The sequence below is a fragment of the Tasmannia lanceolata genome, unplaced genomic scaffold (assembly GCF_043159265.1).
Source record: "Tasmannia lanceolata isolate RefF3 unplaced genomic scaffold, GAP_Taslan_0.1 ptg000024l, whole genome shotgun sequence".
Classification (NCBI taxonomy): Eukaryota; Viridiplantae; Streptophyta; class Magnoliopsida; order Canellales; family Winteraceae; genus Tasmannia; species Tasmannia lanceolata.
In genome coordinates this window covers 7908074-8029969 of record NW_027518701.1, presented here as the reverse complement: position 1 = coordinate 8029969, position 121896 = coordinate 7908074, and the positions used below count along the sequence as shown (strand labels likewise).

The 121896-nt window shown below is 38.5% G+C and overlaps 5 protein-coding genes, 2 long non-coding RNA genes and 1 pseudogene across 8 annotated transcripts in view; 3 read left to right on the top strand and 5 right to left on the bottom strand.

Annotated features, from left to right (window-relative positions):
• The first annotated feature begins 4278 nt into the window (after positions 1 to 4278).
• On the top strand, positions 4279 to 5626 carry LOC143856894 (gibberellin 20-oxidase-like protein). Its single transcript, XM_077367151.1, has 2 exons — positions 4279 to 4634; positions 4989 to 5626. Exons 1-2 carry the CDS (start codon positions 4279 to 4281, stop codon positions 5605 to 5607), a joined length of 975 nt encoding a protein of 324 aa, XP_077223266.1. The 3' UTR covers positions 5608 to 5626.
• A 15306-nt stretch (positions 5627 to 20932) lies between these two features.
• Positions 20933 to 35543, bottom strand: LOC143856979 (transcription factor EGL1-like; annotated as a pseudogene). The gene is made up of 9 exons (XR_013238435.1): positions 34749 to 35543; positions 33518 to 33772; positions 26857 to 26953; positions 26688 to 26702; positions 26332 to 26388; positions 25380 to 26217; positions 21707 to 22144; positions 21562 to 21618; positions 20933 to 21145 (listed from the first exon to the last, which is right to left on the bottom strand). The product of XR_013238435.1 is annotated as a transcription factor EGL1-like (transcript).
• Positions 35544 to 42643: 7100 nt separating this feature from the next.
• LOC143856978 (protein FAR1-RELATED SEQUENCE 5-like) lies at positions 42644 to 44253 on the bottom strand. Its single transcript, XM_077367260.1, has 4 exons — positions 43719 to 44253; positions 43414 to 43628; positions 42838 to 42899; positions 42644 to 42704 (listed from the first exon to the last, which is right to left on the bottom strand). The coding sequence occupies exons 1-4, from the start codon at positions 44251 to 44253 to the stop codon at positions 42644 to 42646; spliced, it is 873 nt and encodes a 290-aa protein (XP_077223375.1).
• A 12-nt stretch (positions 44254 to 44265) lies between these two features.
• On the bottom strand, positions 44266 to 44907 carry LOC143856977 (protein FAR1-RELATED SEQUENCE 5-like). The gene has a single exon (XM_077367258.1). The coding sequence runs from the start codon at positions 44905 to 44907 to the stop codon at positions 44266 to 44268; it is 642 nt and encodes a 213-aa protein (XP_077223373.1).
• Positions 44908 to 58343: 13436 nt separating this feature from the next.
• Positions 58344 to 58799, bottom strand: LOC143856976 (uncharacterized). Its single transcript, XM_077367257.1, has one exon. The coding sequence runs from the start codon at positions 58797 to 58799 to the stop codon at positions 58344 to 58346; it is 456 nt and encodes a 151-aa protein (XP_077223372.1).
• A 3047-nt stretch (positions 58800 to 61846) lies between these two features.
• Positions 61847 to 80386, bottom strand: LOC143856975 (uncharacterized). Its single transcript, XM_077367256.1, has 2 exons — positions 79466 to 80386; positions 61847 to 62041 (listed from the first exon to the last, which is right to left on the bottom strand). The coding sequence occupies exons 1-2, from the start codon at positions 80384 to 80386 to the stop codon at positions 61847 to 61849; spliced, it is 1116 nt and encodes a 371-aa protein (XP_077223371.1).
• A 12100-nt stretch (positions 80387 to 92486) lies between these two features.
• LOC143857364 (uncharacterized) lies at positions 92487 to 99594 on the top strand. The gene is made up of 3 exons (XR_013238635.1): positions 92487 to 92885; positions 98643 to 98692; positions 99241 to 99594. It is a non-coding gene; the product is annotated as an uncharacterized LOC143857364 (long non-coding RNA).
• Positions 99595 to 118408: 18814 nt separating this feature from the next.
• Positions 118409 to 121896, top strand: part of LOC143857195 (uncharacterized) — a 9450-nt gene continuing 5962 nt past the window's right edge. The window contains exon 1 of the long non-coding RNA XR_013238503.1: positions 118409 to 119215. This is a non-coding gene — a long non-coding RNA (uncharacterized LOC143857195). The remainder of the gene's footprint in view (positions 119216 to 121896) is intronic.

Genomic DNA, 121896 nt, shown 5'->3' with positions numbered 1-121896 from the left:
AGGCAAATTATGACATAAATCCCTCTGCCTTTCTTTTACTTTATGCAATTTACTGTTTTCTGTACTTTCCTTTACAAAGTAAGGTACGAGGCGGTGACGTTATAAGATCCCTGGTATATATTGCCTACATCTTATAATATAAACCCCTCTACCTTTCTTTTACTTTATGTACAGTCTTTTTTGTTAGATTTGGCGCCCCTTTTTGGGAACAGTTGCGAAACCCTGTTTGGGTTTGTGACATATGATCTCGAGTAGGATAAAGCCACAACCGGTTATTTTTGATTTTTTTATAAATTCATTTCATTTACATTCGGGAACTAAGCATAACCAAAATAAAGGACAAAAAGATAAATTATCCTAATTCAAATCCTTTGAAAAATGCCAATTCAAGTTAAGAGACGAATTAATCTGGGCAAGAGGGGTGCCTAACACCTTCCCCGATTGTAACCACAACCCTTACCCAGATACCTGTAAGGACTACGCCTTAAAATAGAGCAAAATATAAGGTTCAAAAGCCCAGAGCAAAAGAACCCCATTGGTTACTGTTCTTCCAATGAAATTCAAGCCCCAATGCTCATTTATTTGGAAGAACAGACATGGGTCCTAGGCCCTAACCTAGGTGGCGACTCTTTATTCTATATCTCGCGAAGTTAGGACCCCGATCCTGAGTTCGTAAGATACGCAGATCAATGAACACCCCCTTGGATAACTCGATGTGGTGATCCCTTGCCATCCTACGCAACGAGGGAAAAAACCGGCTCCCACATAACCCAATTCATTTCAATCTATTATTGTCTATGAGACCTCGTACCTTATATTGTATTTGCACTATCTCAGAAATTAGCTTGGGTTTAGCATGCCTTTTTGTAAACCTTGGAATCCTACAACTTTGGTATTTGCCAATTTTCTATTTATCGCTCAGCTATTGCTTGGATTCTTTTATTTGTAATATGAGACTTTGAACCTTTGTCAAGAATCTTTTACAAGCTATGTTTTGGATCCTTTGACACTGTTAGTTATGGACTTTGGATTCATTATCTGAACACTTCTGTGGAGGCTTGGGTTATTTTTATACCCACCGTGGGGGTTGTACATTGCATTTCTGATACCCATCGTGGGGGTAGTACATTGGATTTTCGGCCCGTCAGTGGGATAAAATGCTGGCCCTATCGAAAGGTATCTATGCTTTGAGGAACTAGTTCCAACACCATGGACGGCCGGTGTAAGCAATAACACATCTTCTGAAATGAGCCGATGATTCCGAAGTGGATTTGTATTCTGGACACCCTTTAGCTTTGACTATTGTTTTGATACTATTTAGTTTCTATTGCACCCCTGTTCAATATTCTGTTTTGACATTCGCCTTTGATTATTGCTATACCCACTATTTTTGTTTGAGACTTCAGTATTCAGTCTTGATTATATTGTTGACCTCTATCGAGCCTTGGCATGCTTAGACCTACACTTAGAGTAGTTTGTTATTATGTACAGAGCTTTCAGCTGACTGCAATTTACAACATTTTAAGATTTTGAACCTCGTGAGGTGAATGAGGAAGTGGAGACTTAATTTCTAGATCGTAATTTTGACCTGATGAAAAATTGGTAAGGTCGGATTACTGTTTTAATGCCCCAAAGTGTTCAAAATCATGTTCGAAGGCCTCTCACATGATTTAGTACACTTAAGTCATCAAATGTCATTTTTTGTCATTTCTTAGGTAAAACTAGTGAATTTTCCACAGATAAGTCGTGGAATATGTTCGCTTAAGGCGTAGCAAAATGGGGGTGTCTACAGTATCTACTCCTCGGAATCTGGAAGACATAGTTGTGTAACGAAGTGAGCATATGCTCAGCAGTTACAAAACTACTATAATAGGCAGACCAAGCATGCATACAAAACATGGTATAAAGCATGATAATTTCATCACAAATATGTCCAAAATATTTATCAAGGAAAGAGGAACAACTTATTAATGGTAAATTTTAACCACGATGTATTTCACGGCAAAAACCATGCAATAATCAATTGTGTCCATTAGCCTACACCACGGTCAGTGCCACAACCCCAACTGACAGGTAAGAGCGATTGGTCTAATGTAGACACGATCAGTGCCAAAGCCCCAATGGCAGGTAACGATACCATAGGTACCATGGGTAATCCCAGAACTACATGTTTGATAGATCTACATGACCAAGTGCCAATTCCACAGCCGCAATGGCAGGTACGGTATCTTGTTTTCCAATGCCACAACTCCATCTGTAGATAGGAAAACCCAATATGTGGCTGGTCTAGTAGCACGCATGATCAAACCATGACCCAGAGGCCAAAGCAATTCCATGGAATCTTAAATGCGATAAATATCAATAAATCTTTCCACAACAAAAGACATACATGCTTGATACAGATTTTTCAAAAATATAACATGTTAGTAACGAAATCGAAAATGATTATCTTTCCAAAATATGATTGTTAAGAAACATGAATATAATAATGGAAGCATATATACTATTTTCAATTGGCATGGTTTCAAAAGCACTGGTATAGGGAAAAGAATTTACCACTGTCGATTAAAATATTCCTCATGGACAAATTCTCTAAGCCAAATCTCCAGGTAATATCCCCCTAAAATCAAGATGTAAGCCTAATGGTTTAACCCTTGGCAATCTTCTATCTTGTTTCGATGATTTCAAACCCAAGGGATTCATTATGTACTAATGATTTTTGTGTTTAAGCTGTGTGCATGTATTGAAGATGACATCATCAAAGCAAAGTCAAGGATCTTGGATCATGGCATTGAAGCATTTTGGAGATCATGGAGCCAAAGACAAGTGAAGTGATCCATGGAGATGAAGTGCTCAAGAGTTGAAACGTTGAAGAGAAGAAGAATGAAGCTCATTTGAAGATCAAGTTCAAATCAAGTCCTTTAGATTGTAAAAGTCCAATCCACTCTTACGATTTCATAAGAGACACTAAGGGGAATTGAATTAAGACCCTAATTAAGTTAAATCAACAAACTTCAATATTTAACAATTTTTTAAGAGGATAAAAGTGAGTTCTTCATTCTTCTTTGAGATTGTAACGATGGTCTACGATTTGGCCCGTCAAGAAAGGTGAATCCGGTTTTCGTGAGAAGGGGTCTACGATTCGGCCCTTAAGAAAAGGTGAATCCGGTTTGTAAAGAGGGTCTTATCCCTCATTGGTGGTGATTGTACCTCTCTCTCCGACCCGGGCTTTGTGTGGCGTTGGATTTAGTAGAAAAAATCCCAAGGAGAACCAATTTCCGGAGTGGAGTAGGCCTTCAAGGTGGAGGACCGAACCACAATAAATCTTTTGCGTCGTCTCTTTTTTGGTAATTGTCTTTCTCTCTTTCTCTCCATTATCTCCTTGTGTAATTGTATGCTTACGCTTTCATTGGCACTTAGATTTATCTTTCATATCTTATATTTTGTCAATTTAAATCCACCAATAATCAAGTTGTTGCATGTTACTTGTTCATTATTTTAAATCAACTTGATTAATCAAAACTTAAAACAAGGGTAATTCACCCCCCTCTTGGTTCCCTAACCGGTATTTCAGGTTTCTTCTTCAACTCTCTCTTTCTAGGGTTTCTTCTAGAGAAAAAGATATGGGTTAATACTAGTTAATCCTAATTCCAGCTACACCCATGAGGGTTAGCTGGGCAAAAACACCCCAAGGTTTATGGCGTTTCAACTTTGTTTTAGATGAAGGGCTGGTAACACATTGTATTAGTATAGCTCGATAATGTGATTGAATTATTTGGCTAATGAAAGAGAGGTCCATGCCATATTCTCTTCCAAGTTGAGTATTTCTAAGTGTTTATTATTGAGAACTTTTAGAGCTGCTCATCTGGAATAGTTTTTTTTTTCATAAGAATCTAAACTCAAAACTCTATGCATAACAGAATTTAAGAAAGTCAAGATGATGAGCCACTTGCTACTCTTTTACACACATATTAACAAAATTCAGACACACTCATTGACTTTGCTCACATAAACAGCCATAAACACCTCTCTCTCTCTCTCTCTCTCTCTCTCTCTCTCTCTCTCTCTCTCTCTCTCTCTCTCTCTCTCTCTCTCTCAAACACCCACCAACAAACACATCTGGGTTGTTTGTATTAAAAGAAGGAATTTTATAAGGAGAGAAAAGTTTCTTTTGGATCCATGAAAAAGGCATTAAATTCCTCTACCTATGAACTCTCTATAAATCACCCACAAAGCTAAACGAACTGTCCCATTTCCTTCCTCATTTTCTAACCAATAATGCCTGAATCCCAACCATCTTTGCAGTTACCAACCTTAGACCTCTCCCAACCCTTAGACCAGTCTTCTCTCTCCTCCCTCTCTCAGGCATGCCAAAAATGGGGTTTCTTCCACATCACTAATCATGGCATCTCAAAAGACCTCTACAACAAACTACATTCCCTCTCCAACCACCTCTTCGGACGCCCTCCTGATACCAAATTCAAACTTGGACCCTCATCACTTCTCAAAACCTACACTCCCCATTTCATAGCCTCTCCTTTCTTTGAAAGCCTCCGAGTCTCCGGCCCGGACTTCTTTGCCTCTGCTAAGAGCTCATCCGACGTCCTCTTCGACACACCTAATTCGGAATTTTGGTAAGAACATGAACTCCTCAGACTCCCAATACACTCTATTTTACTGTTATTTATTTGGTTTTGTTGAAGTGTAAATGATTAAATAACACCATCTCCAACAGATTAAGCTTTTAGAATAATTGTTTGTTTCACATGGTATCAGAGCTATTGTCTCAAGGCAGGTCTTGGGCTCAAATCCCAACAACTCCTTGATATTGAAAATCCACGTGTACGGCCAACCCAAAAGAGGGACCACACGTGAGGGGGTGTGTTGAAGTATAAATGGTTAAATAACACCATCCCTAACAGCTTAATATTTTTGGAATAATTGGTTGTTTCACAGTTTTTCCTTACATTCTGTTTCTTGTTTTGTAGTGACATATTGCAAGAATATGGAGGCAAGATGACAGAGTTATCAAAGAGCATAGTCACTATTCTCTTAATGAGTATGATTGATGGTTTTGAAAAGAAGTACTTTGAATCCGAATTTAGTAACTGTCATGGGTATTTGAGGATAATCAACTACACTCCCCCAAGTAGTGTTGAAGATGGAGACGTCGAAGGGCTTGGAATGCATACCGACATGAGTTGTATCACGATCGTCAATCAAGATCATATTGGTGGGCTTCAAGTAAAATCCAAGGAGGGTAATTGGATGGATATAAATCCACTAGAAGGGACTTTGGTTGTGAACATTGGAGATTTACTGCAGGCTTGGAGCAATGGGAGATTAAGGTCATCTGAACATCGGGTTGTTTTGAAACGACCATTGAACCGGCTTTCTCTCGCTTTCTTTTGGTGTTTTGAGGATGAGAAAGTAATCTGGGGACCTGAGGAAGTGGTGGGAGAAGGGAAAACAAGGTTCTACAGGCCATTTGTTTGCTTGGATTATATCAAGTTTCGGGAGAATTTTGTGCAAGGGAAGTTTGAGAGAGTTGGATTTACTGTTAATGATTTTGCCGCAGCTGAAACTTCGAATGAACTGCCCCCATGACTGAACTTGAGCAGACTGGATATGGGTTCCTATTCTTTTATTTGTAACATAATATAATGTTTATTTGTTCTTGCTAATGAACTATCTTTCATCGGCTTATAATGTAAGAGTTTTGTTATTCCGAGTGTTTGTGATTGAATAAAGACACAATAGGAATTTGGTGATTGAATTTTATATGAGGAAATTCAGGTTGAATAAAGACGCAAGTTGGGATGGTAAGATGGGGGTTGGGTTTATAATTCCTATTGTGTCTCATGTGTGTGTGTGGGTTGGGTTTATAACCTGTCAAACAATAGATCTTCTAGTCATTTGATCAATGATGCAGACAGTTCTAGTTGTTTTTGATAATTCAATTTTGGCTTCTCTGCATCTTGCAAATTTACTTTCTATTATTGTTTCTGGAATGTTTATACTATGCCCGATCGGGCATGCCCTTGGAAAAGGCACCACCCTTGATGTTTGATCCAACATCAGCCCCCTTTTTCATCTTTTTAAGGGCGGCTGTTGGATCAAATATCAAGGGCGGCCCTTTTTCACAAGGGCATGCCCAATCGGGCACCAAATAATTTCTCTTGTTTCTGGAGTCTGACTTATGTTTGTATACAGAATTCATATGCATGAAGTTCAAATTAAATGCATTAATTAAAGTTAAAGGCAAAGATTAGAACTAGTGACCAACCAATGATCATGCAGTATTGGTGCTTGCTTGACCCTTCCAATCTCGTTATCAGAGAACATGCCCTATCTAAAAGAAGAATGTCTTCAAATTAATTCTAAAATTCAAAAATTTCAACGAGGATCCTTATGAATTGTGGGATCATGATTGAATCTCGTTATAGAGATTGTTCTGTCAAATGGACATATTGTGAGAAATTAACCCTGAGCCATATTTTCTATGAAAAAATTATACTTAATCTCAATATTCTTGGAACCACAATTAATACTATATTCCCTTAAAGGTATTGAGAAATTAACATATTAATTGTCATAATCCTCTCTCTCTCTCTCTCTCTCTCTTCCATGATGAGATGTCATGCTACACTACCAACTGTTGGTGCAACTACATTGTTAATTTTTCGTGGAGGTTTGCAAACCCAGTCATCTTGGAGAACCAACTCATGTGCTGCCTTGACATGATCTTAAATGAATTGAAAGAATTGGCAACTTGCTTCTTTTGGACCAAAGAAAGAAAATAAATTACTGTAAATGGATAACCCACTTGCTTAGTGTGCATTGAATTGAGAAGCTCAAGCTTTGGTCACTTGCATTAATTAACCACTTTCTCAACAAATTCAAAGAAGACATCATAAAATAATGAATAGAATCTCATTCTGAGTGCCTCATGTTTCGTTAATTCCCACTACATATTTAATAATTGTGTAGTATCTTCACTCCAACTCTCATCTTTTTAATTAAGGGATGAATTCAAATAACCATTCTATAAAAGGAGATTTTATATGGTGCCCGAGCGTGAAGTCCAGTGCAGAACTTCACGCCCTTGATATTTGATCTAACAACAGCCCACTTTTTAAGAGGATGCTGTTGGATCAAATATCAATAGCTGTAAATTTGTGGTACCGCCCGCATTAGACTTCACACTCGGGCACCATAGAATTTCTCCTATAAAAGTATTTAAATTTGAGAAATGCTAAACTAAAGGGCGCCCATGCAAAAGACCAGCTACAAGGGCGCCTCCATTGGACCATCTAACTAAGGTCCATTTATTATTCCTTAAATTTATATTTTTCTAGCTGGTTTTTGCAAGGGAGACATTCAGTTTATCCTTTTTATTTTAATTTATCTTGCATTTTATGGTCATTCTGAGGGTTAATAACCACATTTTTGTTGGAATAATAATTCAAAAAAGTGAATTAATTGCAGCTAATGGGCCCCACCCAAGTCATGTTTACTTTTCACGTTGAAGAGTTAGAATAGGATACGTTTTCCGATTCGGTTCTCAGTAGTTATCTAGAGAAAGTTTAATAAATATTTTATTAAGGGTGAGTGTAGTAGTGTGAAGGTAGGATTTTATGAAAAGTAGAAATGTGTGAGTACTCTTTTAACCGTTGTTGGACGTGAGCAACAACTATATATACGTTTTCTCTTGTTATTTATTTTAGAAGAATTAAAAGTTAAAAAAAACAACTGTGAAAGTGTTGTAAAAATTTCTATAGAGATGGGGAGAAATATAGAAGAGAAGAGATTCTTCAAGGCGCGATGTCGCTTTCCTTAAGACAATATTCACCCCCACCAGTCAGTGTGCAAGGGGTACCATGAATATGCCTCACCAATATATCTGTTGACGCTTTGCACCAAGCGAAAACAGACCCAAGAATCACCTTAAGAATGGAACAAGTATTTGAGACTACTAGTTATTGTTTCTGCAGAAAACAGTATACTAGATTTTTGTTACTGTAAGAAAAATGTAAACAGTAACTTTGAAAGCTTTAGAAGAGAGTTTTTTTTTTTTTTTTTTGGGTTTTGAATTTGTCAAAAAAAATTTATAGAGCTACTGGTGTCTTTTCTGTTGAAAACACACCCTTACAGGGCACCTCTTTAGAGCGGGTTTGATTCTGGCCGTTAGATCACGCCCATCCGCGACTCTACGGTCTAAATCAATCCTGGAATGACTATTGAGTTGAGTAAAAACACATTCAACCTTTCAACCCTTAACCGCTAGATTTCTCATCCACGGTGCAGATCGCACCCTTTGGTTCTTGACCGTTGTGTAGAAGGGACACACCCCAACGGTCATTATCCACTAGCCATTGCACTACGATCCGACGGTTCGGATCGCACCCACTCATGCACTATCCGTTGGAGCCTCTAGACCCACTGGGCCAACCGTCGTGCCTGAACTGAGGTCCAACCCGGCCGAACCATTCGGTCCACCCGCTTGAACTATCCAAGACAGACGATCTTGATCCAACGGTCCAGATCAAATCAGGAAAATGAAAGGCTCCAATCGTTACGATGCGAAGTGCAAAGTGTGCCCTATAGCCCATTGCCCACGCCGCGCGCGTGTGTGCGTTGCACCGTCCCGCGGGTCCATTCAATGGCTAAAGCCCATTGAGTATTAAAACAATAGAGAAAAGAGGGAAAAGCTATTTAAGCTCTTCTCCAACTTTTTTCTAATCCGGTGTGGGACTATCTTTCACAAGCACCTTTTTCCCTCTTCTCATTTTTACCAAACAAAAGCACCATGTTTATAAAATACTTTTAAAACACCTTTGCTTTGAAAATTACACTAACAGAAAGAATACATACGTTCATTATTTTTTGCTCTTTTCTTTTTAAGAAAAGCCTCTTTTATCCTCTTTCTTGTTCTTTAATTTTAACAAAGTGGTATCAAACCAGAAGGTCTTGGGATTTTTCAATCAAGTAGAGAGCAGAATGGCCTGGGGCGAATTCAAGAAAACATCGGCAAGGGTTCGGTAAGTTCGCAACATGGCAGGTAATACCAATTCTTCAAATTTTCAGCAAAATGTTCATTTATTTAAAGGTGATAATTTTTATGTCATTTGAATTATCGGAATTGGTAGAGAATGGGTATGACAATTTTGCAGAACAGGAAAGATTGATTGCGGCACAAAAAACGAATTGAAGGAGAGCAAAAAGAAAGATGCAAGGGCTCTTTTCCTCATCCAACAAGCTATGACATCAAAGGAAGCATGGGATTTGCTTCAAGATGAATATCAAAAGGTACTTCGAAGGTAATCTCTGTTAAGTTAAAAACCCTCCGTCGTAATTTTGAGAATTTGATTATGAAAAATAATGAATCTATTCAAGTTTTTTTCTCAAGAGTTAGTTCTATTGTAAATCAAAAAAGAACTTATGGGAAAAATTAGATGATAAAAAAATTGTTGAAAAAGTGTTAAGGAGTCTTCCTCATAAATTTGATCATGTAGTTGCTGCCATAGAAGAGTCTAAGGATTTATCTACATATTCTATGAATGAATTAATGGGTTCTTTGCAAGCACATGGGTAAAATTGAATAGGACTGCAGAAAATCCACTAGAACAAGCGTTTCAATCAAAAATGAATTTGAAGAAAAGATCAGGAAGAGGCCATGAATTAGAGAAAGATGCCAATTCAGTGGTCATCAAAGAATTCAAACTGAAGGTAACCATGAATCTATTTCATTATTTTGTTCTTTTTCCAATAGATCAAACCATGTTGATAAGGATTGTTGGTATAAGGATAGTGGAAATCAAAATAAAAATTTACCACAATGTTTTTATTGCAAAAGATATGGTCATATTGAAAAAAAATTGTTATCAAAAGGCTAAGGAACAAGTGAATTTTCATGAAAAGTGATGAAAAAGAAGATAACTTATCTTAATCATGTCTTACTGCCAATATTGAATTGAATGATGAAATATGGTATTTAGATATTGGTTGTAGTAACCACATGACCGGGAACAAGGATTATTTTCTAGAAATAAATGAAACTGTCAAACCACGAGTAAGGATGAATGATAACAATCATGTTAATACCCATGGAATTGGTCTTATCGTAGTTTCTACAATGTTCCTGGGTTGGCTCAAAATTTGCTAAGTTTGGGCCAATTGATAAAAAATAGGTATCGTGCTATCTTTGATGAAGGAGAATATAAACTTTATGGTAAGAAAAGTATGAAACTAGTGTTGTCTACTAAGATGACAAAAAACAAAATGGTTCCACTTGTGTTTTCAAAACCAGTATTCAATGCTTTTAGTGCATGTGATGATGTCTCTATGTTATGGTATTGAAGATATGGACATTTGAATTTTGGTGGATTGTCTTTAATACATAAATAGGATGGAAAAGTGTTTGAAGATTGTGTTTTGGAAAAATATCACCGTGAGCAATTTCCAAGTGGCCTTATGCAAAACTTTATCCTTGAGCAAAAATAAATATTTCATTCTATTTGTTGATGATTACACAAGAATGACATCTATTTATTTTCTAAAACAAAAAGATGAGGCTTTCTCGATCTTCAAACAATTCAAGGTTCTAGTTGAAAACCAAAGTGGCCATTCTATTGTTACTCTTCATACTAACCGTTGTGGTGAATTTATTTCCAAAGAATTTCAAGATTTCTGAAAAGAAAGTGGAATCGAAAGACAATTGACAGCGAGCTATACCCCATAGCAGAATGGAGTCGCAAAGCGAAAAATAGAACATTTGTTGAGGCAGCAGGAGCATGCTAAAAGATAAGGGGTTACCTAATGATTATTGGGCGGGAGTAGTGGCTACGGCGGTATACCTATACAATTGCGCTCCTACAAAAGCAGTACAAGGAAAAACTCCATATGAGGCTTGGAGTGGAAGAAAACCCAATTTGAGTCATTTTAAAATTTTTGGTTTTATAGCCTACGCTTTTGTTCCATCTGAAAAAAGACAAAAGTTAGATGATAAAAGTAGAAGATGTATTTTGATTGTCTATAGTGTGGAGACAAAAGGGCATTGGCTTTATGGTTGTATTTCCAAAAAAGTTGATCATACGTCGTGATGTTATTTTTAACAAAAAAGATGCTTGGAATTGGAAAAATGTTGTGCAAGCCCCCTGAGATTTGTAACGAAAAATGTTCTAAATGAAAATACATCATGTGAAACACCTTTCCTTGACATTTGTTTACCAAATGCTAATGAGTCACCACCAAGTTCATCTGGTGATTCCACTCCCACGAGAATGCCGATATATATGATTCTTCTAATTTGCTTATTTTGCAATGGAGCCTTCTAGTTTTGTTGATGCAGTGAAAAAGAAAGAATGGCGTGAAGCAATGAAGGAAGAGATTTGATGCAATTACGAAAAATAACACTTGGACATTGGTGGATTTACCTCCAAATAAAGAAGAAATTGGACTTAAGTGGATCTACAAGTCCAAGTTCAATGTCAATTGTTCTCTCCTAAGGCACAAACCTCGATTAGTTGCAAAAGGTTATGCCCAAAAGCCAGGTATTGGTTTTTTTTTAAATATTTGCACCCGTAGCTAAAATGGATACTATTAGAATTATTTTGGCTTTAGCAGCTCAAAAGAATTGGCAATTTTTTCAACTTGATATGAAATCAGCCTTTCTAAATGAAGAACTTGAGGAAGAAGTGTATGTGGATGAACCTCAAGGCTTTAAGATCAAAGGCATGGAGCATAAAGTGTACAAATTAAAGAAGGCACTCTATGGGCTTAAATAAGCGCCAAGAGCATGGTATAGTAAAATTGACATGTATTTTCTTGAAAGCACATTTCAGAAGAGTGCTAGTGAACCAACTCTTTATGTTAAAATTTATGGTGATGATATTCTAGTTGTTTGCTCATATGTGGATGATATGATATACATTGGAGTTCTCTTGATATGATTAAGGAACTTAAATAGAGCATGTTGAAAATTTTTGAAATGTCAGATTTGGGTCTATTACATTATTTCCTTGGAATTGAAGTCATTCAAGGATCTAATGGGATTTTCATATGTCAAAAAAATTGTGCTTTGGATTTATTGAAAAAATTTGGAATGGCAAATTGTGCACCTTCCAAAACACCCATGAATACAAATGAGAAGTTTACTTTGCAAGATGGAGTTGAAAAAGCATATGAGAAGATTTTTAGAAGCATGGTTGGCGGTTTGATTTATTTAACTCATACAATGCCAGATATTATGTTTGCAGTTAGTATTATTTTTAGGTTTATGCACAGTCCAAGCAAGCATCATTTTAGGACAGCAAAGAGAATTATGAGATACATCCAAGGCACAATCAATTTTGGTATTTTGTACTCAAAAGTCACTAATTGTAAATTTATTTGTTTTACAGATAATGATTGGGCAGGTTTCATTGATGATTAGAAAAGCACAACGGGCTATTGTTTTAGCCTTGGATCAGATGCCATAGCATGGGCATCCAAGAAGCAACTTACTACAGTGCTCTCAAGCATGGATGCTGAGTATATTGCTGCCACAACTACAGCTTGTCAAGTAATTTGGCTACGAAGAATTTTGCGTGATTTGAAGGAGGAACAAAGTGGGCCTACGTGGATGTTTTGTTACAACAAATCCACAATTGCCCTGACAAAGAATCCGACTCATCAAGGGAAGATGAAGCAGTTTGAGATTGGTCACCATTTCATTAGAGAAGTCACAGCCAAAGAAGAAGTGGATCTAAAGCATTGTTACACAGAAGATCAAGTGGCGGATATTTTCACAAGAGCTTTGCCAGAAGACAAGTTCAAGAAATTTCGTCAAATGATGGGAGTACAGCCATTCACTTAGTTTGAATAAAGGGAGCGTGTTGGAATAATAATTCGAAAGTGAATTAATTGGCAGCTAGTGGGCCCCTCCAAAGTCATGTTTACTTTTCATGTTGAAGAGTTAGAATGGGATACGTTTTCCTATTCGGTTCTCAGTAGTTATCTAGATTAAGTTTAATAAATATTTTATTAAGGGTGAGCTTTATCTGATGTAGTAGTGTGAAGTTAGGATTTTAAGAAAAGTAGAAACATGTGAGTACTCTTTTTACAGTTGTTGGACGTGAGTAACAACTATATATACGTTCTCTTGTTATCTATTTTAGATGAATTAAAAGTTAAGAAAACGTTGTGAAAGAATTCATACGTTCATTATTCCTTGCTCTTTTCTTTTTAAGAAAAGCCTCTTTTATCCTCTTTCTTGTTCTTTAATTTTAACTACTTTTCCATATCCACTTGTGCTTAATCAATCAGCATGCTTGGGTTACAAGGCTTCATTTTCTTTTGTAAGCAAACCCAAGTTATTTTAAAGGCTCTAAAGAGAAGGTTCTTAAACCATTCTATTGCTTTTTATGCATTTTGAATCCAGCAAACAATGCTTAGTGAGAAAGAAATGAGAGTATGAGAAGAATTCCAAACCATTTCAAATCAAGAACTACTTAGTTAAGGGAAATTATATCCACTCACAGTCTCTATCTTAAAATTCATTGATTGGCTATTGGTACCTTTTAGGCACATAAATGTAATAGCCCACGAGAAAAACGTAAATTAAGAAAGGTTGTGTAATGTTCCTTTTTTAGAAACATTGATCAAGTGTTGTCGACTTGATTAAGGTGTAAGGATTGGGCCATGTGGGGCCCCTTTTTGTGTGTTTGGGCATCATCCATGGGGTCGGATTGTCTGGAGGAGACCCACTTGATTCCCATATCAACAAATACTTGCTCATCCACTCACCCACTGATGGGTGGAAATATCATTCGATCACCCTAGCAAAAATGAGCAAAAGAGAATTGCCTTTCCCATCAATAGACACACAAATACAAAGGGGTGCCTCTATCATTTTAACGCCAAGGTAGAAGCAATACCAAGAGAGTGGTCTTCCCCATTTCATGATCAATTGCATAAACCAAATGGGAGAGGGTGTTTATATCATTTCTGCCTCAAGGTATAGACAAGCACAATAGATGGCCATGTCATGGCCCTTTGGTCCGTTCCCTAAAGAGGGACTCCCACTCCATAGGCCGTGCAAGTTTGTGTCGTCCACACAAAACCCTTCCACTGAAACCAGCTCTCCTCTCAAATTATTCTGGTCTTTGCAGCCACTTCAATGTGAATAAAATTCCATTATTCAACTCAGGAGTGTTAAAATTTAGAATTAATTCCATTGAAAATTGCTCAATGCCAAGCATGGGACATTTTCAATCTTTTCAACTTCTCAACCATCGTGACAACTTGATTCACCATTGCTTTAATTTCGATAGGCCTTGACTATCACCTTTTATAAATTTCTAACCATGAAAGAGTGATTGAAGTATAAATTTATGAATCGAACTTCTTGTACCATTGACTTGGAGCCCACTTTAATCCGTACAAACTCTAATTCGATCTTCAAACCATGTGCTCTTTCCCTTGAACTGCAAATCCTTCTGGTTGTACCAAACATATCTCTCCTTATAAATCCCTATGAAGAAAGGCATTCTTTACAGCTAACCGATCAAGCTCAAGTGGTCTAAGCTAGTTGCCAAATCCAAAACCTCTCATGTGAATGTCATTTTCACAACTGGAGAGAAGATTTCATCAAAACCAATACATTTCTTCCACCCAAAGCCTTTCACCACCAAACGAGCTTTGTAGTTCACTCACTTTTTACTGCCATCCTTTTTCAGCGTGAATCAATATTTGTTTTTAATGGCCCTTTGGCCCTTCAAAATCTCAACTAACCCATACGTATCATTTTTCTACCGAGAATTCATCTCATCCTGCATAGCCTTCATCCAATTGCATTTGTCTTGATGAGATTGTATCTTCTAAAAGCATTCTTGCTCTGTACGAAATCTTTGAATAAGAGGTTCTAATACCTATGGTTGAGGGACTACTCCCCTTACTCATGATGCATCATATCATTGTGACCATCTACTTCTTGTTCATGATCATTATCATCTTCTTCTTGCACTTCTCCCAATATGTAAGATGTTGTGGATAACAAATAGATGAAAGATCAAGAATATCATCAACTGCACGTTTAGATTTTTCAACCCTATCAAAATTTGGAAAAGTTTGGTCTTCATAGAGCACAATTATCATCTTCACTATCTTCTACCTTTCAATACCTCATAGTCTGTAATGGAATTCTTCATTTCCATAGTCCACAAATATGCGTAGTGTAACTTTACCATTGAGCTTTACTCTTCGCTCTTTGGACATATGAGAAAGGGTGTTGCAGCCAAACAACTTAAGATAGTAGATTCTTATCAGAATTATCATGTTTCACCAAGTAACATCATAATTCAGCATCAAAGTCCTTTTTTTAATTAGAATTTACATTCATTCATAGAGATCTACTTGGTTTCCAATCAAACGACTAGAAATCTAATATTTTGATAGGATAACCTATCTAATATAGATCTTCCAGTAATTTGATCAACGATCTAGACCATTCTATTTGTTCTTAATAATTCAATTTTGGCTTGTTTGCATCTTGAATATTTACTTTCTATTTTATTTTATTTTTTGAAAAGTGACTTTTGTATTCATACTATGAAATAATAGGGGACCAGCAGTCCCGCCAGAATTACATAGTATGATGGTTGAGGAGCATACTTCACGACCCAAACAAAAACATAATAAAAAACATAGAAACTGTGTACAAACTTCTTACAACCCTAAATAAAACTCCACCTTCATCTAAATTCCTTCTATAGCAACCCTTCCTTCAATCATTCACTGCACCATCAAAAACCTCCATCCAAAAACGGAAACAACAACTTCATCCGTGAAGAGACCAAGGAGTAATTATGCCTTGAAATACATCAAGGACATAAAGCATTCTTACACCCACCTTGTTTAGAATCATCGCCATGGGTAGAAATGGTTATCCAGGGGAAAGGAAATTAATTCCCCATAGCAGCGAAAGACAAAGTCCCTCAAGGACACTTTGATTAACCTAGTACCCCATCCTTGACTTCTGAATAAAACTTTACACGGGTTTCCAGCCCCTCATAAAAAAACATCCACCCTTGCGGGAACCAGATACACCCATCCGAATATTTACTTTCTATAACAGTTTCTAATGTATGATCTTATATTTCTACATAGAATTCCTGCGTCAAGTTCAAATTAAATAAATTAATTATAATTAAGGCAATGATTAGAAGTAGAGACCTATCAATAATCAAGCAGGATTAGTGTCTGACCCTTCCAAATTTGTAATCAGCTGAGACATACCACAATCTCAAAGAAGTATATATGCCATTTTGTAAAAAGTTAATTTTGGGTCCTAGTCCTTTAACATATTTGGAAAATCAATTCATCAAATGAAGGGATGAATTTCTAATTAACTTGAACTTCAAAAATTTCAATGAGTATCCCTATAAATTATAGAATCATGATTGGATCTGGTTATAGGGATCTATCTTCTGCTATCTTATTCTTTATTACATATATGATCTCCTTTCTCATTCCGCTCTAGTTTAGAAATGAAGGAGCCTGAACACCCAACCTGAATCAAATACCTTGAAAAAAAATCTTGGAAAGAGATTTGGTGAAAATGATACCCAATTGTTTTGTCAACGGATAAAAAATCTTGGAAAGAGGTTTGGTGAAAATGACACCCAATTGTTTTGTCTACGGATCAAGAGGGATTCAAATAAATGAGAGTTCATTACCCCGTTTCTGCTATGAAATTTCAAAGGCCTTTCAAGAATAGACATATTGTGTGAGTAATTAACCTTCAACCCTATTTTCTTTGAAAAAATGATATCTAAATATTCTTTGTACCTTAATTAATACTACATTCCATTAAGTATGAAGAAAGTAACATATTAATTGTCACAATCATCACCATCTCTCTCTCTCTCTCTCTCTCTCTCTCTCTCTCTCTCTCTCTCATTGTGAACTCTCTTACCACATTGTCAACTTTTTTGTTCCTTGAATGTTTGCAAAACCAGTCATCTTGGAGACCCAACTCATGTGCTGCGTGGACATGGACTTAAATGAATTGAAAGTTGGCAACTTGCCTCTTTTGGACCATAGAAATACAATAAGTTACTGCAAATGCATCAACTACTTGCTTAATATGTTTTCAATTGAGAAACTAAGCTTTGGTCACTTGCATTAATTAATCACGTTCTCAACAAATTCAAAGAAGACATCATAAAAGAATGAAAAGATCCTTTAGAATGCCTCATGTTTCATTAATCCCCACTACCAGCTTATAGTTTGGTCTCAACAAACCAATTTGGTTCAGCCTTTATGGCTGACTTATAGTTCGGTTTTAACATGACAGGTTTTTGGTCCAATGGGACCGATTTGTAATTCAGTCTAGTGTGGCCGATTTATATTGAGGCCAATTTTTGGTCTCATGCAATTGATTTCTAATACGACAGAATTTTGGTCTAATATGATCGTTTTTAAGAAGTGCTCAAAGCTATTTGATCTCTGCCAGGATAATATGGGTGTTCGGTTTCTCCAGTATTCTCGCTGTTACATTCCAGCAATTGAATGAATGTGGGGGGTCAATGTATACACCAGTTTTGAAATTCTTCAATGGATGTTTGGCGGCGATTATTTTCTTACATGATGACCTTTTCAAAGGAAAAATTACAAGTAGTTATTTTTCAAAGTGAAAGCTACAAGTGGTGGTAGCGATACAAGCAGTGGTGTGAAGCTTACACGCGGTGGCAGTGTCCTTTGGAAGTTACAAGTAGTGGACAAGTGCTCTTCAAATTTCAAAAGGGAAGTTATTGGTGAGAATAACCGCCACTAGATAATTGTATAAGAAGAGAAGGTCGCATCAAGAGAAAGGATCTTACACAATATCAAAATTGTCTTAATTTACTTTGCTTTCCTGTTTTATTTTAGTTTGCAGTCATGTTAGTTTGTAGCCCTAATTACGCAGTACCGTAATTTGTAATCGTTCTCTGGAAGCACCAGAGTTCTTGTAATCGGTTTTTCGACAGTACCGGAAACTTGTTTCAGTAGTACTGAGACGTTGAAAGGGATCATCTTATAAGGTGAGTTGTTCTTCCATGCAGTAGTGATTATGTTTGGATTTTTCAGTTACTTTTAAGCGCATTTTAATAGTATATCAAAAGAGTCGGTAGAGCCTAAGGAATAAGTGCCGTTCCCCACTTCATCTCAATCGTTTGATAACCGATACCAGGGGACAAAAAGGCTCAATCATCCTCCTTCTGACCAAATTTTGGGGAACATTTTCCCCTGGCATGCCCTTACTGAAGCCCGTTGGTTAGTCCGAGGCCAAACAATAACACACTTTGCATCATCATAAAGACAATTAAGCACCATATATTTTTTTAAAAACTAATATAGGTCATTAATCAGGATTGAAATTAATAATAATCAGTTGGTTACATCGGATGACACTGATCATGAAATCCGATTTGAACTGCAAGATCACAACCAATGAGAACTAAAAGTCAATTGAAATCTATACTGTAGAATCATGACTAGGCATGATCTAACACCCATATAATCGCTTGGATTCAATCTAGGCCGCAGACTCGAAAACAGGCGCGATAGAATCAACTGACAACTCACATTAATCAGGTGCGACAAGTAGTGCCTATCCACTCAAACAATCACCAATTGGTCTATTTAAAGACCAGAAACCCAAAAAATGAGAGGCATTACAAATTACACATGTTTAAAAAGGATTTCTAAACATTTTTATCTGCACTCTAGGTTGTCTCTTCAGCATTCTGTTTTGCAAAAACAAAAACTAGTGTCTTGGCAAACTTGCAAAATTCTAAGGTATTCAAGCCTTTTGATTTGTAGATATAACACCAACAAACAACTAGTGAAATCTGAAGATATTAGAGCCTATTTTCCTTTTTTTTTAAAACCCAGATTAGATGACAGCCCTGGGGTACATATCAGAAAAAAATGTACAAGAGATGGGCGAGGAGCATGTTGAAGTATAAATGATCAAATAACACCAACAACCACAAGGTTCTTCTTTTAGCTCCTTACAGGATCTTTGGTTCCAATACCATATGAAACAACAGGTAATTGGTAGTTTGACAACAGGTAATTGGTAGTTTGACATAGTATATATTAGAGCTGGCACAAACCCAACAACTCCTTGATATTAAAAACCCACTTGTATAGCCAACCCAAAAGAGGGCCCACTTGTGACACGTGTAGCCCAACCCCAAAAAAAGAGTGGCCACACATGAGGGGGAGCATTGAAGTATAAATGATTAAAAAACACCAACTCTAACAGCTTAAGCTTTTTCAGTAATTGGTAGTTTTACAGAGCCTAGCCTAGGAGAAGGCCCAAAAAATAATTACAACAGATAAAAACACAAGAAGACTCAATCTAAAGTTTCACAGAGCTTTGGGAAGCCTAAAGTGTCGACACTAACGGTGCCTCTAGCATGAAGGGGCAAATCCCTCCAAGAGCGGTAGAATCGGTTAGCTTTGGATGCGAATTCAATGTTAGTGAGTGCATTGTGAACTAAATTACCCTCCCCGAATTGGTGAATACATGATGGAGAAATGAGAGCCAGCAAGGACTTTATTTCAACACATATATTTTATAGGGGAATTGCTAGCGTCCATTGCAGAAGGCATTTCACAAATGGGCTGTTGCATGTGAGAGCGACAACCATATAATAAAGACAAAATCTGTTGAAAAGTGAGCCTGCGTGGCTGCTCTCACATGCAACAGCCCATGCGCGAAATGACTTCTATGATGGACGCTAGCAAATCGCATTTTATAGACCTGGGGATGGTACTTTACCCACTAAAAGGTCAATGAATACCTTACTGTCTGACTCCACAATTACGTTCGACATGGATGGCGAATCAGGTACAACCACGAAGGCCACCAAGATGGCAACTGAGAAGTGCTCTTGGCTTCCGCAACCATGTTAGAACTTCTCGTGAAATAGTGCGAGAAAGCAAAGAGGATTTTGGCTGAATTGTCGCGAATGACTACGCCACTGCTGGATTCACCTGATTTCCCTTTGGCTGCTCCGTCGATGTTAAGCTTGACAACTTTGCATGGAGAACGCTTCCACCAGATCGAACAGTCCTTAACCAGTTTACAATCCCAAGGAGAAAATCCCTATTTGCACAAGAGAGCTTATCAAGCAAAGATGATTCAACTATAGGCAAGACAAAGGACATTGATCTGAGTCAGTCTTTTCATTCGTAGACAACACCAACAGACATTAGTTATCTTCACCAAGCTTTTATTGCATCCCATAGGTAAATTCTTTGTAACTTAGTGGACATCAATTCAGTTAACTGGTAAGGTAAATATTGTCATAGGGAAATAGGTAAAGTACCGCTTTGGGTGCGTTTGGATTGCCTGAATCAGGAATCGGTATTGACATCACATTCCATTCATTTTCAAATTTCCCCAGTAAACAGAATGGCAATTCGAGTTCTAGTGTTTGGGTAAGCATTGAAATTCAACTAGGGAATCAGTCATGATTTCGATTCTAACGTTTGGTGCCATCTAGACCAACTTCCGAATGGAATCAAAATTTCAAAAAAAAAAATTAAATACATGTTGATCTAGTCCGCAATCTGTTCATATGTGGCGATCATAGAGTTCCATGGCGCCAAATATTTTCTCCATGGTATCAAATATTTGTTTTGCATCTCCAACACAACCTACTTTTGCATACATCTTGACCAGAGCAGAGCATTGGACAATCTGTTCATATGTGGCGATCATAGAGTTCCATGGCACCAAATCTTTTCTCCATGGTATCAAATATTTGTTTTGCATCTCCAACACAACCTACTTTTGCATACATCTTGACCAGAGCAGAGCATTGGACTCAAAAACATCAAAATCTAACCCAAGCTTTACAAAGTGCAGATGGATCGATCTCCCCATCAAAAGAGTTCATCAAAGGCGCACAAATGGGAAAAAACTTGAGATAGTAAGCCAATCCATCCACACCCCCTCCAACATCATCTCCTCAAGCACACCCAATGCCTCACCGAGCTTGAAATTTTGGCAAAACCCAGAAATCATCGCATTCCAAAGCCCAGAAATTATACTTGAGATAGTAACAGACATTGCATCAAACACTTCTCTTTTCTTTTTCTGGTATTTAACCTTTTGTGGAATACAAGAAACAGCTCAACCAGCAAAATTACAAAACATTAAACTAGAAATGTGCCAATAATATACTAAAAATTCCCGCTACAATTGAGAAGCATGAAAATTTTTGGAGTCCTACTTGATACTAATCCTAAAATACACTCAGTGACCCAAAAGGCTCCTATTACTACGTTGGGTTTAATGATGGAGCAGTACATGAATGACTGAGGCAATTTCAGGCTCACTTATGGAGAGACCAAACACCCATAGAGAAGTGTCGAAGTAACATGCCTGTAACTCATCTTCCTATCATAAATTCACTTGAGGGGATTTCAAGGAGAGAACAAACACCCATTCTATGGAGCAACCATACATATATCAATGCATTAGTAAGAAATCCATTGACAAATCAAACCTCAGAACTTACCAACAACTCTCTGAAGAACTTGTTTGATCACCCCCGCCGATGCTACCGATGCTCCCCTAAACTGCAGGAAAATTGTTTAACAACTCAGCATTTGAATCAACATCAACAACCTGAAAAGACAGCAAAAATCATTTTTGAATCACCCAAACCTTAGATCTTAGCATTAGAGAAAGAATACCATCAACGGTGGATGATTGCACTGAGTAAACATATAAATGGAGATTGCTTATTGACTCCACTATTTCAAGCAATAACAATTCCCTCCACGGACAACGCATATCAATCTGAACTTCCTTCTCAACTATGGTGACTGTCAGATCTGCTAAACTATCCTTGGGTAAAACCCAGTTTAGTTCAGCATCTGCATCGTCTACATCAGATGCCTTCCTCTTGTTTATGGACGTTTTTCCATTAGAAATCTCATTGTTTCCATAATTATCAGATGTTCTCTCTACTATACCTGGATGTTTCCTTCTTTCTCTTGCATCGGATCCAGCTGAATCTTTGCAAGCTTCTAACTCTTCCACCCTTCTCTCAAGCTCTTTCAAGTACTATATTGTGTCTCCAAGGATAGATGCCTTATCAACCTGTGAAAACATGAATATTCATCAAGAAGTAGCATTGCAGAGGGATTTGCTTGGCATGGAAGAAACTCTTATGTCACATATACAGAACAAGGAAGCTAAATAAAGTATGAAAGTTCGAATCCACAAAAATTAATGATCCCATGGTTTAAAAGGTTACTGTATCACTCAAATTTACCATAAATGATACAGAAAACGGTAATCCACATATTAATATTTTTCTAAAAAAGACAGAATTCTTCTCAAATATTGATTCAATTTAACTCACCACCTTTATATTTTACCTTAGATTGCAGAGGGATTCACCCACAATAAAAATGACACTATAGTCACAAAAGTTTGAACAAGCAGTCTTATTGTCTATTTTAGCAACAAATTAGGAAATGTTTAGGAATATGCATCTATATATTTTCCTTCCACTTGAAAAATGCAAAATGTGAATATAAAATTAGAATAAAGGTCAAGTTAGGTTCGGGTTCGGGTTGAGTCTTTCCAACCCGGGTTGAGTTCGGGTCAGGTTCGGGTTGAGGGTTTGGGCAACCCAACCCGAGTGAAACCCGATATTTTTTTTAAGCTTAAAAACTCGGGTTGGGTTGGGTTGCACTCGGGTCGGGTCGGGTTCGGGTTGGAAAAAAGAGTTCCTTGGGTCGGATCGGGTTGAACCTTGTCGGGCTAGAAAACGGGTCGGATTCGGGATGCAAAAAAAGAGTTCCTCGGGCTGGACTCAACCCGACCCAACCCGACCCAAGTTGTACCCCTAGCAATAGGTCGTCCACGAGCTCTTCGTCCACAAGGCATTTTATAAGCTTGAAAAAAAATCAAGGAATCTCGGATTTGCAGTCCCCTCCGACGGCCTTTAGTAAAATGCTAATATCTCCTTGTAGAAAACTTTGATTTATAATCTGTTTGTTATGCCGGAAACTAGACTCGAAGATCTTTCAGTTGGTGTATTGCTTGCTCATATCGGATACCGATAACCCTTTCAAATATGCCACGAAACAGACCCAAACTTTTTGGACTGCAAAAATTATTGATTGTGCCGATTATGAAAGTGAGCCACAAAATCTTCCATACCAAATTTGGTGCAGGCCGCAACCAGCAAATGGAAACACAAAATGAAAATTGATCAAATAACAAGAATAATGACAAAGATACAACCGAGAATTGCTCAATCGGTTTGTAGCGGAATCACTCGATGCCAGGTAGAATGCTAGGAATCACTCGACCAGCAAGGCAAAATCGCTCAACACCGAAGGGGAATCACTCAACCCTTGGGAGGAATCACTCAACTCCAGATTTACAGTAATTTGCTACAAAGAATTTTAACCAAAGTACCATACTGCCATCCCTTCTTGGCTAATTCTCATTAATATATATGGTGATAAAAGTGTAGTAAATGAGATACATGGACAATGACTCACAAATAACTTCTAAGACAGCTTCCAAAACGCCGCAAGTTCATAGGTAGTCAAAATACAAAAATCAACAAGTCTTAACATAGTTCCCATAAAGCATTAAAGAAAGACTTAACTGATACATACTAAAAACTAGACATAGTAATTAGTTAGCTAAATTCCCATGCAACAACCCAAGACCAAGTCAAAACACATAGATGTGCCACATGGATGGCAAATGGCATCATCCTACGATGCCAATTGGCTATGACACTGCATCACTTTCTTTTCTTTTCCTTCACGCGAAAAACAGGTGTACGGACCCTTAAGGGAGACTATATGTAAAAAAAATTAATGTTGTAATTATGAAGAGAAAATATGAAGGTTTTTTCTCCACCATTGAAAAAAAACCCTTTTTAATTAAAGTATTTTTTTGTTGTGATTCGACTTTCAACCATGGAGAAATGAGATACTAATTTAATCCCCTGTGTTAGGTTATCTTTTTTCCTTTTCGTGAATATAGGAATGAACAAGACATACATAAAATTGTCATATCATTTAAATTTGGGATTTTTGCTGATTAGTCCCTACTTGGCAAAATAATTGCTTAATAGGCTCTAAGAAAAGAGTATTAATCTAACTTCAACAAGTTGTTAACATTTTAGCCCATTTTGACATTACACGTTAGTATTCTTAAAATTTCATCTAAATTTTAACCTGAATAATATCATTTAATTTGCAATGAAAAAGTTAACAACTTGTCCAATGATTTTTTGTTGAAGGATTTTTGACGAAAAATTAGGAAGAAATACTATTTTTGGCTGTTTCCTAATTTTTTTCTTAAATATTGGAAGGGAAATCGAAAATGGGCTAAAACGGATTAAAGATTGGGGGGTAAATTTGCCATTTTAAGATTTTTAGCTGAGCAAATTGACGTACGTCAATTTTAGTGACCTTTTAGCATTTTTTAAAAGTAGGACTGTTAGGATAATATCCTTTTCTTACAGACTATCAGGCAATTTTTTGCCAAGTAGGGACTAATCAGCAAAAATCTCTTTAAATTTTCAATGTTTTTCTTCTATTTTTCCTTTCTGAATCTATAAATAATCATAAGAGAAAATGACACCATTTTAACAATAAGCCATTTTTTATTCAATATTTCGATCATTGTCACAGCAATGTGCTTAATTTCTTTTGAGAAAAAGGAAAGAATCAGTTAAAGAGAACAAGAAAAATTCAATATTATTATTGCTTTTATAAAAAAACAACATTTCTAAAATCATATCTTTTATTGTTTGATCAGTTTTTTAAAATTTAATTGCTTCATAAGCTTGTTTTTCCTTAATTTTAGATATTTTGTAAATGCAACTCCCATATTTCTCTTATAATTTACATTTTTTATTTTACAAATTCAAAAGTGGGAACTAACGTAGTTCATTGTATCAACCCACTTGATTATCGGCAACCCATCTCAGTTCCCAAATTTTAAACCTTCCCTTTAGCAGCAATGATGCATAGATTTTTTTTAAATGCAGAGGCTCACGATTCAACAAATGTACTTCAAAAAATTCTGGAACCAAGTCACACAATGCTTAAATGCACTTACAAGAAAAATCAACCCTCCGAAAACCTAGGAGTCAACCCATGAAAATACAACCCTCTGAAAACCTAGGAGTCAACCCATGCATCCTTCCAAAAAAATTCTTTATGATGCCCTTTCAGATTTTCAACTGAAAATTTCCTCAGCGAAGAAATGATTGTGTATCATAGTAATGACAGCTTAAATAGAAACCCAATGATAGAAAATTAACTACTAGTAACAGTCTACGATGGGAGTCAAGTACCTTGTCGATCGAAGGAACCAGCGATCTAAGAATCATAAACTTCTCGTTAATTTTCTCTCTCCTCCTCCTTTCTGACAAAACATGGTTCACACTTCACACTAATATCATCCCCTTCCAGTTTCCAATCTCTCTCCTCACTTCCGATTTCTTCTTGGGACTTCAGTGAGCAACTGCCATGCATCCAAGCCCCATTAAACAAAATTTTCTTTAATAATTTTTGTGACATGCTAATATGTACCTTCTGAGTATCCACATCCTTCCACCAATTTGTAAAGCTTGACCCACAAGTACGATTATAAAAGTAGGGTTTCTTAATTACACAGTGGGAATTTCTAAAAATGGCAGAAAGGGTTTTCAAATAGTGCGAGTCATCAGCTTCGAGATCCAATGAGCTAAGTTTTGTGTGATTGCAGTCTTGAAGCTCTAAATTTTTAATCTTTCCGCCCTTTCGAGAAGATATGACCTTTTCAGGATTTGCAAAGGACTGAGATAATATACAGTCACTTGAATTTACAGAACCATGGATACAATTACTTAATTCGTCATCCATGCACTGCCAACTCTGAACTTGAGAAGTGCCATTAAGTCCCTCCAACATGAAAGAGTCATCAGCATTATGGTTGGGACAATAACCATTAGAACTGTTGTCAGAAGAGCCTGTTTTTAACTCCTCGCAGACACCAGCAAGCAATTCATCTATTCTTTCAGGGACCAATTCAATTTCTTCACCCTTGTCTGCTTTCCGAGGGCTTGATGTAGACTGCTCGGAGCATACAGGTTTTGGAAACTCCAAAAAGAAAGTTATAACGTGTTGAATGAGAGTAGCGTCCTCTGAGATCTTTAGATAATAAATACAGATGGAATCAGAATTACTTGTTTAATTAATGCAAGTGGCAACAGATGAGAGTTGATAACAATATTATTTAGCCGGAAATGTGACACAGAAAGTTACCAGTTGAATCACACCAAGCTCTAGCACACCACTCATAAGAGGAAAGCATACAACAGTCTGCAAATCAATTTGAAGAGAAACCTTATTTCAACCCCCGATAGAATTTGTGATAATTATTAGGGATTTGCTAGGGACCATCGCACAAGGCATTTCAGGCCGGGATGTTGCATGAGAGAGCAGCCACCTCAGATGAATCAAATGAATAAGATAAAATCTGTTGAAAAGTGAGCCTGTGTGGCAGTTGCCCCATGCAACAGCCTGCCCATGAAATACCTTCTGTGTTGGTCCCTAGCATATCCCTAATTATTAACATGGTTTCTCAAATATTATTGATAACTGTATAAAATAAATCATACCTGAAGAGACGCACTCTGAGGGTTATAATTGGTAGCAGTATAGTTGTTGAACAGAAATCAACACAAAAAAATCAGCTCATTCTGTTGTTTAAAAAAAAAAACACTGGTCTAATCTTCCAATCAAAGCTTGAATCAGAATAACATGAGAGTTTGGTCGAGGAACACTGACCTTTGCTAAAAGGGAGCAAGTGAAGACTTTGCTTTCCGCATAATGAGCATTGCATTGCCAGATATGGTGACCATTTGCTAATGCCCTTCCAGGCAATCTGGGGTCAAACATTTGGTAAATCAAATGAAGGCCAATATATCAGCATAAACGAAACTTACAGAGTGAAAAATTGAATACGCCATAAAACTTTAGCCCATGAAGGATGCATGAGATCTGAAGGCATTATGTTCATGGTAAACAAAATGCAAAGATGATGCTAATGAACCGAAGAAAAGATTATTTCTGAGTGGTCCTAAACAAGATATCAGGACAGTTGGTGATCATACACAGCACAAAAAAGAGAGGAAAGTTAGGGAAACAAGAGCCAAAGAAAATAACTATTGGATTTCTTTGACAGCACTAAATTAGAAGATACATACACAACACACAAAAATTGTTATTGTCACCATTGTTATCTTTGAGGCCACATAGATGAAGAGAAAACAATGCAGAAAACTGAAACACTTGGCCATGACAACCTATTCAACATAAATGACCATATAAGTAAGCATTATTTCACCTAGACAAGGACAAAACCACCTTTTCTTTCACCAACAGAACTACCACTCTTTCTAGAGTTTGCATTAGAACTGAATTGAAGTTTAGGATAAGCTCTCAAGCTCAAGGTACTTGACTTTTCTTCCTTAGTTTTGGGTAGTTTCTTTCATCTCAATGATTTACATGTACCTTCCTTTTTCCATTGGTAACATCATGCACTGGGTTAACCCTTCTCATTTGATAAATAGATTGTAATTTACATGTTAGTGTGTCACATGTAAACTGGAACATAAGCCAGTTCTGCTTTTGCGATCAAAGATGGAAGTGTGTTTTACTACTAGAGAAAACACCTCATTATAGTCCCCACCATCCTACAGCGCGTAGCCTTTTGGTACCCACTGTGCCTTAAACCTATCTCCATCAATCTAGGGGATCCTTTCTTATTTTTGTAACTTAACAAGTTCACAAGTTTGATTTCATTGAAGAGATTTCTTCCCTTCACCATGGTCATTGCCCACTAGCCATTGTATTTACTTTTGTTCTCTATCATCAATGCATAGGATACCATATCTTCATAGACGTATCTGGAAAGTAGCAACATTTCTCTCGGGTTTATTGTACATTTGTCGCCTGATATGAGGCATCTTCCAATATCCTGGGAAGAATTAGGTGCTCCTTCCTTCTTTCTCCCCAAGCCAAGAGTGTTAGGCTCCACCTCCATAGTAACATTTCCCTTTCCACCATTCTACTTGCTTAGATGAAGCATAGAAGACTCATAACAACTTACATCGTGACTTACATCATTTGTCCAAACTCCATTGCAATCCAGATTGGAGAGTATATAGCATGCCTTTTTCAAGGCGAATTCTATTCATTTATTATGTGACCATTCTGTTGTCTATTCATTTATTATGTGACCATTCTGTTGTGGAGTACTGGTATCGATGTAGTGACAAACAATGCCTTAATATTTTCAAAACTTCTCAAAATGCTTCTGCTGAAATTTAATACCATTGTTGGTCCTCGATTGCTACAACTTCTTTCCAATTTGGCTCTCGACCATAGATTCCCAATGTTTTAATGTGACTAAGACCTGATCCTTGGTCATCGGGGTATATATCCAGACCTTCCTCAAGTAGTTGTACACAACTCAATCAAAACTTGCTAAGGCAACTAATTCGCTGTCATGACCAGTAAAACAAATCACAGATTAAGAAAATACAAGCCACGGAAGTTCCGTATAAAGAAATCAATAGGCCTTAAGAATCACAAAATGTATGGAAAATTAATGGTAAAAAAACTGAGATGTTATTTAAAAAAGTGGCAATACACTGAAACGTGCTTCCTCCTCTAATATACTGGATTGATGACATTCTGAGTGGGCTCTTACTGTCACGATGTGGAGTTAGAGATTGCAATTGAAAACCATAGTCTATATAGAGGCAATATGGATCGGCCTTGGGCTTTGGTTGTCTTAAAAGGTGAATGGGCTGAGAAGAAAAGCGAAAGGGGCCAGTAATTAAGTAGTTTCTAGGGATGGAAACAATCTATGAGACAGGAAATTTTGGAATAAATTAGAAGATGGTAAAAAGACAGGGGGGGGGGGGGGGGGGGGGGGGGTGGGGGTGGGGGAGGCGGGCAAGGATACAAATTCGAAGGTAATGGAAGTGTTGTGATACTTCCTGCCTTTCTAAAGTTTATAGTTTCTTTTTAGGTACCAAGTATATAGAAATCATATTTTGGCATATTAGAGTTCGATCGATTTTGTTTTGATCGTTATTCTGCTTCAAAAAGAGTACAAGGAGTAGAAAGTGGTCTTAGAAATTACATCCATTTAAGGGGATTAGATATATGGGTTTGAATTGACAGTTATGAAAATATGAGTTCTATTATTGTGCTCTGGCAGCACGAATTTTGAATTCTTTTTCAGTAAAATGACAAAAACTTTCGGACTAAATAAGATCCTTGTTACAGTCTAGGGTTCAATCATGAAATAGAGATGAAGAGAGACGAGATATGGGAATTGTGAAAGAAGATATTGTTCGTGTTTGATACAATATGAACACCGACAACGGATCTTGGCGATTCAACATTGAGAAAATCACAGAACAATATGGAATGAATTGAAATGAGAAAAAGACAAACCGGAAGCCATGAATCTTGTTTTTCTTTCTCTCAGGGTTTCTCCTTGCTACACAATAGTCGGTGATGGGGACCGGTTTCCATTCTCTTCAAGCGTGGATTCTCAAATATGGGAAACAAATTCGTTGTGTGCAAACAGGACCCAAGAGTTCTTTTTATAAGCGTTTGTGGGAAGAGATGCGACTCCTCATCGCGCGGATCCCTCTCCCCAAACGTCTCTTTTAAACGTTTGTACCTTTTACATAAAGTCTTTTCATTTAATGACTTTTCACAAAAGTAATTAACTAACCAAATGGTCTCGACCATCGATCTTGCAAAAGCCACATCCACCGTTAGGATTATTTCCTAACAGATATTAATTATCTCAAATTCGACAATCTCTCGCTATTGTGTGTGCGGGCGGGCGCCACATAGCTTTACATCACTAAAATACCCTACACACTATAATGTATTCCAACATTCTCCCTCAAGCTGGAGCAATATGGAAAATATAAGTCAACAAGTTCCCAACTCAAAAACTTCATAAACAAATTAGAGAGTTGATCTTCAGACTTCACAAATGGAGTAAATTCATCTCCACTCATGACTTTATCTCGTATAAAATGGCAGTCAACCGCAATATGTTTGGTGCCTCAATGGAACACTGGATTGAAATCAATGGGCACATCAGCTAGATTATCACAAAAAAACTGCATAGGAAGCTCCACTAGAAATACTAGCTCCAATAGAAAATGCTTCAACCAAATCCACTCACATGAATTGTAAGACGTACCTTAATACTCGTCTTTCGCACTAGACCAGGTATACACTTTGCTCAATTACCACCTAGAAAATGAAATAGCCAGCAGTAAACCTTCGAACAGAAGGAGATCCAGCCCAATCGGCATTCGTAAACCTTGTAATATGGATGTTAAAGTATAAAAGATTAAATAACGCCTTCTCCAACAGTTTAACCTGGCTCTGATACCATTTTGACTTGCCAACTTCTCCAAAAGCTTAAGCTGTTGGAGAAAGGCGTTATTTATCTTTTATACTTTAACACTCCCCCGCACGTGTGGCCCACTTGGCAAACACATGGCACACATGTGGTCCAACTTTGGGCCAACCATCGCATGTGGATTTTTGCTATCTGGGAGGTTTGAACTCGAGACCTTTGGCTCTAATACCATGTTAACTTACCAACTTCTCCAATAGCTTAAGCGGTTGGAGAAGGTGTTATTTAATCTTTTTATACTTTAACAATGGAGGTGACCATTAGGCCTATACAACAGACCACTTCTAGGGATCCCATGAGATACAGTAAAACCCGTATTATGGCTTTCCATGGAGTAGATCCAAGAGTGCAAAAGGAAAATCTAGTCTGGTAACCCGTATTATGGCTTCCCGCCTTTCTAAAATTCAAATTTTACTTTTAGGTAATATGTAAACAAAACTCATATTTTAGCATATTAAATAGTTCTAGATAAATTACCTTGGGTTTATATTTTTGTTTCAAATAGTAAAGAGACTATAAAGTGGTCTTTGAAATTAGAACCGTTTAAAGGGATTAGATATATGGCTTTGATTTCGCAGTTATGAGAATCTGACTTTTGTTATTGTGCTGTAACAACGTTACTTTGGCTTTATATTTTTGTTTCGAATTGTAACCAACTTACAACCTACTACCTGCGCCCCTGGTGGAAGAGGGACCAATCGCCATGTATGATTTGACTCCATAGCACCCATCTCTGCATTCATTGTTGCTCGCCAACCTGGATGAGCCATAGCATCTACCACAGAACGTGGAATAGAAACAAAGGACATGGATGATAAAAAAGGAGCTATAAGAGGGTGACAAATGAGCATAAGAAACCACAACAGAAATGGGATGATGTGTAGAACAAGAGCGTGTACGAGATGACATAGGGGCCTCATCAAGAGAAACAGTTAACTCTGGAGAAGTAGGGAGTCCTGCGAGCTGTGACGGAGCTGGTGGGCATGAGGTGTCGGCTGGACATGAAGGTAGTGAAGATTGCTGGCCTCGACGAGAATAAACCTACAATGGCTTGGATTGTTCCACAGGTTTAAATTCGAGACTGGAACGAGTAATGGTAGTGGAACCTAAGAAGGAGGAACTGAAATAGAAACAGAATTAGTAAAATAAAGGGTATCCTCAAAAAATGTGAAATCCCAAGGGTGATGGCAACCCGAGAGGGGGGTGAATTAGACTTCAAAAACTTTGCCAAATATAAGTGCAGAATTCAAAAACTAAATGGCAAGTTAAACCACGAACAACAAAGAAGTAAAAATCAAATGCACAAACCAAAAGAGATAGAGAGAGATAAAAAGTGTGAATCGAGATTTTTAAGTGGTTCGGTCCAAGCCTAGGACCTACTCCAATCCACGAAGACTCTTGATGGCTTCACTAAAAACGGATTCCCTTAACCGAGGAGAATCAACCCAATTACAACTTCCGGAGAAAGCTCCGCGACTCCCACACTCGCTCTACGGAGATGGCTCTGTGTCTCCACCAACACTCGCCAAATACACTTTTTGAATGTAGAAAGAAGGAAAAATAAAATCCCTTTCAAAGGGTTACAATGTTGAAGAAGATATACAATTTGAAGCATATGATCCAAATTCTTAATCTAAGATTAGAGAGGCATAAACAAGATGAATCACACAGCTAAAAAGGATTCTGGAATGCCATGTTGAATTTTTCTGAATCTGCTCAGGTATCAGGAAAGTTGCTTCAAAAACTAATGAGTCAGAGAAGCATCGAGACTCCTAAAATAACAGAAATGGCAATAGAAATTGTTCCAAGCAGCCAGTAAAGGAAGTGGCAATAGAAATTGGTCCTTGCTAATCAGCAAAGCGAGTGGCTTGACTTTTATGAGGAGCAGAAGATGAACCGAACACACATAAGAAGCTTTGGTGTGATGTTACGTCAAGAAAATGCAAAATGAATAAGTGTTGAAGCCTTTCAAAATTGCATAGACAGAAACTAGCCTGGAAACATTGAAAACCTATAATTCACAATAGAATACAAACAAGAATACTAAACCTTTATGAATAAATGAATGAGTGGTGTTTCTTGGGCGAAAAATTTCCCTCCTTTTAGATTCATCTCCGATTATGACTTATGGCATGGGTGGAAGGAGGTTTGTTGTAGTAACGAGCGGAAACCTAAAGTCATGCTGGTGTGGGAGCCTCCGCCGGGAGGTCACTATAAATTCAATTTTGATGGTTCTAGCATCGGTAACCCCGGTCCATCGGGTATTGGAGTGCTACGGGATGAGAGGCGAGAGGTCAATTGGGCTTTTGCGGGACCTGTTGGAGTCTCTGATGCATCGGAGGCGAAGGCTCAGGCGATTCACCAAGGTTTTAAACTCTTGGTCCCGGAGTTGCTTGATAAGTAGTGGTGGAAGGAGACTCCTTCGATGGTTTAAGGGGCCGAGAAAGCATCATTGGAGGTTTGATAAATTCTTTGACAAGATCAAGGACCGAACTAGATCATCGGCGGTTGTTTTTCGTAACGTTCGTAGATCGGCAAACGATGTGGCAGATCATCTTGCGAGAGTAAGGGTTTCCAAGGAGTCTCGCCCTTTTTGACGCTCTCCCTCCTTGAGGCGCGTTTGTGTATCTATATTTCCTTTGTCTTTTTTCGGTTGTTCTCTTCCTGTCTCTTTTCTTTTTTCTGTTTTGCCTTTATCTCTCATGTAAGCAACAATCTCGGTCTGGTTTTTTTAATAAATGAATAAGGAAAAAGGAAAAGAATGATGCATAATATCTGAATAGGCATAATAGGAGACTAATTCAATCAAACAACAATAACCTCAATCTACATTTACTATTAAGCAGCTCTCTTAAATATAACCCGAAAAAACCAAACAACAGAAATTTTTTAATTAGCACATCCACTAATATAATTTCTTTCATTTGGACCAATAATGATCAAGGACAAGTAAATAACTCATTTCATCACTATGGAAGAAAGAATTACCCTTGGCCAGGATTGAAAGTGAAGGACATGCAAACCAAGTAGTACCATTCTGAGTCTGAAAGATCTTCAGGCGATAATGCCACAGAAGGTCTCTTAGCCTGTTGGTTGTTTTCACCCACTGACAGAGATTCATACAAATCTCTTAATTGCTCACTCCTCTGCAAACCCAATTGGTCAGCATTAAGCTCCATGGGCTGCACTGACTTCCTCGTCTTTATATCACCATTGTAGTACCCAGCAGCCCATTCTTACATCCTAGAAAACAAATTTTCCACCATAAAGAAATAAAAGAAAGATTACAAACATAACGATGTAAAAGAATCTAAAACCATTAAAAAAAACATTTTCAATAAATTAACTATAAGCATTCTTAAATGGTGACGCATCATAGGATAACTCATATTGCAGAGTAGTTTCTATGTGAAGTTTGCATCTTTTCAGAACAGGGACCATATAGAATAACATAAACAAACTAAATATATAAAATAAGAAACAAGGATGGAATTTGAATTCTTGGAAACACATTTGATATTATAAACTGATTGTGTATACAAGCCGTGTTTCAAAATGCAGATGCAGGTAAAAACGCGCTCGAAGAAAATCCTAGTCAACTTAGCACGACGCGGTCGAGTACTCGGTTGATGCAGTCATAACTCAGGAGAATCAAAGGAGTTTTTATTGACTCTGTAGGGAAAAACACAGAAGACAGTGGCAAACGGCGGAAAGCAGCCAAGGGAAAAGGGAATCGACTCAGAGGACGAGGGGGGTTTTTTTAATTGTGGAAACAAGAAATTGCAAATTTAAAGCAGTGGAAATAGAAAGGTGATAAGAAAAATGCAAGAACATACAGTAATTGAGTAGAACAAAAATACATGAAAAGAAAGCAAGATATATTTCAAAGGTCACCAACTAAATTTTCATTTCTTAAAAGACCAGGTAAAGCATTATTAGCAATGTCCAATGACATTGACCTTGATTTTGACCTACTAATAAACAGTTAATGTTTTCAACAATTTCCACCACACAGCTTACACAATACAAATTATACTGGAGAAAACTGCCATTTACTTTAAAAAATCTGAACATGATCTATATACAGAAAGAAAAGACATAATCTTCATTCACCAAACTGAACACTACCCATGTTTTATATCAGTCCTCTGAAAATTAAACAGAGCAACATGCAAAAATGAAGAAAGAAAAAAAGGGTTGGACTTCAAAGATTATATACCCTTGTTGTCTAATTGAGGTGGACCAGGAGACACCATAGCACCACTGAATGCTCCAAACAATAGCAGAAATCTCTCTCCTTAAGTGATTTTCTGGCACTCCTTCCGGGTTTTGGAGTCTAGTATCCATAGCACAATACATAACCTAGGCCTTCACAGTAGATTCTCTCTGCTTTTGAACCCTTGTTTTTCAGCCCAACAACCAAAGGAAGTTGAAACTTGGAACTCCTCAAAGTTTTCTTAGGTGCTGTAAGTTAGTTTTTACAGAAAGAAAGGCAGAAAGGGACAGAGAAAACTGAATCATAGAGAAATAGAAACATCTTTTTCTACTTTTTTCTTCATCTCAAGGTGGATTTCTGTTTTTCATCCACAAAAACCAGAACCCAGCTCAAATAATGATTTTAAAGCCAAGAAATTATAAAAAAAAAAAAAAAAAAAACATAATGGAACAAACCTTGACAACACTAGCATTAGAAGTTTTTTAACTATTTTTCCAGGTTTGGGACCTCATAAGACAAAACCCAAGACTTAAAAATCAGATTTTATGCTTGGAAAACTAAAATAAAAAAATCTCTGATTTTTTTTTCCTGGGGTGGGTTGCTGTTATTACCCTACAAAAAAAAAGAAAAAAAGAACACCCAGTTCAAATCATGAGTGAGCACAGAAAGTATTCATGGCAAAAACAAAAACCCAAAAAAGGCATGACAAATGTGCTCTTTGTGGTGTTTCTGGCGATTTTTCCAAGGCTTCTGAACCAGACATCGAAATCCATCTACAAAACCTTCCCTTTTTTCTCTTCTTTGGGTTGAATGGAGCTAGGCAATGAATGACATGAGAACAACAGAGTTATTTGTAAGAATCTTTGAAAGGGCAAGAAAACTGGACCATCTTCTCAGGTTGGCTCACGTGAGAGAGTAGCCATAGTAATTTCATATCATTGAAGTATTTGGTGCAAAAAAATAAATAAATAAAATTCCACCTGAGAAGAAAAATTTTCATCTTGAATCTAAATTTGTACTACTTTCCTCTTTTGCATGTGAATATGTGATTCAAATATCATTCAATGCAAGAGGGTGTGGGCTCGAATCTCCATCTCCTCGATTGCCTCGATAATTTAAGGGCGCTGACAAATTCACCCTCTTATATTAACATATTCACCACCTATTTTTAAAAATGAACTGTAAAGCCTACACCACAGGATGATCCAAACCGTTCATGTGATGAGCCACAATGTAAATAGTTTGTGTGCCAAAAATCATTTCCATAGGATGATCCTAGGCCTACGATCTAGAGAGAAACTCCATATAATCAAACCTCTATAGATTGGTTGGTTAGAATCATCCTGTGGAAATGATTTTTGGGGCACAACCTATTTACATTGTGGTCCATCAAATGGACGGTTTGGATCATCCTATGGTGTGGGCTTGTACAATTCATTTTGAAAAATAAGGTGTGAATATTGTAAAAGAAGGGGGTGAATTTATCACTGCCCTAATTTAGAGGACAGGTGCAAACAAACAGAGAGCTTATTAGCTCAGCTTAGGCGTGGCTTGGCTTGGCTTGGCTTGAACAACAGCTCTGCTACTTTGCATCTGTATTTTTCTATATAATGGCTAGGGGTGTAAACCGATCGAATTTGGAGCGGATATGGCTATATATCCGAATTCGATTACAGTATACACTATTCGAATTCGGATTCGGATTCGGATTCAACGGATATTTAATATCTATTACCGAATTCATATCCGTCGGATATTGTTCGAATTCGGATATTATCCGTATCCGTTTATCTGGTAAATTCGAATATTTTATTGCAGCACTTTATCTTTTTTCTCCTACTTACTCGAATGAATTTTCCAAACCCTAAAACTAGAACTCTACATTCTCTTCACAAAATTAACTCTCAAACCCTAAAATATATGAGATCCCCTTCTTCCTTTTAAAACAAAGGCAGAGAGAGAGAGGGAGGCGATGGGGATGGGGATGGATGATATTGTTGGTAGTGGTCTTTAGGTTTTTCCTTTTTTTTTGTATATGATGGAATGGGTTTGGGCTATTTTTATTTTTATTTTTATTTTTCTAAAAAGAATATTCACTTTTTTTATAGAAACAAAAGATAGTGTGTCATTACTAAAAATAAATATTAATGATATTATTAATAATAAATAAAAAAGATTTACTTCTCGGATTCGGATGTTAAACGGATCGGATATACCATTTACCAAATTCGCATCCGCTAAGAGCCGGATATCTCATAAACGGATTCGGATAATATCCGCTTTAAACGGATTCGGATAATATTCGCTTTAAACGGATTCGGATGCGGACGGTAATCGAATTTCCGAATATCTAAACATGTCCGGATAGATAATTTGTCATTTGTCACTTAAAAGGCATTTATAACATGGGGGAAATTACGAAAACCTACCTATTTCTTGGAGTTACTTTCAGGCAGGTACAAAATGAAAAGTTATTCTCCATTCTACTTGAATTTTTATATAACTTTTTTATGGGATTTGCTAGGGACTTTCGTAAAAGGCATTTCGCGGAGCTGTTGCGTGAGAGAGCATACACATAGGCTCAGATTTTGTCTTATTGATTTTATTATTCATCCGGGGCTGCTCTCTTGCAGCAGCCAGTCCGCGAAATGCCTTCAGCGATGTTCCCTAGCAGATCCCTACTTTTATGTAAGCTTTCGTATCTCTTCCCCGCAAACGAGGAAAATGATATGGAGACCGAGAAACCCACCGAGCAAGGGACCTACAAGGCTACAATAGAAATGTGCCCTGTGTCCAAATTTTTTTTACTTTTAGTTGTTTTCTTAAACTTTAGGGTTGGGTTACGTGATTTGTGAGGTTGTGGGTAGAATCCATTTGTTAGGTTCGCTGCTCGGTGGTACTCTCGGTTTCCACAATAGTTCGAGGCTGCTGATATTGGCACCACCATGTTTTGATAATTGCATTAACACATCTTGTCTTTTCTTTTTTTTAAATGGCTCTTAGAGTTTTATAGGGAATTGTGATAACCTTTAACAGCTGGTTAAATAGCAAAAGACAAGGTGAGTTGGTGCAATTATCAAACCATGGCTGTCCGCGTATAAGTAGAGGTATTATTTTTCAAATGTAATTTTTTACCTAATTCTTTTTGGCTACTGAGATTCGTGTTAGCACGTTTTGATCCTTCTACTAAACTCACCTTGCCTTTTTATTATTTAACCTGCCATCAAAGGTTATTGCAAGTCCCAAAAAAGCTCTAAGAAGCAAATTGAAAAAGAAAAGATTGTTGATGAAAAATCTTGGTTGGGGATGATGGACCTTCGGTGGAGATGGTTGACTTGTGCAAAACCCGGTCCGCTCCGCTCCGTAAACGCTATTTGACCATTAGATCATGACCGATTCCCAACCCTTTGGTCTGGAACGCACCCGATCGAGATTTGATCGTTGGTTCGAGATTCGACAATCCATATCGCACTTGATCAGGCACCGATAGTTACCATGCGATCCTAGGCTCCAGATTACACCTGATCAAATACTAGCTATTGAACCACAGTTGAGTGCAGTCCTGTGGTCCAGATCATACCAGTTCGGTATAGATCACCATCCGATAACACGGATCAATCAAGATCATGATCAACGGCTCAGATCTAATCTAGAAATATTTAAGCACTCCGGTGTCTCCTAATGACAATGCGTACATGGGAATGCAAAGTGCTCTAAATGGCCCTACTAGTGCCCTGTAGCCCACTGCCCACACCACACACGCATGCGAACGGTCGTATCATTTGCAAAATGAATTTGAATTTAAAACGAGCGGGAACAGTGAGGAGATATTGATTAACCCAACTCCACTATTCTCACTTTCAAACACGAGACTAAAGTTCTGACCTTCTCACAAGTCTTTTTCTTCTTAGTTTCAAAGCACCCATTTTCCCAAAACAAAACCTTTTATTTTCAAAAATATCTTTTATTTTGAAAATATCAAAATAAGATAAGGTGAGTTAGTGCAATTATCAAACATGGTAGTGCCAATATTAGTAGCCTTCTTTTTTCTCATGTTTGATTCTTAACCCTAATATAAAAAAATGATACATTTTGAGTATGCGTGATTTCGGTGTCGCTCTCCACCTTCGGATTTTGGTCGAAATTTAAAACCATCCCTCACATAGATAGGGTGTGCCCAAAAATCAGCTCCATAGAATCATCCTATCCCTTCGACCTATGGAGGCAAAAAATGGACAGATTTGTGAAGGTTTATACACGCCCATTTTTTACCTCCACAAATCGTAGGGTTAGGATGATCCTATGGAGCTGATTCCTTGGGGCACACCCTATCTATGTGAGGGCCAATCAAATGAATGCTTTGGATCACCTACTTCCTAGAGTAGATAACTTATCTACGCCCTACGCTTAAAATAAGTGGTGGTCGCATTGTTTGGGTGATCCATAGCATTCATTTGATGGGCCCTCACATAGGTAGGGTGTGCCCAATAAAATCAGCTCCATAGGGATCATCCCAATCCTTCGAACTGTGGAGGCAAAAAATGGACATATTTGTGAAGGTGTATATCCGTCCATTTTTACCTCCACCAATCGAAGGGTTGGGATGATCATATGGAGCTGATTTTTTTGGCACACCCTATCTACATGAGGGCCCTACTGTATTTTAAGCCTAGGGAGTTGATAAGTTATCTACTCTAGGGAGGAACAACTCCTCTCTCTCTCTCTCTCTCTCTCTCTCTCTCTCTCTCTCTCTCTCTCTCTATATATATATATATATATATATATATATATATATATATATATATATATATATATATAAAATGATTTCAGCGCCCAAGTGTTTTGATAAACATGCGCTCCACTTGTTTTTCGTGTAGTATTTAAAGGGCTTTAAGAGCTTTTTGAGAATCGTAATATCCTCTGACATCCCTTTAAATGCTACACGACAGACAAGTGGAGCACATGTTTATCAAAACACTTGGGCGCATATATCATTTCCCTATATATATATATATATGAGCAAAAAGATTAGACGCTTGAGCGCTACTTGCTTTGGTACGCTAGAGTAGATATGTGCGTTTCTATTGGACGCTGGAATGGGCCCCACAAAAGTCTCGCGACAGTGAAAAAAGAAAACCCAAAAGATTAGAACCGCCTTTTCTTCTCTCGTTTCTCCAGCGAGAAAACGACCTTCTCTCTCTCTCTCTCTCTCTCTCTCTCTCTCGTTGCTCTTCCTTCTCCGGGTGCCACCTCCTTGCTCTTCCTTCTCCGGGTGCCACCTCCTTCCTGACAGGCGCCACCTCCTTCTCCGACACACAGGTATGTGTTTTCAATTTTTTTTTCGTATAATGCTATTCTAGGGTTTTTTTTCGTTTTTTTTTTTTTTTTTTGCCTTAAAGGGGTTTTGATTCAAGGGGTTTTTTTTCGTTTTTTTATGGCTTCAAGGGGTTTCGATTCATGGAAACCCCTAGATTTTAAGAAAATGAAACCCCTTGAATCAAAACCCCTAGGGTTTTTTTATGGCTTCAAGGGGTTTCGATTCAAGGAAACCCTAGATTTTGCAGATTTTAAGAAAATGAAATCCTAGATTATTTATGGCTTCAAGGGGTTTCCTTGAATCGGAACCCCTAAGCCCTAAAAAAATGAAAAAAAACCCCAAGAATCAAAACCCCTAGGTATTTTTATGGCTTCAAGGAGTTTCGATTCAAGGAAACCCTAGATTTTTGCAGATTTTAAGAAAATGAAATCCTAGATTTTTTATAACTTCAAGGGGTTTTGGTTCAAGGGGTTTCCTTGAATCGGAACCCCTAAGCCCTAAAAAAATGAAAAAAACCCCTTGAATCAAAACCCCTCGAATTAAAACCCCTAGGTTTTTTTAATGGCTTCAAGGAGTTTCGATTCAAGGAAACCCTAGATATTGCAGATTTTAAGAAAATGAACCCTTGAAAATGAAATCCCTTGAATCAAAATCGAAACCCTAAACAATCAGTTAGGGTTTGTATTTCTCTTAAAATCTAGGGTAAGAAAAATCTTGGCAACTGATTTATTTGTTCAGGTTGGTTTTTTATTATGAAATTCTTTAGAAATCAAAAGAAATCTGGCTCAAATATGTGGTTCTTTAGGCTGAGTGCAAGCAGAGAAGAACTGGTTTTTTTCTTTTTGTTGGCTGACATTCTCTTATTTTTTATGTAAGAGAAACTATCTCCATGGCTTCCTCAAGCAGCAACAATGGTAATTCATCTGGTGTACAAGCAACGTCCAAGAACTGTACATGTGAGCAGCCAGCAGTGTTGAAAATTACCAAAAGTAACGTAAAAGGAAATAGAGGCCGCCCATACTACAGTTGCAATATGAACTTGGTGAGTAACCATTCAAATTTTATAATGTAGAATTCTTTTATGCAACTTGTGGAAATTCTAATGTGTAGCCAATGTTCAGGGCCAAGACTATGGATATTTCCGTTGGGCTGATGTTGATTCATGCCGGACAGCGTTGGCAGGGTATCAAGGCCTTACAATGAAAGAGAAGGAAATGCCGAGAATAGGACGATCGTAGACCGCGTGACCGCATTGGAGAATGAAAATGCCATGTTGAAGAAAGAACTTTGGATGCATAAAGTATTAGAAATTATAGGTTTTTTTTTCTTACTTTTCTGGAAATCAAACTCTTAAATTGGGTTGTATTGGCAATGTACCTATTTTGATGCTTTGAATGTGAATTACTCATCTTTTTGCCAACTTGTCTCATTTAATTGCTCTTGCTAACTTAGAGAGGTCATGGATCACCATCCATGGGAAGAACAAACAGTTATATTACAAGAAACTGTTCAATTGGCAAGATATTGATCCTAACTTGCACATATCACCACGTGAGACCCAATCTTGATAGTTATCATCCACATAGGCACTCTTTACTATTTTATTATTGTGATTTATGCTAAATCACACACATCAAATTATACATGCAGACCTATAGGCTATGGATCTAAAGGGTCCACATAGAAAATTCCATAGTGAAAGGGTCATGGAAAAATTGTTGTGCTACTTGGATGATCCTAACTTTGGCATCATTGGAACATTTACTTAAAAATAAGGAAAAGAAAAATTCTACTCAAAATACAGTTTTCTCGTTTTCTTTTCCTTGTTTTTCAGCCGTCTCTTATGCTCTCATCACTTATCCCCAACCCTCCCCAGCCATCTCTCCCCACATGATAACATGGGAAAATTTTGCATGGTTGCCAAATGCCAAACAAGGCCTAAATGTAATTTTGAGTGCAAGAATCAGTTGTGTTGTCAACATAGATTCTCAAAATCCAAACGAGCAGGGCCTTACTGTACCTCAACATGTAGGATGGTGGCATATAGCAAACCCCTGTAGATTCTTTGCCTCAACATCTCAAGCCCAGCCAACTTGAGCAAGAGACTATAGCCAACCGTATACTTGGCATTTTTCTTTATAAAAAACCCAGTCAAAGCATGTCCAAATGTAATATAAAATATTGAAAACCAGCCAACAGGAAGAGAGAACACAAGGAATTGCAAAGCTGTCATGGTTGACTAATGAAAGCATTTTCTCAATATTGTTGGAATGTTGAAAAGAGAAGACAAAGTAAGTGGAGACTGTCCCAATGACAGTGAACCTGTTTCAATACAAAGTTATGATCTAAAAAAAAGTTATGACCTATTTGGAGTAGAGATGAAAGTAATTTCTTACAAAAATCAATTACAACTATAAAAGTCAATTACACATACATAGTGAACCTGTTTCAAGACATTTGCACCCCTTTTCTAGAATAAATTAGAAACACATACATAGTGAACCTGTATCAATACACTTGTTTGGAGTACAAATGAAAGTATTTTCTCACAAAAATCAATTACAACTATAAAGCCCCAACATCAGAACACTTCTACCAACCCAACATCACTGAAAAGACCTGAATATTTCTTTACTCCAGCCCTGAAAAGAAATCAAGAATAATGTCATCAAATAGTATTCTAGCTTTTACACAAAGTTATCAAGAATAATGTGAGGGGAAAACACATAAGAACTTCAAATAAAAGAAACACAAAGTAACCTGCTCGGCATCTACTTCTCCACCTGCTCATCTTCCTCCTCTCCCTCTTCTTTCCCTGACCGCTTTCTTTTATGTTTCTATTACCAAACAAAAGAACAAATTATTATTAAGGACTAGTTTAAGAAACTTATAACTTAAAAAAGAACCATGTCCAAACGTTGGAGTTCTTTTTACAAGTCATAGCATAATGTCCTTCTTCTCCACCGGATTTGCACGTCCTCTTCTTTGGTTGTGTTGTAGAGGTCTCTATGTTAGATTTCAAACGTGTAGCATTCTTCGGTCGGCCCTTCGTTTTCGCAACTGGGGGGTCTCGAATAGTAATTTCAGGCATTTGACTGACACAAATGTTAGACTCGACTTGGCTACCAATGACTGGTAACTCACTTTGCACCAACTCATCTTTCTTCCTTTCTTCTTCTTCAACCTAAAGTGCACTGCAAAAATCTTCCATCCTTTTCACTATATCCTCCCTCTTACCTGGTCCATCTAAAAGTCATTGCCATGTTGAGATTAGGCACCACATCTTAAAGGGATTCATGCCATTACTCTCTCGTGCGCTTGTAGGTAATATACCTCCCCTCAATATCTTGCCTCAATAGACCACCTCCTTAACATGTAACGCTCAGGGACCTTTCTCAATTGCTTAAGGTCAAAAATACGAAGGATATGTTGACATAATATCCCTTCCATCTCAAACATAGTGCACTCACATGTCGCGGTCACTCCGTCAGAATCGTCAAACTGTACCCTGCACCATCTACTCTTTTCATCATTTCTAAGACCTACAGAATACTCTTCCACTGTCCCTTCATTGCTCAACAAGTCATACCAACAGTTGGTACCCCCCTTCAACCCATCCTAAAATTTGTTAAACATAATACTCGTATAGAATTTACCTGCCTCTTCTTCCAATGGGCTATTCGTTTGCATCTTAGGAATCGAATATTTTGACTTGGAATCTTCTTCGGCTTCGGTTTTACGGCGTTGAAACAGTGCCCTTTCATAGGCATTCAAGAACTCGCGTAAGCTAGTATTGCTGTTCACATATCCATCGAAGAAGGAATTCATACTTTCGCTGCGCTGACTTGATTTCATGCCTGCAGTGAAAGTGGTTCTCCAATATGCCCGCATCCAATGTTCTCGCTGCTCCCACATCCTACACAGCCATTCGATCCCACCAATTTCATATTTGCCCACCAGAACTTGCAATTTGTTCTCACACTCCTCTATTGTTTTCGAATGAAAGCATCCATTATAATCATGGTAAAACTCTTCCTCGGTTTCCCGCATTTCTACAACTTTCTCAAGTAGATGCTTCCATATGTGACAGTCACAAAACCTATGTCGTGTATCTGGAAAAACTCTTTTAATAGCATTTTTCATAGCCAAGTCTATTTCGGTTATTATTGCACCCGGAGCTTTACCATGCATGCACGTCAACCACTACTCAAATAGCCAACTAAATGTCACCTCCTTTTCGTCGGCTAGCTGTGCAGATCCGAAAAGGATCAACTGTCTGTGGTGGTTTACTCCCGTAAACGGTGCAAATGTCAGAGAGAGCCTATCTGTTTTGTACGTAACATAAAAAACAATGACATCGTTGAATGTCATGTACGCATCCCTCGCCCTAGAGTCAGCCCAGAACATGGATCGAAAGGTCCCATCTGTGTCTAACTCCATCGAGAAAAAGAAGTTTGGGTCTTCAGATCGTTTCTTCTGTAAATGGTCGGCCACTAAGACAACTTCTTGCCCTAAATTATTATTCCTTTTATCTCTCAAATGGGCAATAGCTTGATTTGTCGATAGCCCACCTGTTACTCCATCGTGGGTCGAATTAATGGCCTTTGCGATCCTAGATTTAGGCATTTGTGTGTCATCGAAACAATCAATCAAAACCTTAACACCTTCACTCTTATGAAATCGATTATGGGAACGAAGCATTTTGGTTTTCAGTGGGGAGGTCAACTCGTGAGAATGGATGTCTTCAAAAGTCTTCACTATGCACTTCTCAGCTCTAAGTTTGATGACCATCTTAGCTCTACAATCTAGTCTCACAGCACGACGCTCGCTCATTTTTCTTGACATTATCTACCTTGCCCGTATCCCTTTTCACCCCCTCTCTGTCACATACAAACTTCCTCGATATGACCACCTTTGTCTTTGACTTCATTGAAGTCATTAATTGTACTAGATTTCCGTACCCCAAAGCCCGTGGCCAGCCGATCATCAAAATATCAAAGGCCACCGATTCAAGGATGAAATGATGTCCAAAAACCAGTATGCACTCTCAAAGTCAAATTACTTATCAATATCCAGAAGGAAGAAGAATCATTATCTTTTACCGGGAAATGCCGTCAAACTCCGTGAAAAAAAATGAAAAAAAAAATAGTACCAGAGGGACTCTAGTAACCTAGATCGATTCCCAATCTGAACATCGGAAGGCCTCATTTGGCCGAATAAATCCCAAAATCATAACCCAGCGTCAAAAGAATACCGGTTTGCAAACCCTTCGAGCCTGAATGAAATTCTCTTGAAAACCCATCAAACTAGGGGCATTCGCCCCAAACTTCGCGAGACATGATCTCTACACTGGGGTACGTAGGTAGCTCGGTTAAACCGAGTTCGGTCGATTCAAAAAAAGAAAAGAAATTCAATCGTTCCAGAAAAAAAAAAAAGAACAAGTTCTAAAAGAAGAGAACTCAATCATTTCAGAAAGAAAAAAAAAGGAAAAATCAATTAACCTTCAAACAATTTATCTTCAAACTAGGGGCATTAACCCTGAACTACGTAAGACCTGATTCCTACCCTGGGATATGTAGGCAACCTGTTCACAGGTTCGGTCAAAATCTTTGTTGAACCTTAAGCCATTCTTTGAAAAGCCTTATCTTACCTATAAAGTCCTACCGGTGTTTAGAATTAATTATCTAGGTCCCGAAACAAAAAAAGTGAAAAAGAAAAAAAAAACGGAGTTTGAAGATCTGCTAGACTGAAAACCTGAAAGGGCGGTCTAGGCAAAATTTAAGATCATTCCCCTGCTAAGTTGAAAACCCGAAAGGGCGGCTTAGGCAAAAGCTAAGGGGATAGCCTGCTGGATCGAAAACCTAGAAAGGTGGTTCGACAAAAGTTAAGGCTAACATGGTCCGCTAAGTTAAAAACCCCGAAGAGGTGACTTGGTCACGGTAAGAGAATCATTATAAGAAGGCTACAGCCGGTATCAAGACTGAAGATCAACAGAAGTTCAGGTAAATTCAAGTGCCATCCTCAAAACTGGAGACATTGAAGCTAATCAATCTTAGGAGTCGTAATTAAATCCTTGAGGCATTACTGTTTTAAGGAAGATGTCCAGTGTTTACCAATTGAGAAACTATTCCTCAAAAGGATAGACTTACCAAATAAAATATTAACTAGGTCAAAAGCATCACTCTATTTGTCAGTATAGTCAGTCAATCTTTGTGATTCTAAGTTCATTCCTTTAGAGCTCCTCTATCCTTTGAGTAGTCCCTTCTATCTAAGTTTTCTCTTTAGAAAGAGTCGATCGTCGTCCTTGTGTCCAAATGATGCAACTGTCTATGTGAAGGAGGCCCAGCCTCGTCAGCTCCCTCGATTGTACCTAAAAGAGCTCGAGAATCTAGTCAAATAGCTACATTTCAAAGAAGATCAACTCAAAAGAATTCAGAAGTAGAAACATCAGAAAGCCCAGTTTTCGTAAGAAGATCATACCCCAGGAAGGCACCTTAAGCTTGGAAGAGCCTCAGATGCAATGGTGGTTGAGCCAATTTCTCAGAAAGATGAACCATTAAAATCCAGAATTTCCTTCCAGTTAGTTAAATACTATTCTGGTCAAGAAATGTTTATCTAAACACCTGTCAAGAGGCAAATCCCACTTTTCCAAGTTAGTATCCAAGAGAGCCGTTGTTCTAGATTACCAATTTCAAGTATTTAGATCAAGGTTTCAGTTATCAAAATCCCCAGAAGACAAGACCAACAGTCTCTTTGCGAAAAATCTTGTTGAAGTTTCAAGAAAGTGTTCCTAATCCATTCTCGTTAGTAATGGTTCTTCGTTCCTAAGGTTTGTCATCTCATCATTCGTCAAAGTCTTAGTTTCCAATATCTTTATCGGGCACGATCTATAATATCCCCGATTTCATTGAGTTCAAAAAATCTAAAATTCATCAAATCCAATCTTACGTCAAATTCAAATTCATGAAAAATCGCTAAATTCTTCGTTGTTGAATTCATCAATCGAAGCTATCTCGTTTCTTTGAGCCCGTTTGGGAACGGTGTCTCATTTTTCGAGTCCGTTTGGGAATGGTCTCTTATCTTCTTCGAACCCGTTTGGGAACGGTGCCTCATTTTTCGAGTCCATTTATGAATGGCCTCATATCCTCTTTTGCAATACATTGTTTAATTTTTTATGTACATTACAACAAACAGGGGGGGGACTAAATTTTTTGTATATTTAAAACCCATGTTTGTAAGTCAAAGTACAGGTAGTAACGAGCAGTAGTTGGTCACTGAGTTATGTATATGGAACAGATAACACAATCTTTTGCAAGATATTGTTTAAATTTTTCTATAATAGATACTAAACATGTTTCTTTCCTTTATCATTCATTTTCTTTCCATGATAAAATTTTAGTGGAATTTTGTTTATCTGGATTTTTTATGCCCCACACATAGCAAATGTGGGGCGCATAATTTTGCAACACATGTTCTGTTTTTCTTTTCCACAGTTCTATCCTTGGTGTTGATCAATCTCACTTATCGCCCATCATGTATACTGCCTTGCTCATTATGGAAGACTTCCCACTGAATTTATTGGCAGAAAGCTTGACATAGTGCAATTTTGTGGTAGTTTTTGAATTCACTTACAGTTGGCACCTGCATTAGGAATTCAAGAAGTCTGGCACGAAATATTGGTTGATGCCCTGAACACTAATTAATAGCTGTAATATTACAGTTAGGGATCAGCAAATGGAACTCAAAAACAGAATAAAACATAGGGCTGCAACTTTGGTCAATTTTTAGGAATTTGGATTTAGCTTTTACCTTAAAATCGGGTCGGGTTTGGGTTTGTTCCCAATTCATTTTTTTACCAAAAGCTCAACCCAACCCGACCCAAGTTGCACCCCTAATAAAACAACTGATAGATGATAGGAACAGGTAAACAAATATTCGAACTTCACACTAAGTTTTTCAATATGCAAACTATGCTCAAATTAAGCCCAAGCTGCCATTAGTATTTCAGAACTTAAAATTGCGAAACCATAAGAAGGCAAATCAAAATGCAGCTCCACGCTTGCAATTTGCCTGTGTGCAGCCTCAAGATCAACAACTATATTGAGTCTTCTGTGTCACGTATGGTCTGACAACGGAATCGTTAGATACTGAAGTGAAGTATTCAATTAAATTTTTTGTTGATAACTGCTTGTCAATAAGGCATAGTGAAATGGCTTGGATGAGGCATTCAGTAAGTCCCACACGACTTTAATGAGCATTAGCGCCATGTAATATTGGGTTTATCAGATTGTAAACTGTTGGGCAACAACTTGTCACCCTCACTAGTTTTGTTATCTGTGGTCTTAATCTAATAAAGTTACCATTCACTAAAAAATGTCCCACACGACTTTATCAATCCAATACAAAGCTGATCATTAACAAAACAAGAATTACGAAGAAAGGAAAAGTTTGGCCACTTGAGCTAACAGATCAGTGGTGTGAATAGGAAAAATTTCCTTCTAAATTGACCCTGGTCATGCATGAGGTGTCTCCGGAATCTATGAGGAAATGGTTTATCACATCCTTCTGTACTGGCCAGAAATATCATTCGTTCAACCAGATCTATAGAGCCTTTTAGCAATTAATTGTACAACAATAATTTCGTACAAAGATGACGATGTTAGGAGATGCAAGATTCCATTATTCAATTAGCGAAAGGAAAATGCAATGGTAAAGAATACAATGGAATTCACTGAATTTCGAATTTTCTGAAGGAAGTTTCTTGGAATGTAACAAAAACATACAGAGATAGATGAAAATTTCAATATTATAGATCCAATGGTGGTGACAACGTTATACTTACTAAATTTCCAGATTTCAATCCCTTGCTTGCAATGGGGTGCTACAGACAATGTCATGTAAAAGGTGAATCTCCTTCACCCCTGCTGGTCGATGGAGCTTCCCAAAACTCTCAGATCTGATCTCTATCTCGTTTTCAGCCAAAAGCCCCCCAAATTTCAAATTCGGGGCTTTTATATTGATGGTTATTTGAGAAATTACCAAAATGTCCTCTTTTAATGCTCCATGACAAAAAGGTTGTCTACTTCTTCAAATTACCTTCGTGGGCATAGACTAACAGTCCGAAGACTGAGTTAGTTGTCTAAATGCTCGGCCCATGTCACACCCCTACCCCACTGGGTAAACATTGTCTGGTTGTTGGTCTCAACCCGCTCCAGTTTTTGTTTCGCAGCAGCACTAACCGTGCTCGACCCTGCTCGACCCACCCCGTACAATGCTGAAAATGCGTCTACACAGGGAGAAGGAGGGTCTACATATATAGCCCAGGAACTTTTTCTCGCTTTTCTGATGTGGGATCTTACAATCCACCCCCCCTTAGGGGCCAGCATCCTTGCTGGCACAACGTACTATGGGAGGTACGGATCTGATACCAATTTGGCACGCCCCATCCCCACTGTAAATATTGTCCGGTTCTGGGTCTCAACCTGCCCAGGTTTTGTTTTCCAACGGCACTAACCATGCCCAACCCACCTCGTAGAGATGCTGAAAACACATCTACATAGGGAGGAGGGTCTACATATATAGCCCTAGTAATATATCTCTCTTTTCGATATGGGATCTTACAGCCCAGCACCATCGCTGTCTAGATCTGTGTCGTAGCCTGATAAATTTTTTCTAATCAAAGAATCTTTGCTGCATTTTGTTGTTACATTGAGAATACTAGTAAGATACTACAATGGACAGTTCCTAAATATTTCGCAGTTTTGTCGGATTTCGTGTGCATGCCTTGTCATTCTTGTTACTCAGAAGTAGTTGATTCCATTATTAATAGAATGCTTGTAGGTCAATTCTAATATAGGAGTTGAGTCTTCTTGGATAAACTTGGTACGATAACATGTCTTTTTTGTTAGAGATCATCTTGAACATGAAGCAACTATCACAAAATTGGGGTGCAAAACAGCCCTCTGTGGTGACCCGTAAACAATCCAAACCCAAAAGTGTGTTTCCGGTTTTATGTTTTAATAATACACAAAGTTTACAAAGTAGATTTGCAAGAACAAATAAAATAAATAGAGTGCAAGCCAAACCACAAGAAAAGCACAGAAGATTTACGCGTGTGTGTGGCTACATCCACAGGAGAAGACTTCAAAAGATTTCACTATGTGGTAAATACAGGGATTACAAGAAACACTCACCGGATTACAAGAAACATCCACGGGAGAAGGCATTCTAATACTGTCACATGTTAGAGAAGGCTGACTGTACAACCCTCTGGTTGCTTGCTATAATCTAGTGCACTCGGTTTTGGTGAGACTCAAAACTGTTTTTTAAGATAAATTCCTTTCTTGAAAACATAGAAGTAGTTCAATTCTCTCATGACAATTGTCTTTTTACAAAGGAGGTCCAAAGTAAACAGAGCCTAAAGTTAAATTAAAATAATCTCCGCTTACAAATAATCTTGCTCATGGAAGGGTTCCCACTGAATTCATTGTCTGATATCCTGAGAAATTTTTCTAATCAAAGAATCTTTTCTTCATTTTGTGGTTTCATTGAGAATATTGGTAAAATACTTGGGTCGGTAGTTCATAAAGATCTTGCAGTTCTGCCGGACTTCCTGTGAATGCCTTATCATTCTTGCTAATAAGAAGTAGTTGATTCCATTATGAACAGAATGTTGGCAGGTCAATGCTGGGGAAATTGGGTGTAGCGGCTACCATGACCCTTTACTTCTCACAGGAGTTGGGTTTTTCTCACTGGTTCTATTCAGTGATACACTGTCTCCAATGCTGGGGAGAACTGGCTCAACTCCACTTTTTGCAGTCATTTATGTTGGAGCCATTCAGAACATTTTCTGTAAGAGTTCAAAAGACAACTTATTTGATCCCTGCAAAAAGATTACCTACATCCCGTGGCATGAAGACACAAAGGTGAAAGGCAAAGCACTAGTTGATGTTGTTTGCTTTCTTTTGGCGAAATCTGGGGCTGCCTTGATTCAACAATTTCTCATCCTAACCTTTGCCTCTCTTGCAAATTCAACACCATATCTTGGAGGCATATTGTTGGTTATTGTTCTAGCATGGGTGGCTGCGGCAAGATCAGTGGATTGCCAGTTCACTCCATTAGTCAAAAAGGACCTTAAAGATAACCTCGTCTAGGGTAAGATTTTTTACTACAGAACAAATTTTGCTGGTAAGCTGCCACCAAAGCAGGAGTCACATACCTCTTCATGAGTACTTTGAAGTCAGTGGGATTTATTGAGGGAAAATAATGAACCATTGGTGGAGGATGTTTCCTCTAGTGGAAGTGAGGAGCTTCTCACTGTTAAAAAGTTCGATATAAAGAATGAAGTTGAAGAAGTGGTGGTTATTGTTGCACAGGAAGCATCTATTGATACTGTTGAGAATGAAGGAAATGGTCATGTATCAGCAGATGGAAATGGAATGCTCAATAAACCCTTACAAGCAATGATTGCAAGGCTGAAATGGCCCTCCCCATTCAACGATCATCAAACTTGTAAACTCGAGACCCTGTTTTCATGGATTAAATGAATGCCGGGTGATAGAGGATTAGGCTGTAATCTATAATGAGGATGAGAGATGATTTTAACATGACTAGAACATGATGCTGCTGCTGATGTAGCAGTTGAATCCTGAATGAAAAATGAAGCCACAAGGAAGATTTTTCTCTCAAAGCCAAGGTATTAGAGAAACTCTGATGAAGTTAATAATTTTTCTTCTTTTGAGTTCATGTGTGAGTTGAAATGTGAGCTTATTTGTTATGTTAGTATTTGTACTTTGTTGTTAGTTTTTAAGAAAATGTCCTTATGTACTTCATGTCTTAATGTAAGAAAAAAAAATGAAAGAAAATGAATGCTGGCAGGTCAATTCTTATATAGGAGTTGAGTCTTCTTGGATAAGTTTAGCATCATAACTTGTTTTTCTTGCAGCCAGATCAACAACTTCAATATTGTCAAAGAGCATGCCAAGCATCCTGAAATTCAGGGTTGTTGTTGTTGTTATTGTTCATGACTACAAAGTTGTTTCAAACAGTGCGTACAAGTACCAATGTAGTAAATTAGTCAAGTGTATCATCTTAAACATTAAGCATCTAGATGCCATTGATATGGAAGAGGTCATCTTGGAGTTGCATGCCCTGTTTGTGGCCGGTCTCGTCTCTTTAGATATTTGGTTCTGTCAGTGTAAACTGGCTCTCATTTTTCTATGGAAGGGCTTACTCACATGTAGAAGCTCAACAGTATGGGATTTGTATCGTATGTTATTGTAAGCGCGACTGGGCATTTGTTCATTTAGCGCTTATTTGCTGCTCATACTTCTTGGAACCAACTGTGGAGATTTGTACCACCTGATGCAGCTTTTTTGGTCTTCGTAGTAAGGACTGACACTAAAGAGAACACTTAGCAACGACTTAATATCGACTCAAAGGTTCCCGTACATGAAATCATGGACTTCTATGATGAGAACCAATGATATAGAAAGGAAACTTCCAAATAAAATGGGTAAAGAAGAGTTTTTCAAGTGCATGTGTGTGCAAGGAAGTGGTTGGTTGGGCTTATAACTGCCCAAAACAGTTGGTAGTTTCCAAGTGAAGTTGGTAGCACCCAACTTGTTCCCCAACCGCTATTCCAGCTGTCAAAGAGCTGGCTTCGAACTCGCTTCTTCTAGAGTCTCCACCGTTCTCTATAAATAGAGAAGAGGAAACAACACTTTGGGGGGTTTTTGAGATGAAATTGTTGGAAATGTCTGCTGTTGAGATGGGGAAAATAGAGAATAAAAGAGATGCTTCAAGGTGCGATGTCACTTTCCTTAAGGAAATATTCATCCCCACCGGTAAGTGTGCAAGGGGTATCACGAATTTGCCTCCAAGATACAATGAAGCCTAGTGTAATCTACATCAAAATGGTTGTTGACGCTTTGCACTAAGCAGAAACAAACCAAAAATTCACCTTCAGACGGAACAAGTATTTGAGATTCTAGATACGGTTTCTGCAGAAAACAGTAAACTAGAAATGTTTCTGTAAAACAGTAGTTTAGAAAGGTTTTTCAAGAGACTAATTGCTTTGGAAATTATCAATATAGAAGTCCCACAAGTGTATTTCCGAATTCTATATGCAATTGATCGTTTCTGCTATTTTTATACCCTTTATGTTTGATTTGCACCCTTACAGAGCACATGTTCAGAGCGGGTTCGATTCTGGCCGTTAGATCACACCCATCTGAGACTCTACGGTCCAGATCGCACTGGGCCAACCGTTTGGTCATCCCACAGGTCAGAACCCTCAGGCCGTTCCGACCGTGCTTCTTGACCGACCCAATCTGACCGACCCCGATCCGACTGAACTACCGAGGCTGATCCAATGAACGGTCCAGATCCAATTTAGAAAAATTTAAGAGCTCCAATTGCTCCTTGTGACGATGCGGTCATACGAAGTGCAAAGTGTGCCACTAGCGCCTTATAACCCATTGCCCACGCCGCACGTGTGCGAGCACGTGCCTGAACGGTGCGTTGCACCGTCCCGTGGGTCCACTCAATGGCGAAAACCCATTGTGCATTAAAGTAATTGAGAGAAGTGGGAAAAGCTATATAAACCTCTCTCTTACTTTTTCCCTCACCGATGTTGGACTATCTAATCAAAGCTACTTTATTCTCTTTCTTAAAAAGCAACCACTTTTACCAAACATAGGTACTTTTCTTTGAAAATACTTTTCAAAAGCTGTTTTATTTTGAAAATACACTAATAGAAATAAAATTCTAGGTGTGCAGTTCTAGTGTGAGCATTTTTTTTCTTAAAGAATCCTCTTTTTCTCTATGACGAATTCCTCGATCTACATTTCTTATTTTGAATGAACTGTATTCAGTCGCGTATTCGACTAAGTTTCCTTGCTTTGTTTCTTCCTCTCTATGATTCTAATGCTGTTTTCTTCTATGATCCAGTATCAAACCACCCTGAAATGATTGACCTTAATTCAGATCTGCCCATTGAGATCAGTTAATCTTTTAGCAGGAGATGGAATTCGTATGACAGCCTACGTGTGTGACCTCCTCAGTAAGCTTCATTTCTTGATCAAATTCCCTCCGATCTGATACCTAAACGTCTCCTGAATATTCACCTAACTTAGATCAGTCAGAAGAGAAAAGAACCTACAGAGATTTACTCTTAATTCTAGATCTAAGACATCAATTTCAGCCCATTCCGTGGGAATCAAAGAGGAAGGTACATCTCATAGGGGATCAAGAAAAGGCAGTTCAAGATCAAAGTTAGTGGAAATGGAGTGCAATGTTACCGTTGCAAGGAATATGGGCACATCAAGTAGGATTGTCCGAAGCATACATGATGATTAGAAGGACAGTGGTGCTACGAATACTCTAGTGGCGGTAATCAGAGCGAAGAGGTTAGAGATGTTCTCACAGTTTTGATAAGTAATCACATTTCTAATGATTAGTGGATTTTAGATTCAGAGTGCTTTGTTCATATATGCTTTAGGAGGGAATATTTTGAAACGTTCCAGGAGACAAGGGTAGTTGTTATGTCCTTGGTGACGGGTTTACTTGTGACGTCACGGGAGTTGGAAAGGTTACGATCAAGATGTTAGATGAAGTGATTCGTACTTTGGGTGGTGTGGCGTATATCCCAAAGATGCGAAAGAATCTAGCGTCACTTGGTCAGTTGGACCCCGGGGGTTGCAGGGTTTCAGCTGCAAGTGGAGCCACAAAAATCAGATGAGATTGAATGTTTCTGACGAAAGGAAAGTGTTGGGAAAGTTGCCTTATTTCTTACCACTGTGAGAAGGCAAGAGGCAAATATGAAATTTTTGTCTTTATATATATTTTTTAGAATACCTAGTTATAAAAGGACATTCGGTTCTCTCCTGTGTGTGGCTGCACAAGAGGCTTGGGGTCTGTTGGCTACTCCAAGGAGTGCGAAAAAGAGTGGGAGAGAGAGAGAGAGAGAGAGAGAGAGAGAGAGAGAGAGAGAGAGAGAGAGAGGATTTCTTCTTCGGATTTTCTTCTCGGTTCCTCTTCGGGTACCTTCCTGGGTTTTTTCTTGGGGTTCTTTCTTGGGTTTTTCTCTTATATTTTCTCTTGGGTTTTTTCTTCGGTTACTTTCTCTGTGTACGGTGTTGGGTGAGAGAAGCAAGGAAAGGGTTGCGGGTTTTGGGTTTTTTTGGGATTAATCCATTGTAATCCTTGCATATTGTTTTCTCAAAGTGGAAGATCGTGTTTCTCACCCGTGGATGTAGGCTTGGCCGAACCACGTAAATATCGGTGTTCATCCTAGGGCTTGTGTTTATTTTTTCTTTTCCGTTTATCTGTGCACGATCAGATCAGATTTGTCCGGCGGATGTTCTCAACAAAGAAGATATTATATAGAGCAGAAGAAGATTATTCCCAATTATTTTGTACTCATTTTTGGCAAATAGTCTCTGTGAATCATGGTTTTTCAAAAAAGTTAACTTTTAGACAATTTTTCTAGTAAGCCCTTAAATACTACTTATATTGAGTTGCTAACATGCATTAGATACTAATTTTTCTCACAAAAATGCCCATTAAGTAACCCTATAGGCACAATTTCCTTGCCCTAAAATTATTGAGACGTATCCTTATGAATAATGCAATTTTTTTAGGGGAATTGTATCAGCACAACCATGTTTTATTTATTGAATAAACCTGCTTGTGTTTTCATTTTTAATTGGCTTGAGAGAATTTTTAAAGAACTATAATAATGATTTGACAGCTCTTTAAACACTAAAAGACAAGATTAATTAGTGAAAATATCAAAACATGGTTGTGTTGACTGCTGATATCATTTCCCTTTTTTTAATATGAAAATTAATAAAGATAAAAAAATAGGGATATGATTTCAGCACAATCAATTTTTGATACATGTGCTCATTTGCCTGTCTTTTAGCATTTAAAAAGCTGTAAAAGGTTATTATGATTCCCATAAAGCACTTAAAAGCCAATTAAATACTAAAAGACAAGTAAGTGACCGCATGTATCAAAAATTGGTTGTGCTGAAATCATTTCCCTTAAAAAATAATGATTTTAAAAGTCATCGGAGGATATTTTAATCAACAAAGGTTTGCTGTATTAGTTGGGAACTTCTAGAAATATTTTTCAAAAAGTTAATCTTTTTGGTCATTTCATAATTTTCATTTACTAATTGGGAAATAATTTGAAAATTATAGGGACTTGCTAACTAGAGGTTACCAACCTCTCTAAGGATGGATGCTTACCGACCGCTCCGATCTATAGAGGATGTGCCGAACAACTCTGCATTTGGTTTGCCGCTATCAATATGTAATAGGAATCATTAGTATAGTATACCAATTCCTATTTTGATTCCCTGGAATCGGAATGGGAAAAATTAAAATAAAATTTTAATTAAAAAAATAGTTAAAATTTCATTCCAATCGGGGAGGAATCAGAATACCACCTCTTGGGGAGGGAAAGATTCAGTCTATTTCCTCCTTCAATTCCACCCGGCTGTCATTTCTAGCCCCCTAATTTGTTAATTTTTTAATCAAACACAAGAATCAGGTGGAATCAGAATAAGATATCGATTCCTCCTCATGATTCTAGGCAATCCGAATGTACCCGGAGCGATATGATAATCACATTGATCAAACAAATTCTTAATGGGGTTGTTCTCTAAAGGGATAGAAATCCTTGGATAAGCTGTTACAGGGATTGGCTATCCTGCTTTAAATTTTTTATCTTGAACAAGCCCTAGGATTGGCTTTTCTACTGCCCTGTTTGGATTTCAGGATTTTGCTAGAAAAGTTTAGAAAGAAAATATTTCTAAAATTTCATTCATTTCTTACACATCAAAAAGATAACTTGAACCAACCTTATTCAATTTTTACTTAGAGGGAACTTCAGTTTGTGATAATACCCCTCTAAATTAAATGAGATTTTATATGGTGTAAGTCCTTATAGTCCCATATTTTTCAAAAAGTACTATATGGACCCCACTATTAGGATGATCCAAACTGTCCATGTGATGGGCCAATCCATAAATAGGTTGTGCCCAAAAATCATTTCTGTAGGATGATCCCTACCGTCCGATTTACAAGGAACTGCATATTATGGAAACCTATAGATTGGAGGGCTAGGATCATCCTATGGGAATGATGGGCCAATCTGTAAATAGGTTGTGCCCAAAAAATCATTTCTATAGGATGATCCTAACTGTCTGATCTACGACGAACTGCATATTATGGAAACCTCTATAGATCGAAGGGCTAGGATCATCCTATGGAAATGATTTTTGGGAACAACCTATTTATGTTGTGGTTTGGAACATCCTATGATGTGGTCCGTACAATACTTTTTGAAAAATAAGGGACTATAAGGGTTTACACCATATAAAAACTCAAATTAAACATAATCATATTATGTCCCTCTAAATTGTGGGAAGAAAAAAATTTCCCAAGAAAAAAATTCTATTAGAAATGTATTTTAGGGGAACAAACGATAACAATTCTAGCTAAGGATAATATAAAGCCCTACTTGTTATCCCAATTAAGAACAACCACCATCGATAGACGTATGCCCATTTGAAGGCCATTATGGACGGTTTAGATTGTAAAAATGAAGCTTTTTATTTTATTTTATTAACCATCACGGTAGGGCCCACTACAAATGAACGACCAATATTCTTTTAAAGATAGCTCCAAAGCTCATGCTTCGTTTGACAGTATATAACGGCTATTTCTCTCAGAAGATCTTTATTTAAAACAGAATTTAGAAAGTAGAGGGAAACTGCACCTCTCTCTCTCTCAAACTACATTGAAACTAAGGTATAGATTCTTTTCCTTTTGTCTTTTCCTAATGTGCATTTCATCCGAGAAAGCTATATTTCTTGTTTCCCTGTTTTTTATTGTTCCTTTTCTCTAATATATAGTTTGGTTTTATCGTATGTTGGGTTTCTTCTCAGATCTTATGTTTTGATTTTATCATTGAGAGTGAATTTTTGTTAGAATTATATGTTTGGTTTTATCTTATGTTGGTTTTTTTACCCAATTAGGGTTTCTTCTCTGATATTATGTTTGTTTCTATCATTCTTTTGCTCTTTCTTTTTAATCTGATTTTTTTTAGGAAAATACATCCGGTTTCATCTTATGTTGTTTTTTTTACTGAATTAGGGTTTCTTTCTGATCTTTTTTTTTTTTTTTTGAAATGGTAATTTATATATTGAAGGAAGAGAAACCGAGATGGTTCTCAATGATTACATTAAAAGATAAACAACAAAATAAAATGACTCAAGGTGGAAGATAGTCGAACCATTCCAGACTCAACCTATGCACACCCGATCTAGCTAGAGCATCTGCTTCACCATTAGCAGATCTCCTTACATGATTAAAAGCTATAGAAGATCCGAAGGTTAAGTCTGAGATCTCATCAAAGAAGGAGAGAAACCTCCAAGGAGGGGCAACCTTTCCCGAGAGCCAACTGATCACATTTAAGGAATCACCTTCTACAACCACCTTATTATAGGAATCTTTATTCAGATGCTTGATGCCATGGAAAGCCGCCCTAACCTCCGCTTCACTAGAATCACATATGCCAATAGGACCAAAATAGGCCCACATGACCAAACAAGAAGAATCTCTGCATAGACCCCCAACACCTGAAGGACCCGGATTGCCTAAACAAGAACCATCAAAATTTAGTTTAATAAAATCATTAGGAGGGGCTTCCCACTTTTGTACAATCATGGATCTTCTCTCCCTATCATTGCACACTATCCGCCAACCCTCCCAGAGATCAAAAGCCGATACAAATCTAAACAAAGGGGATCATGGATCTTCTTTCTGATCTTATGTTGCTTTCTATCATAGAATGCTATTTTTTATTTCTCTGTTTTTTTTTTCCTTTGCTCCCTTTGTCTTAAGAAAATAGGTTTGGGTTCATCTTATATTGTTTTTTTTGTACTGAATTACGGTTTTTACTCTGAACTTATGTTACTTTATCATCATTTTTTTTTTGCAAGGCCCCAAAAAGGAAAATAAGAGTGAGTACTTCTGTGGGAAATAATCAATGGTTTTTTTAGTTCTTTTGTAAGAACAACCCGATTGAGATTGGGTTTTTTTTTTAAAGGCCCCAATTAATATCATAGTTATTATGTTCTGATCATGTTTATCTTATATGATCTTAGCAAGTTCTTTAAAACACAATTTGAAGCTTATTGAACCCCTACCCCTATAGACATGAGTCGTTCTGAGATGAAATCAATCGAGTACAAAAGACGTCAAAAGAGTGTATTTTCGAATAGAGTTAAAGGGATGAAGAAGAAGATCTTTGAGTTGGCGAATCTCTGTGGTATAGATGCAGTCATGGTGTCTGTTAGTTCAGATGGAGATCAGATTGAAACTTGGCTCGCCAACCGATCAGAGATCGACTGCATATATAAAATATACATGGAAAAGGAAGAAAGTGCGAAGAATAGTGAAGATATTGCGAGCTTGTGCAAGATAAAGATCAAGAATCTACACCAAAAGCTTGATCAGATGTGAATTGAGCTCTATCCTTCATGGGATGACCGTTTAAACAACTTTTTCACAAGACTCTCTCAAAGAACTTGTGGATATATTGGCTAAGAAGATTGAGATGGTGAAAAATAGATCTAAGATGCTTGAAACTAATAAAGAGAGCTTGTTGACCACTAAGGAAAAGGAAGATGAGCTTGTCGTTGAAGAAGATTGCAATGCATCTCCCATTCTCATCCCTCTATCTGATCATATAGCGTTGGATGACTGCATTTACAATCCACATCCTTCTTATTTTGAGATGGGTATTCCTAAAGAGGTGACATCTGACTTTTGGCTGAATAATGGAAACTCCTTATCATATTGCCCAAACACATATTTATGGGCTGGGATCCCGGAGGGCTTGGTTTCAACAGGTGACTGTTTCTTTGGTTTTACACCTTTAGATGATAACACCAATTTTGAGGAGTATTGGCCGAATAGTGGGAACTCTTCGTCAAGTTGCTCAAGCACATTTTTAGGGACTGAGACTCCAGAGTGCATGGTGTCAATGGATGATTGGTTCTTTTGTTTTACACCTTCAGGTGATAGCACTGATTTTGAGGACTATTAGCCGAATAGTGGGAACTCTTCATCAAGTTGCTCAAGACATTTTCAGGGACTGAGACTCCAGAGGGCGTGGTGTCAAATGATGATTGGTTCTTTGGTTTTACACCTTCAGGTGATAGCACTGGTTTTGAGGACCTCAGTTCTTTTGTCATTGACTTTGACATGTCTACTCATATTGGCATGGATCCTAAAACCAGTGTAAAGCCAGACTGTTGCCTGAGTAATGGAAACTTGTCCAGTTACTCGAATTCAGGGAGCGAGACACTGGAGTGTGTGGTTTCTCAGTGGGCGAATGTTTCTCATGAAATGAGATGTTTGAAATCGGTGACAGGAGATAATAGATTCTAAAGTCAGCTAGCTGGAGAAATATGGAAATAAGGAAACGAATGGAGTTGCAACAATTTTTCCAGATACAATTTAAATTTGTATAGAGATTTGATAACCAATCAATTGGACAGGATGTGAGGAAAAGTACTGTGTTTCGATAGTGTAGACTATTATGTAATATATGTTTTCTTAATTACAATTTTGCAAGATGCAATTTAAATTTATACGGAGATGGGATAGTCAATCAATTGGACATCATTTGAGGAAAAGTATGGAGTTTATAAAGTCAGCTCGTCAGAGAAATATCAAAATAAGGAAACGAAAAGAGTTCCAACAATTTGGAAGTTAAAGTATAAATTTTGGGGAGTGATAAATCGACTCCCCATGTGTCTTTCTCTCTCCTCTAAGTTAGAGAGAGAAAGAGGAGAGAGATAGACACACGGGGAGTCAATTTAGACGAGAACTTCAGTTTAACTTGTTCTTGTGCTAGACTTTTGATGGCCTTTGTTGAACTACGAAATTTATAGGGTGCATCTTGTGTTGTGATTGAGTGATGGGGCTAGGCTTTGTTTAGAAGTGTGTATAATGAACTATTTGCAGGTGTTCCAACTTTGCCTACAGTAACTATTTAGAAGTGTGTATAATGCAACTATTTGCAGGAGTTAAAATTGTGTATAATTTAACTCTCGGAAGGTGCTCTAACTTTTCCTACAGTAATTTAATGTCTGTTGGATTTAATTTTTTTTTGCTTATAATCTTATATGCAAAGGATTTTGAAGTTAAAATAAAATTATTTGTAAATATTGGATGAAGTGGGTCTATGGAATGGTATGTTGAAGCATTCAAACAATAATATCAGAAGTTAGGCAAGTTATCATCTTGATTAAAGCGTCAATGAGCCAGGTTCAGGCCGGACTCAGGTGAGTCTTGAGTCATGATCGCTTTAGGGCACACCAAGTCCGGATTCAGAACTGAGCTGGGTCCAAATACTACTGATTGGATCATACTCAATTCAAACTTTGATCCAACACAAATGAAAGAGAAGATTGAATCTATAAAAACAAGGAGCTATAACTATACTTTCCTTTTACAAGAATATGAAAGAAGAAATACCATAAGCTTAGATAAATCAAAGGAGATTAATTGCCCTGCCATTAGGTACGCAAAAACTAAAGAGAAAGATCTTGAACCACTCCAATCGCACTTATGATTATCACTGCAATAAAAATATGGAATGAATACACCTACAAGAGCACTAATAAATCCCATAACTCACATTTAGTTGGAGAGTACGAATGATCAATCTTGCAACCATATATGGCACAGCCAAATCAATGGGCTCAATCTGTAATGTAAACTGATCCCTCTGTGAGATGTATCCATTTGCATAACTTAAAATCCCCAATATTGAAAACTATATCAATATTCTTCAAGTCCCGAATAAGCTGTTCTGTAGTATTAAGGCAGCCCGGTTGATAATTGTTATATTCATTGGAACCATCACTTTCAGTCTCAAAGGTAAAATGCTTCAGATACTGCACTTATTCCATTGGTGCTTGAGATCAGTCTCTACAATTTGTAGAAATAAAAATAGACAAAGGTTTCTAAGGGGCTGTTTGGTTGCCCCATGCTGGCATCCATTAATCTCTTTCACCCCTGTTGGAAACTTTTTTAATGTCCTTCTCAAGTAATATTCCCTTCCTTTGCCTTCAAAACAAGATTCTTTTAACTCAAGTGAAACACCTCTCTTTCTTTGGACGTGTTTTGGGGTGCAACTCCGGTGTCCATGTTTCTGCCCATGTTTTGGGGTGCAACTCCGGTGTCCATGTTTTGGGGTGCAACTCCGGTGTCATAAATTAGGGGTGCAACTCCGGTCGGGTTGGGTCGGACACTGTGTGTCCATGTTTCTGCCCATATTTTTCCTCCACAAATAGCAGGGTTAGGATGATCCTATAGGGCTGAATTTTGGTACACACCCTATCCACGGAAGGGCCTTCCAAATAAATGCTTTGGATCTTCCAAATGAATTTTTGGCCCCCATCCTCGACCAAAAAAACTGGAGCATCCCTGTGGATAGCTCGCAGTCAGCACCCAAAGCTCCCATAGGACACGCCCAAGAGTTGTAGTATGATTTCCTACTGTATGCTTCCATGCACAAGTAAGTCCTCTTGTAACCCATAAGCAAACCGCCAAGGTTCCGGCCTACACCTGCTAGGCCTATCGGGGGAGAAGTCAGCATGTCACGGGGCCAACTCTCCCTATAGAGTTTGGCCAACCAGCCCCCTCAACCAAGAGTGCCCACCAAAGGTGCCATAAATGACGACTTTTGAAGATACAACGAGACGAGGTAAGTTTGGATTTTAATACCGGTTGTATCCTCGAATTGTTTTCCCGTGACAAAGGTTTCTCAAGAAAGTATGCTACTAGTATTTATTGCAGCTGCTTTAACTCACATGGAGAGAGAGAGAGAGAGAGTTAAAAATGATTTAATGACTAAAAATGAAGAAACTTGCAGGGTCCCAGAGTTGCATCACCTCCCAACATAACATGATTATTGCTATGGAAAGGTTAAATGTATAGAAGATATGGTGCAAGCAAACTTAGGTTGCAACACCTACTGCCAAACCATCCATGCCTTTAATTTGGAGCCAATGCTTAGTCGGTCCCAAAATATGCTAGTTGGTCACAAAATGAGTTAGTTGCGGTCCCAAAATATGCTAGTTGGTCTCAAAATGAGTTAGTTGTTTGTTTAGTCGGCCCCAAAATGAGTTAGTCGGACCAAAAAATGCTTAGTCAGTCCTAAAGTATATTAGTAGGTCCCAAAATTTACTTAGTCGGTCCAAAAATTTGCTTAGTTGACCCCAAAATGAGTTAGTTGGACCCAAAAAATGCTTTGTCAGTACCAAAATATGTTAGCCGGCTCCAAATTGAGTTAGTTTGGTCCCAAATTTTCATTAGTCGGCCCCAAAATGAGTGGCATTGTTGTCCTTAAAATTCTTTTTTTATAAAATAGCATTTATTAGAGTTTTTTTAAAGAAGTGCCATTTTTAGGTAATTTTTGCAAGTCTTCTCCTTGTAACAGTAAATAGACCCACCTATGATCCATTTAGATCGTTTTAATGCAAGCCTATAATGTTGTCAACGGATCCACTTTGGGTCGGATCCACCTATGTGATAGTCACGATCCATTCAAATTCCTTATCAGTCGGGTCAGAGTCAAATTGTTCTTCGGATCCTACTTTCCACGTCATGATCACGATCCATTTTAATTCGGACCGTCCATCGGAGTGTCCTATTATGTCCCACTAAGCTAAGTAAACAATTAATTTCTTTAAAAAGAGATAGAATGGGAGTCCACTATTAGTGTGTCTCTATGCATTTTCTTCTACTAAATTAAAATTTTATCTATGTTTAATCTATGTGTATAATAATGCTTGTAAACAATAAAACTAATCAAAATTACATACACAAATATAATGTATAACTATTATCAAAGAATATGATGCATAAAGAACAAAACCCCTCTCTCTTTTCTTTTGTTAAAGTATGAAATGAAACAACTGAAATGAGTGAAATCACATTCCCATCCGATTCATTAAATGATAAGAGAGGTTTTGACCAAAATACCCTTCATAGAACGGTTAGCATTAACAAAAGTTGGGGGAATTTTGTAAACCATTTCAGATCGTGACTATCCAATGGGCATCTGTGGCATGCCCATACACAATCTAAAAATTTTCGGATCCCAGATTTGATGATCCGAAATATGCCTGTGGATCCTATTCATATGTCTAGATCCCGTTCATTAACGTTTGGATTTGGACGATCCATCGGACCATCTGGATCCATTGACACCCCTACAAGCCTATGATTTTGATTGCCCATGGCCTAAAATTGCTTCAGTAGATCGAAGGTGAACCCTAACTTTAAACTATGTAGACCATCGATGAAGTGGGCTACACCTTGGATTACCCATGACCCACAATCTGACCAACAATCCATCCCTAACCATCTTACTCATATTATTCCTTATATTTGTTGTTTTAGTTTTCATTTATAGGCTATTGATCAAACACTTATGATTGCCCAATCAGCCAACCCAATATCTTAAGCCATTTGAATAACAAAGGGGGACCCACCAGATGCACGGACCAAACTCAACGGATCATTAATGGGTCCTAAGGTCCTACTTAGGTAATTCTGGCAAGGCCCACATTGGGATTGGGATTGGATCACTCTCTTCAAGAAACGGAATTGTTAAAAGTAATTTTGGCAAGAATTAGGGACTTTATTGCAATTTAAGATAGATGGTTGATATAGAAAAGGGAAAACTACTAAAAATCCCCTAAATAAAAACCTATACTAGAAACCCCCAAAATTTTCTTAGTTACCAATAACATCATCTTTTGAAATAATTAGCTTTTAAGTTTTTTCTTTACCTATTTTACCCTTAACATATTACGCTTGGTACAAATTCCTATAATCTCTCACCTCTCAGTATAAAAACTCAGCCATTTCCCACGCTTGGTACAAATCCCTCCTCAAACGGTTCTCTTCGTTTTTGGTAACTCCTCATAACCGAATACATCATGGTAGCATTCTTTGCCAATGCCAAAAATATGTGGGTGTAGAACAATGGGCCCTATATGAAGATGAGGTGTAAAATATTGGGCCCACCCCAATGCATGGTCTTGGTTCTTTGGTTTTTCACCTTCAGGTGATAGCTCTGATTTTGAGGACCTCAGCTCTTTTGGCATTGACTTTGACATGTCTAGTTATATTGGCCAGACCATTGCCTGAATAACGGAAACTTGTCAAGTTACTCAAATTTATATTCAGGAGCAAGACACTTGAGGGCGTGGTTTCTCTGTGGGGGAATAGTTCTCAGGAAATTGGATGTTTGAATTCGGTGACAGGGCATACTTGATTATAAAGTCAGCTAATTGGAGAAATATCAAAAGAAGGAAACAAGTGAAGTTCCAACAATTTTGCAAGATACTGTGTAATTTTATACCTTTTTACAGGATACAGTTTTTTATATAGTGATGGGATAGTTATTCAATTGGACATGATGTGTGGAAATGTACAGAAAAGTACGATGTTTATAAAGTCAGTTCATTGTAGAAATGTCAAATAAGGAAACAAATGGAGTTCCAACAATTTTGAAAGTTACAGTTTAAATTTTTTATGTAATATTATGTTTATCTTGTAATTTGTGAATGAAAAATTGTCTCATTACAATACTCTATTATGAAATTAGACAAAAACTTTAGTTTAACTTGTTCTTGTGCTCTCTCATGATATTAGAGGAAAACCCAGCTTGTCTTTCCTTTTTTTTTATTGGCTTGTGAGACCTCTTTGGGAACTATAATTACCTTTGACAGATCGTTAAATACTAAAGGACAAGATGCATTAGTGAACAAAACTTGGTTGTGCTGATATCATTTCCCCAGCTTTAGAAATGATATAGTTAATGGCTCCCAATGAGGCCTTAATGTCTCATTTGCAAGTAATGTCTCTGCTGTAGTTCAAATTGAGTTTTTTACATCATCCGTTTCACATAAGAACTCAGTGATATCTCTAATTTCATTACTTTATTGTGATTTCTTTAGAAAAAACAAAAACAGTTATGCCAATATCCACGCCAACAAAGCCAATTTATGTATAGTTGCTTATCTTCTACATGTTTTGATAGGGTGGGTCCAACCTTTTCCACCCAAACTCATGCATGCATAGGATGGGCCCACCATTTTACACCATTCATAGCATGGGCCAGGAATGCTAGTTTGTTGTCATGAAAATACGTGGCTGTTATGCTGAATTCAAATTGAACTAATTAAATTATTTATGGATGAATCCCCTTAACTGCAAGTACAATAAACATGAGTGACTAAATTTTTGGTCTGGATTTAAAAGCCAAGTTTGTCAGTCAAAGTACAGGTGGTAAGGAACAGTGGTTGCTCACTACGTTTTCTCCTTTTCTGACCATTTATAACTTTTGTAACTTTTTCTATAATTTGTATACCATTTAGATTGCTATAATGGGCGTGCAATCAGTTTTGTTGGGACTCAAAATGAACCAGCCAGCTGAAATCGTATTTTCAAGTCAAATTCCTTTCTTGAAAACATAGAACTAATTCAAATCTCTCATGACAATTCTCTCTTCTGATATTAGACAAAAACTTCATTTTAGTGTGACAGATCCACAAATAAAGATCCCTTGAGATGTGTCGACTTTTCATTGTAATTTTGATTTTTGTGTTTGAAAGTATAACTTGAACCAATCCTATTATGATGATACTGTATCTCTGAGTGCATCATTTGTTGCAATGGGTTTAATTTAGGACCTTTCTAGATTGCACTAATTTTCAAGAAAATTTTGGGATGGGAAATTTTTTTTTTTTTTTTAACAACGAAAAATGATACTGGAAACTACCTTATTCAATTTTTACTTCGGCGAACTTCAATTTATGATAATATCCCTCTAAATTAACCATAATCATACCAATTCCTTGTAATAGTTGAAAGAAAAAATTTCCCCTTAGAACCATTTTCCATCAGAAATATTTTTCTTGCAATCCAAACCTAGCCTATGTCGTAGGGCTAGATCACTTATTTAGTAGTGTGTATAATGCAATTCTTTGGAGATGTTCCATCTTTGCCTACAGTAATTAAGTAACACTTTGAATAGGGGGAAAAAAATATAATATTATATGTAAATGATTTAGAAGTTAAATACGATTATTTGTAAATAATGAATATAGTAGTTTTTGAAATGAATAGTGCTCTTAAAGAGTAGGGGTGCAACTCAGGTCGGGTTGGATCGGGTTGACACTTTTTCCCTTTTCGACGATACAGAAGCGAAACAATCAACCTATTGATATTGGAAGACAACAACCCTAGCCCAAAATTCAGGTTGAATCGGGTTGACAACAACCCTAGCCCAACCCGAGCAAGCATTCCCTAAACCCTAACCCAACTCAACCCAAGCCTCGGGTCAATGATGGCCAACCCTAACCAAACCCGCGTCTAAATTTCTCAACCCTAACCCAACCCATCTAACCAAATCGGGTCGGGTTGGGTTCGGATTCAACTAGGGCCAACCAAAAAATACAAGAAAAAAACATAACCCTAAGAAAATCACGATAAAATTAGAGGTTGGAAGTCTAGTTCGGGTCAGGTTTAGGATGCCAAGGCCTCAATCCTAACCCAACTCGAATTTAAATCGTTTTGGCTTTTTAAAACCCCAACCCAACCCAACCAGATGAAATGCCAACCCAACCCAACCCGACGAAATGCCAACCCAACCCGAGCCAAAATCTGGTTGAACCCAACCCAAGTTGCACCCCTACCAAAGAGGCCTTAATGTTTAATTTGCAAGTGAAGCCCTGTTTGTTTGGGATTTCGAGAACCGATTGGGAGTGCAAAACTGATAAACATAAATTACAGCTTAATAATCAGTTTCGGACTTGCAATCGATTCTCAAAGTAAAAAACAAACAGGCCTAATTTTTGGGGGCAAAGTCAGGCCCTTTGCTAGCCTGATCCGGGCCCACTCGTGACGCAAATAGTTAGAAAAATCACGTAGATCGAATGATCCCAGCCATCCAATTACTAGCTATTTCATTAATAGATGTTAACCATTGATGCAACAGGGCCCACCAGATGGATGCTTATGATCCTTGGATTAAGATCTCCGATAAGACATTCCCAAACAGCGGATTTCTAGCTATTCTAGTAATTGTAATTGATCCTTTTCCTTGGATCTCATGTCACCACAAGGATGCAATCCGGTCCGTTGATCTCGGTTTTTATGAACACACCGGTTGCCACTGGCCCCACCTCTTGATCGGATGATCATATATAAGGCTCTCTTTTTTCTAATACTGTCAAGAAAGCAAATGATTGTTTTTTTCTAGTAGTAAGATTTACGGATGAGATGTTTCCCAGAATTGGGACCAGGACAACTAGGGTCGTCGATATGGCTGGCCAACCTCAGATTGCCCACGGACCAGAAATCACACCAATTTCTCTGTGGGGCCCATCTCCAATGGGCCAGAGCAAAACCAATTTATCTGATGGCCCAGATTGTCCAAAAATTTACTTGTATAGCCAATAAAAAAAGGGAAATGATATCATCACAACTATGTTTTGATATTTGGACTGAAGCTATCACAAGCCAATTAAAAAAGAAAAGACAAGCTGAGTCTGTGCAATTATTAAACATGGTTGTGCTGATATCATTGCCCTAAAAATGCCAAAATGTCTATTATTGGCCCCTGCTAATGGCTATATCTCTTGGAAGATATGGGAAATGATACATTCTCCATTCTTGTTTTACTTAGGACTGCTCCATCTAGTGTAAAAATGGAGTCGTAAATTAGGGGTGCAACTCCGATCGGGTTGGGTCGGACACTGTTTGTCCATGTTTCTGCCCATATTTTCCCTCCACAAATGGCAGGATTAGGATGATCCTATAGCGCTGAATTTTGGTACACACCCTATCCATGGAAGGGTATTCCAAATGAATGCTTTGGATCCTCCCCAAAATGTAGGGCCACATGTGGTTTTGAGCTCGAGCTCAGATAAGCTTATATGAGGTCGAGCTCAGGAACACTTTCTGCTTTTATCATAGTAATTACTTTTGTTGTTTACCTGTTTTTTCTTTTGCTCATTTTCTCTAATGTGAAGTTTTGTTATGAAAATAGGTAAGGTTTCGTCTTATGTTGGTTTTTTTTTTTTTTTTACTCAATCAGGGTTTCTTCTCTCATCCAATGTTGTATATTATCATTGAAATTTATTTTTGTTGTTTATCTATTTTTCTTTTGCTCCCTTTCTCATGGATCTGTTTCTTTCGATGTAAAATGGGCGTAAAGCAAATTTTATGGCCATTTTCCCACTTAATAATGGGAGTAAGATTTGTTTTGCACCCATGTTACGTTCAAAGAAACGGAGCCTTTGTGAAATTTTGTTAGGAAATTAGGTTTGGTATCATCTGATATTGGATTTTTTTTACTGAACTAGGGTTTATTTTCTGATCTTATGTTCCTATTTTATATCTTAGAAAGTTACATTTTCTTTTGTTTTCCTGTTTTTCCTTTCAATTTCTGTTAGGAAAATAGGTTTGGTTTCATCTGATATTGGTTTTGTTTTTACTGAATTAGGGTTTCTTTTCTAATCTTATGTTAGTTTTTACAATATAACATATCAGCTCATGAAATTCCCAACCATCGTTATTTTTTGTCACGCCCATTGAAGGAAAAAAAAAATGAGTTTTCCTGTGGGAAATAATTAATGGTTCTACTTGTTCTTTTGTTACACGAACCCAACTAAGATTGTGGTTATCATGTTCTAATCATCTTTTTATCTTATATGATCTTAGCAGGTTCTTTAAAATCCAATTTGAAGCTTATTGAACCCGTATAAACGTGAGTCGTTCTGAGATGAAACCAATCGAGTGCCAAAGACGTCCAAAGAGCGTATATTCGAATAGAGTTACATGAGAACATTGGAACTCTTGAAGAAGCTCTTGCACAATTTACAGCTAATGATACCTTGGATAGCATGCAGTCCAGAACAGTTCGGCACTCCCTACAGGTAGATGTGGACAAACCATCTGATGATTGTAATTTGGCAATTCTTGATCCAGAAAGGAAATCTGATTCTGTCAAGGGTGAAAGAAGGCTGGCTATACAGCCCTCTGGTTCAATCAGTTTTGGTGGGACTCAAAATGAACCAGCCCGCTAAATAGTATTTGTAACAGGCCATGGGTAGGACTGTGTAATGGGCTGGGATGGCCCTGTATTGGGATTGGCGTAGTTCATTACAATTCTCTGTTCTGATAGTGATATTAGACAAATTTTACAAGTGGTACTACTATCCATTATGATCGATGATATTGTATATGGGTGCATCATGTGATGTGATGAATGTAATCTAGGCCCTGTTTTGGAATTCAGTAATTTTCAAGAAAAGTTTGGGAAGGGAAATATTTTTCTAAAATTTCTTATCCTTTTTGACACACAAAAAAATATATAACTTGAACCAGCCCTATTTAATTTGTACTTGGAATGATATTCAATCTATGATAATATCCCTCTAAATTAACCATAATCATACCATTTTCCTCTAAATTGTTGGAAGAAATATTTTTCCCAAGAAGGATTTTTCTGTCAGTAATAATATTTTCTTCTTGCAATCCAAATGGGGCCTTTGTTATAGGGCTAGCTCAGGCATTTAGAAGTGTGTATAATGCAAGACTCTTTTGGAGGGTTTCCAACATTTCCCACTATAGTAGTTTTAGAAATGATATACTATTAAAATAATCTCACTTGCAAATGAGGACCAATTGTAGTGGACATCCGAAGAGGCCCTTAGCTAATGTACATATTGTAACTGGTTAACGGGTCTTTTTTCCAAAGCATATGTTTAGCCTTTAGGTCCGAAATTTCGGATTTCGGCCTAAATTTAAAACCATGTTAGTAGGTCGGATCATATTATGATGTAACTCTATCTTTGCGGTACACATGGAAAATCTAGTCTATTTACCTAATGGGCCTCTGATTTTTATGACCCAAAGATCCTTTTCCATGGACCTCATGTGCACCACGTGGATGTGATCTAGTTCGTTGATATTATTTTTGATGACATTGCCATTGGGCATTGGCCCCACCTTGATAGAATGATCAAATGAAAGGATTTTTTTTCCTAATTCAGCTAAGAAAGTAAATGATTGTTTTTCCTACGCCTTAGATCTAGGTATGAGATTTGCTAGGAGTTGGACCAAACCAATGAGGGCCATCGATATTACCGATCAGATATATGGTCCTGGTTGTGCGTGTCCCACCTTGGATTCCCCACGGACCAAAAATCATTCAAATTCTCCGGTCAATGGGTCAAAGAGAAACCTATTTATTTGATGGCCCAGATCGTCCAAAAATTGCTTGCATGGCCAGTAAAAAAAGAGCAATGATAGAATGAAGGGCCCCATTGAAGCTCATTTTTCCAACGGCGCCCTTCATTCTATCATTCCTCAAAAAAAACAAAAAAAGTGAAAAATGCCAAATTGTCTATTTTTATTGGACCCCACTAATGGCTAAATCTCTTGGAAGATATTGGAATCATACATTCTCCCCCCTTTTTTACCTAGGACAGCCCCAACTACTGCAAAATGTCATAAAACACAAATACACTAGGGGACTGTCCCAAGTAATAAAAGGGACAAATTTTAAGAAGCGTTTTCCATTTTTAGAAAGTTAAAAAGGAGTGAAAGTGGAGGGAAACTGCGTTTTCAGCTCTTGCATTCAATCTCAGGTATGGATTCTTTTCCTTTTTCCTATTTTTTTTCCATTTTTGTCGCTTTTTTTTTCTTTCAGAGATTGAAAAGTTTTTCGTTGCCTGACTTTGCTCTAATTTCTTATTTCCTTTTTCTTAATGTGTATTTTATGAGAGAAATTTCTTTTGTTGTTTCTTTGTATTTCTTCTATTCCTTTTCTCTACTTTGGGGTGTCAATGGATCCAGACGGTCCGATGGACCATCCGAATCCGAACTTTAATGAACGGGATATAAGCATACCAAGAGGGTCCATGGGCATATTTCGGATTCCCAATCATATGATCCGAAAATTTTTGGATCGGATCCAGGCATGCTGCGAAAGTCCTTAGGGACAGTCACGATCCGAAATCATCTTACAGAAATATCCTCAAAATCATTACAACATCAATGTTAAGGGGGGTATTCTCGTCAAAATAGTCATATTCTTTTAGTAGTTACCGGTTTCCATCTTTATTGAACGAAATCTCCTTTTCGAAATAAATCTCATCTTCCTTCCCGTGTAAGTATCCCCTCCCCATTTGTGGAATGAACATCTCATCTTCCTATCGTCCGAAATCATCTTACAGAAATACCCTCAAAATCATTACAACATCAATGTTAAGTGGGGGTAATCTCGTCAAAATAGTCATATTCTTTTAGTAGTTACCGGTTTCCATCTTTATTGAACGAAATCTCCTTTTCGAAATAAATCTCCTCTTCCTTCCCGTGTAAGTATCTCTTCCCTATTTGTGGAAAGAACATCTCATCTTCCTATCGGTAGCCATAACCCATCTACCCCATTGACATTAATTAATGTTCTGTCCGTAGTCATTGCTCTCACCCTCGCTATCGCTAGTCATTGTTCTCACCCTCGCCATCGCAGCACCCTTGCTTTCCCAGCATCCGAGCAGTATGTACGGAAAACTCCTGCTAAGTTTTTGGTTTCTATTATCTCCTTAGAATACTGGATAGTGGATACATATTTCTCCCTGTTTTTAGTCACTTCTTTGTAGTCGATCACTGCTTTTCATTATGGTGGACTGACATTCTAATTCTTTTTAAACAAAAATTAATTGTGTACTAAGCTTAGTAGGGCATAATAGGACACTCCGATGGACGGTCCGATTTAAAATGGATCGTGATCGTGACGTGGAAAGTAGGATCTGAAGAACAATCCGAATCCGACCCGACCGATAAGGAATTTGAATGGATCGTGACCGTGACATAGGTGAATCCGATCCGAAGTGGATCCGTTGACACCCCTATCTCTACTGTGAATTTTCGCTCGGAAAATAGGTTGAATTTCATCTTTTGTGGTTCCTTTTTTTCTGAATTTGGGTTTCTTCTGAATTCGGGCTTCTCATCTGATCTTATGTTGTTTTTTTATCATAAAAGTTATTTTTGTTGTTTCCATTTGTTCTTTACAAATTTTCTATAATGTGAATTGTTGTTAGAAAAATAATTTTTGTTTAATCTTATATTAGATTTTTTACTTAATTAGGTTTCTTCCCTTATCGCATGTTAATTTTTTTTCACACCGTGCTAGGGTTTCTTCTCTGATCTTATATCAAATTTTTTCTACTGAATTAGGGTTTCCTTGTGTTCCTTTTGTTGTGAATTTTCTTTAGAAAATAGTTTCAATTTCATCTTTTGTTGTTCTTTTTTAATGAATTAGGGTTTCTTCTCTGATCTTTTTTAATGCCAATTTTTATTTATCATAGAAAGTTACTTTTTTAAAATGCAAATTTTTGTTCAAAAATAGTTTTGTTTAATCTTAAATTAGTTTTTTTTTTCTGAATTAGGGTTTCTTCTCTCAAACTGCATTCTCTTGCGCTCGCATTGTCTCTTGCACTCGTGCTCTCTCTCTCTCTCTTGCATTCAAACTAAGGTATAAGTTCTTTTCCTTTTTTTGTTACTTTTTTTTTCTACGCAGAGATTGTGAAATGTTTTTTTTTGTCTGACTGCTTCCTTTGTTTTCCCTTTTACTCTAATTTTAATTTGTAATAGAGAAATTGGTTTGGTTGCTTCTCTGTTTTTTTCTTTCCTATTTCCTAATGTGGTTTTTATCATAGAAATTTGCATTTTTTTTGTTTCCCTATTTTTATTTTGTTCCTTTTCTCTAATGCGAAGTTTTGTTACAAAAACAGGGAAGGTTTCATCTTATGTTGGTTTTTGTACTCAATTAGTGTTTATTCTTTGACGCCGTTTCGCATTCGTCTCGAAGACGCAATTAGCCCTTTGTCGCTTATCCAGGAACCGTTAGATTTTATCTACGGTTTAGATTAAATGTGATGGAAACCTACTCGGGGAGTAAACCAATAACTCATGATGCCTCTTTCCCGAAAATCACGAAATGTAGATCCCCAATCCTAGGAAGACATGGCGAATATTTCCATTTTCACGAGCCCTTCTCTCCTTTCCTTTTTGCATGAGTTTCGCCGGATAACACATGTGAAGAAAACCTCACCGAATAACACAGGTGAAGAAAACCTCGACATAAAAATTTCATAATCTCTCAATTCTTTCTGTTCTTCAAAGAAATTCAGCCTGTTGAACCTCTAAGAACTTAGGAAAATTATCAATCCAAAATCCAAGACCGCCTGTGTAATATTCATTGCATTAACCTTTGCTGCTATTCTATTCATGGTTTGGCATAAGAACCAACTGACTCTTAAATGTTTCACACTAGTGTTAAGAGAATATATAGCTTGCACCTAGGAAAAGAAAACATTAAAGATTAATCATTTAGGAATTTCAATAATGAACTGAATTATAGAATTTTCAACAGTAAACTGAAATTAATTTGATAGATCCAGCATTCATGATATTTCTGTGATACATAGTTTCATTCCTCACTGTGACTAAGGTTCTTACTGTAAATTTAATTTTTTTTCCTGTACTCCATTACAGAAACCATTCATTTCTTGCCCATGAAAGCTACAATCTAGTTCAATTTTCAAGATTAGAATTTCCTCATTAGGTCATACTTCAAATCTTTGTTGAAGCAATTTAAACTCTTTCGATTGAATCTGTTTCTATCAATTTTAGTGTATATTATTAAGAGTATTTGCCTTAGCTATGTTAAATCATATGTCCGCTTTTTATGAACAGTCCTCTTTCATAGAACAGAAATCTTTCATAAAACAGAAAATGCAGAGGAATTTGTGAATTTGCCAAAACTCCGTTATGGTACTATGAAGAATCCAGATTGTCTATCATGCCCAGGTTTTCCTCAGAGAAATCCTGAGAAGAACTAATTCAAAAGTGGAATCCATGTTTTGAAAATTCACAGAAGATACCTAAACGAGGACAAGAAAAACCCAACTAGTGTAATGCAGAAGCTTTCGATCGAAACAAGAGTATTGCTGTTCTTGAGAAGGGTGATCCTCGAATCTGGCGAAATTCTTCAGGAGAGAGAGAGAGAGAGAGAGAGAGAGAGAGAGAGAGAGAGAGAGAGAGATTCGCAAACATGGAAAAATTCGGCCTATTTTCACAAGATATCATAAAGGAATTCTAATTCTGTCACAGGCGAAAGAAGGTTGGCTACACAATCCTCTGGTTCAATCAGTTTTTGTTAGGGGTGCAGCTTGGGTCGGGTTGAGGCCAACCCAACCCAACACGAGATAGCATTCCCTCAATGCTAACCCAATCCAACCCGAGCCTCGGGTTGAGGATGGTCAACCCTAACCCACCCCCCCTAAATCTCTCAACTCTAAGCTAACCCATCTACTGAAATAGGGTCGGGTTGAGTCGGGTTGGTTCGGGCTCACCTTGGGCTAAACAGAAAAATACAACAACCCAAAGAAAACTAAGATAAAAGTAGAGGATGGAGGTCTGGTTCGGGTCGGGTTGCCAAGGCCTCAACCCTAACCCAACCCGAAATTAAATCGGGTTGGGTTTTTCCAACCCTAACCCAGCCCAACCCGACCCAAAATGTGGTTGAACCTGTTGGGTTCGGGTTGAGCCCGACCCAAGTTGCAACCCTAGTTTTGGTGGGACTCAAGATGAACCAGCCCGCTAAATAGTATTTCTAATGGGCCGTGGGTAGGACTGTAACTGGCTAGAATGGGCCTGTATTGGGATTGGCGTAGCTCATTACAATTTTCTGTTCTGATATTAGACGAAAACTTCAGAGTAGTATGGCATTTTGAACAAAACTACAAATTTTACAAGTGGTAGTATCCATTTTGATGATATTGTATATGGTTGCATCGTGTGTTGTGATGGATGTAATTTAGGCCCTGTTTGGAAATCAGTAATTTTCAGGAAAAGCTTGGGAAGGGAAATATTTTTCTAAAATTTCTTACCCTTTTTGACACACGAAAAAAAATATTACTTGAACCAGCCCTATTCAATTTTTACTTGGAAGGACATTCAATTTATGATAATATCCCTCTAAATTAAACATAATCATACCATTTTCCTCTAAATTGTTTAAAGAAATATTTTCCCAAGACGGATTTTTTGTCAGAAATATTATGATTTTCTTGCAATCCAAACGGGGCTATGTTATAGGGCTAGCTCAGGCATTTAGAAGTGTGTATAATGCAAGACTCTTTGTAGGGTTTCCAACATTTCTCACATTAATTGTTTTAGAAATGATACAGGCCCTGTTCGTTTAAGATTATGACAACTGATTGTGAGTACTAAACCGATTATTGGACTCAAATTTAAAAGTAATTTTGAGTCCATTAATCAGATTGAAACTTGCAATCGGTTTTCATAATCTTAAATGAAGAGAGCAATAATATTAAAATAGTCTCACTTGCAAATGAGGACTAATGAAGATATTTTTTTTGAAAAGGGCAACAGATTATATATATATATATATATATATATATATATATATATATATATATATATATATATATATATATATGTAAAAACAGAACCGAGGTGGTCCTGAAGGAACAAAGATAATACAAAGATAACAGTACAATAATTCAAGGAGGTAGATAGTCAAAGCACTCAAACGCGGCCCGAAAGACTCCTTTCTTGGCAAGGGAGTCTGCTTCCGCATTGGCTGATCTCCTGACATGGCGAAAAACTATTGAGGAGCCCTTAGCCCTGTCCTCTATTTCCTCTAAGAGAGGCAAAAATCGCCAAGGGGGAGAAGCGTTACCCGAAAGCCAGCGAATAACATTTAAGGAATCCCCTTCGACGATAATTTTGTCGCACTCTAGACGAGGCATCGAGAGAAGCCCGCTATGAACGGCTCGGACCTCTGTCTCGTTTGAGTCTGCCACTCCGATAGGCCCCGAGTAGGCCCAGAGGACTTCCCCTTTGTGGTTTCTACATAACCCCCCTACTCCTGCCATTCCTGGATTGCCGATAGACGATCCGTCAAAGTTAAGTTTCAGGGACCCCGGAGGAGGAGGAATCCAGGAGGGGAGGATTTTCACTTTGGTAGCCGATTCCAAGCATATGATTGACCATCCTTCCCAGAGGTCGAAAGCTGAAACAAAACGAAACAGAGGAAGGCTTCGAGCCCAGGATATGACCGCAGCTATCAACTGAATATAAATCCAATAGGGAGATCTAGCCTTCCCTTCAAAGATACGAGCATTCCTCTCTTTCCACAAGAACCACCATGAGGCCAGGAGACACATCTTCCACAGCGTTCTGCCTTTCCTTTTCCAAGGAGTCCAGGCCCAACTCTGAATGAATTCAGCCATAGAGTTGGAGGGGACCCAACTGATTCCAAAACGAGAAAAAATAAGACCCCAAATATGGCGAGCAACCTTACAGTGTATGAAAAGGTGGTCAATGGATTCCCCAGCGGATAAACATAGAGGACAGTGATCTACCAACCACATTCCTCGTTTCCTCAAAAAATCCATAGTTTGAATGCGGCCCCAGCTAACCGACCACCCAAAGAAAGCAACTCTCGGAGGGCAAGATTGTCTCCAAAACGAGGAGGACACATGCTCCACTGAAGAAGGGATCAGATGGTTATAAAAAGATTTGACTGAAAATATCCCCGAAGGATTCCAAATCCAAATCCTACGATCTACGCCCGAAGACTTGATGAAGCAAGAATCCAATAAGGAGAGGAGGGCGTTGTAAGAGTTTAACTCCCTAACAAAGAAGTCTCTGCGAAACTTAGGAGACCAAGCCACCTTCCCATGTTCCCTTACAAAACATTCCGACACCCAGGCCTCTTTCTGAGATGAAACGATGAATAAGTCAGGAAACATCACTTGAAGAGGATCGTCCGAACACCAAGGATCCTGCCAGAAACGAATCCGATCCCCCCTATATACTCTGAATCGGACGCCAGGAGCAAATAACGACTTCAACTTCAAGATGTCCCTCCAAGCCGTGAGACCTTTGAGTTTAAAATTATCAACAGAGTCCCAATGCCCATGATCTGAACCATACTTACTTCCAATGACCCGGACCCACAAAGAGGATTGTTCTTCGCCAAATCTCCACAGCCACTTGCCCATAAGGGCCTGGTTAAAACTCTGAACCCTCCTGATACCCAAACCTCCATTTTTAGTAGGCAAGCAGACCATACTCCATTTAATCAGGGAGACCCCCTTGGAAGACCCTGATCCGCCCCACAGGAAGCGTCTCTGAATTTGTTCGATGCGTTTAGCAACCGAGGCGGGACATTGAAAAAGAGATAGAAAATATATCGGCATATTGGATAGGACGGCCTTTATAAGCACCAATCTACCTCCTTTGGAAACCAACCGGCGCTTCCAGGTGGCCAAACGTCGCTCAATCCTTTGAATAATAGGAGCCCATAGGTTGTGTTTCGGTCGACCCACACCAAGAGGAAGACCCAGATAGGTTGCTGGAAAGACATCTAAATCACACCCCATAATTCCGGCGAAAAAGGATGCATCGCTCTCAGAAACGTTGATCGCGAACAACCGAGATTTTGCGAAATTAGATCTTTGACCCGAAACCATCTCATAATAACGAAGCATAGCTTTAAGGTTAAGAATCTGGGATATGACCGGAGAACATAACAGAAGAGTGTCATCCGCAAACTGAAGAAGCGATACTTCCACCTTGCTCTCGCCAATAAGGAACCCTTGATATAGCCCCAACTCACTTCCTTTTTTCAGCAGTCTGCACAGTGATTCGGCCACAATCAGGAAAAGAAAAGGAGAGAGAGGATCGCCCTGCCGCAATCCTCTAAAAGATTTGAAGAATCCTTTTGCTGATCCGTTGATGAGGACAGAAAACCAGGCGGACGATAAGCAGTTCCGGATCCACCCTCTCCACCTTCCCCCAAAGCCCATACGACCCATGAGAAAATCTAATGCTGCCCAATCCACTCGGTCATATGCCTTCTCCATGTCAAGCTTGCATAGAATGCCGCCTTCCCCCTTCCTCCGATAATAGTCAATGGCTTCATTGGCTGTTAAAGAACAATCAAGAATTTGCCGGTTGCTTATAAAGGCACTTTGACAGACCGATATAATTGAAGGAAGAACCACTTTGATACGATCCGCCAGAACCTTTGCGAGGACTTTGTAAAGGCTGTCCACCAAGCTAATCGGGCGAAAATCCGAGCTTTTTGTTGCTCCTTCAATTTTTGGAATGAGGACGAGAAAAGTTGCACCTGTCCCTTTGTCAAGGATGGCTCCCTCAAAAAATTCTATGAAGAATCGAAGAATATCCGATTTTACTGTTTCCCAGCAAGTTTGAAAGAAAGCCAAACAAAAACCATCGGGTCCAGGGGCTTTATCTTTTGCCAGAGAAAATAGTGCTGATCGGATTTCCACCTCAGAGAAAGGGATTTCCAATCCGGCTGAGGCTTCCAGGCTTAAGCTAGCAAAACAAATGTCTTGAGGAATTGGGCGTAACATCCCATCAGCTGAGTATAAAGATCTGTAGAATTCAATAATTTCTTCAATAATTCGCTCCTTGTCAGATACAATCTCCCCCTCCACTTCTAAGGATTCAATTCTGTTCCTTCTTCTGCGAGCACTAGCCATGGCATGGAAGAAGGCTGTGTTTTTATCTCCCTCCAACAACCACTTGACTCGAGATCTTTGGCGCCAAGAGATTTCTTTAAGCATCAACAACTCTTTATGCTCTTGAATTAATCTTCCTTGTTGCTCATAATCCTCCGCCGAGGCCAAACCACTCTCTGCCAATGTATTTATCTCCATCAATCTGTCCTCAAGAATCCTCTTCCTGCCTTGGTCCACTTCTTTCTGCTCCTTATCCCACTCTTTTAATTTCCCCTTAATGAAGCGTAATTTTTTGCCTATAACTACGTCCCCTGGACCTTCAAAGACGCTTTCAGACCACCATCGGACTAAGAGAGCCTCCATTTGGGGATTTTCCAGCCAAGCTAATTCAAATCTGAAGGGGGGCGGGCCCCAGAACTCCATTTTAGGAGACAAAAGGAGAGGGCAATGGTCGGAAACTGAATGGGGTAAAGCCTGCTGATAGACTTCAGAAAGAATTGCCAACCAGTCACCCGAGAGAAGAAATCGGTCAAGCCGACTCCGGTTCGAACCTCTGGCCCAGGTGAAAGAGGAGCCACCCAAAGGTAAATCTGCGAGCTCGTTGATTGCGATGAAATCAGCGAAAGATCTCATGCCCGCAGTGACTCGCTGACCCCCAAGTCGATCTCTTGATCCTAGAACTTCATTAAAATCCCCCCCGATACACCAAGGAGCGGAACATAGGCGACGCGTCTGATTTAATTCTTCCCAAAAAAGACACTTCTCAGAGGATGACAAAGGACCATAGACACCTGAGAAGAACCAGACTGAATTATCATTGCATTTACGGAAAGCTACGGAGAGAGAGAAAACTCCACGCCAAACATCCGTGCTGGCCCACAAGACTGAATCCCAAGCCACCAAGATGCCCCCTGAAGCTCATTTGGATGCTAAGAAAGCAAAATTCCAGTCAGTATTGAACCCCATGCTTCTCATATCTATGTTACGGATTTGCTCCATCTTTGTTTCCTGAAGACAAACAACCTCAGGGCGCCGATGTTTAACTAATGCTTTGATTTGAATTCTTTTCTCCAGAGAGCCCAAGCCGTTTATATTCCAGGATAAAATCTTCATTAACAACTATATTCCGATGAATTCCTCCCCGCCCTGATACCAGACTTTCTTCCTTTTTTCTGGGATGTGAGACCTTTGCTATTCGATCCAGAATCATAATTGATATCCGATTGAAGTCTCACCAATTCGCGCTCCGTGCGTTTCAGGTTTACTTCGGATATGGAGACTGGAGATGACACTCCAGCGACCTCTCGTAGTTCTGCCTCCTTTATGCTAGACCTATATTCCTCAACGGGACCCGGAAATATTAGACCCAGATGAGAACTAATGTGCATGGTATGATCCACCATCAATTCAAGCACCTGTTGGGAAGAAACCAAGCCCGAGTCATTCCGTGGAGGGACATAAGAGAGTTCTGAGTCACAAGGCAGGAGCTGAAAATCCGCCTTGCTACACCATCTCAGTGGACAAAGATGGGAGAAACTTCCAAGCGATACCCTGACGAGCGAGCGAAAAGACCACTCCCTAACTTCACCAGAGAAAAAATGCTTCATACCTCCCAAACCACTATAATCAATGATCACCTTCCTTTGCCCCACCCGGCACTGAATGAAGAAACGGTCATCACGAGAGATAAGGATACACCTACTCTTGTGACGTTGCAGACTATGCCCCCACACCCGGTTGTCACCGAGCTCCTCCTCAGACTCAGAATACGTGCGAGTAGCGCCCATTGTGCTTGAGTCGTGGATGAGGCTCTCCTCCTGGTTCCCAGGACTCACCAGTGGAGAAGCCCAAAGGTCCTCTGAAGCAACTTCTCTTTCAGAAAATTCCATTGGACCCGAATCGGGCACGTAGATTACATCTACTCGAGGAGAGTCGCTGTGGTGCGGAGGGGATAAGGCTGAGATAATATCTTCAAAGCTGTTGACCTTAGAGTAAGGAGTAGCTGTTGCTGATGAGTCTTGAATAGGACCAGCTACACTGGACCACCTGTATGCATGTGAGGGACCCCCTTTTTGAAATTCAACATTTTTGCCAGGTGAGATGCTGCTAACCGGTGCTGCTTTCTGCGCACAATAGGCTGAATGTGAAGGAATCTCCGACTCCACCAACCCGACGACCCCAGCATTTATCTCCGGCACCGACAACAATGATGAGGTTTCATTGATGGCATTGAAGACATCATGGATTGCAGTTATGGGATGGTGAACTACTTCAGCTTCACTTACCCCTTCAGTAGGAGTATTTAAAGGAAGACCCAACTCTTCTTCGGAAACCATCTGCCCAGCCGGAGAAGGAGAGGAGATTTTTGCAGAGTCGTCGTCAACTCTTTCCCGTGAGGCTAGAATCCAACGAATTGTGCCATCGATAGAGCTTTGGAGAGATAGTTCACTTCCGGGGCGTCCTTCAGACATGATCAGCATCCTACCCACTTCATATCCGAAACCCGCATAACACGACAAATCTACCTCCACCACCTGGCCTATTTTCCTCCCTATACGCTGAAAATTATCGGCGCACCATGCTTCAGGCGGAACTCCTTCTATTTTCCACCAGGAAGGCTTCCCCGCCTTAGGAAATTTTGTATCCCACTTCTGTAGATCTTCCAGAGGAGAATGGGATGGAGAGCACCAATCTCTGATTAAGTGAGATCGATTAGCGCCCGCTGGGATGGAAATTTGGATTTCTAAAGGAGCAATTTTATACACCACAGCTTTAGTCCTGCTATTGCGAGAGAGCCAGTCTTCCAGCGCATCCAGATCACCATCCCACCCTTCCTTCATCTTCCCCCATAAGCCTAAGTCTGCATTACTAATAGACTTAAGGGGGACTACTTCAAGGTTGAAAGCTACACCTTCCGAAGTTGCAGGAAGCAACGGCTCCATTCTAACATTCTCTGCTTGAGGCGCTGTTGGTTTAGGAACAAGCCTCCTCCTCACCATCGGATCCGCTGACTGTTCTTGGTGCCCTGGAAAATTGAAGTCCGAACTGGACCAGACTTTATGACACTTCCAACATCTAACCCTCCTTCAAAAATTCCTGAAAGCACATCTGCAACATCTCCAATCTCCCAGTTCTCTATTCTTTCTTTTGTGGAAGGCACTCTCCATTCGTCTTCCCTTCTTGCTTCGGACGGGTAGCCACTCCTCCTCTTCATATCGGTGAGGCCAATTTCTCTGCCCAACTGCCGGCTCAGAGCCAAACTTCTTCCAACCTCCTACAGAATCGCCCAAAAGGCCTGCTTCGGGGTTGATCCGCCGGACCCCAAGAGGGATCAAATTCGCCCCACTGGCCCATCTAGGGCGATCTCCCCCAACACCTCTCACCCCGACGGAGGTCATAATTGTCACGGAATCCTCCTCCACTCTGCAAAATGTGCCGACCACCGAGCCGTGAGAATCCACCGGATTCTGGATCGGAAACCCACGCGGAGACCGAGATGGAGGAAGACACCGAATCTGAAGGAGCTGAAGAAGAAGAGGTAGAGGATACAGATGAGAAGAAGATCCCTCTCCCTGCAAAATTATCCTTGTACGAGAATCTTTCTGTAGATGGCGACCAGATTTAATGTCGTGAGGTCCACCTGGCCGGGTGCATAGTTACTTGTATGCTGTGACTATCGTCCAGCATACGAACTATGTCCGTTTTACACACAAAGTGTCCAGGTGTTGAGATACTAACGGTGCGGTGGCACTAGAAGGCGGGTATAGCCCTCACGGCTCCTACTTATAGTATCTCTCCGAGAGTAACTTGTATTGAGTGATTCCTGAATGACCGTCGACAATCCGTGGTGCAATCGGCTGAGATTGGTGATGATGAATGTGCTATATAAAGACCGAAAATGGAAGAGATTATATGGGTTTACGCTATGCCCCTTCGCAATATGGTTCGCATAGACGTTTCTTCAAACACCTGGTGGGCATCACTGCTGGAATGTCCCTGCAAACAATAGTTGGCAAGTCTCTTTGAGGCATTTCATCAAACATCAAGGAGGCGTAATTGCAAGAGCATTTCTGCAACTTTAAACTGCCTAGAACCGTGCCCTTCACGAATGGTCTCTGCAAAGAGACCTATACCACAGAACCACAAAATTGAATCCCAACAAAGACCCAAAACCTCAAAGTTTTCACATACCCCAACTCAAACCCATCAAAGATTACGAAAACCCACCACAAATATCAGATATTCAAACACAGAAAGGTCCAAAATACCCAAATCCAATATCGTCAGAGACACCCAGAATGCAAATTTTCAAAACCCAAATTTGAAGCAACCACAAATTAGAACCTTCACAGGCAAAATCCAAATCTAGAACGCCCAAGATCCATGAATACCATCCAAACCCATCTGGCCAGTTGTTTGTGTTGGGTATATCATATAACCCATGTATGTTCTAATATAAGCCCAATAGGTAATGGACCAGGTGTAGTGGGCCCATTTGGGCTGGAGCCCATTAACCTCTTCTAACCCTAGTGTATCTCTATATATAGGGGCTGGAGGCAACAAACTTGGTATTCCAAACTAGATACCTTGGGTGTAATGCTTTAAGCATCCTGCTTAAACCCTAATAACCCTAACAATCTTAAAGCATTACATAAAAAAACCCTAGCCGTCTCTCACGGAGTTGGTTCCTCTCTGCTCGTGTTGGATACATCGAGGAACCCTCTCTTTCCTCCCTCTGTTATCCTCAACAGAATTCGTTTTTTTTTTTTGTTGTGGGTTTAATCATCCACAGAAACAGATTTGCATCGTGGGTTTTACACACAACAAAAATCAAACGGTGGGTGTATTTGGGAGTTGGGTGCTGTTGGGTAACGTTCCTGCTTGGGAATTCTTTGACGTGGGTTTATACCCTCCTTCAAAATTTCTATTTGGACGTGGGACAATACCTTTCGTTGGAATCAAGAAGAGAATGGAAGTCTCGCCGACCATCTTCTTCTTCCTCAACCGAATTCGGGGCTGAAGTTCTGCAGAGAAGGCTACTCTTGGAACCGATATTGTTTGGGCGTGATTACAAGCAGCCCTCTTCCTCATCCGATTTTGAAGTGGGTTTATTCTCCCACATAATCGTTGTTTCTTAAAAGTGGGTTTTAATTGGGTTTCTCATAGAATCGTTCGTTGAGGTGGGTTTCTTGGATTGAACCCCTGTGGAACATAAGCCCTCTCCTTTTTTCCTCTTGGATATACAGCAGCCCTCTCCCAATATCAATATTCGATTGGAGTTTTTTGTGATCGTTTTGCCCTCTTCTCCAAATACGAGATCGAAGTTGCTGTTTTTGGGTTGGGTGGTTCTCACAGCAGGGTGTTATCCTCTCTCTCCCTCCTTATAAAGTTTGCCGAGACTTCTTTTGGGAAGAAACTTCTGTTTGGGCAAAACCCCCCTTTGTTCCTATTTTCTGATAGTGACAGAGTATTGGTCGGTGCAATTTTTGGGCGTGATTGCCGATTCCAATTTTTTGAAAACGTCCGTTGCCGAATCAAATTTTGTGGCTAAATCCCATCGAAGAAACCCACTTGGAGAAAAGCCCTTTGATAGATTACTTTGGTGGTAGTTTGGAGCGTAACCCTCATTTGGGGCTGATTACTTTGGTAATCGTTTCGGGTCCATTGGCTAATCTTGCCGTCGGTTTGAATCGGCTCTTGGACTCGGCTTTGATTTGGTTCTTGGAGCTCAACTTGGATTTAGTTCTCTGCTTTCTTGGATTTGGTTCTGCATCTCCCATCCAGGTGCACTCTTTCCAATTTTTATTTCCTCTAAAATATACGATGGAAAAGATCTCTATGCCTTTTGAGATGGTCAAACTTCACTCCTTTGGTGGATCTGAGTTTACCTCATGGAAGCGAAAGACTCAATTCAGTCTAAAATACATGAACTGTTTTTACACTGTTTTGAGTACCTTTGCTGAGACGGATGAAGATGTTGATGAATCTCAATGGCTTAGGGATGAGGATTTCTGCAAAGACTACCTATTGAATTGTCTTTCAGATCGTCTTGCAGAAACCTATAGTAAATTTAACACTGCTAAAGCAATATGGGACAACTTAGATGCTCAATTCAAGAAGGAGGAGGAATTGTCCAAGACCCATCTGGTGGACAAATTTATGGATTTCAAGTTTCAAGAAGACAAGGAAATCACTCCTCAAGTTACTGATCTAGAGAATTTGAGATCTAAGTTGAATAATGAAAAAATAGCTGTCTGTGATTCGTTTCTTGTGGGTGCAATTATATATAAATTACCATCTGCATGGCATTCTTTCAAAACCGAGATGTATCGGAAAAAGGTGCAAGTAGGACTGGATGATCTCAAACGATTCATTCGAATCGAAGATGAGAATCGAGCTAGGAATAACTTGGAGATGGTTAGACAGCAACAGTCTGCTGCTAACGCGGTAACATATCCCAAGAAATTTCCTCGGAAATCCAAGTCACCTAAAAGTGAACATCCCAAGTTGGAGGCCAAAAAGACTATCTTTCAGAAAAAGAAGGGCAAGTGCCACAACTGTGGGAAATGGGGTCATTTTGCTGCAGAATGTAAACAACCTAAGAAGGCTAAATCTGACACACCACAAAAGGAAGCCCATATGATGGTGGGCAGTGCTGCGCCTAAGAGTTTTATTGCCATGTTAGGCAATGGTAAGGCCAGTACTTCTTCAGACTGGTGGTTAGATACAGGAGCCACCTGCCATGTTTGCAACTCAAAGAAACTTCTTACGGATGCTGTTGGCGTGAAAGAGACCGTTACAGTGGCTAGTGGAGCTGAGGCACAGGTGACTCACACTGGAACTGCGAACCTGGTCCTTTCTTCAGGTAAAATACTCACTTTAAAAAATGTTAAAGTAGTTCCTGCTATTCAAAAGAATTTAATTTCTATTAGTCTTTTAGACAATGCTGGCATGTGTTCATCTTTTTTGGGTGGTAGAGTAACTTTAACTGTTAACTCTTATTATTTTGGCTGTGCTTTCTTAATCGATGGTATGTATAGACTGAGTTTAGCAAATGAAACCGTTAGTCAGGTTAGTTCCACATTGATTGATCCTAAGTTGTTACACACTAGATTGGGACATGTGAACTATAGGAAAATGGTCACACTTGCTAAAACTTATAATATACCTTTAGATACATCGATTAGATTTGACAGGTGTGAAGTGTGTGCACAAACCAAGATCACTAGAAAACCTTTTCGTTCGGTTTCTAGGAGCACACAACTTCTTGAGTTAATACATTCTGACCTCTGTGACTTTAAAAGTTTCACTACTCGAGGTGGTCGGAAGTATTTAATCACATTTATAGACGATTTTTCTAGATATTGTCATATTTATCTCCTAAAATCGAAAGATGAAGCTTTTGATAAATTTAAAATTTTCAAAAATCGTGTTGAAAATCAATTGAACTTGAAAATTAAGCGATTTAGGAGTGATAGAGGAGGAGAATACACTTTGACAGAGTTCAAGGAATTCTGCGCCTCTCAGGGCATAATACTTGAAACTACTGCTCCTTACTCACCTCAATCTAATGGCATAGCTGAACGTAAGAACCGGACGTTAACTGAAATGTTAAACTCTATGTTATTGACAGCTGGCATGCCTACTAGCTATTGGGGAGAAGCAGCTTTAACTGCAAATCACATCCTGAATAGAGTACCACACTCTAAGTTGCCCTCTACTCCTTATGAGTTATGGCATAAACATCCTTGTAGATATGACACTCTTAAGACTTGGGGCTGTATTGCTTATGTGAGGATACAAGACCCTCGGAGACCTAAGGTAGGACCTAGAACCAACACTTGTGTTTATCTAGGTGGTGCAGAAGATAGTGCTGCTGATCGGTTTTTGGATCTATCTACCAATTTGGTTATAGAATCTAGAGATGCAGTATTCTTTGAGAATAAATTTCTCAGAGATCATGGTTTGAACCTACCTGGCGATACTGAAATGGTTACAGAATCGCATGTAGAGTTTGAACAGAATACTTCTGACACCTGTCCTACACTGATTTCTACATCAGAACCTTTAAGAGTTTCTACAAGAGATAGAGTACCCAAGAACTTTGGTGAAGACTTTGTGACCTACCATGTAGAGAATGATCCATCAACCTATAAGGAAGCGATGAGATCTAGGGACTCTTTGTTGTGGGCAGAAGCCATTGATGATGAAATGAGCTCTCTGCTACAAAATCAAACTTGGCAGCTAGTCGATTTGCCAAAAGGGGCTAAGACTGTAGGCTGTAAGTGGATTTTGAAGAAGAAACTTAATCCTGACGGATCCATAGCTCGGTATAAAGCACGTTTAGTAGCTAAGGGCTATACTCAAGTCAGTGGGATAGACTACTTTGATGTTTACTCACCGGTCTGTCATTTGGCAACGATAAGAATTCTTCTTGCTTTGGCTTCTATTGAGAAGTACGTTGTGCATCAAATGGATGTAAAAACGGCCTTCCTTAATGGAGACCTCACAGAGGAAATCTACATGAACCAACCTGAAGGGTTTGTCATGGAAGGTTTCGAGAACAAAGTTTGTAAGTTACACAAATCTTTGTACGGTCTTAAACAAGCACCTAAATTGTGGCATCAAAAATTTGACAAGGTAGTAAAGAGCTTTGGTTTTCAGACCAGTTACTCAGATAAATGCCTTTACTATCGTTCTGTGTCGAATAAGGTTGCGATTATTTGTTTGTATGTAGACGATATGTTGATTCTTGGTTCCGATCTCTCTGTAGTGAGTGACGTGAAAACCACTTTGGCCCAAGAATTCGACATGAAAGATCTTGGTGTGGTTGACACCATTCTTGGTATGAAAGTAAGTTTTGAAAGGCAAGGGATTACTCTTAGCCAAGCCCATTATATTGAAAAACTACTTTCTACATGGGGATACAGTGAGTGCAAACCGATTGAGACACCATTTGATTATACCAAGAAGCTGATCTCTAATGGAGGAGACAGTGTGAATCAGTTAGATTATTCTAAACAGATTGGTAGTCTCATGTATGCTATGAGTTGCACTAGACCAGACATAGCCTTTACAGTTGGCATGCTGAGTCGTTTCACTAGTAATCCTGGCCATGAGCACTGGGATGCCCTTATGAGGCTGATGAGATACCTTAAAGGTACTCAAGGATATGCTCTATGTTATACTGGCCATCCTCCTATCCTGGAAGGGTATTCTGATGCATCATGGGGATCAGAATTAGGAGACAGTAAATCTACCAGTGGTTATGTTTTTACACTGGGTGGAGCCGCTGTTGCATGGAAGTCAAAGAGACAGACTTGTATTGCTCTGTCATCTATGGAATCGGAACTTTATGCTTTAGCTTCTACAGGAGATGAAGCAGAGTGGATAAGAGATCTGATCCTGGACATTCCATTGACCCATTTAAAGATTAACTCTTTAAGTTTGTTCTGTGATAATCAAGCTACAATTACGATTGTGAAAAACTCACTCTTTAATGGTAAGAGGAGACATGTCAGGCTGAAACATGCCACGCTGAATTATCTTCTAGAACAAGGTATTATCACTTTGGTTGATGTGAGATCGAAGGATAATTTGGCCGATGCTCTTACGAAGGGACTGAACAAAGATCGAATATTCAAAACTGTGGGGGAGATGGGGTTAAAGACAGTGTAGACGTGTCTTAACCTACATTCATATTATTTTGAATTTTTCGAATCTCCCTATCTTGGCCAAGATAAGCACTTGATATGTTTCAATGATGTTTACAGTTATCTTTATGTCATTCCACATTTGATGACATGTCCTTCTTGGGAAAGGTTGTTTCATTCCAAAATTGATGATACAGCTTAACTCAATTTGGATATGATGCCTGTAACATTCCAAATGGAAACATGGAATGGTTCTTTGTAAAGAAACTGTTTAGGTCTGGTTCTTGATTGAAACTTGACATTGATGCTTATTGATATTGACATTTATTTTTCAGCCATTATGAAATTGTACTAAGTTCTTCTGGTAGAACTAGATACTTTTAGTAAAATACACAAATGATTGAATTCATTTTTTAATGAAATTCATATTTGATAATTTACAGGAATTGGCGAAAATGGAGGAGATTGCCTCAATTTGGATCTTGATGAGGATGACTTACTTGATGAGTGAATCCTTATAGCACAGTGGAACTATTATTTTCTTTTCCGTTGATTAAATAGTTCACCTACATATAAAACTGCTTATGTTTGAGTTTAGATTATTTCTAAAACTCTTGGTTATTCTTTAAAGTATTTTTGTTTTCAGTTGGATTACAAATCTTTATTGATATGGTGATATGGATGATTCAATAATTTGTTTGGACATCACATTATCTATCTATTGGATTGTGCTATATGTAGAACATAGGAGGAGATTGTTGGGTATATCATATAACCCATGTATGTTCTAATATAAGCCCAATAGGTAATGGACCAGGTGTAGTGGGCCCATTTGGGCTGGAGCCCATTAACCTCTTCTAACCCTAGTGTATCTCTATATATAGGGGCTGGAGGCAACAAACTTGGTATTCCAAACTAGATACCTTGGGTGTAATGCTTTAAGCATCCTGCTTAAACCCTAATAACCCTAACAGTTTGTGCCTCCCAACTTGCCTTCAGGTTGCTGATGAGCTCTTTCCCTCGAGCCTTCAGGTTGCTGATGAGCTCTTCCTCTCAATTTTCATACCCAAATCCAAATCCAATTTTCAATTTTCATACCCAAATCCAATATTCTAGTTAAACTGATGGAAATATTTATTCCTATTCCAATCTTCTTATCCCACACACATACTCTTTAAATGTCTTCCTTTCTACTAGATCATATTGAGCAATTGAGTGTGTTTGTGACTCTCCCGATCATTAGTCCAAGAAGCCTAGTAGAGGTTTGCATAAAAAAGTCTCGAGGAAAGGGAAGATCAAAAGAGACGAGATTGTTCGTGGATATTACAGCGAAAAGGAATTTGAAAGGAGTAAGTCACAAAAACATCGTACCTGGTAGAAGTGTAAACTCTCTTGCTCTTGACATGGCTTTGTTGATCCAAGTAATGAATCTATTTGATATCATAGGATGGTATTCAATGATTACTATCCAAGAAAATGTTTATCCAAATCTTGTAGCACTTTTTTATGCCAATCTCAAAGTCGATTGTCTCTTCTAATCGATTGTTTCTCTTTAAAAGGAACAAGCAACAAAAATATATTGTTTTAGGACTAATGAAGATATTGTAACTGGTTAACGGGTCCTTTTTCCAAAGCATATGCTTACCCTCCTCTGGGGTCCAAAGTTCCAGAAGGAAAAATGTTCAAAGTTCCAAAATTCAAGTATGTGCTTGATCAGCTTTAAGACACCAATGGGAAAAGATGATGTCGATTATCACTGGTTTGTAAACATCACCAAAGTTGCAATATCTTTCCAAATAAAGCCGTTTGGATTGCAGGAATTTTTTTGAAATGTTTGGAAAGGAAAAATATTTCTAATATTTCTTTCTTTTTTACGTATGAAAAAAGATAAATTGAACAACCCGACCTTCAATTTATGATAATAACTCTCTAAATAAACTATAATTGCTGCAAAAAATTTCCGTCGTAGAAATTTTTCTTCCAATCCAAAGATGACATAAAGGGAAAGTGGAGCGAAGTCAAAGGATTTTAATCAAGAACAGGAAGTCAGGTGTAAAAAGTGGTTGGACATCTATTAGAAAATTCCTTGTTCAACATAGAGAAGCCATGGTTGGAAGTAGTTCGGACATCTTATTTATGGGACCTGGTTAATCATGGCTTTCATTCAATTTTAGCCATTGGATGCTGAGATTATGCTGCCTAAAATATAAATTAATAATTGCTGGAAAAAGTTTCATTAGAACAATGAGGAATGATAGAATGAAAGGCGGCCCTCACAAAAATCATCTTCAAGGGCACAGTTTTAGAGGCCATCCACTTTTTTCGACGCCACATGCAGAAATCAACCAATAAGGGCACCCTTGAAGCTGATTTTTGCAAGGGCGCTCTTCATTCTATCATTTCTCTAGAACATTTTATAACTAAAGAAGATGGTGCTATGAGAAGAAGTATATGCATGAGGAGCCTTAACGGGGCCCATGTATGTACTAATAGTTAAAAAATCATGTAGATCGAATGATCCCAGCCATCCAATTACGAGATATTACCTTAATAGATGCTAACCGTTGATCATTTTTGTGTCAGTTTGTTTAAAGGTCATCATCTATCTTGTGGTGATGTCATCCCTTGATGCAACTGGGCCCACAGACCAATCAACCACGAATATAACTCTATCTTTGCCGTACACATGGAAAATCTAATCATCGATCTAGTCTATTTACCGGATGGCCCTACCTCTGATTCCTATGACCCAAAAATCCTTTTCCATGGACCTCATGTGCACAAAGTATTTCACATTGCCATTGGTCCCACCTTGACCGAATGATCAATTGAAAGAATTTTTTGTTTCTAATTAAGCTAAGAAAACAAATGATGGTTTTTTCTAGGCCTTAGATTTAGGTATGAAATTTGCTCGGAGAACTTAAAATTAGGCGTCACACCCAAGTAAGAAAATGACTCCCTAGAGAAAAGACGGGATTGTTACATCAGTAGGAAAATATTAATCCCATGCTCTTGCCTATAATATTCCATGGAAATTGGAAAAAAAATCCTTGTTGCTAAACATGGGTGTGATGCTTTGGATCATTCCTTTTATAGCAAATTCATCTTTATTTTATTTATATTCTCTAAGGTCGCTGAATTGACACCTGTCGTTTGTCACGATTCATGTGAATAAATAGCCATCTCATTCTTGACAAGTGAACTTCTCATGAGTGCAAAGCAGTATCTCTCCATTATGTGCAAATTACAGAGGTTGAGTTGATGTTCTTTCGTACACAAAGATTTGTTTCTCAAGTTTTAATTCTAGGCTCTTGATGTGCTTTATTTTTTTCATGAAGTGTCATGCATTTCAGATTAATTTTTAATACACACTACTCATATTTCTTATTTTAACATTCATGTAGGGCAGTACTCTTGACATCAGAAGTACCTAGCTAATCAAAATCTGAGGTCCTTTTTATTTCTGGACTTCTTAAACGGTGCGTGAAATCGATGTGCTTAATTTATATTTTTCATGAAGTGCCATGCATTTCAGATTAAGGTTTAGTACAGACTATGCATATTTCTTATTAAGGTTTTTTTCATGAAGTGCCATGTAATTTTTGACAGATAAAATAAACAAAATCGGGCCAGATTTACTATGGTTTCAATTGAGCCATGAGCCTTGAGCCTTGAGCCTTGTAGTACTGTTAGCATTGAGTGTGATTAGTAATACAATTTGAGTCACTTTGAATATTGAGCATGTTATGTACTTATGATAATGTCAGCGTTTGACAAATTCGGGGATCTCTGGTATTCGTAAGCTTGCATTGTATAGAATTTATTTTGTGGTTGTTCTTACTGATAGAAATTGACTACACGTGCATTGCATGTGCATTCTTACTAGTAAAAACAAAAGTTCAAAATGGGAAACCCAAAGGCGTCATTGAGGGCGGTTTACACAATAGTGTGGGCGGAGAGCAAAGCAAAAGGACCATGGAGTCTTCAGAACTATATTGCGGGAATCAAAGATATTAGAACTATATTGCGGAAAATCAAAGATATTGTTCGTTCGATTGGCCCTACGACTGAACACCGTAGGCGATTGGCTCATGAAATGGGGGACAATCTTGCCAAGGCCGGTGTTCTCTTGGAGTCAATGTCAGTCACTTGTTCGACTGAAGGCGAAGGGTTTGGTATTGCCCTTGGTTAGACCAATTTTCTTATTCTAATGTAGCCTTTGGGCTGGGTGTTACACAACCTGGGGACATCTTGTCCCCTGTTTTTGTAACTCTTCTTTTTGGGTAATAAATGTCATCTTTCCAAAAAAAATAAGGCGATCGACCAAGTTGGGTAAGAATTAAACTATAGTTCAGTGTGTGCTGAAGTTTATGGGCTAAATGGGATTGCTTTCTTTGGTTTGTAATCATTGTGAACTCATTCTATACATCCAATCGAGCAGGGACTATTGTTTTGTATAACCTAGATATCCATTCCTTTTCTATGGTTTCCACTTGTATGAATTAATTTTTTTTACCACACTTTCCTAGTTTATAAGCATCTTAGTTTGAGTGAGGCCCTGTTCATGCATAACAAATGATCATGTTTTCTTCTTTTACATGTTGTAATTTTCATATAAACTTATTTCATTCGAGTCCTCTGTTGTAGCGATAGCGCCTGTGATCAGTTCTAATGTTCCGATATGGTACCTACTATGTTTGGAGACAAACTATTGATGCTTATAGTTTTTTCTAGAGTCACTGACATGAATTAATAATTGTATGCTCTGTTTATTAGTGTTATTTAATATGAATAATGGCTTTTCAGGGTGACAAAGATTGCTTGATGGCGTATGGAATAAAAGTTATTGTTGAAGATGTGAAAACATTTGGAGCAGATGCTGCAATCATTCCTACCCTCCTTGGAGTTCTGAAAGCTAAGCCCATAAAGTTTGAGCCCAGACTTCCTAAATGGAAAGAAGCAGCAGTCATGGACCTTGCAATTGGAACTGAGGACAAGATTGCGTTGAGTTGTGGGGTAGTTGCAGCCACATCTTATGCATGTAGTTTTCTCCTTTAATGTTTATATGCCTACTAGCGGGAGAAGATTAAAGCTTTACGTTGTAAAATAAAAATGTTTTAGCTTGTTTACACAGGTCAATATATTGTCATTGCTTGTAACTTTAGTTTGTTATATAACAACAATTTCTAAAGATGGTTTATTTGAATGCGATTGTAGTGTGAGGTTGTATAATAAGATTGTATCCCATATTACTTCTCAGTTTGAATGCCTGTAGCTAAAGATTGTATCCAATATTACAGGTATTACAGGTTGTTTGTATAATAAGATTGTATCCTATTGTAGTGTGAGATTGAATGCCATTGTAGTGTGAGGTTATTTGAATGCCATATTACAGGTTAAATCCCAATATGATGGACTCATTCAGAATAAATGGATTTCTTTTTCTTTTATTTTTTAAATATATCTATATTTACTGACGGTCAGGATTGTCGGTGATTCTAACATCAACTATGGCGACACATTTTCAGCGACGGTACAAAATGTCGGTGTATTCACCGACGCTCACAAAACATCGGTAAATTAGCTATTCACCGATGGTCCTTAGCGTCGGTGTAGTCACCGACGCTCACAAAACGTCAGTAAATACCCCTATCAAAGGCCATATGGATCTTTTAATGACGGTCATGACCGTCGGTGTGATATTACATACACCGACGCTTTACTTAAAACGTCGGTGATAAGCTTAACACCAACATTTGTTTTTTGATTTTTAACGACGTTCATAAACACCGGTATAAATGGTAGCACCGATGCTTTACAATAAACGTCGGTAAATACCTTAGGCACGGTAGTATCAGTGACGTTCACTAAAAGTGTCGGTGTAAGTTACACCGATATTCATAGGCATATACACTGACGGTCATTACCGGTGTAAGTTACACCGACATTCATCGGCATATACACCAACGGTCGACCGTCGGTGAACGTAGTCACTTTTCTTGTAGTGCTTCTTACTAGTAGCAATAAAAACGAGAGATAAAGTCATCAACTACGGTCCCTTACTTTTCTATGTTGGCTACGTGTGTAAGTGTAATTTATCAGTGCTTTAAATGTGTTTAAAAATAGAGTCATCAAAAGAGAAGAAACGACAAATGAACTAAAGCAAAGGACGATTCCCTTTGCTTTACAGCCTAGCAAATGGAAAACATATTATCTCCTTACTATTTGGATGGCTGGGATGACTCGTAATTTTTCTAACTATTAATATCATGAGTGGGCCCGAATCAAGCTTCTATAATATATAGGGGTGTAAATGGATATTCGGAAATTCGATTACCGTCTGCATCCGAATCTGTTTAAAACGAATATTATCCGAATCCGTTTCAAGCGGATATTATCCGAATCCGTTTATGAGATATCCGGCTCTTAGTGGATGCGAATCTGGTAAATGGTATATCCGATCCGTTTAACATCCGAATTCGAGAAGTAAATCCTTTTTATTTATTATTAATAATATCATTAATATTTATTTTTAGTAATGACACACTATCTTTTGTTTCTATAAGAAAAGTGAATATTCTTTTTAGAAAAAATAAAATAAAAATAAAAATAGCCCAAACCCATTCCATCAAAATAACCCAAACCCATTCCATCATATACAAAAAAAAAGGAAAAACCCAAAGACACTACCAACACTATCATCCATCCCCATCGCCTCCCCCTCTCTCTCTCTCTCTCTGCCTTTGTTTTAAAAGGAAGAAAAGGATCTCATATATTTTAGAGTTTGAGAGTTAATTTTGTGAAGAGAATGTAGAGGTCTAGTTTTAGGGTTTGGAAAACTCATTCGAGTAAGTAGGAGAAAAAAGATAAAGTGCTGCAATAAAATGTTCGAATTTACCGGATAAACGGATACGGATAATATCCGAATTCGAACAATATCCGACGGATACGAATTCGGTAATAGATATTAAATATCCGTCGAATCCGAATTCGGATAGTGTATACTGTAATCGAATTCGGATATAGCCATATCCGCTCCGAATTCGATCCGTTTACACCCCTAATAATATATAATAGTGCTCTCATAGCTTCATCTTGTTCCCTATTAAAATGAACAGGAGAAAATACTTTCGTTAGCTAGCCTATCTTTGCGTGTCCACAAAAATTGGGCCTCCTTTGCTAACGAAATTATCTTAATTTCACCTTAGGCCCTGTTTGTTTTGAATTTTGAGAAACGATTGTCACTAAAAAACTGACTATAGGGCTGCAATGGGAGATGATTTTTTCATCCCCGCTCTAGGATGATGCGCACCCTGTTATCGTGAATTCACGTTAAGAGGGGGGCGCATCATCCTAAGCGGGGTTTAAAAAATCATAGCCCGGCTGCAATTAATGTTTATCAGTTTTGGATTCATAATCGGTTCTCTAAATCCCGAACAAACAGGGACTGACTTGTAAATTAGACATTAAAGTCTCTTTGGGGGCACGTACTGTTCATTTCTAAACTATTATATTTATTACTTACAAATAATCATATTCTAACTTGAAAATCGTTTACATATAATATTATATTTTTGTAGACCTATCCAAAGAGTTTCTAAATTACAGTAGGTGAAAATGGAACACATACAAAGAGTTGTATTATACATGCTCCTAAATGACGGAGCAAGCTCTATAACAAACGGCCCGTTTGGATTGCAAGAAAAATATTTCTGACGGAAGTTCATTCTTGGGAAAGCTTTTCTTTGAACGATAAAGAAAAATATTAAGGTTTAGTACAGACTACGCATATTTCTTATTTTAACATTCTTGTAGGCCATTACTCTTGACATCAGAAGTAACTAGCTAATCAAAATCTTGAGGTCTTTTTATTCTTGGACTTCTTAAACGATGCGTGAAATCGGTCTCTCATATCTTCATACATGTTAATGACTTCATTTCCTGTCTGATAATGTAATTTTAGTTAGTTTTGTGGACATGCAAAGCTAAATTCGTAGAATTTCTCACACAATAATCCATAATCACAGCCCCAGAATGTAATTTTTGACAGATAAAATAAACAAAATCGGGCCAGATTTACTATGATTTCAATTGAGCCTTGAGCCTTGTAGTACTGTTAGCATTGAGTGTGATTAGTAATAAAATTTGAGTCACTTTGAATATTGAGCATTTTATGTACTTGTGATAATGTCAGCGTTTGACAAATTTGGGGATCTCTGGTATTCGTAAGCTTGCATTGTATAGAACTTATTTTGTGGTTGTTCTTACTGATAGAAATTGACTACATGTGCATTGCACGTGCATTCTTACTAGTAAAACCAAAAGTTCAAAATGGGAAACTCAAAGGCGTCATTGAGGGCGATATACACAATTGCGTGGGTGGAGAGCAAAGCAAAAGGACCATGGAGTCTTCAGAACTATATTGCGGGAATCAAAGATATTGGAACTATATTGCGGAAAATCAAAGATATTGTTCGTTCGATTGGCCCTACGATTGAACACCGTAGGCGATTGGCTTATGAAATGGCGGACAATCTTGCCAGGGCCGGTGTTCTCTTGGAGTCAATGTCAGTCACTTGTTCGACTGAAGGCGAAGGGTTTGGTATTGCCCTTGGTTAGACCAATTTTCTTATTCTAATGTAGCCTTTGAGCTGGGTGTTACACAACCTGGGGACATCTTGTCCCCTGTCTTTGTAACTCTTCTTTTTGGGTAATAAATGTCATCTTTCTAAAAAAAAAAAAGCAACCAAGTTGGGTAAGAATTACAGTGATAAACTATAGTTCAGTGTGTGCTGAAGTTTATGGGCTAAATGGGATTCATTTCTTTGGTTTGTAATCATTGTGAACTCATTCTATACATCCAATCGAGCAGGTACTATTGTTTTGTATAAGCTAGATATCCATTCCTTTTCTATGGTTTCCACTTGTTTGAATTAATTTTTTACCACACTTTTCTACTTTATAAGCATCTTAGATTGAGTGAGGCCATGTTCATGCATAACAAATGATCATGTTTTCTTCTTTTACATGTTGTAATTTTCATATAAACTTATTTCATTCCAGTCCTCTGTTGTAGCGATAGCGCCTGTGATCAGTTCTAATGTTCCGATATGGTACCTACTATGTTTGGAGACAAACTATTGATGCTTAAAGTTTTTTCTTGGAATCACTGACATGAATTAATAATTGTATGCTCTGTTTATTAGTGTTATTTAATATGAGTAATGGCTTTTCAGGGTGACAAAGATTGCTGGATGACGCTATGCAGGGCTGCAACTCGGGTCGGGTGGGTCGGGTTTTTTTTTCATTGACGCATTTTTTTAGGGAAAACTCTTGTTGGGCAAGGCAACTCAACTCATAGAAGTAGAAAAACTAAAGCATGACAAACTCTTTAGTGCATTAACTAATAACTAGTCCAATGAGAATAAATTGATGCATTACCAAATGAAAATGATTATACTCATATGAGATAAACAACAAACTATTTAGTGCATTAACTATTTAGTTGAAAGTTGAAACCCTAGAGCTAAGGGGGGAAACGAACAAAAGATGGAAAGAGTCACCGTGATTGCGTGTGTGCGTGAGTTTTACTTTTAAGTTTTCACTTTTAAATAACAAAGTTTTAGAAGAAAAAAAATACATACTATAACTTAAGTAACTCGGGTCGGGTCGGGTTGGGCCGGGCTCTTCAAACCCGGCTCGACCCGAGATTCATGCGGGCTTTTGGATGTAGACCCGGCTCGACCCGAAACCCGAGAAACATGAACCCAACCCAAGCTAGCAGCCGCTATGGAATAAAAGTTATTGTTGAAGATGTGAAAACATTTGGAGCAGATGCTGCAATCATTCCTACCCTCCTTGGAGTTCTGAAAGCTAAGCCCATAAAGTTTGAGCCCCAGACTTCCTAAATGGAAAGAAGCAGTAGTCATGGACCTTGCAATTGGAACTGAGAACAAGATTGCGTTGAGTTGTGGGGTAGTTGCAGCCACATCTTATGCATGTAGTTTTATCCTTTAATGTTTACATGCTTATTAGCGGGAGAAGATTAAAGCTTTACGTTGTAAAATAAAAATGTTTTAGCTTGTTTACACAGGTCAATATATTGTCAGTGCTTGTAACTTTAGTTTGTTATATAACAACAATTTCTAAAGATGGTTTGTTTGAATGCCTGTAGCTAAAGATTGTATCTTATCCCATTGTAGTGTGAGATTGAATGCCATTGGAGTGTGAGGTTGTTTGAATGCCATATTACAGGTTAAATCCCATTATGATGGACTCATTCAGAATCAATGGATTTTTTTTTTTTTAAATATATCTATATTTACTTACGGTCAGGACTGTCGGTGATTCTAACATCAAACTATGGCCACACATTTTCAGCAACGGTACAAAACGTCGCTGAATGATGCTATTCACTAATGGTCATTAACCGTCGGTGTATTCACCGACGCTCACAAAACATCGGTAAATTAGCTATACACGATGGTCCTTAGCGTCGGTGTAGTTACCGATGCTCACAAAATGTCGCTGAATGATATATTCACCGATGGTATGGTCACAAAACGTCAGTAAATACACGTATCAAAGGCCCATGTGGATCTTTAAATGACGGTGATGACTGTCGGTGTAATATTACATACACCGACGGTTTATTTAATACGTCGGTGATAAGCTTAACACCAACATTTGTTTTTTTATTTTTAATGGCGTTCATAAACGCCGGTATAAATGGTAGCACTGACGCTTTGCAATAAACGTCGGTAAATACCTTTAGGCACGGTAGTATCAGTGACGTTCACTGAAAGTGTCGGTGTAAGTTACACAGACATTCATTGGCATATGCACTGACGGTCATGACCGTCAGTAAATGCCACTTTTCATGTAGTGCCTCTAAATCTCTCAACTCTAAGCTAACCCATCTACTGAAATCGGGTCGGATTGAGTCGGGTTGGTTCGGGCTCACCTTGGGCTAAACAGAAAAATACAACAACCCAAAGAAAACTAAGATAAAAGTAGAGGATGGAGGTCTGGTTCGGGTCGAGTTGCCAAGGCCTCAACCCTAACCCAACCCGAAATTAAATCGGGTTGGGTTTTTTCCAACCCTAACCCAACCCAACCCAACCTGAGGAAATGGCAGCCCAACCCGAGCCAAAATGTGGTTGAATCTGTTGGGTTCGGGTTGAGCCCGACCCAAGTTGCAACCCTAGTTTTGGTGGGACTCAAGATGAACCAGCCCGCTAATTAGTATTTGTAATGGGCCGTGAGTAGGACTGTAACTGGCTAGGATGGGCCTGTATTGGGATTGGCATAGCTCATTACAATTCTCTGTTTTAATATTAGACAAAAACTTCAGAGTAGTATGGCATTTTGAACAAAACTACAAATTTTACAAGTGGTAGTATCCATTTTGATGATATTGTATATGGTTGCATCGTGTGTTGTGATGGATGTAATTTAGGCCCTGTTTGGAAATCAGTAATTTTCAGGAAAAGCTTGGGAAGGGAAATATTTTTCTAAAATTTCTTATCCTTTTTGACACACGGAAAAAAATATAACTTGAACCAGCCCTATTCAATTTTTACTTGGAAGGACATTCAATTTATGATAATACCCCTCTAAATTAAACATAATCATACCATTTTCCTCTAAATTGTTTAAAGAAATATTTTCCCAAGAAGGATTTTTTTGTCAGAAATATTATGATTTTCTTGCAATCCAAACGGGGCCTATGTTATAGGGCTAGCTCAGGCATTTAGAAGTGTGTATAATGCAAGACTCTTTGTAGGGTTTCCAACATTTCCCACATCAATTGTTTTAGAAATGATATAGGCCCTGTTCGTTTAAGATTATGACAACTGATTGTGAGTACTAAACCGATTATTGGAGTCAAATTTAAAAGTAATTTTGAGTCCATTAATCAGATTGAAACTTGCAATCGGTTGTCATAATCTTAAATGAAGAGAGCCATAATATTAAAATAATCTCACTTGCAAATGAGGACCAATTTTAGTGAGTGGGCATCCGAAGAGGCCCTTAGCTAATGAAGATATTGTAACTGGTTAACGGGTCTTTTTCCAAAGCATATGCTTACCCTCCTCTGGGAGTCCATAGTTCCAGAAGGAAAAATGTTCAAAGTTCCAAAATTCAAGTATTCTGCCTCAGGATTTTTCCTGGCTTGTAACTTTGTGGTAGTGCTATGTGCTTGATCAACTTTAAGACACCAATGGGAAAAGATGATGTCGATTATCACTGGTTTGTAAACGTCACCAAAGTTGCAATATCTTTCCAAATAAAGCCGTTTGGATTGCAGGAATTTTTTTGAAATGTTTGGAAAGGAAAAATAGTTCTAATATTTCTTTCTTTTTTATGTATGAGAAAAGATAAATTGAACAACCCGACCTTCAATTTATGATAATAACTCTCTAAATAAACTATAATCACATCATTTCCCTCTAAATCATAGAACGAAAAAAATTTCCGTCGTAGAAATTTTTCTTCCAATCCAAAGAGGACATAAAGGGAAAGTGGAGCGAAGTCAAAGGATTTTAATCAAGAGCAGGAACTCAGGTGTAAAAAGTGGTTGGACATCTATTAGAAAATTCCTTGTTCATCATAGAGAAGCCATGGTTGGAAGTAGTTCGGACATCTTATTTATGGGACCTGGTTAATCATGGCTTTCATTCAATTTTAGCCATTGGATGCTGAGATTATGCTGCCTAAAATATAAATTAATAGTTGCTGGAAAAAGTTTCATTAGAACAATGAGGAATGATAGAATGAAAGGCGCCCTTGTTAAAGTCATCTTCAAGGGCGCCTATATTGGTTGATTTCTGCAAAGTCAACACAGTTTCCACTTTTTTAGGCGCCATCCACTTTTTTCGACACCACACTTTGCAGAAATCAACCAATAAGGGCACCTTGAAGCTGATTTTGCAAGGGCGCTCTTCATTCTATCATTTCTCTAGAACATTTTATAACTAAAGAATATGGTGCTATGAGAAGAAGTATATGCATGAGGAGCCTTAACTGGGCCCATGTATGTACTAATAGTTAAAAAAATAATGTAGATCGAATGATCCCAGCCATCCAATTACGAGATATTACCTTAATAGATGCTAACCGTTGATCATTTGATGCAACTAGGCCCACAGACCAATCAACCACGAATGTAACTCTACCTTTACCGTACACATGGAAAATCTAATCATCGATCTAGTTTATTTACCTAATGGGCACTACCTCTGATTCTTATGACCCAAAGATCCTTTTTCCATGGACCTCATGTGCACCACGTGGATGTGATCTAGTTCGTTGATATTATTTTTTGATGAATACAAGTACATCACATTGCCATTGGGCCACCCCTTGATCACAGTTATCTGTTCTGATATTAGAAGAGAACTTCACTTTAACATGTTCCTGCGCTAGACTTTTGATGCCCTCTGAGGAACTACGAAATTTGTCACGCCCCGAACCCAGAATCTAGGGTCCGGCACACGTGACAGCCGCCGCACGCCCATAGGGTCGCCCCCACAAGCATGCAAGGCTCCTTTTTCGATCAACTATTCTCAACAATCAGAGTAACTAATAAATGCGGAAATTTTAGTCTCATAATGAAATACAAATATAGATTAGGTCCATAAGTCTAAATCCAACAATAATTATTTCAAGACAATCACCTTAATAAAATATCAAAGGTTTCTAAATTGGAACAATGAAATAAAGAACAAATCTCCTAGGCTCCAATCCAAGTGCCTGATCTCAGCAAATCTACTGCCGCTCCTCTGTATCTGAAATTTGTTAAACCACATAATGAGCTAACAGCCCAGCCGGTTTTCCAAATCCAAGCCAGCTAATAGGAAAACAAAAACAAACTTGTGCGGAAAAGACGTAGCATGCCATAAAATTTAGCCAATGCAGAAATTGATAAGAATTAAAAAGATCATTTCTACATAAGCTATATAAGAAAAATACATGTTTTTACAAAACAGTTCCAACCACTCGGTTATGCAGTTTTTCACTTGGAAATCAATGACAAGAATATATATTTTCAAACACTTGATTTTTGCATTTTTCCACTTGGAAATCAAATACTTAACAGTAATATATTTTCAAACATAACAGTAATATATTTTCAAGCATAACAGTAATATATTTTCAAGCATAACAGTCTTCTCTGTGGCCAATTTCCAACCTTATTGGCAAGTAGCGTAACCCAAGGCGAACACTCGTTCGCAGGACTCACAGGTCCAAAAGTGCGCAATGTCACAATATCAATAGCCAGAGGACTCCCTACTGGCCGCCCGAGATCAACCTTACGGGTAGATAAAATTTGACCGGTCTACGTGATCACGTCCAGTGTACTCACCCACTGGTAGGTTGGGCACTAGATCCCCACCAGAGATCAACCTTACTGGCGGAATCCATTCCATACCAAGACTGTATGCAATTATAGAGAGAAGCAATTTTAATGTTTGCAATACCATGCCATAAATTTGTAACGCTTCAAGCCATAGGGAACTTCCCTCATTTCAAATCTACGAAAACATATCGTAAACAAAGTGCTTTTCAAATTGTTGCTTCATGAATTCTAGTTTTCTAAATCATGTTCTTCATAAAGCTTTTTATGTATAGGGATGAAAACATGTCAAGACTAAAGGATACCATGCATAATGATATTCAACTATGTAGAATGACATACTAAAAAAACGTTCAGTAAAAATCTTCTCCAAAAGAAGTTCCAAGTCAAAGTAGATATGCAAAAATTGAAATAGAAAGCTTTCAACTTAGCTAATGTAATTATTTGATAATACACTGACATAGGGTAGGATCACCTACCTCTTGCACGAATTTCTGACTTTGTTTTGTTTTCTCTAGGACGACGTTGACGTTGACAAAAACTCCTCTTTTTCCCCTTCACATTAGTAAGTAAACCAAGGTCATTTAACTATCCTAATGTGTAACAGTCCCTATTAAATAAGATTTCATATTTGATTGTGCCTCTAAAAAGAAAAGAAATTAGGACGGCTCTAAAAACTCATTTCTAACACATCGCACCTAAACTCCAATCCCATTTGCTCAACCAAATTTATTCGCACCTAAACTCCAATCCCATTTGCTCAACCAAATTTATTTAATTAAGACTACTCTTTTCCTCCTTTTTGTTCTTGTCAAGGAAGGGAATTTGCAAAGCTGAAACTAGAAGGTGACTGAGTAAGAATATGAACTTACAGAATTTTGGCAATTATTCGTGATGAAGATCCACCCAACCGTAGTTGATCTCAAGACAAGAATATGAACTTACAGAATTTTGGCAATTATTCGTGATGAAGATCCACCCAACCGTAGTTGATCTCAAGACATATGTGATGGAATATGAGGTCTTGTAGGCCTTGATTCTTGGACACAAGGTTATGGCAACAAGATGGTGGAAAGTAGTTTATTTACCGGCAGCAATAGCAATTTGCAGAGGTTTCTAGGACTGTTTTGCAATGGCTTCTAGGACTGTTTTGCAATGGCTTCTAGGACTGTTTTGCAATGGTTCTAAAGTGGTGTAGAACTTGGTCTTGTAGGAGAGTTACAAGCATCCCAATGTAGGAGAGTTACAAGCATCTCAATGGCCTCAAACACCACCTATATTCCCTCTTTCTAAAGCCCACAACAACTACATCCAACACCTATATTTCTTCTTTCTAAAGCCCACAACAACTACATCCAACACCTATATTTCTTCTTTCTAAAGCCCACAACAACTAACCTTCATCAACACCACCCCTTTCTAAAGCCCACAACAACTAATCTTCATCAACACCACCCCTTTCTAAAGCCCACAACTACTAACCTTCATCAACACCACCCCTTTCTAAATCCCACAACAACTAACCTTCATCCAATGAGAGAAGAGAGTGGAGAGAAAAAGTTGTAGGCAAGAGAGTGGAGAGAAAAGGTTGTGGTGAGAAAGTTGTAGAGAAGAGAGTGGAGAGAAAAGGTTGTAGAGTGGAGAGAAAAGGTTGTAGCCTCGCAAGGTTCCAAACATCCTACACATTTCTTTCTTTTTCAATATTGAAATGATTGCTACCTTAAGATAAAATATTGAAAATGATTGCATATTTGATTCCTAATTTAACCAACTAACCTTCATCCAATGAGAGGAAGAGAGTGGAGAGAAAAAAAAAGAAGAAGGTTGTAGTCTCGTAAGGTTCCAAACATCCCACACATTTCTTTCTTTTTCAATATTGAAATGATTGCTATCTTAAGATAGAATATTGAAAATGATTGCATATTTGATTCCTAATTTAACTTTAGTCATTGATGATAATAGCACATGATTGTTACCTTATGATTGAATATTGAAAATGATTGCATATTTGATTCCTAATTTAACTTTAGTCCATTTGATATTATTACCCATATCAAAGAAAATTCACAACTTTTATTTGATACTAACACCCATTTCTAACAATTAATCTTGGCTTAATTTTTTATAATGACACCCATTATAAAAAAAAATCATATGTTCACTTTGATAAGGATAATTACCCAAATACTTGGGACCGGGTATTACATCATACCCCCCTAAAAAGAATTTCGTCCTCGAATTTCACATACCTGGTGCTTGAAAAAGCTGGGGGTACTTTTCCTGCATCTCCTCCTCAAGCTCCCAAGTTGCCTCTCGCTCAGAGTGATTTCTCCACTGTACCTTGACATAGGGAATGGTGCGTTTTCTAAGAACTTGGTCCTTTCGATCAACGATACGCACCGGGTGTTCCTCATATGACATATCCTCTCTGAGTTGCAAAGGGGCCAATTCTACTACACGGTCCGGGTCCGGAACATACTTCCTCAGCATAGAGACATGGAAGACATTATGCACCCCAGCCAAACTGGGTGGTAGTGCAAGGCGATAGGCAACTGTCCCGACCCTTTTAAGAATTTCGTATGGCCCAACATACTTGGGATTCAACTTTCCTCTAATGCCAAATCTGACCACTCCTTTAGTGGGAGACACCCTCAAGAAAACACGATCTCCAACTTCAAATTCAAGCTCACGCCTCCTGACATCAGCGTAGCTCTTCTGCCTGCTTTGTGCTGCTCGGAGACGCTCTCTGATCAATTGAACCTTTTCTTCTGCCTGATGCACTAGCTCCGGGCCCAAAATCTGCCTCTCACCAACCTCATCCCAATGGATGGGAGACCTGCACTTTCTACCATAGAGGGCCTCATAAGGGGCCATCTGAATGCTGGATTGGTAGCTATTGTTGTATGCGAATTCCACCAAAGGTAACTGCCGATCCCAAGAACCTCTAAAATCCAAGGCACATGCTCTCAGCATGTCTTCCAATATCTGGATCGTCCGTTCTGACTGGCCATCGGTTTGTGGATGATACGCTGTACTGAAGTTCAACCTAGTTCCCAAAGCCTTATGGAAACTCCTCCAGAACTGAGACACGAACCTTGGGTCTCTGTCAGACACAATCGACACTGGCACTCCATGTAGCCTGACAATCTCCTCCAAGTACCACTCTGCCATCTGATCCAATGTCGAACCCACTCTATAAGCCAAGAAGTGAGCCGACTTAGTCAACCTGTCGACTATAACCCAAATGGCATCATTTTTCTTCAATGTCTTTGGCAAACCGGTCACAAAATCCATAGTGATGTGCTCCCATTTCCACTCTGGAATAGGGAGGGGCTCTAACTTCCCGGCAGGTCTCTGATGCTCTATCTTGACCTGCTGGCAGATTATACAACGAGCCACAAACTCTGCAATCTCTCGCTTCATGTTATTCCACCAGAAAATTTCTCTGAGGTCCCTGTACATTTTGGTGCTTCCAGGGTGCACTGAATAAGTAGAACTATGGGCCTCATCCATAATCTCCCTCTTGAGATCCGCATCAGCAGGCACACACAACCGAGTTCCGAACCTCAAGGACCCATCCTCATGGACTCGAAAATCTAATTGGGATCCTGCCTCAACTTCTGCCCTGATCTTATGGAGTCTCTCATCAGTACTCTGAGAAATCTTTATTCTCTCTAACAAAGTGGGCTGAACTCTCAGGTTCGCAATTTGCAGACCAGGCTCGTGCTGTCTTACCTCAATACTCAACCTCCTCAAGTCCTCAATGATCTGCCTTTGATTAGTTATCAAAGATGCCATCTTACCCTGGGCCTTTCTGCTCAAAGCATCTGCTACTACATTAGCCTTCCCTGGATGATAGCTGATGGTCAGGTCATAGTCCTGTAGCAATTCAAGCCATCTCCTCTGACGCATATTTAGCTCCTTTTGCGTGAACAAGTACTTTAGGCTCTTATGGTCAGTGAAGACCTCACATGGCTCCCCATAAAGGTAGTGTCTCCAAATTTTCAATGCAAACACTACTGCTGCTAACTCTAGATCATGCGTCGGATAGTTCTGCTCATATGGCTTCAACTGCCTGGAGGCATAGGCCACTACCTTTCCGTGTTGCATCAACACACAACCTAAACCACTCTTAGAGGCATCACTATATATGGTGAATCCTCCACTCTCAGATGGTATAGTGAGGATTGGGGCCGATACTAACCTTCGTTTCAACTCTTGGAAGCTCTCCTCGCACTTATCAGACCATTCAAACTTGGTTCCCTTATGCGTTAGACGGGTCAGTGGTACGGCAATCCGTGAAAATCCCTCTACGAATTTCCTGTAATATCCCGCCAGACCTAAGAAACTGCGAATTTCGGCGACATTAGACGGCCTGCTCCAATCCACTACGGCCTCAATCTTTTGGGGGTCCACAGACACTCCATCCTTAGAAATCACATGCCCCAGAAAAGCCACTCTATCAAGCCAAAACTCACACTTCTTGAATTTCGCATATAGCTGCTCTGCTCTCAATACCTGCAACACCTGCCTTAAGTGATTTTCATGCTCTTCATGGCTCTTTGAGTAGATTAGGATGTCATCTATGAACACTACTACAAATCTGTCTAAGAATGGCTTGAACACCCTATTCATCAAATCCATAAATGCCGCGGGTGCGTTAGTCAAACCAAATGGCAACACTAAGAACTCGTAGTGTCCATATCTAGTCCTGAAAGCTGACTTGGGCACATCTTCTGGCTTGATCTTCAACTGATGGTAACCCGAGCGAAGATCGATCTTAGAGAATACTTTAGACCCCTGTAACTGATCAAATAGATCCTCGATCCTGGGCAATGGATACTTATTTCTCACAGTTACCTTGTTTAGCTCTCTATAATCGATGCACAACCGCATACTCCCATCTTTCTTCTTCACAAATAGCACTGGTGCACCCCAAGGAGAAACACTAGGTCTGATCAACCCCTTATCAAGAAGTTCTTGCAACTGCCCACTCAACTCCTTAAGCTCTACTGGAGCCATTCGATAGGGAGCCTTAGAAATGGGACCCGTGCTAGGTACAAGATCAATGGAGAATTCGATCTCTCTATCTGGAGGCAACCCCGGCAAGTCTTCAGGGAATACATCAGGGAAGTCTCGTACAATTGTGATGTCCTCTAGCCTGAGGGCCTCCTGACTGACTTCTGATATAGAGGCAAGAAATCCCTCACAACCCTTCCTTAACAATCTGCTAGCCTTGCAAGCCGAAATGATTTGGGTGGGCGCACCACCAGGACTACCAATAAAACTGAACCTTCGCTGTCCTGGCATCTGAAAAGTCACTAACTTACTGTGACAGTCTAGGCTGGCATGATTAGCAGCCAGCCAATCCATCCCAAGAATAACATCAAAATCCTTCATCTCCAAGACTACCAAATCAGCGGGTAACTCCCTGTCACCGATCTTCACTGCACACGACTTGCAAATCCTGTCGGTAATCAGGCTACCTCCTACAGGTGTGTCTACACATAACTCTACATCTAAAGGCTCATGAACTAATCCATGCTTCACAACAAACCGGGATGATATAAAAGAATGTGAGGCACCCGAATCAAATAATACACATGCATAGACCGAAGCTATTGGAAGGGTACCTGTCATAGGTTAACCCATTCCCACTATTAACTAAGCAAACATAGGTTAACCTATTCCCACTATTAACTAAGCAAACATCAAAATGCAATACGTTGAAATTTTATAGACATTTATATGAATAAGAATATCAACAACTAACTAATGACATACCTGTCACCACTGCATTAGAGGCCATAGCGTCCTGCTCGGTTAGTGCATAGACTCGGCTTGGGATCCTCTGCTTCTTATTCCATGCCTGATTCTCTCCTGTGGGCGGGACTCGCACCGCTGGAGGTGCCCGATTCTCTCCTGTGGGCGGAACTCGCGCTGCTGGGGGTGCTCCTGAAAACTGAAAATTTCTCTTCCGAGGACAATCTGCTACCTTGTGACCCAACTGGCCACACTCAAAACATGCCCCAGTGATCCATGGGCAATCCTTTTCTGCATGATGTTTCTTGCATTTGGCACACAAGCTAGACCTCTGACCAGCACTCTGATGCTGCGGGCGATGGTCGCCTGACCTCTGCTGTGATCCACCTCCCTGGCGGTAGGAATTAGGCCTCTTAGATGGCTCTCCTGAAATCTGGCCATCCTGCTGACCTCCTGCCCTGAATCTCTTCTTCTGCTGGTCCCTATGCTGTTGGGACCTGATGACTCCTTCCTCAACCTGTAAAGCCTTACTCAACACATCTGCATAGGTTTTAAGCTGGAAATCTTTTACTCGATGCCTGATAGGCTCCCTGAGTCCGTCTTGGAAACGGCGAGCAAGAAGCCCGTCGTCCTCCATGACCGATATGGGTGCAAACATCCCCAATCTCGTAAACTCTGCCTCATAATCTATGACAGATCTGTTCCCTTGCTTTAAATTGAAAAAATCATTTTCCTTAAGAATCCTCACACTATCAGGAAAATATTTGTCATAGAAAGCTGTAGAGAATTCATCCCATGCAATGATAGCGCTCCCCCTGACACGCTTCTCCATCTTCCACCAAGCATCTGCACTTCCTCTAAGCATGAACGTGGCAGCTACTACTTTGTCCGGCTCTGCCATCCCCAGAAATTCAAAGATTTTCTCGGTCTCTTGCAACCATTCATCAGCCACGAGAGGATCAGTGGTCCCTCCAAATGTATTGGCCATCCTCCGAAACTCGGTCATCCTATTCTGCTGACGAGGCTCGACCTGTGGCGGATGATGCTGAGGCTGCTGCTGCTGTTGGGTCACCACCCCAACCAAAGTCTCCATCATCCGCTCTAATCGGGGTAACCCTTGCTCTTCCTGATGAGTCCCTCCCTCTGCAGTATGGATGATAGGGGTGGGAGGCTCCTCCTCTTGCGCCTGATTTGGCTGCACTGGAGCCGGTATAGGGTTTCGCTGAAGTCGGGTCGTGCTACGAGCAAGGTCAGTCATTCTCTTGGTACGAGCCATACCTATCCCAACAATAGCAAACACTAGTAAGGCTCTAGATTATAAAATACCTACATCTAATCGGAAGGTAAGTAGTAAAAATTGTAAAAATACAATTTGCCTTTACCTAAGTAGTAAAAATACAATTTGCCTTTGCCTAAGGTCCTGTAGTAAAAATACAATTTGCCTTTGCCTAAGGTCCTACCGGTTCTTAAACCTATTGCTCTGATACCACTTTACTGTCACGCCCCGAACCCAGAATCTAGGGTCCGGCACACGTGACAGCCGCCGCACGCCCATAGGGTCGCCCCCACAAGCATGCAAGGCTCCTTTTTCGATCAACTATTCTCAACAATCAGAGTAACTAATAAATGCGGAAATTTTAGTCTCATAATGAAATACAAATATAGATTAGGTCCATAAGTCTAAATCCAACAATAATTATTTCAAGACAATCACCTTAATAAAATATCAAAGGTTTCTAAATTGGAACAATGAAATAAAGAACAAATCTCCTAGGCTCCAATCCAAGTGCCTGATCTCAGCAAATCTACTGCCGCTCCTCTGTATCTGAAATTTGTTAAACCACATAATGAGCTAACAGCCCAGCCGGTTTTCCAAATCCAAGCCAGCTAATAGGAAAACAAAAACAAACTTGTGCGGAAAAGACGTAGCATGCCATAAAATTTAGCCAATGCAGAAATTGATAAGAATTAAAAAGATCATTTCTACATAAGCTATATAAGAAAAATACATGTTTTTACAAAACAGTTCCAACCACTCGGTTATGCAGTTTTTCACTTGGAAATCAATGACAAGAATATATATTTTCAAACACTTGATTTTTGCATTTTTCCACTTGGAAATCAAATACTTAACAGTAATATATTTTCAAACATAACAGTAATATATTTTCAAGCATAACAGTAATATATTTTCAAGCATAACAGTCTTCTCTGTGGCCAATTTCCAACCTTATTGGCAAGTAGCGTAACCCAAGGCGAACACTCGTTCGCAGGACTCACAGGTCCAAAAGTGCGCAATGTCACAATATCAATAGCCAGAGGACTCCCTACTGGCCGCCCGAGATCAACCTTACGGGTAGATAAAATTTGACCGGTCTACGTGATCACGTCCAGTGTACTCACCCACTGGTAGGTTGGGCACTAGATCCCCACCAGAGATCAACCTTACTGGCGGAATCCATTCCATACCAAGACTGTATGCAATTATAGAGAGAAGCAATTTTAATGTTTGCAATACCATGCCATAAATTTGTAACGCTTCAAGCCATAGGGAACTTCCCTCATTTCAAATCTACGAAAACATATCGTAAACAAAGTGCTTTTCAAATTGTTGCTTCATGAATTCTAGTTTTCTAAATCATGTTCTTCATAAAGCTTTTTATGTATAGGGATGAAAACATGTCAAGACTAAAGGATACCATGCATAATGATATTCAACTATGTAGAATGACATACTAAAAAAACGTTCAGTAAAAATCTTCTCCAAAAGAAGTTCCAAGTCAAAGTAGATATGCAAAAATTGAAATAGAAAGCTTTCAACTTAGCTAATGTAATTATTTGATAATACACTGACATAGGGTAGGATCACCTACCTCTTGCACGAATTTCTGACTTTGTTTTGTTTTCTCTAGGACGACGTTGACGTTGACAAAAACTCCTCTTTTTCCCCTTCACATTAGTAAGTAAACCAAGGTCATTTAACTATCCTAATGTGTAACAGTCCCTATTAAATAAGATTTCATATTTGATTGTGCCTCTAAAAAGAAAAGAAATTAGGACGGCTCTAAAAACTCATTTCTAACACATCGCACCTAAACTCCAATCCCATTTGCTCAACCAAATTTATTCGCACCTAAACTCCAATCCCATTTGCTCAACCAAATTTATTTAATTAAGACTACTCTTTTCCTCCTTTTTGTTCTTGTCAAGGAAGGGAATTTGCAAAGCTGAAACTAGAAGGTGACTGAGTAAGAATATGAACTTACAGAATTTTGGCAATTATTCGTGATGAAGATCCACCCAACCGTAGTTGATCTCAAGACAAGAATATGAACTTACAGAATTTTGGCAATTATTCGTGATGAAGATCCACCCAACCGTAGTTGATCTCAAGACATATGTGATGGAATATGAGGTCTTGTAGGCCTTGATTCTTGGACACAAGGTTATGGCAACAAGATGGTGGAAAGTAGTTTATTTACCGGCAGCAATAGCAATTTGCAGAGGTTTCTAGGACTGTTTTGCAATGGCTTCTAGGACTGTTTTGCAATGGCTTCTAGGACTGTTTTGCAATGGTTCTAAAGTGGTGTAGAACTTGGTCTTGTAGGAGAGTTACAAGCATCCCAATGTAGGAGAGTTACAAGCATCTCAATGGCCTCAAACACCACCTATATTCCCTCTTTCTAAAGCCCACAACAACTACATCCAACACCTATATTTCTTCTTTCTAAAGCCCACAACAACTACATCCAACACCTATATTTCTTCTTTCTAAAGCCCACAACAACTAACCTTCATCAACACCACCCCTTTCTAAAGCCCACAACAACTAATCTTCATCAACACCACCCCTTTCTAAAGCCCACAACTACTAACCTTCATCAACACCACCCCTTTCTAAATCCCACAACAACTAACCTTCATCCAATGAGAGAAGAGAGTGGAGAGAAAAAGTTGTAGGCAAGAGAGTGGAGAGAAAAGGTTGTGGTGAGAAAGTTGTAGAGAAGAGAGTGGAGAGAAAAGGTTGTAGAGTGGAGAGAAAAGGTTGTAGCCTCGCAAGGTTCCAAACATCCTACACATTTCTTTCTTTTTCAATATTGAAATGATTGCTACCTTAAGATAAAATATTGAAAATGATTGCATATTTGATTCCTAATTTAACCAACTAACCTTCATCCAATGAGAGGAAGAGAGTGGAGAGAAAAAAAAAGAAGAAGGTTGTAGTCTCGTAAGGTTCCAAACATCCCACACATTTCTTTCTTTTTCAATATTGAAATGATTGCTATCTTAAGATAGAATATTGAAAATGATTGCATATTTGATTCCTAATTTAACTTTAGTCATTGATGATAATAGCACATGATTGTTACCTTATGATTGAATATTGAAAATGATTGCATATTTGATTCCTAATTTAACTTTAGTCCATTTGATATTATTACCCATATCAAAGAAAATTCACAACTTTTATTTGATACTAACACCCATTTCTAACAATTAATCTTGGCTTAATTTTTTATAATGACACCCATTATAAAAAAAAATCATATGTTCACTTTGATAAGGATAATTACCCAAATACTTGGGACCGGGTATTACAAAATTTATAGGGTGCATCTTGTGTTGTGATGGGTGATGGGGCTAAGCGTTATTTAGAAGTGTGTATAATGCAACTAATTGCAGGTGTTCCAACTTTGCCTACAGTAACTATTTAGAAGTATGTATAATGCAACTATTTGCAATAGTTAAAATTGTGTATGATTTAACGCTCGGAAGGTGCTCTAACTTTAACTACAGTAATTTAATGTCTGGTGGCTTGAATTTTTTTTGCTTATAATCTTATATGCAAAGGACTTTGAAGTTAAAATAAAATTATTTGTAAATATTGGAATGAAGTGGGTCTATGGAAGGGTATGTTGAAGCATTCAAAGAATAATTTCAAGTTAGGCAAGTTATCATCTTGATTAAAGCTGTCAATAAGCCAGGTTCAGGCCGGACTCAGGTAAGTCTTGAGCCATGATCGGTTTAGGGCACACCAAGTCCGGATTCAGAACTGAGCTGGGTCCAAATACTACTGATTGGATCATACTCAATTCAAACTTTGACCCTACACAAATGAAAGTGAAGATTGTATCTATAAAAACAATGAGCTATAGCGATAGTTTCCTTTTAAAAGAATATGAAAGAAGCAATACCATAAGCTTAGATAAATCAAAGGAGATTATTCTCTTCCACCCCTGTTTGCAACTTTTTTAATGTCCTAATATTCTCTATTATGTCAAGCTTAAATAGGAGCTACCTGCTGATTGTTAGAGGTTTGTGAGAAAACAGAGAGCTCTGCCTCTACCAAAGCCTTCCATTTTTCGATATGCATTTTCTCCCAATATTATTCTTCAAATTCTCATTTATGAAAGAAATTCTTATTTCTTTCTTGGATCCTGAGAGCTTCCTGTCCTTCTCATTTGGTGATAGCACCACAACTTTATCGGACAGCGATCAGTGCCTGCACGATCAATTCAGGACCTATGTCTAACTTTCAACTTTCGCTCACAATCTTAGAGGAGGCAATTACGAGATATCCAGAGCTTGAAACCGTCTGAAGCTAGGAGTGTACTTCCAAAAGACTTTGTGAATCTGGTTGGGTCTTTAAGACCTTTGCAAGCTTGCCATTTAAGAAATGTTTGGGATCAAAGCTCAAAGGCCTAATGCAAGGGACTGGTAAATAAATTTGGCTGAACAAGTGGAAACTGACACGATTGTTCATTGCGTAGGATCCTGAAACAATGCATGCTTTGATCTGAGAGTAAGCAGAGAAGAGCTTAATTGATCACTAAGAGCGTACGGAGGAGCATCTAATGATCTTAACTGAGCTAGGCAATCAACCTCAAAGGTAAGCAGAGTCCTCATTGAAGTTGCATCCAGAGTTTAGTGAAGCCAGAAACTTCGATTGGCAGCCACTGAATTTTAAATCTGTGTCTTGAATTCTTGAGCTTCTAGGAGAGTTTTGAAGTTTGGAGGATTACACTGAGAGTGTGGCCGTTGGAGAGAGCCTTATGGGCTGTTTGGATATCTGGAATTTAGAATCCAGGTCCTTTTACACTGACGGTCTCCTCCTTTAAAATCTTGGATATCAATCTTGGATATCAATTGTTTTCTTGGATTTTAGGTAAGAAATCTAGGTTTTAGAAATCTCTCCTCCATCCCGAAATTTCTAAAATTTGCAAACACAGGACGACCTCCTACACTCCCGCTCGATGAAAAGAGGGGCGAGAACTCAGAAAATGGCGCATGTTCTCCTTCTCTTGTCTCCCATCCAGGATTTTGAGGAAATCCAGGATTTCAAAATCATTGAGTACGTCCAAACAGCCCCTTAGTGGCCAAGGAGAGGAGGAGAGGAGTTTCCTCCCTTTATGAAGATTGGAATTTTCTCCACTTAAGAGAGTTTCTTTCTCATTTCTATTCTTTAGTAGATTGTATTTCAATCTATGTGCTGCCATGAAGATTGAATTTCCTATCTTTACCCGAGCTTTTCTTTAGATCTCTCCATTTCTCCTTGTTATATTTCTAGCAATTGCCATTCGTTTTTTTGTCTTAAATGTTCGGCATAGTCACCAAGACCTTTCTTTAAGAAGCTCTATGCCCTGTCTACTGTCAGAGATACGTGACCCTCCTGCATTTATGTATGATCTGAAATTTCCTTGATTTATCCATAGCTTAGAGCATGGAGACCACTCAAGATCTTTGGACTGTTGTTCTTTTGTGAAGCCTTAACCTTTTAAATCACTTGGCTTCCATAGATCCTCACCATGTAATGACATTGTCATTTTTTTTGCAAGAATTTCAAATCTCTGTGTCTGTAATTTCCATTACAGTTTAATCTGTGTTGTAGTTCAAATTGAATCTAAGTTTTCGCATCAGCAATTTCACAGCAAGAGCTCAGTGATATGTCTAATTTTTATTTTCCCTCCATGTAAGTTCATTACATTAATGTGATTTCTTTAAACAATAAAAAACAGTTTGGTACTGCCTACAGCTATTATGCCTAGGGGTGGACATGGTTCCGGTTTGAACCGAGGAACCGAACCGAATCGGCCGGTTCCATTTCTATATGGTTCGGTTCCGATTCAAAATTCCGGGAACCGGTGAAAATTCGGTTCGGTTCTGGGTTTGGGATCCCGGAACCGAGAACCGAATTGGTTTAATGAGGGCCTGTTTGCTTTGGATATTAGGGCTTGATTATTTCCCAAATTTTTAGTTCATGGCTTCAAGCATTGCCAAAATTTGTGCATGATTATCCCACCTATTTGTACTTCTTCATACTTCATATAAGTTTTGCATTGCCCAAATTTGTGCCTGTTACTGTTACTGTTAGTGCTTGTAATTCATATATAAACAGGGCCATTGGTGAAGGTTGGGTAAACCCAGAACCGAACCGAACCGAACCGATTATATATGGTTCTGGTTCGGTTCGGTTCCACACATATATGGTTAGGGAACCAATTATACATGGTTCGGTTATGGGTTTAGCCCAAAACCGAACCGAACCGAACCATGTCCACCCCTAATTATGCCAACCTCCACCCCAAAAAAGTAGATTTATGTATAATTGCTTATCTTCTACATGTATTGATAGGGTGGGTCCAACCATCTGCACCCAAACTCATGCATGGGCCCACCATTTTACACCATTCATAGCATGGGCTAGGAATGCTAGTATGTAAGAAGGTTGTCATGAAAACCTGTGGCTGTTATGCTGAATTCAAATTGAACTAATTAAATTATTTATGGATGAATCCACTTAAGTGCAATTATAATAAACATGGGTGACTAAATTTTTGGTCTATATTAAAAAGCCAAGTTTGTCGGTCAAAGTACAAGTGATAAGGGACTGTGGTTGCTTAATGAGTTCTATATATGGAACATATACCACTATCTATTGACTATGTGAGATTCCCCTTTATACTCGTTTGCAAGCCCAGTTCGTTTGTGATTATGACAACCGATTGTAGGCACCCTAGCCGATTATTTGACTGAAAATTAATGTAATTTTGATTTCAATACTCGGTTGGGGGCTCACAATCGGTGGTCATAATCTCAAAAGAACAGGGCCATCATTAATAGATGTTTACCGTTGATCATTTTTGTTTCTCATGGATTGTTTAAAGGTGATATGATCCACGGATCAAGATCTCTGTGGATTTCTAGCTGTTCTAGCAATTGTAATTGATACTTTTCCTTGGATCTCATATCAACACATGGACGTGATCTGGTCCGTTGATCTAATTACTAGATATTTCCCTCCGTAGATCGAATGATCCCAGCCATCCAATTACTAGATGTTTCACTTAACAGATGCTAACCGTTGATCATTTTTTGTCTCAGTTTGTTAAAAGGTCATTATCTATCTTGCCGTGAAGTCATCCCTTGATGCAACTGGGCCCACAGACCAATCAACCACGAATATAACTCTATCTTTGCCGTACACATGGAAAATCTAATCATCGATCTAGTCTGTTTACCTAATGGGCCCTACCTCTGATGCTTATGGACCTCATCTGCACCACGTGGATGTGATCTGATTCGTTGATATTATTTTTTGATGAATACAAGTACATCACATTGCCATTGGCCCCACCTTGATCGAATGATCATCTGAAAGGATTTTTTTTCTAATTCAGCTAAGAAAACAGATGATGGTTTTTTCTAGGCCTTAGATTTAGGTATGAGATTTGCTCGGAGTGGGTCCAAACCAATGAAGGCCGTCGATATTGCCGATCAGATAAATGGTCCTGGTTGTGCATGTCCCACCTTGGATTGCCCCCGGACCAAAAATCACTCAAATCCTTCGGTCAATGGGTGAACTTTAAGAAGCGTTTTTCATTTTAGAAACTTAGAAAAGTAGTGGAAGTAGAGAGGGAAACTGCGTTTTGCTCTCAGACTCGTGCATTCAATCTCAGGAATGGCTTTCTTTTCCCTTTTTTCTTCCCTTTTTGCGATTTCTTTTGCTGTTTCTTTGTTTTTCTTCTGTTCCTCTTTTTTCTCCTGTTAATGTTCGTTAGGAAAACAGGTTGAATTTCATCTGCTGTTGTTCTTTTTTTTCTTTTCTTTTTTCGGAATTAGGGTTTCTTCTGATTTTGGGTTTCTTTTGGATTAGGGTTTCTTATCTGATCTTAGGTTGGTTTTTATCAAAGAAATTTATTTTTATTGTTTTCCTATGTTGTTTGCTCTTTTTCTATATTGTGATTTTTTGTTTAGAAAAATGGTTTTGGTTTAATCTCATATTAGATTTTTTACTGAATTAGGGTTTCTTCTCTGATTGTATTTTAGTTTTTTTTTAATACGGAACCAGGGTTACTTCTCTGATCTTATATTATATTTTTTTTCCTACTGAATTAGGGTATCCCTGTTTTTCTTTTGTTCCTTTTCTATAAAAATGGTTTCGGTTTCATCTTATGTTGTTCTTTTTTACTGAATTAGGGTTTCTTCTCTATCTTTTTCTTAATGACATTTTTTTTTATTTACCATGGAAAGTTACTTTTCTATAATGTGAATTTTTGTTAGAAAAATAGCTGTCTTTAATCTTATTTTAATTTTTTTCTGCATTAGGATTTCTTCTCTGAAAACTGCACTCTCTTGCGCTTGCACTGTCTCTAGCACTCTCGCACTCTCCCTTGCATTCAAACTAAGGTGTGGGTTCTTTTCCTTTTTCCCTTTTTTCCCTGTTACTTTTTTCTTTCTATCAGAGATTGTGAAAAGTTTTTCTTTTGTCTGATTGCTTCCTTTGTTTTCCCTTTTACTCTAATTTTAATTTGTAATGGAGAAATTGGTTTTGGTGTCTTCTCTGTTATTTTCTTTCCTATTTCCTATTGTGGTTTTGATCATAGAAATTTGCTTTTTTTGTTTCCCTATTTTTCTTTTGTTCCTTTTCTCTAATGTGAAGTTTTGTTACAAAAATAGGAAAGGTTTCATCTTATGTTGGTTTTTTTGTACTAAATTAGCATTTCTTCTTTGAGGCCGTTTCACATATGTCGCGACGAAGCAATTATCACTTCGTTGCTTATCCAGGAACAGTTAGATTTTATCTATGGTTTAGATTAAATGTGATGGAAACCTACTCGGGGAGCAAACTGGTAAATCATCATGCCTCTTTCCCGAAAATCATGAAATGTAGATCCCCAATCCCGGGAAAACATGCCGAATATTTCCATTTTCATGAGCCCTTCTCTCCTGTCATTTTCCCCAAGAGTTTCGCCTGATAAAGGCAATTCACAAACTGATTGAGGCAGAGGTCCGTAAAACGGTTTGAGTAATGAGACATGAAAAACAGGATGTATCTTACTATTGGCAGGAAGTTTCAGTCTGTAGGCCACTTTCCCCACCTTGGTTTCAATCTCATATGGTCCATAGTATTGCTTGCTGAGTTTATGTGAAGTTCTGCGCACCACGGTTTGTTGTCTATAAGGTTGTAGCTTCAAAAAAACCCAATTTCCTACCTTGAAGTTCCTGTCACTTCTTTTCTGATCGGCCAAACAGTTCATGCGAGATTGGGCGTGTTGCAAATTAGTCTTGAGAGTGGCTAATAGACTGTCTCTTTGCTTGAGTTCTGCATCAACAGCTTCAACCACAGAGGAATCTGCAATATCTGGTGGAATGGAGGGGGGTTTTCTCCCATAAACCGCTTCAAAAAGGGACATTTTAATGGCTGAATGGAATGAAGTGTTGTAAGAATATTCAGCCCAGAGTAGATGAGTGTGCCACTGGTTCGGGTTATCCTGAGAAAAAGCTCTGAGATATTGTTCGACGCATCTGTTCAAGACCTCAGATTGTCCATCTGATTGCAAGTGATATGCAGACGACAGATTTAACGACGTACCACTTAATTTGAATAACTCCTTCCAGAATCTACTTATGAAGATAGGGTCTCTATCTGATACGATTGTCCTAGGCATGCCATGAAGTTTGATAACCATTTCTGTGAACAATTTGGCTACCTTAACGGCATTATATGTTGCTGGTAGAGCGCCAAAATGCGCATATTTTGACAGTCGATCAATGACCACTAAAATGGTGGAGAACCCGTTTGAATGTGGCAATCCAGTGATAAAATCCATCGCAATGTCTTCCCAAATCAACTGAGGTATTGGCAGGGGTTGTAAGAGACCCATAGGGGGAGAAGTACTGTACTTAGTCTGTTGGCAAACGATGCAATTTTTGACAAAGTTTTTGACATCAGTCCTTAGACTTGCCTAGAAAAAACTAGCTGAGATTCGTAAAAGTGTTCTGAGTGTACCTCCATGCCCTCCTTGAGGTGTATTGTGAAATTCATGCATGATGCGGTGGCGTAATGGTGATGTAGACCCAATAAATAGCAGGTGCTTATGAAAAATGAGTCCATTTTGCACAGAAAATTCTGATCCAGCTAAGCCCTTTTGAATTTGATCATGTTTGGCGATTAATTCTGGATCGGTGACATTCTCCAGTTGGATTTGTGCTGCAATATAAAAAATTGGCTATGAAGTAGTCATTTGCAGTTGAGATAAGGGACTTTCCACTGACTGAGCGACAGGTTCTTGGACTCTAGATAGTGCATCCGCTGCTTTATTCTCACTTCCAGCCTTGTAAATGATAGAGTAATTGTACCCCAACAATTTGCAGAGATATTGTTGTTGAGCTGGTGTTTGAATAACTTGATTCATGAGATTTTTCAAACTCCTATGATCAGTTTATATGATGAATTTCCGTCAGAGCAAATACTGTCGCCATTTCTTGACAGCTTCGGTTATTGCAAAGAGCTCTTTTATGTATGCTGATGCCAGTGATAATGTAGGTGACATTTTCTTGCTAAAATACGCAATTGGGTGGTTTTGTTGCATCAAAACGGCCCCAATTGCCCAATTGCAATACTTGAAGCATCTGTTTCCAATGCGAAATCTTGTGAAAAATCAGGCAAGGCTAACACAAGGACCTGAGTCATCAGAGTTTTCAATTCATCAAATGCTACCTAAGCTGCCGAAGACCATTGAAAAGCATTTTTTTTCAAGAGATTGGTAAGAGAAAAAGCCACTGTAGCATAATGACGAACAAACCTTCTATAATACCCTATTAAGCCGAGGAATCCTCTGAGTTGTTTCAATGTGGTTGGTCTTGGCCAATCTTGCATTGCTTTGACCTTCTCTGGATTAGGTTGCACTCCATCCCGAGATACCAAATGCCCCAAGTAATCAATTTTGGTTTGGCAAAAATGACATTTGCTCAGTTTAGCAAATAATTGATTGGATGCTAAACATCGCAAAACAGAGTCTAAGTGCTGGACATGTTCCTCCATAGATGAGCTATAAATCAGGATATCGTTGAAGAAAACAATAACA

Excerpts from the sequence above, each read along its gene's own strand:
- LOC143856894 (XM_077367151.1), top strand. The coding sequence starts at position 4,279 with ATGCCTGAATCCCAACCATCTTTGCAGTTACCAACCTTAGACCTCTCC. Across the intron at positions 4,635-4,988 it reads ACACCTAATTCGGAATTTTG|TGACATATTGCAAGAATATG; the intron begins GTAAGAACATGA and ends CTTGTTTTGTAG.
- LOC143856978 (XM_077367260.1), bottom strand. The coding sequence starts at position 44,253 with ATGCATGGTAAAGCTCCGGGTGCAATAATAACCGAAATAGACTTGGCT. Across the intron at positions 43,629-43,718 it reads CCCATTGGAAGAAGAGGCAG|GGACAGTGGAAGAGTATTCT; the intron begins GTAAATTCTATA and ends TGAGCAATGAAG. Across the intron at positions 42,705-42,837 it reads GAAGATGAGCAGGTGGAGAA|GGCTGGAGTAAAGAAATATT; the intron begins GTAGATGCCGAG and ends ATTTCTTTTCAG.
- LOC143856977 (XM_077367258.1), bottom strand. The coding sequence starts at position 44,907 with ATGTCAAGAAAAATGAGCGAGCGTCGTGCTGTGAGACTAGATTGTAGA.
- LOC143856976 (XM_077367257.1), bottom strand. The coding sequence starts at position 58,799 with ATGATTGTACAAAAGTGGGAAGCCCCTCCTAATGATTTTATTAAACTA.
- LOC143856975 (XM_077367256.1), bottom strand. The coding sequence starts at position 80,386 with ATGAGATCTTTCGCTGATTTCATCGCAATCAACGAGCTCGCAGATTTA. Across the intron at positions 62,042-79,465 it reads TTCAAACTTGCTGGGAAACA|TATCTGAAGCATTTTACCTT; the intron begins GTAAAATCGGAT and ends GAATAAGTGCAG.